This window comes from Jaculus jaculus, chromosome 2, assembly GCF_020740685.1.
Source record: "Jaculus jaculus isolate mJacJac1 chromosome 2, mJacJac1.mat.Y.cur, whole genome shotgun sequence".
Taxonomy (NCBI): domain Eukaryota; kingdom Metazoa; phylum Chordata; class Mammalia; order Rodentia; family Dipodidae; genus Jaculus; species Jaculus jaculus.
The window spans coordinates 165012223-165129775 of record NC_059103.1 but is presented as its reverse complement, the minus strand read 5'-3'; the positions used below and the strand labels follow the sequence as shown (position 1 = coordinate 165129775).

The 117553-nt window shown below is 43.7% G+C and overlaps 2 protein-coding genes across 7 annotated transcripts; both read left to right on the top strand.

Moving 5' to 3' along the window:
• Positions 1–2950: 2950 nt before the first annotated feature.
• LOC123458704 (endogenous retrovirus group K member 7 Pro protein-like) lies at positions 2951–3349 on the top strand. The gene has a single exon (XM_045143553.1). It carries the CDS (start codon positions 2951–2953, stop codon positions 3347–3349), a length of 399 nt encoding a protein of 132 aa, XP_044999488.1.
• Positions 3350–43454: 40105 nt separating this feature from the next.
• Esrp1 (epithelial splicing regulatory protein 1) lies at positions 43455–117175 on the top strand. 6 transcript variants are annotated; one of them, XM_045143686.1, is made up of 17 exons: positions 43455–43573; positions 44595–44832; positions 45340–45468; positions 46690–46803; positions 54053–54167; positions 71213–71311; positions 71443–71497; positions 74883–74993; positions 75118–75250; positions 75346–75388; positions 77190–77491; positions 81871–82089; positions 84350–84548; positions 88374–88542; positions 101477–101627; positions 109452–109562; positions 115574–117175. In XM_045143686.1, exons 2-16 carry the CDS (start codon positions 44701–44703, stop codon positions 109524–109526), a joined length of 2046 nt encoding a protein of 681 aa, XP_044999621.1. In that variant the 5' UTR covers positions 43455–43573; positions 44595–44700; the 3' UTR covers positions 109527–109562; positions 115574–117175. The 6 variants fall into 6 exon arrangements, with proteins under 6 accessions (XP_044999621.1, XP_004656996.1, XP_004656997.1 ...); XM_004656939.2 differs by lacking the exon at positions 43455–43573 and adding an exon at positions 44285–44490 and having other exon boundaries at positions 44598–44832; XM_004656940.2 differs by lacking the exon at positions 43455–43573 and adding an exon at positions 44285–44490 and having other exon boundaries at positions 84350–84536.
• The last annotated feature ends 378 nt before the right edge of the window (positions 117176–117553 follow it).

Genomic DNA, 117553 nt, shown 5'->3' with positions numbered 1-117553 from the left:
CTGCCAAGGGGCAGGACAATCAACTCCTTACTTGGTCATGTCTTAGCGGCAGTCGTGCTTGATGCTGTGCATGTGCATGATGTAATGCACCCTGGGCCTATCCCGTGGCCCTGGGTGGTGGGTGAACAGGTGGCAGCCAATCCGTAGGTGCCTCGTAGTGCTACACCCTATAAAAGCAGCTACACTCCCGCACCCCGGCCCCTCGCCATCAGCTTTCCTGTTAACCAAGAGGCTCTCCAATAAAGTGTGGTCAAGAAGGATCTTCATTTGCTGGTCGTTCTTCTCCTGATGGTCAGGGGGTTCGCCGCAAAGTGGTGCTGAAACCCGGGACGCCGGGTGCCTTGTAGGCATCGGGCGAGGGGCCGAAGAGGATCCAGAACTTGACACACGGAGAGGAAGACCGCGGTAAGTTACCGCAGTCATGCTAGACCCGTATTTGATTCTTGCCATTTTTATTCCTGTGTGGTTCATTTTTCTTGTTGTCTGCTGCTCTTGGTGCCGTTGTGACGAACCTGGAAGGGAGTGCCGCTGTTTTGAAGAGGATTAGCCTCGCGGTACGAATCGAAAGTAAAAGACCTTGGTAGATAACAGGGTTTTTCGATCTGTCGCACACTGCCTTGCCCTCTTCTTCTGGCCGGTAAATTCGCTGGTAGATAACAGCGTATGCCATGGGCAATTCCCAGAGCACGAGCTTTGCACCCGACAGCTTTGTCCAACCCACAAAGGAACTGCTTAAACAGAGAGACATTAAGGTCTCGTCCGCGACCATTAAAAAGATTGTTAAAGACCTGGATGAGATCGCACCGTGGTTTGCGGTGTCAGGTGATCTTTCACTCCTTACATGGGAAAAATTGGGTCGAGATTTGGAGCGGGCAAAGAAAGAAGATAGAATAGGCAAAGGCACATTGCCGTTCTGGCGCCTTATTCATTCTTGTTTGAGTAAAGGGAACCACATAGAGATCATTAAAAAAGGGCGGGAGGCTCTAGCAAAGCATCAGGATAGTCTTTCTGAGTCTGATTCAAATGGGGAGTCAAAAGTTAGGCCTAAGAAAAAGGGAGATATAAAGAAGGAGAAACATATACAAGATAAAGATAAAAGCATGCAGGAGGAGCTTGAAGAGATGGGGGAAATGAGTCATCGCTTGCCTGAGAAAGGGACTAAAGGGATCTTTACCAGGCTGTATCCCCCTATTGAAGAGCTTGCACATTTAAGTGTATTTGAGACAGAAGGGGAAGAGACAGATGAGGAAATCACCTCCAACTCATACCTGGAGGAGGGGGAGGAGGAAGAACTATTACAAAAAGTGGGGGAAGGAAATAAGGAAGTTATAAGAGGGCACCTTTTACCTCTGTCTAGGCGCCCCCTACTGACAAAAGGAAAACAGGCCCAAGGGGATGGATCTCCGCAATTAATAGAGCCTTCTGCACCTCCCCCCTATAACTCTGCTAGAGACACATGCTGCTTCATAAAACCAAAAACATGGTCGTGGCTAGTCTCAGTTTTCCCTGTATTTGAGGATCCAGTAACCCAGCAGAGGAGGTATGATCCAATTTCTTACAAACAATTAAAAGACCTAGTTCAAGCGGCAAAAGATTTTGGGCCGGCTGCAGATTATTCTATAGCGCTGCTGCGCAGAATTATTACAGATCCTTTAACTCCTACAGATTGGACAGAATTGGGTAAAGCTTGCCTCTCAAAAGGCCAGTTTCTAGAGTGGAAGGCCCTAGTTACGGACAATGCTCAGGCACAGGCCAGGCGAAACATTCAGAGTGGCCATCCAGGATGGACGGTTGATATGCTCTTGGGGCTTGGCCCTCATATGGCTGACCAAGTTAACTTTCCTTTGGAAGTTTATCAACAGATTAATGATATTCACTATCGGGCCTGGAGGGAAGTCCCTAATAAGGGAGAAGTAGCTGGTAACCTGACAAAGATTATACAAGGCCCGACAGAGCCTTTTGCAGATTTTGCCGCCAGGATGATGGAAGCTGCAGAAGAAACCATTGGAGCTGCAGATCATACTCTGCCTTTTGTACTACAATTAATTTATGAACAGAGCACAAAAGAATGTCAGCGAGCTATAAACCCAGTTCGGAAACAGGGACTAGAAGCCTGGATTAAAGCCTGTCGAGAAATTGGGGGGCCACTCTCTAATGCTGGGCTGGCTGCCGTGGTCCTAGCGGCTACTAAGTCTCAACAGGCTCAGAAAAATAAAGGGTGCTTTAAGTGTGGGCAGCTAGGACACTTTAGACGCCAATGCCCTAGAGCTGAACAATCCGCCCCGCCGGTAAAGGAAGGGTGGAAGCAGAGGCTGCCGGGTACTTGCCCGAGATGTAAGAAGGGTAAACACTGGGCAAATGAGTGCAGGTCAGTAAGAGATATTAATGGTCTACCTGTACCCCCCCCTTCAATCTACTCAGGACCAAAAAAACGGGATGAAGGGCCCCCGTCCCCAGGGCCCTCAAATTTATGGGGCACTTCAAACCACAGCCCCGGCGCTGGGCCCGCCTCCACCCTCTCATGTAGGAGAGCCACGTCAGGCTCTGCAGGGCTGGACCTCTGTGCCGCCTCCGGATTGGTCCTAACCCCTGAGATGGGGATCCAAGCCTTGGAGACCGACATTTGTGGTCCTTTACATAAAGATACTGTGGGGCTTCTTCTGGGGCGGTCGTCATAAACCTTGAAGGGGTTAATTGTCTTTCCTGGAGTCATTGACCCTGACTTTACAGGCGTCATTAAAGTCCTCTGCCACTCCCCTTATGGGATGATCTCCATTGCACCGGGGGATCGTATTGCTCAGCTGTGGCTTTGCCCTCCACTCATTCACAATTCCCTGCTGAACAGAGGGAAAGGGGGACAGGATGTCTTGGGTCCACAGGGGTGGACCTGGCCTGCTTGTCATTGGAATTAGATCAGAGGCCTCTCTTACAGTTAATCATTGAAGGCAGGATGTTCTCAGGCTTCGATACAGGTGCGGACAGGAGCATTATAAAGCTGGACTCCTGGCCAAAGTCTTGGCCCCTTCAAAGATCCTCTCAGACCCTTCAAGGTTTGGGGTATGCAGAGACACCCCAGATGAGTGCAAAAGAACTAGCATGGTATACTGATGAGGGGCAAAAGGGAAGAATACAGCCTTTTGTATTAGCGGTCCCTATCAATTTTTGGGGAAGGGATGTTCAATCCCAGTTGCGCCTCCGCCTGACTAATGACTATTTGGAGGCTAGTAAAAATATGATGAAAATACAAGGCTTTGTCCCAGAACAGGGACTAGGAAAGTTCCTTCAGGGGCGCCCCGATTCAATCATTCCAAAAGAAAAGCTGGACCGCTGTGGATTGGGTTTTTCCTAGGGGTCGTTGAAAATGCCGCTTCCGAGAGAGTCCAGGTGCCGTTTGGGTTCCTCAATGGCCCCTATCCCGAGAAAAATTGGAAGCAGCAAAACAACTGGTTCAGGAACAGGTGGATCTAGGTCATCTGGAGCCCTCTGTTTCTCCTTGGAATACCCCAATATTTGTGATCAAGAAACAGTCAGGTAAATGGAGGTTGCTCCATGATCTGAGAGCGGTTAATGCCCAAATGCAAATTTTAGGACCTATGCAGAGAGGCCTGCTGGCGCTTTCTGCCTTGCCCAAGGGCTGGCCAATAATGGTCTTAGATATTAAGGATTGTTTTTTCTCCATACCGCTTTGCCCACAAGACAGGGAACGTTTTGCTTTCACTCTCCCCTCAGTCAATCATGAGAGGCCGGATGCTCGTTTCCAATGGCGTGTGTTGCCCCAGGGAATGGCTAATAGCCCTACTATGTGTCAGCTATTTGTGGACACCGCCTTGACCTCTGTCCGTCAAGAGTTCCCCTCTCTCCGTATGATTCATTATATGGATGATATTTTGTTCACAGCCCCTGAGTTGACTATTCTACATACCTCTTTCCAAAGAGTCGTTCAAGCATTGGAGAATCATGGCTTAATGATAGCCCCTGAGAAGGTTCAACAGACAGACTCTGTTACTTTTCTGGGGACGGTCATTGGCCCTCGCTCTGTGGGACCACAGAAGATGTGCATCTGCACCTCTCATTTGCATACTCTTAATGATTTTCAAAAGTTGCTGGGAGATATTAATTGGCTGAGGGGTTTTCTCCATGTGCCTCGCTCGGAGTTGCTGCCACTCTTTTCTATTCTTGAAGGCAACCCCGATGTCCTGTCTCCTCGCACGCTCACGCAGCCTGCCCGTGAGGCGCTTAATAAGATTGAAGAGGCACTTACTAAAGCACAGCTTGATAGATTTGATCCGTCTAAACCATTACTTTTATGCATCCTAAAAACTAAGGATGTCCCTACAGGAGTGCTCTGGCAGGAGGGGCCTCTATTGTGGCTTCATGGGCACTCTTTAGGAGCTCGCACTCTCCAATATTTCCCACAGCTGGTCGCTCGACAAGCTTGCTTGGGGCTTAAATATTGTTTAATACATTTTGCAAAGCTGCTTGACAGGCTTATCATTCCCTATACTGGGGAACAAGTAGAAGTTTTATCTGGCACTATGGATGATTGGAGCATTCTCATGTGTGCTTTCCCAAATGTCATAGATAATCATTACCCAAAGAGCCCTATTTTGTCTTTTGTTGAAAACAATCTGGTTTACTTTCCTAAAATCACTGTTCAGGAGCCTATTACATCAGCCCCTGCCATCTTTACTGATGGCTCAAAGTCTGGTCGTGGGGCCTACCTGGTACAGGGATCGGAGCCTATAGTAAGAATGTTCAGACCTGACTCTCCTCAGATTGTTGAATGCTTAATAGTCTTGGAGGTATTTCAGACATTCCCCACTTCCTTTAATTTGTTTACAGATTCCTTGTATGTGGCCAATGCAGTGGCTAATTTAGAGATCGCTGCTTCGGTTCTCTCTACTAGTCTAGTGTCTAATATTCTTTTACAACTTCAATCTTTAATTTTGCAGCGAACTTGCCCTTTTTATGTTTCTCATATTTGAGCTCATTCACTACTGCCTGGCCCCTTGTCACAGGCTAATGACCTTGTGGATCGGGCCGCTAGGCTAGCCCTGATCTCCTTGGATGATCCAAAGCCTTTGGCAACAGAATTCCATAGACTATATCATGTCCCTGCAAATACTTTAATACTAAAATTTCCTATTTCCAGAAATGAAGCACGGGATATTGTAAAATCTTGCCAATCTTGTGTCACCTTTTTGCCTTCCCCACATGTGGGTGTTAATCCCCAAGGCCTACATCCTAGAGACCTTTGGCAAATGGATGTGACACATCTTCCAGAGTTTGGAAGATTAAAATACCTACATGTCTCAGTGGACACCTGTTCAGGCATTATTTTCGCCTCTCCATTGGCAGGTGAAAAGGTCTCTCATGTCAAGACTTACTGTTTAGAGGCCTGGGTGGCTTGGGGAAAGCCACGCCATTTAAAAACTGATAATGGCCCAGCATACACATCTGCTGGTTTTCGAGCCTTTTGCGCACAAATGCAGGTAGCTCATGCCACTGGCCTTCCTTACAACCCACAGGGCCAAGGTATAGTAGAAAGAGCAAATAAAACCCTAAAAGCCCTCTTATTTAAACAAAAAAGGGGGATAGCAGAGGATGCAACCCCTAAGGAGAGAGTTTCTTTAGCCCTCTTCACTCTTAATTTTTTGATTTTGGATCCATATGGTAAAAGTACAGCGGAAAGACACAGTCAATCTAAGATTCCCATGCCCAGTGAAATGGTGATGTGGAAGGATGTCTTAGATAATAAATGGAAAAGACCGGATCTTGTGATGTTAAGATCCAGGGGATCTGTTTGTGTTTTTCCACAGGACCAAGATTCTCCGCATTGGGTTCTGGCTCGCTTGGTGAAAACAATTATCCGACCCCAACAGGAGGCTCCTGGAGACGGAGATGCCTACCAGGATGAAGAGAAGTATGGAGAAAAGGAGAGCCTTATTGATGATCCTCATCCTGTGCCTGGAATGTAATGGAGAACAGCGTTGGGGCATTATGTCTGCATTTCCCAAACCCATGCCAGTATACCACTCCGCTGTGGTTTTTCCCCGTTTCTTTATAACAGAGAAGGAACTGAGTCTTCCCATGGTGAAGAAAGACACCTTTTCCGTTTCTATTGGAGAACAGCGAAGTTTCCAGGCATCGGGGACATTGTGCTTTACGCTTGATCCAACTTATGAGGACTGTATGGTCTTAAAGAAACAAGCCTTTGCTTGGTTCCACGGGGACATGATTTGGGAAAGAAATGACCAACAGAGACGTAATGATTGGTATGGTCCAGAGAATAAGACTTCCCAATATAAATTTGGTAACTATACCTATACTGAATTGGCAATCTGGCTTAATGGAACATTTCTGGTTGGTGTAAACATATCAGACAAAGCATACCAACCACGACTTGCTCCTCATTGTTGGGGAAGTGATGAAGGGGAAACCTGGCCGTGGTCTGACTGTCAGTCTACCGGTGTTGGCTGGACCAATAAGGGAAAACTCTTTAATTTCTCCCCGGACATGAGGGGTCCCCATCCCTATCCGGCCTTATGGACTGGGAGATTTTTCAGACAAGATAGAAGGTATAATCCATTTTCAAAGTGGATTTTGTGTGGAACAAATGGAAGCTGTACTGATTTCACACCTTTTGTGTTATTACAGGGAGGACAAGTTGCTTGTAATAATGTGACTGCAGTCTTTAGTGAGAAGGAGCAGGTGGTGGAAGAAGCTGATGAGAACTGGGGTGCTTTATACAAAACTCTCAACTCCACAGGGGGAATTATGAGCATTGGACATGGGTGCCAAACTAACGCAAGAAATGCTACTTTCTCCCTGGCACCACTTTGCGTTCACCCACCGTTTACGTTTGTCCTCAGTAATTCCTCCTTTAGTAGTTGCTCCAATACCTCCTGCCTCTTGTCCCAATGCTGGGATGCTCCAAAGTTTAAGAATGCTATGGTCCTTAGGGTCCCTCGCTGGGTCCCTGTGCCTGTGGAAGCTCCCAGCACGCTGACTTTATTTAGGAATAAAAGGGATTTTGGCATCACAGCAGCAGTTATAGCAGCCGTGGCTGCGATAGCTGCTGCCGCTACTGCGGCGGCTATTGCCATAGCTTCCTCAGTACAGACGGCTGAGACGCTGAATGATTTGGCTACTTCTACCTCTGAGGCTTTGGACACTCAGACAGCTTTAAATTCTCACTTGAAGGGTGGTATCCAAATTTTAAACCAAAGAATAGATTTAGTCCAAGAACAGGTTGATATCCTTTGGCAGCTAGCTCAGCTGGGATGTGAATGGAAGTATAATGCATTGTGTGTTACTAGTGTCCCTTATGAAAACTTCACCAGAGCTGCTAATCTGTCTCGTAGTTTGTCGCTAGCCCTCTCGCAAAATTGGTCTAAGGAATTTGATAGGGAATTGGAGGAATTAAGACAAGCTATAGTACATATTAACTCCACACGAGTGGATCTTAGCTTGGCAAAAGGCTTCACTTCTTGGATATCATCTGCATTCTCCTATTTCAAGGAATGGGTAGGAACTGGAATGTTTCTGGTGTGCTGCTTAGGAGGGTGTGTGCTGTGCCTATGGTTGGTCTGTCGCCTGCGAACCCAAACTAAGAGGGATAAAATGGTCATCTCACAAGCGCTCGCTGCCTTAGAATGTGGCTCCTCTCCCCAAATCTGGCTGGCAGCCTTAAAGGGCAAATAGCTCCTCTGGCCCTTGCACCCTCAGGGTCTCAGGATACCCATTGCACGAGGAAGGGCAGGGATTTGGTAAGTTTTGTTTGACCGCCGCCTCTGCACTCTCAGGGGATCAGTCCCATCACACTGAGGAACGGGAGGTTGAACTTCTTCCCTTGATCGGTAAACACATCATGAAGTGAGAACCTGATCGGGAAAGAGCTATCCTCCTGAGCTTGCCCAGTAAACAAAAAAGGGGGAACTGTGAGGAGCTGAGACAGTCGCCATTACAAGATGGCGCTTACTTCCTGCCAAGGGGCAGGACAATCAACTCCTTACTTGGTCATGTCTTAGCGGCAGTCGTGCTTGATGCTGCGCATGTGCGTGATGTAATGCACCCTGGGCCTATCCCGTGGCCCTAGGTGGTGGGTGAACAGGTGGCAGCCAATCCGTAGGTGCCTCGTAGTGCTACACCCTATAAAAGCAGCTACACTCCCGCGCCCCGGCCCCTCGCCATCAGCTTTCCTGTTAACCAAGAGGCTCTCCAATAAAGTGTGATCAAGAAGGATCTTCATTTGCTGGTCGTTCTTCTCCTGCTGGTCAGGGGGTTTGCTGCAGCTGGAGAGATAGCTTAGCAGTTAAGCACTTGCCTATGAAGCCTAAGGATGCCAGTTCGAGGCTTCATTCCCCAGGATCCATGTAAGCCAGATGCACAAAGTGGCACATGTGTCTGGAGTTCATTTGCAGTGGCTGGAGGCCCTGATGTGCCCATTCTCTCTCTCTTTCTGCCTCTATCTCTCTTTGTCACTCTCAAATAAAATAAATAAATAAATAAACAATTTTTTTTTTTCAAAAAGTAGCAAAAACAAAAAAAAATTTACCAGCTTAGTCAGGTGTGGTGGTACATGCAGGGATAGGAGGATCAAGGCCACCCTAAAATACATAGTGAATTCCAGGTCAGCCTGAGCTAGAGTGAGACCCTGCCTCAAAAGAACAAAAAAATAGCAGTTTGGGTCTGGAGAAATGGGTTAGCAGTTAAGGTGCTCGCCTACAAAGCCAAAGGACCCAGGTTCAATTCCCCAGGACCCATGTAAACCAGATACACAAGGTGCTGCATATGTCTGGAGTTTGTTTGCACAGGCTAGAGGCTCTGGCATGCCCATTTTCTCCACCACCCTTCCCCCCATCGCCTCTTGTATCTATCTGCCTCTCAAATAAATTAAAACAAAATATAAAAGAAAGTTGTTTTTTTTTAAATAGGAGTTTGTGCTATTTTGAAAATTGAGGTAGAATTACTCCAGATTGTACAAGTAAACAATCACCTGATATCTAGCATAAATCAAGAGTCACAAACTGATAAGTACTTTACACAAATAACCATCACCACCTACGAACTTATCACATTAAATCAGAAACACATGGACATGCCAGCCAAAACCATTATCAGCAAAAGTAGGCCGATGAATTTATCAAATACACATGCAACCCTTCACCTGGGACTGTGAAGGAGCGCTGGCCAGGCGGGGCGGCGCACTTTTAGTCCCAGCACTTGGGAGGCAGGGTAGGAGGATCGCAATGAGGGATCACTGTTTATTTAAGGCCACCTTGAGACGACAAAGCCAGGTCAGCCTGGGCTAGAGTGAAACCCTATCTAAAAAAAAAAAAAAAAAAAAGGCTGGAGAGATGGCTTAGTGGTTAAGCGCTTGCCTGTGACGCCTAAGGACTCTGGTTCAAGGCTTGATTCCCCAGTACCCGCGTAAGCCAGACGCACAAGGTGGCGCATGCCTCTGGAGTTTGTCTGCAGTGGCACGCCCATTCTCTCTCTCTTTCTTTCTCTGCCTCTTTCTCTCTCTGTCCATCTGTCACTCTCAAATAAATAAATAAATAAATGAAAATAAGCAAAAAAAATTAAATAAAAAAAAGAGTGCTCTAGATGAGAGGAGGCAGGCACACTAACCAATCATCACTCATCATGAGAGTCATCCAGTAAGACCGCCATGGCAAAGGACCTCCACTTCTGTCCCCATGCTCTCACTCAAGAATGGTTTCTTGGGCTGGAGAGATGGCTTAGCAGTTAAGTGCTTGCCTATGAAGCCTAAGGACCCCGCTTCCAGGCTCGATTCCCCAGGCCCCACGTTAGCCAGATGCACAAGGGGGCGCACGTGTCTGGAGTTCGTTTGCAGTGGCTGGAGGCCCAGGTGCGCCCATTCTCTGTCTCTCTCTATCTGCCTCTTTCTCTCTCTCTCTCTCTGTCACTCTTAAATAAATAAAAAATGAACAACAACAAAAAAAAGAATGGTCTCTTCTGTCCTTGACACACAACACACTTCAGACTGACACTGGAAGCTTGCCTGCCACCCAGACTCATAGGTGACAACTCAGAACAGCTGTGCTCTCCAGCTGTAATGATCCCTACAAAGACTTTCCCTTGTGTCTGGCTCAGCTCTTTGCTTGCGTCTTCAGCTTCTTGTAGTTCTGCAGCCTCTGTTTTATAGCTGCCGTCCCATAATAACATGAGTTGACATTAGTAACTGAACAATGGCACTCTAGACCCAGGGAAGACTTGGCATCAAGGAAACAATGCAGCAGAACAACAGAGAAGAACACCTGATGCTCTCCTCCGGCGTCTGCACGCGCGGGAGCAGGGCGTGTGCAAGTGCGCTTACAGCACACATTCCTTGTGTGTACTAGACATACACACCACATGTACCTAAAACAGCCAGGCGTGGTAGTGCAGGCCTGCAATCGCAGTCCTCAGAAGGAAGAAGCAAAAAGATTACAGCAAATTCAAGGCTAGTCTCTGCTACACGGTGAGTTCCAGGGGCTAGCTGGAACTATAGAGTGATGCTGAAGGGAGACAGACTTAGGGTGACTAAACCCCTGAAGGTGTAAAAAGGGCAGGAATGTTTTTCTTATCTTTTGCCTAGTTCCAAAGAACTGTTTTCCACAGTCAGGACCCCTCCTGGGAAGGAGGTCTATCATGGTATTTAAACATTGTGGTTGGTCAAGTTAAGCTAATCTCTTCCTAAGACAGCCCACCACCCTAAGGTGATAAATACCTTTGCAAGGGGACGAAAAACTTTCTGACCACTTGGGAACTTCCAGCTGTGTGTGAGTTTTCCCTTCTGCTGGGCCTGGGCTGGCCCACCAGCCCTTACTCGCCACATGAGTTCTTTATCCCTTCCAGCTCCCCACATGGTAGGGGCTACTTGAACTTTCTTTTCTCTTTTCTTTCCATGCTTTTTTCCCCAGATCCCTGTCTGGTCACATAGACTCCTGAGCTACATGTGGTCCACATGGGCTTTGGGGCTCTACATGGTTTACTTATCTTCTCCCCACTTTGTTTCCCCTCACCTCTCAGCCTCCCCCTTTCTACACTCATTTATAAATTCTGAATAAAATATGGTATTATAAAAATGATTCTTGAGCCAGGTGTGGTGGTGCACGCCTTTAACCCCAGAACTCAGGAGGCAGAGGTAGGAGGATCACTGTGAATTCGAGGCCACCCTGAGACTCCATAGTGAATTCCAGGTCAGCCTGGGTTAGAGTGAGACCCTACCTCAAAAAAAAAAAAAAAAAAAGATTCTCTTGAATCTGTAATTGCCAATTCTTTAGTTAGTTTGCAGATATGAACGCAGTGCTTGGGGTTCCAGGAAGCACCCCAGAACCCTAATTTCCCCATTACAGCACTTTTATCTTTAAAAAAAAAAAGGCTGGGGAGATGGCTTAACAGTTAAGACACTTACTTGCAAAGCCAAAGGACCCAAGTTCGATTCCCCAGGACCCATGAAAGCCAGATTCACAAGGTGGCACATGCTTCTGGAGTTTGTTGGCAGCAGCCAGAGGCCCTGCCACACCCATTCTCTCTCTCTCTCTCTCTCTCTCTGTCTATCTGCTTCTCTCTCAAATAAATAAGTAATAATTTTTTTTTTTTTTGAGGTAGGGTCTCACTCTAGCTGAGGCTGACCTGGAATTCACTATGTAATCTCAGGATGGCCTCGAACTCACGGCAATCCTCCTATCTCTGCCTCCTGAGTGCTGGAATTAAAGGCGTGCGCCACCATGCCCAGCTAGTAATAAAATATTTTTTAATAAGATTAATTAAAAAAAAAAAAACAAAACTCTGTACTTCCTGACCTCTCCTGAACCTTTAGCTGTGGTGAGTTTCCTCCTTTGGGTTGAGCCTCCCTCCAGTTCCCCACACAGCAGAAGCACTTTGAACTTTCTATTCTCTCCAGGGTTTTTCCTGTACTACCATGTGGACTCTCAAGCCAGGTGGGTGTCTTTCTTTGGTTCTGTACTTCCCCAAATAAATATAATAATTTAATAATAAAAATATAGCTGAGTGTGGTGGCACACGTCTTTAATCCCAGCACTAGGGAGGCAGAGGTTGGAGGTCACCATGAGTTCAAGGCCATCCTGAAACTACATAGGGAATCCCAGGTCAGCCTGGATTTGAGTGAAACCTTGCTTCAATAAACTGAAAGAAAAAAAAAAAAAAGGAGGGGGGAAGATAGAAAGACTGGAGAGATGATTTAGTGGTTAAGGCATTTGACTGTGAAGCTTAAGGACCCAGGTTTTTTTTTTAAAGGGCTGGATGGATACTCAAGGAGGGGCATGCATCTGGAGTTCATTTGCAGTGGCTGGAGGCCCTGGCATGCCCAACTTCTCTCACTGTCTCTACCTCTTTCTCGCTCTCAAATAAATAAAATATATTTTTAAAAAAGAATGTTGTAAAAAGGGCTGGAGAGATGGTTCAGTGGTTAAAGGGACTAGCTTGCAAAGCCTGATAGCCCAGGTTTGATTCCCCAATACCCATGTAAAGCCAGATGCACAAGGTGTTGCATGTATCTGGAACTCATTTGCAGTGGCAAAAGACCCTTGGGTGCTCTCTCTAATAAATAAATGAATATTTAAAAAACAAACCAAGAGAAATTCAGTGTTTATACATATGTATGAATTTTAAAGATATATTACAACTTAGAGGCAGAGAGCTTGGCTAGCATTCATAAGGCCCTTAAATTCAACCCTTACTCCAAAAGTAAACAAACAAATAAATAACTGAAAAACTGTGTTGGGGATGTAGTTCGGTTGGTAGTGTTCTTGCCTAGTATGAATAAAGCAGTGGTTTTGATCCCTAGCACTACATAAACCTGGCATGGTGGTACACATCTGTAATTCCGTCACATGAAAGGTGTAGATAGTAGGATCAGAAGTTCAAGGCCAGAGTTGGCTACATGAGACCCTATCTCAGAGTTGGGTATGGTAGCTCACACCCGTGGTGAGGCTGAGGTAGGAGGATTGACTCAATTTTTTTTTTCCAAGTTTTTATTACAACTTCCATGATTATAAAAAATATCCCATGGCTATAAAAAAAATATATCCCATGGTAATGCCTTCTCTCCCCCCACTTTCCCCTTTGAAAATCCATTCTCCATCATATCCCCTCCCCTTTTCAATCAGTCTCTCTTTTATTCCGATGTCATGATCTTTTCCTCCTCTTATGATGGTCTTGTGTAGGTAGTGTCAGGCACTATGAGGTCATGGATATCCAGACCATTTTGTGTCTGGGGGGAGCACGTTGTAAGGAGTCCTACCCTTCCTTTGGCTCTTACATACTTTCTGCCACCTCTTCCCCATTATACCCTGAGCTTTGGAAGGTGTGATAGAGATATTGCAGTACTGAGTACTGCAGTCACTTCTTTCCAGCACCATGATACCTTCTGAGTCGTCCCAAGGTCACTGCCATCTGAAAAGAGAAGATTCTCTACCAAAAGTGAGAATAGCATTAATATGAGGGTATGAACATTAAGAGAAGTGCTTACTGGGCAGTTTGAAAAGCATAGTATGTACATTTAGCCAGACACAGCTGACATTACACCCCTAGGGCTCATGTCTACCCTGTTTTAAGTTTTCAGTATCAGGGATGTATTCCCTCCCACTGAGTGGGCCTCCAGTCCAATTAGAGGGCAGTTGGTTTCCACCATGATAGACATGCCACTATTGCACCTGTTTGGCTCATTTGGCCTGGTTGGCCAGATATAAGGCTTGCAATGTCCACTGTTGAGTATGTTCACTGGTGATTTCTTTCTCCCATTGAACTGCATGCAGAATGGCTTCTTCCAGCTTTCTGTCAGCGGGTCTACATGGAGGAGGTTATCAGCTCAGATCCAGCAGGATTTCTCAGTGGCCTTGCAGCCCAAGTATGCGGAGTCTTCAGCAATAGGGTCTTACCATCTATTCCTGGTAGGAAACCAAGGGCCTCTGCAATGGCCTATGATGGGTACATATATGTTTAGGATTGTAATGTCCTCCTGTTGGAGTGTGCCCTTAATCAATATAAAGTGACCTTCTTTATCTTTCTTGACAAACATTGGACTGAAGTCTACCATGTCAGATATTAGGATAGCAACCCCTGCTTGTTTTCTAGGCCCATTTGCTTGAAACACCGTTTTCCAACCTTTCACCCTAAGATAATGTCCATCCTTTGTAGAAAGGTGAGTTTCTTGGAGACAACAAATTGTAGGATCCTGCTTTTTAACCCAGTCTGCAAACCTATGTTTTTTCGTTGGGGCATTGAGGCCGTTGATATTAAGAGATATTATTGAAAGGTGTGTATTTATGCTTGCCTTTATTATTATTATTATTATTTTTTTGTGGTTCCAATTCTACCTTTGGTCTCTTGTGTTAACTAGTGTTTGAGTATTGCTTGTTTTGTCCAGGTTCCTTATATGTGTGCTTTTCCTTTTCTTCAGCATGGAGGATTCTATCAAGTATTTTCTGTAGAGCTGGTTTTGTCTTCAAATACTCCTTTAACTTGGGCTGGAGAGATGGCTTAGCGGTTAAGCGCTTGCCTGTGAAGCCTAAGGACCCCGGTTCGAGGCTCGGTTCCCCAGGTCCCATGTTAGCCAGATGCACAAGGGCGCGCACGCGTCTGGAGTTCGTTAGCAGAGGCTGGAAGCCCTGGCGCGCCCATTCTCTCTCTCTCCCTCCATCTGTCTTTCTCTCTGTGTCTGTCACTCTCAAACAAATAAAAAAAAAAATACTCCTTTAACTTGCTTTTGTCATGGAATGTCCTTATTTCTCCATCTATTTGAATGGATAGCTTTGCAGGATAAAGTAACCTTAGTTGACAGTTGTTATCTTTCAGAACTTGGAATATATCACCCCAAGCCCTTCTGGCTTTTAAAGTTTGTGTTGAATAATCTGCTGTAATCCTGATGGGTTTGCCTTTGTAGGTAACTGGATTTTTCTCTCTAACTGCTTTCAATATTTTTTCTTTGGTTTGTGTGTTTTGTTTGGAAGTTTGGTTATAATATGGTGAGGAGAGGTTCTTTCCAGGTTTTGTCTGGCTGGCGTTCTAAAGGCTTCCTCAATCTGCATTGGTACCTCTTTCCCAATTTGGGGGAAGTTTTCCTCTATGATTTTGTTGAAGATGCCTACTATGCCTTTGGAGTGGAATTCTTCTCCTTCTACTATGCCCTGAATTCTTATATTTGATCTTTTCATAGTATCCCAAATATCTTGAAATTCCCACTCATCCTTTTCTTTAAGTTTGTCTTTCTCTTTGTTGGACTGTATTACATCTGCCACCTGGTCTTCTAGCTTAGATATTCTGTCCTCTCCTTCATTCTACTGGTGAGATTTTCTAGAGTTTTTTTATTTCATTAACTGTTATCTTTATTGCTAGTAATTCTGACTGGTTTTACTTTATTATTTCTATTTCCTTATTTATGTCTTGTATCGCCTTCTGTATTTCATGAAATTGGTGTCCTGTGTCTTCTTTGATTTCCTCTTTGATTCCTTTGATTTGTTTTTTGATTCCTTTGATTTGTTTTTTGATTCCTTTGATTTGTTCTTTGACCTCTTTGAACATATTTACAATCATTCTTTTGAAATCTTTCTCAGGCATTTCCTCTAACTTGTTCTCACTGGAGGTCATTTCTGATGCATTAATACTTTTAGGTGGATTTATATTGTCTTGCTTTTTAGTGTTTCTTGTGTTATAATGTATATATTTTTGCATCTTGGATTAAGTTAATGCTTGGATTTTCTAGCTAGCTGGGTATTCTTAGGTGTATCAGTTGATTTGATGTTATATATCTTCAGGGTAGGAGCTTAAGGTGTTAGGTGTGGCTCTTAAGACTCTCAGAATATCTACAAAGGTGTTCCTAGGGGTTGAGTTTCCCTGCTATGGGAGTATTCAAGTAGGCTGAGTGGAATAAAATACAGGTAGATTCTAAAATTTAACTAAACACTGTACACATTCAATCAAAAACAGCACCGAGTATTTACGCAAGAGTAGTTATTATAAAAACCAGATCCTCTATCAACAAAGAGGTTAAGATTTCTGGTCTGTTGAGGGATCCAAGTCAGCTTGTGACCAAGTGAGACCCTTTCCTGGTGTAATCCCAGTTACCTTGGATGATTTTGGTCTCAGTCAAGTTGCTGCCTGGGTCCTCGGGCTGCTGTTCTGATTTCTGGAGCTGGGCACTGGCTTTTCCTGTGGGGTAAACCGAGCCTAGAAACTATAGCCCTGCAGAACAGCAACCCTGCTGCTGGAACTGCTACTGCTGCTGCTAAAGCTGCCACTGCTGGGTCTGTCACCACTGCTGCTGAAGCTGCTGCTGCTGTATCCACTGCTGCTACTGAAGCTGCTACTGCTGGATCCACCACTGCTGGATCCACAGCTGTTGCCTCTGAAGCTGCCGCTACTGGAGCCACAGCTGCTGGGGCCACTGTTGCTGGTGCCGGAGCCGCTGATGTTGCTGCCAGACTCTGCGGCTGCTGCTTGGGTCCCGCTGTCAGCTCAAATTGGTGTGGCCGGGTCCTGGGACCGCTGCTCTGTTCGCTGGAGTTGGGCTCAGGCGGTGGGGGAGGGGAGGGAGCTGATTCTACTCTAGTTCTCTTGCTCTTCCACGTGTTCTTCTACCTCGTGATCTGCTCCTCCATTGTTCACTGCTGCTCTCCACGTTTCTTGAGTTGCGGAGAGCTCCCATGTGAGTGGAAGCTCCCGCACCTGGCTTTTCCTGCAGCTCAAGCCAAGCCTGGTGGCTTTCTGGTGCGCTGCCGCTGCCACCTATTTCTTTCTTTCTTTCTTTCTTTCTTTCTTTCTTTCTTTCTTTCTTTCTTTCTTTCTTTCTTTATTTATTTGAGAGCGACAGACACAGAGAGAAAGAGAGAGGGAGAGAGAGAGAATGGGCGCGCCAGGGCTTCCAGCCTCTGCAAACGAACTCCAGATGCGTGCGCCCCCTTGTGCATCTGGCTAACGTGGGACCTGGGGAACCGAGCCTCGAACCGGGATCCTTAGGCTTCACAGGCAAGCGCTTAACCGCTAAACCATCTCTCTAGCCCCCTTACTCTAACTTTGTTTCTGAGGAAAACTTCCCCATCATTATAGTACTTTTTCATTGTAGGAAATAGTTTTTTGTTTTTGTTTTGCCCTTTAACTTTTGAGCTCAAGTGAACCTCCTGCCTTAGCTTGGGGTAGCTGGAACTATAAGGAAGCCACCACACTTCTTTACCATTGTATTTTGGGGGAAGGGCAAGGGAGGAAATAGGGTTTCATGAGCCCAAGCTGGCCTCAAACTCACTAGATACCTTAGGGTTTTGATCCTCCTGCCTAAACCTCCCAAGTGCTGTGCTGTTGTGGATCATGCTGGGCAAGCACGCTATGAACTGAGCTACATATCCAGCCCCATGATTGCATTTTAATCATTTGTTTCTCTAATGTTGAGTAAGAGCTCTGAAATTTGGGGCGGGGCTTTCATTCTTGTTTATGCTCTCAATGTACCAGGCGATTTGCAGGTTAGGCTAGATTTGGGAGCCCTTCATTTCCATGGAGGCCATGGATCTCTGGGTAAATGAGGAACTCTAAAGATAGCTGTGGGGCCACTGGTCAGGAACTGCCCCCTTCACTACTTACCGTCTGCAGATCTGACTTCTGTTCTCATTAACTGTGCACTTAGAAGTCTCGCAGAAACAGATTTTTACGTCCCCATCTGCTGGGTTGGTGACTTTGCTTCTTGACGGCTGCCTGCTTATAAAATTGATAATAAACAGTGCTGATTGATTAAAACTTTAAAGAGAGCAAATCTAACAGAACTCTGCTGCCATCGTGTTGACACACAGAGGCAGCTGCTCCCCAAGAAGTCTGAACTTCCTGTTTAATCAGGAGTAATAGAAAAGGCAACCAGATAGGAGCCATAGCTGGGTTCCCAAGCAGGCTTTGCTGCTGCCTAGCTCTGGGGACTCAGACTTGTTGGTCTTATCTGTAAAATGAAGGTAATACCTGCACTCCCTTTCATCTTTTTTAAAAGAATATATTTTATTGATTTATTTATTTGAGAGAGAGTAAGAGGCAGAGAGAGGGAGGGAGAAAATGGGCATACCAGGGCCTCCAGCCGCTGCAAATGAACTCCAGATGCATGTACCACTAAGTGCATCTGGCTTACGTGGGTTCTGGAGAATTGAACCAGGATCCTTTGGCTTTGCAGGCTAATGCCTTAAATGCTGAGCCATATCTCCAGCCCTCATCTTTTTTTTTTTTTTTTTTTTTTTGGTTTTTCAAGATAGGGTTTAACTCTAGTCTAGGCTAACCTGGAATTCACTCTGTATTCTCAGGGTGGCCATGAACTCATGGTGATCCTCCTACCTCCTCCTACCTTTGCCTTCTGAGTGCTGGGATTAAAGGCGTGAGCCACCACACCTGGCTTTTTTTTTTTTTTAATTTTTAAATTTTATTTTTAGAGAGAGAGAGAATTGGTGTGCCAGAGCCTCAGCCACTACAATCAAACTCCAGATGCTTGCGCCACCTAGTGAGCATGTGCAACCTTACACTTGCTTCACCTTAGTGTGTCTGGCTGATGTTGGATCTAGAGAGTCAAACATGGATCCTTCGGCTTCACAGTCAAGAATCTTAACCATTCACCCTCACTTCAGCCCCATGTCATCTCTTTTTTTTTAATTTTTTTGTTTATTTATTTGAGAGTGACAGACAGAAAGAGGCAGAGAGAGAGAATAGACACGCCAGGGCCACCAGCCACTGCAAACGAACTCCAGATGCATGCGCCCCCTTGTGCATCTAGCTAATATGGGTCCTGGGGAATCAAGCCTTGAACCTGGGTCCTTAGGCTTCACAGGCAAGCACTTAACCACTAAGCCACCTCTCCAGCCCTCATTTCATCTTTTTAATCAATGTGTGTGTCAAATGGCATATATATATATATATATGAAATCCTCGTTTGTAGTGCTAGGGATTATACCTAGAACCTCACATGATAGGCATGGGGTCAACCACTGAGAGGCATCATGCTGGTCCCTCAAATCTTAGGATAGTTCTATTCAAATACAAGGAGATATTCCCATAAGAAGTGCCCCAAGGCTGGAGAGATGGATTAGCGGTGAAGGTGCTCGCCTACAAAGCCAAAGGACCTCGAATTGATTCCCCAGGACCCAGGTAAGCCAGATGCACAAGGGGTCGCATGCATCTGGAATTTGTTTGCAGTGGCTAGAGGTCCTGGTGCACCCATTCTCTCTCTCCCTGCCTATTTCCCATCCTCTCTCAAATAAAGAAATAAAGTTAATTAAAAAAAAAAAAAGTGCCCCAGAGTGGGTTTTGAAGCTCTTCCTAGAACATTGGTGCTTAGTAGAAATGTTTAACTCCAGCCAGTCATGGTGGCATATACCTTTAACCCCAGAATTAGGAGGCAGTGGTAAGAGGATTGCTATGAGTTCAAGGCCACCTTGAGACTACATAGTGAATTGCAGGTCAGTCTGGGCTAGAGTAAAACCCTACCTCAAAAAACAAGAAAAAAACATAAAACAGCTAGGCGTGGTGGAGCATGCTTTAATCCCAGCACTTGGGAGGCGGAGGTAGGAGGATCACCGTGAGTTTGAGGCCACCCTGAGACTCCATAGTGAATTCCAGGTCAGCCTGGGCTAGAGTGAGACCCTACCTCAAAAAACAAAAACAAAAACAAAACAAAACAAAAAAAAACCCCACAAAACAAAACAGCCAGGCATGGTGGCACAGCCTTTAATCCCAACACTTGGGATGCAGACGTAGGAGGATGGCCAAGAGTTCAAGGCCACCCTGGGGCTACAGAGTGAATTCCAGGTCAGCCTGAGCTATAGTGAGACCCTACCTTGAAAAAAAAAGCGGGGAGGGGCTGAATTTCGGGTAGGATGGCAACACCAAAGCAACCTAGGGAGAGAAATAAACAGCAAAATACCACTTTCTACTGAAAAGTGCAGGTGTATAAGTTATTATCAACCACAGCAGGGAAGTAGAAGAAACCAATTTCTTCCAGAAGGGAGGAAACCCACCAGAATCCCACCAAGGTGCCAGCAGTCCCTATCCCCAAGTCGGCTGGGCCAGTGGTGCAGAGGGCAGGAGCAGATTCAAGGTGGGCCAATTTTCCACTCACATCAGCCTCCTCTCAAAGGGAAGAAACCCGAAAGGGAAGCCAGCCGAGGCCAGCTGAGGAACTGCTAGAGGAGAATACAAACAGGACCAGCGGAGCAGCTGCAGTATGAATCCAGGCACCCTGAGAAGCCTCCTATCCCCCAACTGTCAGGGTCGGGAATGTCCATGGAACTCACTCACGCCCAGCTGCCCAGCACCAGGAGGGAGCAAGGTGGGCACTCAGCATTGGTGAGACTGGAAGCCATCCCAAAAGGTAACAAGGCCTACTAATACAAAGCCAGACACATAAGCCTGCACTGGAAGTTCTAATCTCTCTTTCCTGTCAGGAAAGGTTATGTATTACATTTAAATGATATGTTCCTGGTTCCCTTTACCCTTCTCAAACTGAATTTGGTGTTGACTATTGTTGCCTTTGATGTTTCCTTATTTTTAGGGCCTTTTTCTTTTTCTTCTGCTACTATTGGGGGCAGGGACTGACTGGCCCCAGGCTGACTTGGAACCCATTTCAGACCAGAAATCTCAACCTCCTAGTTGACAGGATTAAGGGTGTGGGGCAACACACACCCTTAGGGACTTTGGCTTTACTAGATGATCTGTTTAGTTTAATCCCCATGCTTTTATACTCTGTGCTGGTTTTGATTGAATGTCTATATTGCTCAGTCGAATTTTAGAATTTGCCACTAATATGCTTCATCCAATCTACTACAATACTTGAATAGCAGGCAAACTCAACACCTAGGGTCACTTCTGCTGTTTCCCTTGGAATATAAGAGTTGCACCTTGCACCTTAAACTCCTACACTGAAGATATATATAGTATAATATAATATAATATAATATAATAATGGATTTACATGGCTAAGAACACAGATAATTAGAAAACCCAAGTATCAAGTTAACTCAAGATGCAAAAATCTCTACATCATAATACAAGAAACACAAATTATCAAGACAATGCAATCCCTCCAATAATTATAAATCCATCAGAAATGACCTCCAGTGAGACTGCTTTAGATGAAATACCTGACAAAGATATCAAAAAAAAAATGATTACATCTATGTTCAAAGAAATCAAAGAAGTAAACCAACTCCTAAAGAAATGCCAAGAAGCCAGGCATGGTGGCGCACGCCTTTAATCCCAGCACTCGGGAGGCAAAGGTAGGAGGATTGCTGTGAGTTCAAGGACACCCTGAAACTCCATAGTGAATTCCAGGTCAGCCTGGGCCAGAGTGAGGAAAAAAAAAGAAAAGAAAAGAAAACATAGAAAGCCTACTTACTGAAATAAGGAGGTCAATATAAAACATGAATAAGGAAATAGCAATAATGAAAAAATACCAATCAGAAATACTAAAAATGAAAAACAATAAGTCAAATAGAAAACTCTGTAGAAAGTCTCACCAGTAGAATGGATCAAGGAGAGAACAGAATATCTAAACTAGAAGACCAAGTAGCAGATCTAATACAGGCCAACAAAGAGAAAGACAAACTAACAGGAAGTCATGAATGGGAATTTCAAGACACTATGAAGTGATCAAACATAAGAATTCAGGGCATAGTAGAAGGAGAAAAAGTTCACGCCAAAGGCATAACAGGTATTTCAACAAAATCACAGAAGAAAACTTCCCCCAAGTAGGGAAAGTGATGCCAGTACAGATACAGGAAGCCTATAGAATGCCAAACAAAGTCAGGAAAGAACCTCTCGCCATCATATTATAATTAAACTACAAACACACAAACCAAAGAAAATATATTGAAAGCAGTCAGAGAGAAAAATCAAGTCACATACAAAGGCAAGCCCATGAGGATAACAGCATATTACTCAACACAAACTTTAAAAGCCAGAAGGACTTGAAATGATGTATTCCAAGTTCTGAAAGATAACAACTGTCAACCAAGGTTACTTTATCCTGCAAAGCTATCCATTCAAGTAGATGGAGAAATAAGAACATTCCACAACAAAAGCAGGCCAAAGGAATATTTGAAGACAAAACCAGCTCTACAGAAAATACTTAAGGGCTGGAGAGATGGCTTAGCGGTTAAGTGCTTGCCTGTGAAGCCTAAGGACCCCGGTTCGAGGCTCGGTTCCCCAGGTCCCACGTTAGCCAGATGCACAAGGGGACGCACGCGTCTGGAGTTCGTTTGCAGAGGCTGGAAGCCCTGGCGCGCCCATTCTCTCCCTCTCCCTCTATCTGTCTTTCTCTCTGTGTCTGTCGCTCTCAAATAAATAAATAAATAAATTAAAAAAAAAAAAGAAAATACTTAAAAGGACCTCCCATACTGAAGAGAAAGAAAAGCACACATATAAGGAACCCGAAAAAAAAAAACAAACCATGCTCAAATACTAGTTAATACAAGAGAGCAAAGGTAAAACCAGAAGAACTACAAAACAAGACAAATGGCAAAAATAAACACACACCTTTCAATAATAACTCTTAATGTCAACAGCACCAATTCCCCAACCAAAAGACACAGGTTTGCAGACTGGATTAAAAAGCAGTATCCAGGGCTGGAGAGATGGCTTAGTGGTTAAGGCACTTGCCTGCAAAGGACCCAAGTTCAATACCCCAATATCCACATAAGCCAGATGTACAAGGGGATGCATGCATCTGGAGTTCGTTTGCAGTGGCTAGAGGCCCTGGCGCGTCCATTCTCTGTCTATATCCTCTTTCTCTCTCTCTCTGCTTGCAAATAAATAAATTAAATTAAATTTAAAAATAAAATATAAAGCAGGATCCTTCAATTTGTTGCCTCTAAGTAACTCACCTTTCTACAAAAGTTGGACACTATGTTGGGGTGATTACACTTCCTGCAATATTACACACATGCCAGTTACTGAATGGGTTAAAGAAGCCTCAGAGTTCAGAGAGGCAGACACTGTATAGGCCCGAGGAAGAGTCTGTAGGCGAGCAAATAAGAGTATTGAGGCGCTAAGAATTCAGATGTAGGGCTGAGCGGCCTTTAGAGTGTTAGTTTGAATTGGGCTGAGTATCATGGGGAGAAGCTGCTCCAGCTTGAGCTGGAGCCCAAGGTCAGAGGCTTGAGTCCTGAGCTAGGGCAATTTTCCTGGACAAGGCTGGTGACTAGCCAGTGTGCCTGCCACACTTCAGTCTCAGGGTGCTTCTTTTGTAGTCCCAAGCAGGGAGATTTCCATCTGGTATGGCTGATAAGCTCATGTGTCTGGTACTTCTGATGTGATTTGCTCTTTGCAGGTGTCATTTTTTTTTTCCCCCAAGGTAGGGTCTCACTGTAGCCCAGGCTGACCTAGTAACCTGGAATTCACTATGTAGTCTCAAAGTCTCAAGGTGGCCTTGAACTTGAGGCGATCCTCCTATTCCTGCCTCCTGAGTGCTGGGATTCAAGGCAGGCGCCACTAGGCCGGGCAGGTGTCATACTTTATTGGCACAAATAGTCAGTTTGTGCCCTGGTGTGCTGGCAGATGGGGTTCATTGGCATAGACAAGATGAGGAGTCATACTTTCTAGGCACTTACAGTCAAAATAGAGAAACTCAGATTACAGCTATTGCTTTATAAAATGGAATTAGTCAAGGCTCAGCAGAGCCTGCTCTCATATGGTAATCACTGGGCTTTTGCTTTTCTTTCTTCTTTTTCTGGAGCTGGGACTGAATCCAGCTGACACATGTTAAGCCTCTGCCTGTCCATTTTAGGCACACTTCACCCATAACCCTCATTCTAGCCTTTTAAGTCGGGTTCCCAGAGTGGACAGAGATGGTTGTTGTGGTCTGTCAGAGATAGAACTGTTAAACTTCTGTTTTGTTCGCACTGGAACAAGCTTACTTGTAGCTTTTTAAAAACTTAAAAAAAAATTAATTTATTATATACTTGAACATGGTAAGAGAGAACAGTTAAAGTATTCTCAGCACCAAAAAAAAAAAAAAAAAAAAAAAGTGAAGTAAGAATTAGCTGGATTTAGCCATTCTACAATGCATGCATGCATCAAAACATCATTAATTATTTTTGTCAATCAGTGAATGGGCTGGGCATGGTGGCTAACGCCTAAAATCCCAGCATTTTTAAGGCAGAGACAGGAGGATCTCTGCAAGTTCAAGGCCAGCCTGGTCTATATGAGGGAACAATAGGAACTATATAGTTAACTAGAGACACATGAGGTAGATGTTCAACCAGAACTAAAAGTGTCCAGCACAAAAAAATTGTGGCCAGCCAGGCTTGATGGCGCACGCCTTTAATCCCAGCACTCGGGAGGCAGAGGTAGGAGGATCACCAAGAGTTTGAGGCCACCTTGGGACTACATAGTGAATTCCAGGTCAGCCTGAGCTAGAGTGAGACCCTGCCTTGGAAAACCAAAAATAAATAAATAAAAATTGTGGTCAGTCGGGCTCAGTGGTTCTTGGCTGCTTCTGAGATCAGCTTGCTCTGTTCCTTCCCCAACACAATGGTTTTGCTTACTACTGAGAAACTCTCAAATACATAATCAGCCTATGACACCCTCATTTACAGGCAGATACAGCCCCAACATACTTATACCCAACAGAACTCAACCCTTCAGATGAGCTGGGGTTCCAGGATTTGCTGTTATCCCCAAGGGAGCTTTTCTACTTACACTAAAATCTGCTGCTGTTCTCTTTCAAATTCATCAAGTTGTATTTATGCACAGAACAAAAGCTTCAATCAATGATGTGATTTGTAATGCTTAGTGTGCCCCACAATGTTATATTTAAATATATACAATAATGGGAAATAAAGTGATTTTAAGGATAAATGGAAGAGTAATGTGGGGCAAAGGAAAAATGCTAATGTATGTATCAAACTCATAATAAATACAATAAAACCATATGCACACAAAAAAAAATCTGCTGCTGTTGCTTTCACTGTAAAAAAAAAAAAAAAAATTTATTCATTTGAGAGAGAGAGAGAGAATGTACACACCAGGGCCTCCAGCCACTGTAATCAAACTCCAAATGCATGCGCCCCCTTGTGCATCTGGCTTACATGGATCCTGGAGAATCGAACTGGGATCCTTTGGCTTTGCAGGCAAACACCTTAGTCGCTAAGCCATCTCTCCAGCCCACTTGTAGCTTTAAAAATGTTTTTTGTTTATTTTTATTTATTTATTTGAAAGTGATAGAGTAAGAAAGAGGCAGATAGAGAGAATGGGCGCGTCAGGGCCTCCAGCTACTGCAAACAAACTCCAGACGCGTGCGCCCCCTTGTGCATCTGGCTAACATGTGTCCTGGGGAATCTAGCCTCAAACCAGGGTCCTTAGGCTTCACAGGCAAGTGCCTAACTGCTAAGACATCTCTCCAGCCTCCACTTGTAGCTTTTTAAAAAATAACTTTTTATTTAATTTTATTTGAGAGAAAGAGAGAGAGAAAGAGAATGGGCATGCCAGGGCCTCCAGCCACTGCAAATGAACTCCAGATGCATGCACCACCTTGTGCATCTGGCTGGGTCCTTTGGCTTTGCATGCAAGCACCTTAATCTCTAAGGCATTCTTCAGCCCTACTTGTAGCTTTTGACTATGCAAAGGATGTAGGAAAACAGAGGATTCTGATTGAGCATAATTTCAGTTAGCCAAACACCATCAGTTAACCATAGTTAACAACAATGTGATAGTGGGAAACTGCAGGCAGTCCCACACCCCGGCCCTGGATGTGAACTCAGTCCATTCTTGCTTTTGCTAGTCAAAGTGGGATTGCTCAGGCTTAAAGTTGTGAGTCTCCAGCTATCACCTTCACACAGAATAATCTTCCTTCCCAACTGCCTGTCAACTCTTAAATTTCTTCAAAGATTCTATCAGTGAGGCTGGGCACAGATCCTGTCTCAAAAAGTAAGATGGGATGCTGGGTGTTGTGGCGCACGCCTTTAATTCCAACACTTGGGAGACAGAGGCAGGAGGATCCCTGTGAGTCTGAGGCTACCCTGAGACTACATAGTGAATTCCAGATCAGCCTGGGCTAGAGTGAGACCCTACCTTGAAAACCAAAAAAAAAAAAAAAACAAGAAAAAGAAATAAAAAGCTGGCTGTAGCTGGGCGTGATGACGCATACCTTCAATCCCAGCTCTCAGGAGGCAGAGGTAGGAGGATTGCTGTGAGTTCAAGGCCAACCTGAGACTACAGAGTGAATTTCAGGTCAGCCTTGGGTAAAGCGAGACCTTACCTTGAAAAGCCTCCCACACACACAAACACAAAGCTGGGCATGGTGGAACACACCTTTAATCCTAGCACTCCAGAGGCAGAGATAGGAGGATTGCCATGAGTTCAAGGCCACTCTGAGACTACATAGTGAATTCCAGGTCAGTCTGAGCTAGAGTGAAACTCTACCTTGAAAACCAAATCAAAACTACAACAACAACAACAAAAAAGATTATATCAGTAAATTAATTAGTGGATCAACAAGTTTTATTATTTGTCTTGTTTTGTCTGTGTAGAGGCTTGAACTCAGGGCCTCTTACATGCTAGGCAAATGCTCTACCACCAAGACACTCCTACTGCCCTGTTAAGTTTATTGCCTGTCAATGCATAAGGATGAAGAGGAGCTCATGGTCTACTTTACTAGAAGGAAGAATGTGACAGAACGTAATTTCAGTGCTGTATGATAGGTTCTCTTTTTAAAATATCAGCTTTATTGACACATTATTTACACACCATAAACTTTATCCTTTACAATGGGCAGCTCAGTGGTTTTTAGTATATCAGAGTTGCAAAATCAACATTCACAACTTGCCACTACAAACTCCAGGACATGTAGTACTTGCAGGAGTGCATCTGGCTTTACGTGGGTATCAGGGCATGGAGCAAAGGCCATTAGGCTTTGCAAGTAAGCGCCTTCAAGCAGTGAGCCATCTCTCTAGCCCCCACCTTTTTGTTTTAGGATGTTCGGGGTAGTGTTTCATTCTTGCCCAGGCTGGCCTGGAACTCACTCTGTAGTCCCAGGCTGGCCTCGAACTCACAGCAATCCTATATTTGCCTCCCAAGTGTGGGGACTAAAGGCAGGCACCACCACATCCAAGTCCTTTGCCATGTTTTTTTTTTTTTAATTTTTATTAACATTTTCCATGATTATAAAATATATCTCATGGTAATTCCTTCCCTCCCCACCCCCACACTTTCCCCTTTGAAATTCCATTCTCCATCACATTACCTCCCCATTACAATCATTGTACTTACATATATACAATATCAACCCATTAAGTATCCTCCTCCCTTCCTTTCTCTTCCCTTTATGTCTCCTTTTCAACTTACTGGCCTCTGCTACCAAGTATTTTCCTTCTCACGCAGAAGCCCAATCATCTGTAGCTAGCTAGGATCCACATATGAGAGAGAACATGTGCCTTTGCCGTGTTTTTGAGAAAGGCTCTCGCTATATAGAACAGGTTGGCCTCAAACTCATAGGGATCCTCCTACCTCAGCTTCCTGAAGGCTGGGATTAAAGGTATGCACCAGAATGCCTGGCTTGTTTTCACATTTCTTAGGTATATATGTAAACCGGTATGTATACCTGGGACTGGAATTGCTGAGTCATATAGTCATTGTTTAACCTTTTAAAGAACTGTAAGACCATTTTTTAAAGTGTCTGTGCCATTTTCGAATGCTTCCAAAAATGTGTGGTAGCTCCAACATTTCCTTATTTTACAGCTTGTTATTATTTGCCTTTTTTTTTTTTTTTAAGAGAGAGAATGGAATGGGCATACCAGGGCCTCCAGCCACTACAAACTCCAGACACATGTGCCACCTTGTGCATCTGCCTTACGTGGGTCCTGGGGAATTGAACCTGTGTTCTTTGGTTTTGTAGGCAAGCACCTTAACTGCTAAGCTATCTCTCCAGACCCCATCTCAGCCTTTTTGTTTTGTTTTTTTAGAGGTAAGGTCTTGCTGTAGCCCAAGCTGACCTAGAATTTACTATGCAGTCTCAGGGTGGTCTTTTAGTCATGGCGTTCCTCCCACCTCTGCCTCCCAAGTGCTGGGATTAAAGGTGTGCGCCACCATGCCTGACAGAATTCTTTTTTTCTTTAATATGTACTTTTTTGATTATTTGATTTTTATTTTAGAGAGAGAGAGAGAATTAGCACACCAAGCCTCAGCCACTACAATAGAAGTCCAGACACTTTCACCACCTAGTGGTCATGTGTGGTCATGTGCTTTGCCTCACCTTTGTGTGTCTGGCTATCATGGGATCTGGAGAGTCGAACACAGGTCCTTAGGCTTCACAGGAGAGCACCTTAACTGCTAAGCCATCTCTCCAGCCCCCTATCTCAGCATTCTTAATGCTAGGATTAAAGGCATACACCACCATGCCAGGTTCCACCTTTTAAATTTTTTTTTTTTAAGTTTTTTGGTTCATTTTTTATTTATTTATTTGAGAGCGACAGACATAGAGAGAAAGACACATAGAGGGAAAGAGAGAGAATGGGCGCGCCAGGGCTTCCAGCCACTGCAAACGAACTCCAGATGCGTGCGCCCCCTTGTGCATCTGGCTAATGTGGGACCTGGGGAACCGAGCCTCGAACCAGGGTCCTTAGGCTTCACAGGCAAGCGCTTAACCGCTAAGCCATCTCTCCAGCCCCCACCTTTTAAATTTTAACCAACTAGAATGTAGAGAAATAGATTGAACAGTTTTATGTGCTTACTGTCTACATGTACATGTGAATATATATATGTACACACACGTATACACATACACACAAATATATTTTGAGGCAGAGTCTTTCTGTGCAGCCTAGGCTTGCCGCCAACTTCCAGTCCTTCCTTAGCTCACCAGTTAGGCTAGAATGGCTGGTCAGTGAGCCCTGGAAAGCTCCTGCTTTTGCCTCCAAGCACTTGGATTACAGGCACGTGTCAACAGGCTTGATATCTGGAGTTGAACTAAGGTCCTTATGCTTGTGAGGCAAGCAATGTATTGACTGGGCTATCTCCTCAGATCCCTGTATGTATTTCTTTAACTTAGGGTTGTTGGGTTTTGTTTTAATATGTGTGTATGTGTGTGTGTGTGTGTGTGTGTGTGTGCTTGTGATGCTGGGGATTGGATGGAACCCAGGGCCTTGAGCACCCTAGATAAGCACTCTACCACTGAGCCACATTCCCAGCCTCTAAATAAATGCTTCTTTAATTTAGTTGGGTTTTTGTTGTTGTTCGGTTTCTTGTATATATTTCTTTTTTTTTTTAAAGATTTTTATTTATTTATTTGATTATTTGAGAGTGACAGAGAGAGAAAGAGGCAGATAGAGAGTGAGAGAGAGAATGGGCGCGCCAGGGCTTCCAGCCACTGCAAACGAACTCCAGACACGAGCACCCCCTTGTGCATCTGGCTAACGTGGGACCTGGGGAACCGAGCCTCAAACCGGGGTCCATAGGCTTCACAGGCAAGTGCTTAACCGCTATGCCATCTCTCCAGCCCTCTTGTATATATTTCTTAAAGAAATGTTCACTGCCTAGTATGGAGTAACATACCTTTTTTTTATATATTTTTATTTCTTTTTTATTTGAGAGACAGAGAGGAAGAGGCAGATAGAGAGGAGGAAATGGGCACACCAGGGCCTCTAGCCACTGCAAACACTCCAGATGTGTGTACCCCCTTGTGCATCTGGCTTATGTGGGTCCTGAGGAATTGAACCAGTGTCCTTAGGCCTCACAGGCAAACACCTTAACCACTAAGCCATTTCCCCAGCCCGAGTAACATACCTTTAATTCGTGCACTCATAAGGCAGAGGAAGAAGGATCACTGAGTTTGAGGCCAGCCTGGGACTACAGAGTGAGTTCCCACTAAGCCTGAGCTACAGTGAGACCCTACCTTGACTGCCCTCTTACACACACATACACACACACAAGACAGCTGGGCATGGTGGCACATGTTTTAATCCCAGCACTTGAGAGGCAGAGGTAGGAGGATGGCCATGAGTTCGAGGATACCCTGAAACTACATAGTGAATTCCAGGTCAGCCTGAACTACGGTGAGAACCTACCAAGAAAAAGAAAAAAAAAAAGTGCACTCAGGAGGATGAAGCAGGAGGAACAAGAGTTTAAGGCCACCTTGGGCTACATAGTGAGACCCTGTCTCGAAACAAAACAAAGTGGAAGGTGGATAAGGCAGTAAGAGTTTCATTTGTAAAAGATATTGCTTGTGGGAAGAGAGAGTAAAGGGCTAGAAAGGCAGTCTGCGCACAGGTGAGGCAGCTCTCCAGACTCAGTCAGCTACTTCTCCCATGTGGTTGCTTCACTGACTTAAGGGCTTTGTCCTAAAGAAACATGGAGTCTGTGACCAAGCCACAGCGGGACATCTGTTCACAGCTGCCAGCCCTTAGGAGTCATGCCTGGGGTGGCGTGGGGGTGCAGCGTGGATGGCTACTGAGTAGGCACAACCGGTTGGAGGAGGTAATAAAGGATAGGCAATAAATAACTACAAGATCAGGATAGCCTTTCTAGACAGGTGCAGTAGTCTACGGTCCCATCTATTTGGGAGACTGAGGCAGGAGGATGTCTTCAGTCCAGAATGTCAAGGACAATCTGGGCAGCACAGAAAGACTTCATCTTTGAGAAAAAGAGCAAGAGCCGGGCGTGGTGGCACATGTCTTTGATCCCAGCACTTGGGAGGCAGAGGTAGGTGGACTGCTATGAATTTGAGACCACCCCGACTACATCATGAATTCCAGTGTCAGCCTAGGCTAGAATGAGACCCTACCTCAAAAAAAAAAAAAGAAAAGAAAAAGAAAAAGAAAAAGAAAAGAAAGAAAGAGAAAGGGGCTGGAGAGATGGCTTAGCAGTTAAGCACTTGCCTGTGAAGCCTAAGGACCCTGGTTCGAGGCTTGATTCCCCAGAACCCCCATAAGCCAGATGCACAAGGCAGCATATGCAGTGGCTGGAGGTCTTGATGCGCCCATTCTCTCTCCTTTCTCTCTCTCTGTCACTCTCAAATAAATAAACAAAAAAAGAAAGAAAGAAAAAGTGGCGGGGTGTTTGCCAAGCATGCACAAAGCCTAAGGATTAATCCCCAGCACTGCAAGATAAATAAGTGAATGGACAGATAAATAATCTCTCTGGGCATTTTAAATAAGAGCACATCTGAAGACACTCAACATCTACCAAACCAGAGATCCAGAGGCTCCTAAGTGACCACCACCGAAGTAGACTTAAAATGCTCCTAGTATTGCTCAGGGAATTTTGTGGAAAAGAGGGCAGAAAGATTGATAGAGCCACAAGTTGGGACATTTTGCACAGAGACATTGCCTCTTCCCCCACCCACCCATAATGCATGACCCACACTCCCCATGGGGTTGACCTGCATCCCCAACAAGGAAGGCCTCTTCAGAAAAGAGGCAGGGAGGAGGGAAAGGATGGTACCAACATGTGTTGTTTACATACTATGTCCATATCTTAAAAAAAAAAAAAAAAAGTTCATCCCAACCCCACATCTCTTTCCCACACAGAGGATCTTTTGAATTCTTGGTCTGTATTCCAGGAAAGCAGGAAGAAGTGTATCATCATTACAGGTGAACATTCAAATCCCATTTCCATCCCCTGAGCCGCAAGAAACAAAATCCATCAAGTAAGAAAACTTAAGCAAGAGGGCTGGGGAAAATCGGATGGTAGTGCTAAAGTGCTAGCCTGGTGTGGTGGTTTGAATAGATGGCCCCCAACATATTCAGTTCTTTATTGCCTGTAGTTTGCATGTGCTGGCTACCTGGCTGCAGGCAGTGTCACTGGGTGGATCTTAAGGTGTGCTGGTGGGTTTCAGATTTCAATCTAAAGAAAGTGTCCCTACCCGGAGTTCCTGAAGTGTGCTGTGGCTTTTTGGCTTTTGGCTTGTACTTCTCTGTCTGCTTGATCCTATGAAGGCAGGCCAGCTTCTTCTGCCATTTATGGACTTCCCCTGGATCTGTAAACGTCATTAAATATCCCTTCCTCCATAACTGCGCCTGGTCTGGAAGTTCATCTCAGCGAACCTGAAGCTGTCTGCTACACCTGGCATGCCCGTTGGCCCTGGGCTTGATCTTAAGAAGTAATTTTAAACAAAATCTATTCCACAGATATCTCAAAGGCTCATCTTGAAAACTTACCCTAATCTCCAAGGGACCAGTGTCTGGTAGCCATGGACACAACAGAGAAAGCACCGGATTGGGAGCCAGGAGACCTGAGCTGTGGGCAGTGCTGTCATTAATTAGCTGTGTCATCTGGGTTAGGCAAGTCTCTTCATTTCTTCCATCTCTTGTGAAACAAGGGCATTGGGATAAAACATCTACTCAAGACTCTTCCAAATATACAAAAAGTAACCTTTGATGACGTGTTTAACATGCTACATATAATTATTGAAGTGTTGGGCTGGAGAGATGGCTTAGTGGTTAAGGTACTTGCCTGTGAAGCCTAAGGACCAGGTTCAATTCCCCAGTACCCACATGAACAAGGTGGTGCATAAATCTGGAGTTTGTTTGCAGTGGCTACAGAGGCCCTGCTGTGCCTATTCTCTTTCTCTCTCTATCTGCTTTCACTGTCTTGCCAAATAAGTCAAATATTTTAAGAAAAAAATTATTGCAGTGTCACTTAATGTGTCTCGATGTTCTTCATAATTCAGGGATAACCTAAACTAATTTGAGGAAATAATATGTCATTGATTTACGGAATTTGAGATATAAAATTACTAAGCTATGATGAGGCTTACAGTAGCTTTGCTTTGTGGCTCATTATTAGCCATGTGTGTTGTAGCTAAACTGATATAGAAAGGCCTTTTTATTAACAAGGGGGTTTCTATTCAGGAGGCGCCTATAAGAGGCTTGTATTCAGCATAAAATGAGCAGTCAAAGTCAGATTCCCTAAGCATGAATCCCAGTTTTCTCCATGTGACATTTTTTCAGTGCTCATGTAAAGTCATGTGAAACTCCGCTGGAGTTCGTGTGCAGTGCTGTGTACATTCTCTCTCACTAGCAAATAAGATTTATTTTTGTCTTTGCAGTAGGGTTTCACTCTAGTTGAATGGCTGAATGGACATGCCAGGGCCTCTAGCCACTGCAAACAAACTCCAGATGCATGTGCCGCCGTGTGCATCTGGCTTACCTGGGACCTGGAAAAATTGGACAGGGTCCTTAGGCTTTGCAGGAATGAACCTTGACCGCTAAGCCATCTCTCCAGCACTTCAAAGTTTTTTTTAATTTTATTTATTTATTTGTTAGGCCTCAATTTCTCTTAAATGTACCTTATAAACTATGCAGTTTCCACATGAGAACATGGTTCTTGCTTCCCACATGTTTATGATTCTGTTCTAGCTCCCAATCTCCCTAAGTAAACCCCACAAACCGGGCATGGAGGCGTGAGCCTTTAATCCCAGTACTTAGGAGAGTTCAAGGCCACCTTGAAACTACAAAGTGAATTCTAGGTCAGCCTGGACCAGAGCAAGACCCTACCTTGGAAAAACCAAAAAAAAAGAAAAAAAAAAAAAAAGACCCATAATTGGTGATTTCTCCCTAAATAACTTAATGATTTATAATTTATCCTTCTTGGATCCATCTTTATTAATTCCTTATTAAAGGCTGGACAGAACCCAAAATATGGGGTTCATAGATTCTGGGGAACCCTCTCTGAACCTCTAAATCCTGTAACAATAGCATTTACCCTCACTATTTTGTTGGCTAAATTTTAAAGACTGCAAAACCAATATTGCAAGAACCACAACTGAACTACGTAGGCCACGATCATAGCATTTCTCCTACTTCTCCTTACCTGCTCTTTCCTTTTGACTCAGAGATTGTAAATCAAATGCCACTTCCTGTCACCCTGAAGCACTTTAAGACCCACTGTTGTGCAAGCGCAGAGCTCTGAGCCTTCAGAATTTATCTCTGGTTGTAATGGTACATCTGTTTTTGTAAATGGCTATTTGTCTACTGCCTTAAATAATAAAAAGGGCATGTTTGTTTTTATTCACAAAAGTGTTTCCAGCGTCCAGCACCTTGCCTGGTACAAACTAGTGTGTCAGTAAGCATTTATTAAATAAACGACTGAATGTATACATCCAGCCTGACATTTTGTATAGATGTTGATTCACTTAGAAATCTCAGGAGAGGAAGCACTGACATGCAAATGAAGTGGATATAGGCCCATCATAAAAAATTATATGCATTGGCTCCAAATGGCCACTTCTGCCGAATGCACTTTTTCAACTTAACACTTTATGCACTTTAAACACAGAGCAAGAGACAACTATTTCCTGGTCTTTGGATTACATTTTTCCAGACTACCAACATTGGCCCTTTATCAGCCAAAGGTATGGATGACTACATTGACTGCAGGGAAGCCTTATAAATGGGAAATATGAGAATAGTTCTTTCTTTTTTTGGGGGGGGGGATTGGTTTTTTGAGGTAAGGTCTCACTCTAGCCCAGGCTGACCTGGAATTAATTCACTATGTAGTCTCATGGTGGCCTTGAACTCATGGCAATCTTCCTACCTCTGTCTCCCAAGCTCTGGGAAAGTATGTGCCACCACGCCTTGCTTTTTCTTTTTGAGGCTGGGTCTGTAGCCCATGGTAATTTAGAATTCACTCTGTAGCTCAGGCTGGCCTGTAACTCATATACTCCTATTTTAGCTTCCCTAGTGCTAGGATTAAAGGCTGTGAGCCACCATACCCAACTACAAGCAAACACTTCCTTTCTTTAAAAAAAAAAAATTATTTTTATTTATTTGAGAGAAGGAATGAGAGTGAGAGAGAGAGAGAATGAGAATGGGTGCACCAGGGCTCCAGCCACTGCAAATGAACTCCAGATACATGTGCCACCTTGTGCATCTGGCTTACATCTGGCCCTGGGGAATCCAACCGAGGTCCTTTGGCTTTGCAGGCAAACACCTTAACCTCTAAGCCATCTCTCCAGCCCCAATAATTCCTTTTTTAAAGCCTTTGAAAGTACTGTCGCATAACCTTGATAAAGCTTGGGCTGGAGAGAAAGCTTAGCGGTTAAGGTGCCTGTCTGCAAAACCTAAGAACTCATGTTCAATCTTCAGGCCTCACGTAGCCAGACGCATGGTGACGCAAGCGCGCAATGCCGCACATGTGCCGTGAGAAGGGGGTATGCATCTTGAGTTCGCAGCAGCTGAAGGCCCCTGTGTGCTCATTCTCTCTCTCTCAAAAAAGGAAGGAAGAGGAGGAGGAGGAGAAAAAGAAGAAAAAGAAGAGATAAAGCTTGCAGGCTGGAGAGGTGGATCAGCGGTTAAGGTGATTGCCTGCAAAGCTAAACAACTTGGGCTTGATTCCACAGCACTCACATAAAGCCAGATGCACAAAATGACGCATCTGCCCCATGTTCATTTCCAGCAGCTAGAAGCCCTGGTGCACCTATTTTCTTTGTCTCTTTCTGCTTATAAGTAACTTAATTAAAAAATAATAAAGCTTGCTGCTTGGCCTCTGAAATTTGGAAGAGGGCAAGTGAAAGAAACATACGTGTTGATGCCAAAAGGCCAGAGTAAGGAGAAAGGAATTTTCTAGCCGGGTGTGGTGGCGCACACCTTTAATCCCAGCACCCTGGAGGCAGAGGTAAGTGGATCACCGTGAGTTCGAGGCCAGCCTGAGACTACATAGGGAATTCCTGGTCAGTCTAAGCTAGAGTGAGACCCCACCTCAAAAAACCAAACACACGAAAAAGCAGTTTCTTAGGTGCACCTCCCTTCCTCCTAGATGCTCAGTGAAATGGGCTCAGATATACTCTGCAGTCACACTGTCCAGATTCCTCATGTTTCTGTCTTTCTCTGTATTTGCAGGCAGTAAAGTCTTGTTTAAACTTCCTGATGTCTTCTGGAAACAGGGTTGAAACAGGGTCTCATTATGTGGTCCAGGCTGGCCTCAGACTCACAGCACTTTTCCTGCCTTAGCAATTGGGACAGTTGGCTTATAGGTACATGATACCATTCCGGGCTACCTATGTTCAGTCTAAAAGATGAAGCCAGAGTCAGTGGCCTTTGTAGTTACCTAGGGACACTTCCCCACTTGGCAACTCCACTAGAAAACTTTCTTGCCCTCAGGCTTTATGCTTGGATTTTTTTTTAATGCGAGGGTGAAAGAGAGCAAAAAAACAAGAGCAAGAGAGAGAGAAAGAGAATTGGTGTGCCAGAGCCTCCAGCCACTGCAACCAAACTTCAGACATGTGTGCCACCTTGTTCCATGTGTGACCTTGTGTGCTTGCGTCGCTGTGCATCTGGCTTACGTGGGACCTGGAGTGCCAAACGTGAGTCCTTAGGCTTCATAGGCAAGCTCCTTAGCCACTAAGACTTCTCTCCAACCCTTTTATCTTTTCCCTTTTTGAGACAGGTTCCCCTATAACCCAGGTTGCCTTCAAACTTGGCAAGTAGCTAAGATAAACTTGAATTTCTGATCCTCCTGCTTCTCCCTCCCCCCTGGAGTGCTGAGACTGCAGGTATGTGACACCATATCTGGTTTTATATGGTGCTGGGGATTGAACCCAGAGCTCTGTGAATGTTGGGGAAGCACTCTCAGCTGAGCTAAATCCCCTCCCCACCACACACAATAAAGCCTATGATGTGTATGTCATGTCTTTCCTGTTTTCACAGGTAACAAACAGTCTTTTTAGTTTTCTGAGGTAGGGTCTCACTCTAGCAAGGCTGACCTGGAATTCACTATGTAGTCTCAGGGTGGCCTCGAACTCACGGCGACCCACCTACCTCTGCCTCCAGAGTGCTGGGATTAAAGGTTTGAGACACCATGCCTGGCCTATTTATTCATCTTGACTACCATTTATATTTACCTCTCCACTTCAGAGGACAGACTTAGTAAAGAAGTACAAACGGAGGCCAATGCAACTCCACCTATTATGAACAATATCAGTGGCATGTAGTAGTCTCAGAACACCAGAACACAGGTTTTTACTTGAATTTTTAAAAACACTGAGACAGGGCTGGAGAGATGGCTTAGTGGTTACGCGCTTGCCTGTGAAGCCTAAGGACCCTGGTTCGAGGCTCAACTCCCCAGAACCCACATTAGCCAGATGCATAAGGGGGCGCACGCATCTGGAGTTCATTTGCAGTGGCTAGAGGCCCTGGTGCGCCCATTCTCTCTCTCTCTGTCTACCTGCCTCTTTCTCTGTCTGTCACTCTCAAATAAATAAATAAAAATAATAAACAAAAAATTTTTAAAAACACTGAGACATAATTTGTGTACTATGTAACTTTTTTTTTTTTTTTTTTTTTTTTTTGGTTTTTCGAGGTAAGGTCTCACTCTAACTTGGGCTGACCTGGAATTCACTATGTAGTCTCAGGGTGGCCTTGAACCCTTGAACTCAGGCGATCCTCCCACTTCTGCATCCTAAGTGCTGCCATTAAAGGCATGCGCAACCACGCCTGGCTCCATGTAACCTTTTTTTAAAAATATTTTTTAAAATTTATTTATTTATTTGAGAATGACAGACACAGAGAGAAAGAGGCAGATAGTGATAGAGAATGGGTGCACCAGGGCCTCCAGCCACTGCAAACGAACTCCAGATGTGTGCGCCCCCTTGTGCATCTGGCTAACATGAGTCCTGGGGAGTAGAGCCTCAAACTGGGGTTCTTAGGCTTCACAGGCAAATGCTTAACCACTAAGCCATCTCTCCAGCCATCCATGTAACCTTTTAAGCAATTGCTTCTATATACATAAATGTGTGCCACCACTATCACTGAATAATTTGAGAACACTTTCATACGTTGATACACTTTTTTCCCCCCTTAGGGTGGCCTCGAACTCAGTGATCCTCCTACCTCTGCCTCAGGAGCGCTGGGATTGAAGGTGTGAGCCACCACTGCCTGGTTTCACTTTTTTTTTTTTTTTTTTTTTTTTTTTGAAGTAGGGTCTCCCTTTAGCCCAGGTTGACCTGGAACTCTGTAGTCCTGGGCTGGCTTTGAACTCATGATAATCCTACCTCTGCTTCTCAAGTGCTGGGATGAAAGGCATGCCAAACCCTTAATTGTCGGTACAATAGAACAACTAGGTGGGTCTGAAAACTCTAGAAAGATACAGAGATTTCAATGACATTAAATGCAGTATGGCTACTGTTCCCTTACAAAGGGCACTGCAGCCAAGTATGGTGGCGCACATCCTTAATCCCAGCACTCAGGAGGCAGAGGTAAGACGATCACTGTGAGTTCGAAGCCAGCCAGAGACTATGTAGTAAATTCCAGGCCAGCCTGGGCTAGAAGGGTTCAAGAAGTAAGAGCAATCCCAGCACTGGCAAGGCTGGAGGCTGAGGATGGATAATGGCCTTGAGTTTGAGGCCAGCCTGAGGCTACAGAGTAAACTCCAGGTCACCCAGGGCTAGAGTCCCTACTTCAAAAACAAACGAAAGGAAATGGCCCATTGGGCTGGAGAGATAGTTCAGAGGTTAGATCGCCTGCCTGCAAAGTCCTAAGGACCCAGGTTAGATTCCCCAGAACCCACGTAAGCCAGATGCACAAGGTGGTGCATGTGTCTGGAGTCTGTTTGCAGTGACTAGAGGCTTTGGCATGCCCATTCTCTATCTGCCTTTCTCTATCAAATAAATCAATAATAAATAAATAAATAAAATATTTAAAGAGGGCTAGGGAGATGGCTTAGCAGTTAAGCGCTTGCCTGTGAAGCCTAAGGACCCCAGTTTGAGGCTCGATTCCTCAGGACCCACGTTAGCCAGATGCACAAGCGGGCCCATGTGTCAGGAGTTCATTTGCAGTGGCTCGAGGCTCTGGCGTGCCCATTCTTTCTCTATCTGTTTCTTTCTCTCTGTGTGTCTGTTGCTCTCAAATAAATAAAGAAAAAAAAATTTAAAAACATTTAAAGAGAAAAGGGAGCCACATGTTGTGACACGCATCTTTTAAATCCCAGCACTCAGGAGGATCACTGTGAGTTTGAGCCCACTCTGAGACTACATAGTGAATTCCATAGAGAGTTTAAGGCCAGCCTGAGCTACATGAGATCCTTTCTCAAAAGGAGGATCATAAAGATAATTAAAGAGCAGGAAATGAAGAGCTTGTAGTTATTTAGCCTAGGAAAAGTTATTTAAGAACAACTTAAGGGCTAGGGCTATGGTTCACCAGTTAAAGACCTTGCTTACAAAGCCTTCCAGCCTGGGTTCAATTCTCCAGCTGCTCATGTAAAGTAGGATGAAAAAAGTTATCCATCTGGGGCTCATTTACAAGGGTAAGAGACACTATTGCACCCATACACATACATGTGCAAACAAATAAAAATAAAACCTTAAAGTATATGAAAGATTATACAAAAATGGTCTTACTCTGTAGTCCCAGGCTGGCCCTCAGCCTCCTGAGTGTTGGGATTAAAGGCGCCCCACTATGTCTGGCTCAAATGGTCATTAAAAAAAAAAAAATCTGTTACCTAAGAAAAAGACAACAAAATTTAATTCTATGATACAAAGTGTTAAATCACAGAAGAAAGTTATGATACACAGCCTTACTGAACACCCAAATGCAAACAGTAAGGGAAAAAAAGGCTTACTTATTTTTTTAAAGATTTTTATCTTCAAAATTTTTTATTATTAACGACTTCCATGAGTATAAAAAAATAGTCCATGGTATTTCCCTCCCTCCCCCCACTTTCCCCTTCGAAACTCCATTCTCCATCATATCCCCCCCCAAATCAGTCTCTCTTATTTTGATGTCATGATCTTTTCCTCCTCTTATGATGGTCTTGTGTAGGTAGTGTCAGGCACTGTGAGGTCATGGATATCCAGGCCATTTTGTGTCTGGGGGAGAATGTTGTAAGGAGTCCTACCCTTCCTGTGGCTCTTATGTTCTTTCTGCCACCTCTTCCCCATTAGACCCTGAGCCTTGGAAGATGCAATAGAGATATTGCACTCCTGTCACTTCTTCCCAGCACCATGATGCCTTCTGAGTCATCCCAAGGTCACTGCCATCTGAAGAGAAGATTCTCTACCAAAACTGAGAGAAGCATTAATATAAGGGTATGAACATTAAGATAAGTGCTTACTGGGCAGTTTGATAAGCATAAAAGATTTTATTTTTATTTATTTATTTATTAGAGACAGAGAGAGAGGTGGGAGGGGGAGAGAGTGTGTGAGAATGGGTGCACCAGTGCCTCTAGCCACTGCAAATGAACTCCAGCCGCATGCACCACCTTCTGCATCTGGCTGACCTGGGACCTGGAGAATCAAACCTGGGTCCTTTAGGTTTTACAGACAAGTGCCTTAACCGCTAAGCCATTTCTCCAGCCCAAGGCTTGAATTTTTTAAAATTTATTATCAAGGAGGTTGGGAGAAGAGGAGAGAGAAGAGCCATCTCTTTAGTCCAAGAGGATCTTTTGAATTTGAAGTAATGTGAGACTTGTGACTTAGACTTACTTAGACTTGTGACTAGGAGTCACAAGGAGCATAAACAACTCCATCATCTAGGGCTGGGAAGGAAGAGCACTTGTATAGCATGTAGGAGGTCCTGGGTTCAATCACCTCCACCACCACACACATGCACACATACCCTCACCTAGATTCCCAGTATTAATACTGCAGTGCATTTGTACCTTATATTATTAAATATGAACAGATTTCATCTGAACCTTTGGAAACTAATTTACAGACATTCTTTTTTATCCCCATTTCCTTCATACTTTACATTTAAAAAAAATTTAATATATCCAGGTGTGGTGGTATATGCCTTTAACCCCAGTATTTGGGAGGCAGGGGTAGGAGGATTGCCGTGAATTCGAGGCTACTATGAGACTTACATAGTGAGCTCCAGTCAGCTTGGGCTACAGTGAAACCCTACTTTGAAAAACAAAACAAAAAAATTATTTGTGTGTTTGTGTGTGTGTGTGTACAGGTGGTGTGCCAGGGTTTGTTGCCAAATGAACACACCAGAAGCTGACACGCTTTGTGTCAGGCTTTATGTGGGTGGCTGGAGAACTGAACCCAGGCCAATAAGATTTGCAAGCAAGCACCTTTAATTACTAAGCAATCTCTGCAGTCCCTTTCATATTTTTTTAAAACACAGATATGCCCCTCCTTAACCACAATAATATTATAGTGATAAATTAACACACTGATATACTATCATTAAATCTACAGATCTTATTCAAACTTGTCTGTTGTGTTACTGTCGTTTTTTTTTTTAAGATTTAGTTTTATTTATTAGAGACAGAGAGGAAGAGAGAGACAGAGAGAGAATGGGCGCACCAGGACCTCTAGCCACTGCAAACGAACTCCAGACCACCACATGTGCCACCATGTGCATTTGGCTTATGTGGGACGTGGAGAATCGATCCTCGGTCCTCAGGCTGTGCAGGCATATGCCTTAACCACTAAGCCATCTCTCCAGCCCGTCCTTTTATTTTTTTAAGGCAGGGTCTCCAGGCTGACCAAGAACTCATACAATCCTCCTAACTCAGCCTCCTGGGGATTATAGGTATGAGCCATCAAGCCCAGCTTTATTTTTAAAATTATTTTGCAAACAGGTCTCATGCAGCCCAGTATGGCTGAAAACTCACCATGAAGCTGAATCTAGCCTTGACCTTTTGATCTTCCTGCCTCTGGAGTACAGGATAACAAGTATGCAATGCCATGTCTGGCTCCCTAAAGCAGCCTCTCTAAATTCAGTATATGCACAGTCATTAATTATTCTTACTGTAGAATCTTATTTTACATATGGATGGTGGTGAAGACAACAAGTTTTTAAAAAGTATTTTTATTTACTTGCAAGCAGAGAAAGGGAAAGATGAATGCGCATGCCCGGGCCTCTTACTACTGCTGCAAACTCCAGATGCACGAGAACCTGGGCCATCATACTTTGCAAGCAAGCACCCTTAACCATCTCTCCAGCCCCAGTAAAAGTTTTCATATCTAGAACACATTTACTATTTTGTAGTTAAGTTTTATTTTTCTTTCTTGTTTGAGTCAGGGTCTCATTATGTAGCCTAGGTTGGCTTTGAACTTATAATACTCTTGCCTCAGCCTCCCAAGTATTAGGGATCATGGTCTTCCTTCACCGCAACCAACCTTTCTCTCCCTCCCCAGAAATGATTCACTTTCATTACATAGATCCCCTTTTGTCACTCTGTCCTTTAATAAAAACAAGTTTATGAAAAATGAGCACCGATTGGAACATGGAGACTTATCTGTAGACTTCCGCTTGGTGAATCTCACCTTAACAGTGATGAACTATGCCCTAGGCTGGTAAGACAAAGAGCTATTCCGATTACCCAACCAGTATTTGTTGAGTGCAGAGTAGTATATGCCAGGCCTGGTTACAAACCCTTTCAATATAGCCAGGAATAACCACACCACCTCGGTTCTTGAACATGCAGTTGGACAAATTAAAATTTTAAAAAGTCAGAACCCAGAGATATAGGCTCAGCTTTCTTAAACAGGGGCATGGGCAGTCTCTGGAAAGAGAAGCAATCATGAACTGCAAGATTGTATTCTCAAGGCTGCGATAGAAATCCTAGGTTAAAAGTCTTTAGTTCTTTGCTAAGCTCTACACGAAGATTCCTAACCACAGAGCCCTCGAAATGCCGGCGGGCCAGGCTTCAGGGCCGAGGCAGAGTGCGACCCCTGCAGCCGGAGCCGGCTGGGCTTCGGGCCTTCGCCGCCTAGGTCGCGGGATCCATCTCTCCGCGAAGATCCGAGTGCCTGGGAACCGTACACCGAGAGCGCCGGGTGGCTCCGGGAAACCGGCTCCTCGAGGTGGCCTCGCCCACTGCAATGCAATCTGGGTGGTTTTTCCAGGTTCCTTCCGACCAAGTTCCGCGCCCAGCCCCAGCGACTCGCAGATACCCCGGCCAGGGCGAGGCTGGGCTGCCGCAGAAGCAAGCCAGCCCGGGCGATCCAAGACGACTGTGCATCCCAGAGCCGGGGCGCGGGAGGCCAGGGCCCCTGGAGGGCGGCGCGGCGCGGCTCCGGAGGGAGGGAGGAAGGGAAGGAGCCCAGCCTCCGCCCGCCCTCGGGGGACGCCAGCCACCTGCGCCGCGCCCGCCCCGCCCCGCCCCGCCCCCGCCCGCACCCCATCGCAGCAGGAAGGGCGCGCGCGGGCCCCAGCGCCGGCGAGGCTGCGGACAGGTAGCCCGAGTGCGCTCGCTGGCGTGCGGTGGCCTCACGTCAGACGAAGCGCTGCACACTTTGGGGTCGAATTAGTAATATTTCGAATGGAGTTGTGTTCCCAAGAACGTGCGGGACGCAGGGAACTATACACCTCCGGCGCTTTTTTACAAGGTCACTCCGAGTGACCTGGCCGCTCGGGGGGTGGGGGGTAGGCACACGAACCCCCAAGTGCCCCCCCAGCACACCTGGTTGGGTTCAAGGATGGTCGGGGAACGGAGGGGAGTTTGCCTCGTTAAACGCGGGACGGCTGCATTTACGTCGTGGGCCGGGGACAAATCAGAGCTAGCGGGTCCCAGCCTCGAACTGGAAGTCGGGATGGATGAGAAGTAGCAATTAAAAAGCGCAGGGGCGCACGCCTTTCACCCCAGCACTGGGGAGACAGGGGAAGGAGGATCTCCAAGTTTCAGACCACCGAGACCACAGAGTGAATTCCAGGTCAGCCAGAGCTAGAGCGAGACCCTACCTTGGAAAACAAAAACAAAAGCGCAGGGGCGAGGAGGGGGCGGGCCGCTTCCTCGAGGGGGTCCCCGGCTGCCGGGTGCGCGGGCGTCCGGAGGCGTGGCCGAGTGGCCCGGTGGATTGCCGCGCGGCGTGACCCTCGGGGCGCCTGCTGTCTGCGCCCCAAAGGTGTGTTGTGGGCCGGGCTCAGGAGCAGCTTTTCCCAGGTTCCGCAATTGCCCTCGTCACCTCCCCCGGCTGCCCGCCGTTGGCACGTCCCTCCCAGAGCGTTTCGCCCTTCCCTGGGCGCCGCGCCCTGGGCAGCTCCGCACCCTGGGCCTCACCTCTGGCCTCCATTCGCCAGGCCTGGGCGCTCGCCCCTTCCCCCCGACACCTCACCGCGGTTACCTTGCCACAGACCCTTCCTTCCCCTCCGCGCAGCCCCCTGCAGCCCTCCTCACCCCGTCCCTATCCCCGTCCCGCCAGATCTACCCTCGGGGTGTCAACCACCTCTTCCCCGCCCTCAGGCTCCCCCCCCCCACCTCCCCAGCCTTCTCCGGTCCATTCATCCAGCCATTGTCTCCCGCCCCCTCCCCCGTCCCCCAGCGGCCTCCCCCGCCCCCAGCGCTGCCACGTCGTGGTTTGAAGGAGCCAATGGGCCCGCGCCGCCAGGTGTCTCTTACCTGCACCACGTGGGGGAGGGGGAAGGGGCGGGCAGGTAGAGCCACATCCCAAAACAGAAAAGCTTTCAGCCATTGCGCGCGCCTCCCGGGGGTGCAGCCGTACTCCTGGCTCCTCCGTGGACGCCCGGGTGATTGAATAGGAAAGAGGGCCGGCCTCGTCTCCTTCTCCTCCTCTCTTTCGCCTATCCTGTCCTCTTCTCCTGCCCTGGGCGCGGAGCCCCGGCCGGCCAGGTGTGCGTGCGCTGGGCCGCTTGCTTGCCGTCTTTCGCACCGGGCGGCCGCGAGGAGGGGGGGTGGGCGGGCGCTCTTTATTTTCTTTTATTTTTTTCTCCGAGGAGAGGGTCTCAGCGCACGTTTCCTCGTTCTCTTCCCCACCCCACTCCCCCTACCCACCTCTTCGCCTCCCGACCCCGGTCCTCCTCCCCCTCCCCACCTACCGTCATGACGGCGTCTCCGGATTACTTGGTGGTGCTTTTTGGGATCACCGCTGGGGCCACCGGAGCCAAGCTGGGCTCAGATGAGAAGGAGCTGATCTTGCTGTTGTGGAAAGTCGTGGATCTGGCCAACAAGAAGGTACTACTTCTCCACGTTTAAGAAACAATTTTTTTCTTCCTTGTCCGAGTGCGACAAGTTGGTGGTAGAAGTAGGAGAAGGGAGATGGGTGTGTGCTTGCTTGATTGGAGCGCTTGGGAAGCTTACACGAGACAACCTCGCGTAAAACCAAACTTGTTGGCCATCCCGCCTTGTAGCCATTTCAGTCTCCCGAAACCTGGCCCGAGGTGGAACGGCCCGGCGCCCCCGAGCCTCGTTCTCTGCGATGGGGGTGGGGGAGGCCGATCGGCTCGTGGCCGAGAGGCTGCTGGGGTCCCTCCCCGGGCCCCTGACGACCCGATCTGGGTGGTTGGGGGCAGGGCGGGGCGCTGCGGAGCCCCCCCCCCCCCAGGCGTCCAGTGAGCTTTGATTTTTGCAGCTGGTCTCCTGCAGAGGCGCGGGCGGGCCCGCCGGCAGCCGGGGAGGTGAGTAAAGAATTCCCGAACCGAAGGGGAAACTAACCCCTCTTTCCTCCCCTCACCCCCGGAGGTGGGACAGTTGCACGAAGTTCTCGTTAGACCGGATCAGTTGGAACTGACGGAGGATTGCAAAGAAGAAACGAAAATAGACGCCGAAAGCCTGACTTCCGCGCCGCAGCTGGACCAAGCCCTCCGACAGGTGACAGATAGATAGCCTCGGCCGGGCCACGCTGCCCACCCCCAGCCGGATGGCCCGATGCCCCCCCCCTCCTTCTTGGGGGCCCAACCCTACAACCCCACGCCCAGTCAGGGCGGTCCCCGTTTGTCCCCGAGGCGGGGTGGCGAGACTCCCAGCCGCGTGGGTGGGAGCCTGTCCTGGGGGCTAGGGCAGTTTAGAAAGGACTCTGCGGCTTTTGCCTGCCAGTGCCCCCAGGGTCTGGGGCCACAGGTTACCTAGGGTTCCAGTTGCTTTCTAAGTGGTTCTTGGGGGCCCGAGAATCGGCCGCAGTTAACCAGCGGACTTTGAATCTCTGCGCCCGCATCTCTAAGGCCAGACCCTTAAGCGCCGGCCCCCAGAGGGTCGGGGTCTGCAGCTCAGCTTCCAGGCAGGGGGCGCTGTGCTGTAGAGGTGCGGACCCGCCCAGCTCTGTGTACCCCACGAGGCCCCAGTTTTGTTAGGCACCTACCTGAAAGTGTCCGCCGGATCAGCCTTAGGACTCACTACCCGAGAAAGAGGCTCGTTTGCCTCGTTGCTGCTTTAATGCCTTGATCCCCGTCCCGGGGAGGGTGTGCAGGTCCGAACCTGTATAGCTGCTTGTTGGGTCACCGAGGAACTGGCGGAATCCCCTATTGGAATTGAGGTGACCTAAAAACTAGCAGCTCTTGGTGCTGACGGTTGCCGGAGTCTACACGGGATAGGGCGGGTCTTCACACCTGTGCGCTGATGACTGCAGTGCGTTCCCACCGCCTCTGCCCTAGCACACCAGTTTTGAATTACAGGAGAAAGTTATTTCTAGGGATATTCGAGGAAAAGTGTCTACCTGCCTTTTTACAGAAGAGACCTGTGTATTCATTCCCTACACGTCCAAACGTTTAAAAAGTACCACCGGGGAATGATGTAATCTGAAGGCAACCTGCTAGTGGAAAGAGACCTCTGTTTTGTCTTGAATGATCTTAATCACAAAAAAAATAGGAGGGGTCGAAGGGAAATGTCATTAACTTTTCCAGAGCCCAAACTTGCCTAGAGAAAGCTGGTAGGTTTTTGTGGGAGGAGACTTTCTTTAGTGATGCTGCCTCAGCCCTCTTGGCCCACTTAAAGAGCCTCAGGATGATTTTTTTTTTTTTTCCTGGCCACTTGTGACAAGTTTGTAAATTTTGCATCAGTTGCAACTCCCGTGTGTTGTTTTGTTTTGTTTTTCAGTTTAACCAGTCAGTGAGCAATGAACTGAATATTGGGGTAGGGACTTCCTTCTGTCTCTGTACTGACGGGCAGCATCATGTTAGGCAAATCTTGCATCCCGAGGCTTCCAAGAAGGTAAGAGCGCCGGAAAACGATTGTTTGGTGGGTGATTGTAGTTTTTGAAGAAACGGTTTATAAAAATCTGTTTATGCTTGCTTCTTGAAAAATAATGGTACTTTCGAGGGTTGACTGGAGGTTTTTAAGAAGCGGCTTATCTAAATTATCCTGCTTTTAAAGAGGTGCAGATGGGGAGTTACTGTTTAATGGGCACCGACCTTCAGTTTGGGAAGATAAAAGTGTTTTGGAAAAGAATGGTCATGATGTTGCAAAATGCTAGGAGCCTTGATGCCACTTAAACCTGTTGCAGTCAGAGGCTGAAGATGCAGCTTAGTCATAAAGCCTAGAAAACAACAAAAAGAAGTGAAAATGGTAAATGTAACTTATTTTATCACAAGTAAGAAATGTGTGAGTTTAATGTTAAGTGTTGAAGATGCTTCACGTTCTCCATTTTCTAAAGCTAACTTAGGGTGTGAATTTCTGCTACTTTAAAATAACTATAAGTAGGAAAGAATGGTATTTTTAATACATTGTAATAATTTCCAGTTGTGCAATGTTTTATCCTATAAAGAGTTGCAAAAGCCCTTAAAGTTGTATTTCTTTTTTGTTATTTGTTTATTTATTTATTTATTGAGTAGCCCAGGGTGACCTGGAATTCACTATGTAGTCTCAGGGTGGCTTTGAACTCAACAGCGATCCTCCTATCTCTGCTTCCCAAGTGCTGGGATTAAAGGTGTGTGTCACATGCTGGGCCTTTTCTCTGTTTTCAAGTTGCATTTGTAATACTTTCATTAAAGACTACTTAAATAAGAATCACCTACATAGGGCTGGAGAGATGGCTTAGCGGTTAGCTTCTTCCTCTCTATCTGTCACTCTCAAATAATAAAAAAAAAAAAGAATCACCTACATAACTAGCAAAATAATTATTTTAGTATACTTTGACTTTTTTTGGTAAATGTTTGAAACCAAGAGGGAAAGAGAGTGTGCACATGAGAGAATGTGTGTTTGTGTGTGTGTGTGGTGAGATAGGATCTCATTCTATAGCTCAGGCTGGCATTGAATTCATGGTGATCTCTCTGCCTCAACCTCCCCAGTGCTGGGATTCAAGATGCGAGCCACATTCCCTACCTTCAAAACTGAAATTTGTATCATAGGGTCAGGTTCATCTTTTATTTTTGCTGGCTTTTCTTTTTTTGAGGTAGAGTCTCACTCTAGCCCAGGCTGACCTGGAATTCACTATGTAGTCTCCGGCTGGCCTCGAACTCACAGCAATCCTCCTATTTCAATCCTCTAGCGTGCTGGGATTAAAGACATGCACCACCACTCCCAGCTTGGCTAGCTTTTCTGTGTGTAAAAGACTCTGCAGTGAGAAAATATAATCTTACTCCTGAGAAGAATACTTTATTATGAGATGATGAACACAGACTGCTCACCCTGTAGAGCCAATCTTTTCTAAGGTAGTGTCTGGTGACAACTCAATGTAGTTTTAGCAGTACTTTTTCATTGTGGTACGCAGGCAGTGAGCTTGAAAAGATACTTGCTTGGGGAACTTATGTGAGGCAAGTCTTTTAATGAAGAGATGTAGATTGACAATTGACGCAGGTAAGTGTAGTTAGTGCAGATTTTCTCTTCGTTCTCTAAGGTAGAGAAAAGGAGAAAGCTAGTTAAATGAATTATTTGAAAAGTCTGAAGGAGAAATTCAAGATCTTCGCTTTGAAAGTTGAGATCTTTTTTTTTTTTTTTTTTATAGGAGTCTTGGTTATTATTTGTTCTTGTTGCTGTAGAAATAAACATACAGGAAGATAATTTTTTTTCTCCCAAAATTCCTAGGAGAAGGGACAAGACTTAAATCTTCCCTTGTGGGGTAAGAGCAAAACAGCTGTTTTGGGATTTATTTATTTATATATATTTTTTGAGATAGAGTTTCACTCTAGCCCAGGCTGACCTGGAATTAACTGTGTAGTCTCAGGGTAGTCTTGAATTTATAGCAATCCTACCTCTGCCCCCCGAGTGCTGGGATTAAAGGTATGCACCACCATGCCTGGCTGTTTTGTTACTTAAAAAAAAAAAAAAAATTGTTTGCAAGCAGAGAGAGGGACAGAGAGGAAAGAGAATGGGCATGCCAGGGCCTCTAGCCACTGCATTGAATGCCAGCTGCATGTGCCGCTTTGTGTACCTGGTTTACATGGGTACTGGGGAACTGAGCTTGGGTCCTTAGGCTTTGCAAGCAAGCGCCTTAACTGATGAGAGAGCTCTCCAGCCCATGTTATGTTATTCTTATTTACTTGAGACAAAGAAAGAGGCGAATAGAGAGAAAGAGTGGGGGAGAGAGAGAGAGGGAGAATGGCCATGCCAGGGCCTCTAGCCACTGTAAATGAATTCCAGATTCACATGCCGTCTTGTGCATCTGGCTTACGTGGGTTCTGGGGAATTGAACCTGGGTCCTTTGGCTTTGTAGGTAAGTGCCTTAACCCCTGTGCCATCTCTCCAGCTCCTTAAAAGAAAAAGATTATTTTTTGTTTTGTTATTCTTTCTTTTTGAGATGCTCAGGTTGGTCTCTAACCCGGATTCTTCTGCCTCTTTTCTCAAGTGCTGCATTATAGGGGTGGACCACTATGCCTTACTCTTACTGTTATTTTAGATGGATTGCTTTGCAGGTGGGAAAACTTTTGGAGAAAAGTTAACATGTTCTGAACTACTTCTCTTAGGATTAATTAGATACAAGAAACTAAAACAGGTGTCATATTAAGAGTAATTTTGGGGGCTTAATGGTTTAGGCACTTGCTTGCGAAGCCTAAGGACCCAGGTTTGAGTTACCCACTAAGCCATATGCACAATGTGGCACATGTGCCTGGAGTTAGTTTGCAGAGGATAGAGGCCATGGTGTACCCATTCTTTTTTCTTTCTATCTGCCTCTTTCTCTCACTCTCTCAAATAAACTGATCTTAAGTGAGTATTATTATAGCAGCTTTTCAGTGACTCCCCCCCCCATTTTTATAGATACTTGTGAAGCTACCTACTTCTTAGGTAATTTACTCTTCATGGTTGTTACAGTGATGCAGTGGAACTAATTTTAGATATAGAATGAGAAGATCACCTTTAATAGAATCTAGTAGGAGAAATTTGGGTACAGGAGGCATGATTGCATATTAAACAAACATTAAAAGCTTGTTAACAGCCGGGTGTGGTGAGTTCGAGGCCACCCTGAGACTACATAGTGAATTCCAGGTCAGCCTGGGCTAGAGCGAGACCCTACCTTGAAAACAAAAAAAAAGTTAAACTTGATCTTTTTTTGTTGTTTGTTTTCTTCTTCTTTTTTAACTTTATTTATTTGAGAGAAAGAGGCAAGAGAGGGAGGAAGAGAATGGGCACACCAGGGCATCCAGCCACTGCAAACGAACTCCAGACATATGCACATATGCACCCTCTTGTGCACCTTGTCTTCTATTTTTGAGGTAGGGTTTCACTCTAGCCCAGGCTCACCTGAAATTCACTCTGTAGTATCAGACTGGCATCAAACTCACTGTGATCCTTCTACCTGTGCCTCCCAAGTGCTGGGATTAAAGGCATGCGCCACCATGCCTGGCATGTTAACTAAATTTTTTACCTATAAATCAATGGAATTCAAGTAAATGAATGTAAACTAATTCTTTTTTTTTTTTGGATGTAGGGTTTCGTTCTAGCCCAGGCTGACCTGGAATTCACTATGTAGTCTCGAGGTGGCTTCTAACTCTTAGTGATCCTCCTACCTCTACCTTCCAAGTGCTGGGATTAAAGGTGTGTGCCACCACACCTGGCTATTTTGAAATTTTAAGAAGTGTCTGAATTCTGTTTCTTTAGGGAAAAAAAAAAATCTTTAGTTAGGTGTGGTGGTGCATGGTTTATAATCCCAGTACCGTTGAGACCATGGTAGGATGGGCTATATGGAAAGACTGTGTAAAAACAAACAAAAGAATAATCTTTGAGGGATAGAGTAGTTCAGTTGATAGTATTTGCTTAGTATGAGTGAGGCCCTGGCTTCTGTCCTCAGCACCACAGAAATTAGGTGTGGTGCACACCTGTAATCTTAGTAGTTGGAAAGTGGAGGTAGAAGAATCAAAAAGTTTAAGGTCACTCTTAGCTACATATTGAGTTGAAGCCATCCTGTTCTGCATTCAGGGGGGAAACAAAATAACCCAGTACTGTGGTATTTATTTACATCATTATCTTTCTTCTTTGCTTAATAACCAGTAACAGCAGTTAACCATTTCTCCTATACTTCAGGAATTGTGGTTGTGTGTGTGTGTGTTGTGTTGCTGGGAATTGAACTCCATGGGCTTACTTGCACCACATTATTTGCTAGGCATGCACGCTCCTGCTGAGCTACATCTGCAGTCCTCATTTTTGTGGAGATGGTCTCCATATGTAACCAAGGCTGGGCTTGAATTTAATCCTCCAGCATATTGGAATTACAGGCATACTCTACCCTATATATATTTTCTTTTCTATTTTATTTGAGAGAGGGAAAGAAAGAAGCAGATGGAGAGAATGAGCATGCCAGGACCTTCAGCCACTGCAAATTAATTCCAGATGCTACATGTACCATTTTGTGCATTGGCTTAAGTGGGTCCTGAGAAATCAAACCTAGGGCCTTTGGCTTTGCAGGCAAGCGCCTTAATTGCTAAGCCATCTTTCCAGTCCTCTGCCCTATATTTTTTTTAAAAAATTATTTATTTATTTATTTGAGAGTGACAGAGAGAGAGAGAAAGAGGCAGTTAAGAGAGAGAGAGAATGAGCATGCCAGGGCATCCAGCCACTGCAAATGAACTCCAGACGAGTGTGCACCCTTGTGCATCTGGCTAACATGGGTCCTGGGGAATCGAGCCTTGAACCAGGGTTCTTAGGCTTCACAAGCAAGTGCTTAACCACTAAGCCATCTATCTCTCCAGCCCTGCCCTATATTTTTAAAGACTAGTTTGAATTCTTGGGTATAGGCAGGATAGTGTGCAGGAAAACTATCATTGGCACACAAACAATCCTTTTCAGATCATCAGAAACTGGTATCCTAGTCTAATTTCGCACCCAATACATTACTAAATCCCATAGTTGTTAGAACTATTGTATTTTATAAAATAGTCTAAATATGTAGGAAAATTTTTACTTGGGGGGCGGGGAAACCAGATGGTCTGAAATGACCAATACTGGGAAAAGCATAACAGGCCGGGCTGGTAGCACATATACACCTTTAATCCCCACACTTGGGAGGCTGAGATCGCCATGAGTTTGCGGCCACCCTGAGACCACAGAGTAAATTGGGATAGAGGGAGACCTTATCTCCAAAAATCAAACAAGACGAAAACCAAAACAAAGTACAGCAGCTCCAAAGTTTTGTAGCTTCAGAAATGGTTTGACTGGGGCTGGAGAGAAGGCTTAATGGATCAGGCACTTGCCTATGAAGACTAAAGAGTCTGTTGGACTCTCCAGGTCCCACAAAGTGACGGTGGCAGACAGCTTCAGGTTCACTGAGATGAACTTTCAAACCAGGCACAGTTGGGCAGGAAGGGATTTATTGAAGCTTACAGATAGGGGAAGTTCCATAATGGCAGAGGAAGCTGGCCTGCCTTCACAGGCCCAAAGGCAGAGAGAGAAGCTTCAGCTAAAAGCCACACAGCACTGCACACTTCAGGAGCTCCAGCTAGGCACACTTTGCATATCTTTAGATTGAAATCTCAAAACCACCACCACACCTTAAGATCCACCCAGTGACACCACCTCCAGCCAGGTGGCTGCAGATGCAAACTACAAACTAATAAAACTGAATATATTGGGGGCCATCTATTCAAACCACCACACCAGGCTAGCACTTTAGCACTCTACCTACCATCAGATTTTCCCCTCCAGCTTCTGGAACAGTGACACAAGCATGCAAGGAAGCGCATACATCTGGAGTTTGATTGCGGTGGCTGGAGGCACTGGCGTGCCCATTCTCATTCTTTCTTTCTTTCTTTCTTTCTTTTTTTTTTTTGGTTTTTTGAGATAGGGTCTCACTCTAGTCCAGGCTGACCTGGAATTAAAGTCTCAGGGCGGCCTCGAACTCACAGTGATCCTCCTACCTCTGCCTCCTGAGTGCTGGGATTAAAGGCGTGCGCCGCCATGCCCGGCTCCATTCTCTTTCTTTCTCTGTTTCTGTCTCTCTCGCTCTTGCTCTCATTTAAAAAAAAAAAAAAAAAGTGGGCATGGTGGTGCATGCCTTTAATCCCTGTGGGAGGTTCATCATGAGTTTGAGGCCATAGTGAGTTTGAGACTACATAGTGAATTCAGGTCAGCCTGGGCTAGAGTGAAACCCTACCTTGAAAAAAAAAAAAAACTATGGGGCCACATATAGTGGTGCACACTTATTAAAACAAGATTAACCCTTGGCCACGAGTGTTGGCATGCACCTTTAATCCCAGCACTGGGGAGGCAGAGGTAGGAGGATCACTGTTAGTTCGAGGCTACCCTAAGACTACATAGTGAATTCCAGGTCAGCCTGAACTACAGTGAGACCCTATCTCAATCCCCCACCCCACCCCCAAACGAAGGAAAAGAAATGGTTTGGCTAGAAGGCAAAATGGAGCATAAACATTATAATCTAATCTAATTTCAATATGAATTTTGTTTTGTGATGAACTCCAGATGCATTCACCACCTTGGGACTCTGGCTTATGTGAGTACTAGGGAATCGAACCCTGGTCCTTAGGCTTCATAGGCAAGTGCCTTAACTGCTAAGCCACTTGTCCAGGACACAATATGAATTTTTGTGATCCTTCTATATAGGATATAGTTCAACAACAGGATGAGCTGTTAAAGCCACTCTATTCGTTTGAGAGAGGCTGGGACACACCTTTAACTTGAGAGGCAGAGGTAGGAGAATTGCCACCCCGAGACTGCATAATGAATTCAAGGTCAGCCTGGACTAGAGTGAAACTACCTGAAAGAAAAAAAAAATGAGGGAGAGAGAGGGAATGGGCATACCAGGGCCTCTAGCCACTGCAAATATACACCAGATACATCCACTGCCCCCCTTGTGCATCCGGCTTACGTGGGTCCTGGGGAATCAAAGCTGGGTCCTTGGGCTTTGCAGGCAAGCGCCTTAACTAAGCTATCTCTCCAGCCCCAAAGCCACTCTTACATTTCATTCTATATTTATAGAAATTGTGGTAAAATGTACTTACCTTCAATTCTTAGTTATTAGATAAACATTATGGAGATTGACATAGTTAACAACTTCTACCTTATTCTTCCTCAGAATGTATTACTACCTGAATGCTTCTATTCCTTTTTTGATCTTCGAAAAGAATTCAAGAAATGTTGCCCTGGCTCACCTGATATTGACAAACTGGATGTTGCAGCAATGGCCGAGTGTATCCTTCAAAGGTTGCTTAATCATTTGAAAGCATAGCTCAAGGAAAATAACAGTAATTTAAGAACTTTACTTTTTAAAAATGTAATTGTTTGAGTTTTTAATTTTTGTTTTTTTTTTTCTGTGACATGTATGTACGCATGATCATGTTTGTATGTGTATATGCAATGCGTGGGGGTCAGAGGACAACCTTGAGTATTGTCAGCATGTGCACCTTTTTTTTTTTTTTTTTTTAATTTATTTGAGAGCGACAGACACAGAGAGAAAGACAGATAGAGGGAGAGAGAGAGAATGGGCGTGCCAGGGCTTCCAGCCTCTGCAAACGAACTCCAGACGTGTGCGCCCCCTTGTGCATCTGGCTAACGTGGGACCTGGGGAACCGAGCCTCGAACCGTGGTCCTTAGACTTCACAGGCAAGCGCTTAACCGCTAAGCCATCTCTCCAGCCCTGTGCACCTCTTTTTAAGACAGGGCCTCTCATTGGCCTAAAGCTCACCAAGTAGGGTATAGCTAGTGAGCCAGCAAACTCGAGTCTCTTGTCCCACTTCCTGAGTGTTGGGATATCAGGTACACATAGGATGCCAAGCATTTTATGAGGACTGAAGGTGGAACTTGGGTTCTTATGTTTTGTAAGGCAAGCACTTTCCTCAGTGAACCGTCTTCATGCCGTTTATAGATTTCACAGTGTCATCCTGGCTGGATGTCATCCTGGCTGGCCTTGAAAACATGGCCATGTCTTAGTCTCCCAAGTTTCGGTATCATAGGCGTGAGCCACCACACTCAAGGAACTTTTAAATGCCTTAAACTTCCTCCATGTATGGATGCAGTTGTCCTTTTCTAAATTTGTCAACGCTGTTTGGAAAGAACAGTGAACTAACTATAGGCTTTTCTTCAAAGTAGGATTAACAGAATTTGAGTAATTGGATGGTGGTAGAGTCTGGGTCTCGTGCAGCAATTGTGTTCTGATGATGAGTTGGAAGACTGCTTTCTTTGCATATCCCAAGGCCACTTGCTCTTGATTACTTTGGTCTTGGGGATTTATCTTGGCTTCGTTTTTGTTTTTCAAGGTAGGAAAAACAGTCACTAGCCCAGGCTGACCTGGAATTCACTATGTAGTCTCAGGATGGCCTCAAACTCATGGTGATCCTCCTACCTCTTCCTCCCAAATGCTGGGATTAAAGGTGTGCGCCACCACACCCAGCTATTTTTGGCTTTGGAATGGATAAGATTTTAGTGTTGATGTACTGGCCACCCCTGCTGAACTTCTGAGTTTTCTTTTTTTTTTTTTTAATACCAACCAGATCATGGTTCTACTGAAACATTTTTGGGGATGATAAAAATAGGGCCTAGATTGTTTTTAGCAATTATAGTATGTTCACTGTGTTGGATATTGTAAGTTTTAGAATCACAAATCTTAAACCAGGAGTAACCTATTGTCTTGGATCTATTAAATGTTTTTAATGTGCTAGTTAATAGGCTGTCACATGGTGGTGTATCAGACGGAAAACTGAGAGGTTAGGCTACTTCTCAAAAGCCATGTTGCCAATCATCCTGAGTCAGATTTCAGTTTTTTTTCAGGAACTTGGGGATTGTAGGTGCTTATTCTTTCCCTTTCCCTCTGTTTCTTGACATGCTGTTCTCCATAAACAAGGGACTGGCTTCCAACTCCTTGTCCCCCTGTCTTGGCCTTCCCAGTGCTCGCATTTTGCCTGGGCAGCACCAAACTGCATTATGTATTCTTTTTTTCTTTTTTTTAAATTTTTGTTTATTCATTTACTTGAGAGAGGCAGACAGAGAGAGAAAGAGGGGGAGAGAAAGAGAGAAGAATGGGCGCGCCAGGACCTCCAGCCACTGCAAACGAACTCCAGACGCGTGCGCCCCGTTGTGCATCTGGCTAACTTGGGTTCTGGAGAATCAAGCCTCGAACCGGGGTCCTTAGGTTTCACAGGCAAGCGCTTAGCCACTAAGCCATCTCTCCAGCCTTGCATTATGTATTCTTAAGCTGCCATTATTTTCAAGGACTGAAGTCTGGTTGTTGTGTTTGTTTTTTTCTGTTTTGTTGTTTTTTAAAGTCGGGTCTCTGTCTAGCCCTGGCTGACCTGGAATTCACTTTGTAGTCTCAGGCTGACCTTGAACTCTCAGTGGTCCTCCTACATCTGCCTTAAAGTCTGTTTTTTTTTTAATTTTTTATATCTTATTTTTATTTATTATTTGAGAGAGAAAGAAAGAGAATTGGTGCACATGGGCCTCCAGCCACCTTGTCCATCTGGTTTATGTGGGTTCTGGGGAATCGAACCTGGGTTCTTTGGTTTTGTAGGCAAGTGCCTAAACCACTGAGCCATCTCCCCAGCCTGTCATTAAAAAAAAAATTTTTTTTTTTTTGTTTATTTGTTTGGAAGCAGATAGAGACAGTGAATGGGCATACCAGGTCCTGTAGCCACTGCAAATAAATTCCAGATTCATTAGCTACTTTGTTCCTCCAGCTTTACATTGGTACTAGGAAGTGAACCAAAATAACAATAGCTGCACTGGGTAGTTTTTCCCCCGGCCCATGTCATTTCTTATGTAAGCAGTGTATCCACTGAGCTACATCTCTAGCAACAATATTGTCATTTTCTTGTGAAAAAGGAGACTAAAGATAGAGGTGAAAAAATCTTACAATTTGGATCTCAGAGGACCCTTCAACTATAGGTTTGCCATTCTGGAAGTTAAACTTGCCTCACTTTTTTTTTTTTTTTTTTTTTTTTTTTGAGGTGGAGCCTTACTTAGCCCTGGCTGAGCTGAAATTCACTGTGTAGTCTCAGGGTAGCCTCGAACTCGGCAATCCTCCTACCTCTACCTCCCAAGTGCTGGGATTAAAGGCATGTGCCGCCACACCTGGTTTTTGCCTCACTTTGTTTGTTTGTTTGTTTATTTATTTATTTATTTTGAGGTAGGGTCTCATTCTAGACCAGGCTGACCTGGAATTCACTGTGTTGGCTTAGGGTGGCCTCGAACTCAGGAACTCCTCCTACCTCTGCCTCCCGAGTGCTGGGATTAGATTGCTGGTTTTTGCCTTGCTTTTAATTTGGGTATTCCCAAATGAAAGGGTTTTTGTGAATCATATTGTGCTTATAAATGAAAAAGTATGGCTACTTAGAAAAAAGAAAGTGTTTTGGAGTTTTTTGAATGCAATTCTGCATCTTATTTTAGTACTTCTTTCCCTCTTGTCTCTGTGCTCTAAAAACTATGTCTGGCGTTGGCGTTAGGTTTCTGAGTTAGTCCAGTTGCAGGTGTGTGTTGCTTGCTCTTGAGTTGTGCAATCCCACCTAAGAAGACCTTATCTAAAGGAGAACCAGCTATTGCATTTGTAAGCTCTTTATTTAATCAGGCCAGGTGGTGAGAGTGTGCTGATGGGGTGGTGCTTCTTTGATTTGAATTTTTTGTTCATTTTAGGAAGAAATTTAGATTTCCTAGAAAAATAATCGTTGTCTCCTCCTGACATTTCGGTTATGGAACATTTGTGTAAATGACGTTTATTCATTAAAAGAAAAAAAAGACCAGTTTTGGTTTTGTCTCTACTGAAGTTGAACGGAATTATTTCCTCCTGATTTTTTTTTTTTTTTTTTGGTTTGTTTTGCTTTTGGTTTCTCAAGGTAAGGTCTCTTTCTAACCCAGGCTGTCCTGGAATTCACTCTGTAGACCCAGGCTGGCCTTGAACTCATAGTAATCCTCCTACCTCTACCTCCTGTGTACTGGGATTAAAGTCCCTGCCCAGCTCTCCTCCTGATTTTTTTAAAATATATTTTTATTTATTTATTCGCAGAGAGAGAGAGAAGAGAGAGTCAGAGAGAATGGGCATGCCAGGGCCTCTAGCCACTGCAAACGAACTCCAGACACATGCGCCCCCTTGTGCATCTGGCTAACATGGGACCTGGAGAATTGAACCGGGATTCTTAGGCTCTGCAGGAAAATGCCTTAAACCTCTAAGCCATCTCTCCAGCCCCTGATTTTTTTTTTTTTCAGTTCTCCATTATTATTTTTTAGGGGGAATGGTATTTCGAGTTAGGATTTTGCTCTAGTCCAGGCTGACCTGGAATTCACTGTGTAGTCTCAGGGTAGCCTCAAACTCTGTGATCCTCCTACCTCTGCCTCCTGAGTGCTGGAATTAAAGGTCTGTGCCACCACACCCAGCAGCTTCCAAGTACTTTAATCCCAGTCCTGAGGAAATAGAAGCTGTGAGTTCAAGGCTGCCATGAGACTAAGAGTAAATTGCATGTCAGCCTGGGCTAGAGCAAAATCCTACCTCAAAAAACCAAAACAACAACCACCCCAAAAAAGGATTTCTTTATTGAGTTGAAAACTAGTGTAGCCAGTTTTACACTTGAAAGTTTTTGTTTGTGTTTTTGAGGTAGTATCTCATTCTAGCCCAGGCTGACCTGGCCTTCACTCTGTACTCCTAGGCTGACTGTGAACTCATAGCTGTCCTCCCTATCTCAGCCCTTTGAGTGCTGGGATTAATGTATTGCACCATCACACCTGACTTTGTAAAAGTTTAAGTCCATGTAGCATTGGGTATAGAACTTTCAAAGCATCAGCTCCGTGTTCGTGTGGGTGTCAGTATTAGTTTTGCTTCTTTTCCATTGTAAGAATATTGTTTGTAGCTGGGTGTGGTGGCACAGACCTTTAATCCCAGCCCTCAGGAGGCAGAGGTAGGAGGATTGCCATGAGTTCAAGGCCACCCTGAGACTACAGAGTGAATTCCAGGTCAGCCTGGACTAGAGAGAAACCCTACCTTGAAAAAAAAAAAAACAAAACAACAAGAGAATATTGTTTGTAGGTCATTCTGCATGAGGTATTTATGACTAATTGAACAGAGCCATTGCCTTACCAATCACTGCCCTGCTTAAAAGGGGAGGAAAGCACAGAATTTTCTTTGGTATCTACCTGTATGAAAAGGACTTAAAATATCTCCAAGTGTACACTTAAGCTGTGGTACTCCTCGAGCTTGTTAGCTAGAGGATGAAAAAAATTGTCTTTGGCATCACATTGACATGATGCGAGCCAAATTGGGAAATACACTGGCTTGTGGTCTGTGTGTAATAAACTAAGTGACCAGAAATACTATGTGTTCCTTGCCAGCAATCGGGTTAATTTTGTATGGCTTATTTTAATTATGAAAGTATATTTTGCTTTTAAGATATGAGTTTGAGGGGCTGGGAATATAGCTTAGCTGTTTGCATGCATAAAGCCTGTTTTCCACCCCCATCCCAACCCCACATACCACATAAACCTACACCTAGTTGGTAGGATGGGAAGACCAGGAGTTCAAGGTCATCCTTGGCTACATAGAGAGTTCAAAGCCACCTTGAATTAGAAGGCCTTAAATTTTATTTCATGGAGTCTCCTGTTTCTGATTTGTTGTTGGGATCACTGAATGGTGAAGTAAAGTTAGTTAAGGTTTTAAAATTCTTTTCACAGCATTACTTTTGTTTATCAGCATTATTATTATTGCTGGTATAAGATTTGTTACTTTGACTTCTAGTTAGTCTTTTACAGTGGAATTCTTTTTTTTTTTTTTAATTATTTTTTGTTTGTTTGTTTTTTTTTAGATAGGGTCTCAATCTAGCCCAGGCTGACGTGGAATTCACTGTGTAGTTTCAGGCTGGCCTCAAACTCACAGCAATCTTCCTACCTTGACCTTCTGAAGTCTGGGATTAAAGGTGTGCATCATCAGGCCTAGCCTCCTTTAAAATATTTCTTAAAATTTTTATTTATTGCCGGGCGTGGTGGCGCACGCCTTTAATCCCAGCACTCAGGAGGCAGAGGTAGGAGGATTGCCATGAGTTCAAGGCCACCCTGAGATGACAGAGTTAATTGCAGGTCAGCCTGGACCAGAGTGAGACCCTACCTCGAAAAACCAAAAAAAAAAAAAAAAAAAAAATTATTGATTTGCAGAGAGAGGGAGGGAGGAAGAGAGAAAATGGCTGTGCAAGGACCTCTTTTCACTGCAAACAAACTCCAGATGCACTCAACTTTGTGTATCTGGCTTTATGTGGGTACCCGGGAATTGATCCCGGGCATCAGGGTTTGCCAGCATATTCCTTTAAACACTGAACCATCTCCCCCAGCCCTCTTTGTTTTGAAATAGGGTCTCATGCACCCCCAGCTGGCCTCATACTTACTGTGTAGCTGAGGATGACCTTGAACTCCTGATTTCTTGTTGTCACTTTCCCTTTCTGGAAGTACAGGTGTGTACCAAGTCCAGTTTATGTGGAACTAGACATTGAGCTCAGGGCTTCATTCATCAGGCAAGTGTTCTACCAATTGAACATTTCTAGGCTAGAAGCAATTTTTGTTTGTTTGCTTATTCATTGTAGGGTCTTGCTCAGGCTGACCTGGAATTCACTATGTAATCTCAGGCTGTCCTCAAACTTACAAAGATCCTCTGTCCTCAGCCTTTGAGGCCAACTTGAGACCACATCGTGAGAATGCTGGGATTAAATGCATGTACCAGCATACTTGGTTTAAGACCAGTTTTTAAATTTATATAACACCTATTACTTTCTTCCTTTTTTTCTTTCATATACTTATAGAAAATTTGACTCTTGGAGCACTATTTAACTTTTCCTCTTGCTATGTTTTAGTTGTTTGCTAGTCTTTTTTTGTTGTTGTTGTTTTCTTTTGGTTTATGGAGGTAGGGTTTCACTCTAGCCCAGGCTGACCTGGAATTTACTATGTAGTCTCAGGGTAGTCTTGAACTCATGGTGATCCTTCTGCCTCTGCCTTCCGAGTGCTGGGATTAAAGGCTGTCCCACTACGCCCAGCTAGTCCTTTGTTTATTACCATAGATAGTTTAATTGATCTGGCAACACAATAATTGTAATATATTTCAAATAAAAAAGAAAACAGCAAACAAGCATGAAACATAGTTACTGTCTGATTGAGGGTCTGGCAGGGAGAATGGCTTTCAGGTAGAATTTTGAATTGGGATATAAGTATAAGGCTTGAAATTTTCTTGTTCCACAATAAATATATTTGTTTTTATATTTGTGATTTTCTTAGAGACAAACTAAAGACATAGTTTGGAAAAGATGTTATTTCAGGTGAAAACTAGGCACTCTGAAAATTAGTGTATCTATTTTCTGGCAATCAGGAAAATATCATGTTAATAGATAAGCTAATAAAAGTGAAGTTGAGGGCTGGAGAGATGGCTTAGCAGTTAAGCGCTTGCCTGTGAAGCCTAAGGACCTCGGTTCAAGGCTCGATTCCCCAGGACCCACGTTAGTCAGATGCACAAGGGGGCGCACGTGTCTAGAGTTCGTTTGCAGTGGCTGGAAGCCCTGGCGTGCCCATTCTCTCTCTTTCTCTCTCTGTCTGTTGCTCTCAAATAAATAAATAAATAAATAAAATTTAAACAAAAAGTGAAGTTGATAAAACTTCCCTCTCTGAATTATACATAAGATAAATCCTTGGTGTGTTTCACCAGAGGTGATGCTGAAGGCAGGGCAACAGAACCTACATCTGACTTCTGTAACCTCCATATAGATGTGGCACTTTGCTCAACTGTAGTCTGAAAAGTGAGTTTGTTTCCACTGGCCCAGCTGTATCCTTCCTCGTTCCCTCCTGGCACTTCTTGTTGGTAAAGCTGGCTGAGCCTGTTGGTGCTGTTGAGGCTGCCTCCAGGGCATAGTGAGTAAGCTTCATGAAGAGCTGTAAAATCAGGAGGCACAAACTCATCTTTCTGTCTCAAGATCAGGTGTGCAGCAGGTAATTCAGAATATAACTATCCAATAGGGAATGGAATTGTTGCTAAAACAGTTTTGTAAAAAACCAGCTCAGTACTCGAGCACTTGTCTTACATGAGACTGCAAAAACAAAAACAAAGAAAGCTCCAAAAAAAAGCCTCCTCTTTACTTTCATTTTATTATTTTTTGAGGTAGTCTCACTGTAGCCCAGGTTGACATGGAATTCACTATGTAGTCTCAAGCTGGCCTTGAACTGAAAGTGGTACTTCCACTTCTGCCTCCCAAGAGCTTGGATTAAAAACACATGCCACCATACCCAGCTTAAATGTTTTATTATTTATTTGCAAGAAGGCAGAGAGAGAGACTGTTTGGTCAGTCAGGGCCTCCTCCTGCTATAAACCAACTCCAGATGCATGTTCCACATGTGCATCTGGCTTTACATGGGTGCTGGGGAAATGAACCCTGGCCATCAGACTTACAAGCAAGAACTTTTAACCCCTGAGCCCTCTCTCCAGCACCCTCTTTATTTTTTTATTATTTTGTTAATTTTTAAAAATGTTTTGGTTTTTCCAGGTAGGGTCTTGCTGTATAGCCTAGATTGACCTGCAATTCACTCAGTAGTCTTGTGGCCTTGAATGCATCCTCCTACCTCTGCCTCCTGAGTGCTGGGATTAAAGGCATGTACCACCATGCCTGGCTTATTGTTATTATTATTATTTTAATTTTTCAAGGTAGGGTCTTGCTGTAGCCCAGGCTGACCTGGATTTCACTTGGTAGTTTCAGGGTAACCTTGAACTCACAGCAGTTCTCCTACCTCAACCTCTCGAGTGCTAGGATTAAAGGCATACGCCACTATGTTTGGCCTTATTTTTTATATTATTTATTTATTTGAGAGTATGTGAGAGAGAAAGGCATGAGAAAGAATGGGCATACCAGAGCCTCTAGGCATTGGAAACAAACTCCAGACACATGCGCCACCTTGTGCATCTGGCTTATGTGGGTACTGGGGAATCTAACCTGTGTCCCTAGGCTTTGCAAACTAGCATTTTAACTGCTTAGCCATCTCTTCAGCACCCACTATTTTTTTGTGCTCACGTTTGGTAAGGACTATGAAGTTTATGTGTACATGCTCATGTGTAAGGAAGTAGTTTGGGCATGCAATAGGTCGGATGACTTAAAAGCTTAGAGCTGCCAATCTTTTCTCTGTGTGATGGCCCAAAAAGAAACATGTTGGTACGTGTTAATGTTGAACTGCATTTACCAAATGCCAACAGCATATTCTTAATTTAAAAAGGAAATTTAGTAAAATGATTCTTCAGCAACAAATCTTTTTCAATATAGGCAGGATACTTCACACTTTTATTTTTGATCTCTCCACTTGAGTTTTGTAAGTCTTTACTCAAGTTATTGCTCAAAAAACATTGAGCAAACCTATCTTGGTATAGGTGGTTGTGTACACATAGTGAAGTCAGGACTGTGCTCCAGCTCCATTGTGTTCCATCCAGGTAACTGAGTCGGCTATCATCTCTAAGTCCTAGGGGTTTTTTCTTGGGGGCGGTGGTTTTGAGGTAGGCGCTCACTCTAGCCCAGGCTGACCTGGAATTCACTATACAGTCTCAGGGTGGCCTTGAACTCCCAGCAGTCCTCCTATCTCTGCCTCCCGAGTGCTGGGATAAAAGGGGTACACCACCACACCCAGCCTTAAATCCTAGTTTCTTCATCTTGGTCTTGCTGTCTACTACCTGGCCAGGGTTATTGTGTAAACTGGAAGAAATAAATGAAGTTGGCACAATATAAGTTGGATAAATGATTTTTGTTTCTCCCAATATATTTATTTTGGGGGACAGGGGGTTTCTTCATATAGTTTTATTATCATCTAATGTAATATCCTGAATCTAGAAAATTATTCTTTTTTAACTTATTTTTAAAAAGAGAAAGGTAGGTTAATAGAGAATGGGCACACCAGGACCTCTAGCCATTGCAAATGAACTCCAGATGTATGCACCTTGTGCATCTGGTTTACATGGGTACTAGGGAACAGAACCTGGGTCCTTAGTCTTCACAAACAAGTGTCTTAACCACTAAGTCACCTCCCCAGCCCTGGATATTTAAAAAAAAAATTGTTTATTTTTATTTGAGAGCAACAAAGAGGCAGAGAGAGAGAATGGGTGCACCAGGGCCTTCAGCCAGTGGGAACGAACTCCAGATGCATGTGCAACCTTGTATATCTGGCTTACGTGGGTCCTGGGGAATCATGCCTTACAATGGGGTCCTTAGGCTTCACAGGCAAGCATTTAACTGCTAAGTCATCTCTTCAGCCCTTTTTTTTTTGGTTTGTTGAAGCAGTGTTTCACCACACCCTGTCTAGAGAATTCTTTATAGGTGTATATTTGATCTGCCCAATCATGATATAAAAAGGGGATGGGTTGCTGGGTGTGGTGGCACACACCTTTAATCCTGGCACTCAGGAGGCAGAGGTAGGAGGACCACTCTGAGTTCAAGGCCACCTGAGACTACATAGTGAATTCCAGGTCAGCCTGAGCTAGAGTGAGACCCTACCTTGTAAAACCAAAAAAAAGGGGGGGGGGGTAGGGCCAGAGACATGTAGTTTGTTTTATTTTATTTCATTCCATTTCATTTCATTTTTTGTTTTTTTCTTACTCTAGCTCAGGCTGACCTGGATTTCCCTATGTAGTCTCAGGGTGGCCTCAAACTCATGGTGATCCTCCTACTTTTGCCTCCCTAGTGCTGCAATTAAAGGCGTGTGCCACTATGCCTGGCTGTTTATTTTATTTTTAATATTTTATTTGAGAGAGAGGTAGAGGAAGAAAAAGAGAATGGGAGCACCAGGGCCTCCAGCCATGCAAACGAACTCCAGACGCATGTGTCCCCTTGTGCATCTGGCTTATGTGGATCTTGGGGAATTGAACCAGGGTCCTTTGGCTTCTCAGGCAAACACCTTAACCACTAAGCCATTTCCCCAGCTCCTTGTTTTTATTTATTTATTTATTTGAGAGTGATAGAGAATGGGCTCACCAGGGTCTCCAGCCATTGCAAACGAACTCCAGATGCATGTGCCACCTTGTGCATCTGGCTTATGTGGGTCCTGGGGAGTCAAGCCTCAAACCAGTATCCTTAGGCTTCACAAGCAAGCACTTAACCACTAAGCCATCTCTCCAGCCTGAAATAACTTAGTAGTTAAGGCACTTGCCTGCAAAGCCAACGGACCCACGTAAGCCAGATGCATAAGGTTGCACATGTGTCTGGAGTTTGCTTGTAGTAGCTGGATACCCTGGTGTGCCCATTTTTCTCTTTCTCTTCTTCTTTTTGTTGGGGTTGGGGTTTGAGGTAGGGTCTTACTCTGGCCCAGACTGACCTAGAATTCACTATGTAGTCTCTCAGAGTGGCCTCAAACTCACAGTGATCCTACTACCCTCTCCCTCCTGAGTGCTGGGATTAAAGGTATGCACCATCATGCCTGGCTTTTAATCTCTCTCTCTATCTGCCTGTTTCTCTGTTTCAAATAAATAAAAACTTTTTTTTTAAAAAAAAAAAAAAGGCATTGGGGAGGGGGAAGCTGAATAGAAGGTAGGACTAGAAAATCTCAACCCTTAGAATGAAAGTAAAAAAGTAAATCCATCTGTTCTCATAGGCTCACCTTCATGTAGCTGAATCTGTTTGCCTTTTTACCAGGATGAAAGAGGTGATAGTTTATATATATATATTTGTTTATTTATTTGAGAGTGACAGAGTAAGGGGGGGAGAGAATGAATGAGAATGGGTGCGCTAGGGCCTCCAGCACTGCAAACGAACTTCAGACGCGTGCGCCCCCTTGTGCATCTGGCTAACGGGTTGTGGGGAATCGAGCCTCAAACCGGGGTCCTTAGGCTTCACAGGCAAGCGCTTAACAGCTAAGCCATCTCTCCAGCCCAAGTGGTGATAGTTTTTGATGGCCTTCCAGAGAGAAGAGCACAGAGCCTGGTGGCAACCTGCTTGCCGTTCTGCACGTGAGCAGCTGGGAGGATAGCCACTGCCAGACCTAGAGGGAGGCACTAAGCAAGTCTGTATCTTTAGGACTCTGGATTTTAAGATCGTTTCTTGGTAGGTTGCAAGACTCTGAGGGTATGGTGTGCCATTCCTTGTTTCCTCAGTATTAGTGGAATGTAGTTTCAGAAATTTTAGTTCATAGTTACTTGGCTTCCTTGGTTCTGGGCCGAAGCATGGTGAGGGAGAAAACATGGCAGGAAGTAGATCACGGAGCACCAAACTGAGGCTGACAGGCAGAATGCTATGCCAGAATCAAGCGATAGGGACTGTGATGAGTGAAGACTCTATAAGTAAGGAAATGTATACTATAGGCTGAGTAGAACATAATTCAGAGGGGTGGTATTTTTTTTTTTTTAATTTATTTATTTGGCAGAGAAAGAGGGAGGGGGACAGAGAGAATGAATGGGCATGCCAGCGCCTCCAGCCACTGCAAATGAACTCCAGATGCGTGCGCCCCCTTGTGCATCTGGCGAATGTGGGTCCTGGGGAATTGAAACTGGGTCCTCTGGCTTTGCAGGCAAACTCCTTAACCGCTAAGCCATCGCTCCAGCCCAGGGATGGTATCTGAGAAACTTAAATTGTTGATTGTGGCCTAGGGCAGATAGGGAAGGCTTTGGTGCTATTGGCAGTTACTTGTAGATTTAATTTGGATAGGGATTAAGATTAGAGTGCTTTATTTGGAATTTACTTGAGCAAAGGTGACTAAGTCAGAGACCTCTTTATTTACAGAAGAGAAAAATGTTTAATTTGAATAAAATATCCTTCTAACTATTTCCTTAACTCTCCTCTTCCTAGTATTCTGCCCTGGGATAGAAAGTTAGGGTGCTGCAAACATTCCCATGGCAGTGTCCTTATTTGGCCATATTTTAACAACTATTCCTCTAGGTCAGGAGAAAGCAAAGGGCTAGATAGTATTTTACAGTCTCCCTACCACATAGAGCCTCTTACTGCTTTTTGTGTTTATTTCTTTCTTGTTTTATTGATTGATCTTTCTGGTGCTGAGGACTGAACCCAAGGCCTGTGTTCTCTAGGGGAGTTCTTGTCTGAGGTTAAACTCCGACTCCTCTTTTATTCCTTTAACAATGTGAAGTCCTATCTTTGTTCTGGTGACTCAGATTCACTTGAGTACCCAGGGTCTACTCTGCTAGAAATGGGTGTTTTCCCCCAAGGTGCATACATGTATATGCTTACAGGGTTTTACATATCTTCCCATTGCAACCTAGCATCACATTAGTTCTTTCTTATGCCATGTTTCCTCAGTCAGTTTTCCCCAAATGTCTGATGGTCTGTCATATGTAAGCACTTTCTCTGAAAAGTAAACAGATGCTGAAGGGTGAAGCTAGAGCTGTTGGGAACTCTCAGCTTGTGCAATGGTCCTCACCCACCTCTGTGCATTTGTAGTTGTCCTGTGGAAAGTGGGTAGAGGACATCATGCTGTTGAAATTTTCCTACAGTATACAGTAATCCTTTTTTCCCCAGCAAAGAGTTATGTGGCCTAGTTATGTAACATGTGCTGAAGTTGAGAAACATGGCTTATAAACTTGCTTTCCATTTCTCTGGTACTACTGCTATCCTTCCGCCGCCCCCCCCCCCCCCCAGGTAGGGTCTCACTCTGGCCCAGGCTGACCTGAAATTCACTACGTAGTCTCAGGGTGTCGTTGAACTCACAGCGATCCTCCTACCTCTGTCTTTGGAATGCTGGAACTAAAGGCGTGTGCCACCAACCCTGGCTTCTTGGATACTTCTTACTTCATTATAGGTCCGTATGTTAGAAGTAGATAGAGGACTCCAGAAATTGTTCAGTAGCAGAGCTAATCAGATAGGGGTACTCCTGGCTAGGCTGTTTTGGTTTTGTAAGGATCCCAGTTGTCTTTGCTAACTCTTCTGAAGGTGTAGGGACACTGTCTCTACTGTGTCTTAAGCAATGAGACATTTTTAAAAAATATTTTATTTTTATTTATTTATTTGACAGAGAAAGACTGGGAAAGACAGAAAAGAAGAATATGGGTACCCCAGGGCCTCCAGCCACTGCAAACGAACTCCAGATGTGTGCACCCCCTTGTGCATCTGGCTAACGTGGGTTCTGGGAACCTGGATCCTTTAGCTTTGCAGGCAAACACCTTAACTGCTACGTCATGCCTCCAGCTCCTTACTGAGCCATTTTTAAAGAAGGAACTCTCTTGTTAAATGCCTCTTTGTGCTCTAGCTCATTTTATCTCAGCTGTCACAAAAAGCTCAAGGAGGTGAAGGTCATCACAGCTTTGCCTTTACAGATAAGCTTCAGTCAGTTTAGTGGGGTTAAGTCATTTGCAGGAATATATGGCTGCTTTTTCCGCTCACTTTTTAACTGTGGAGAAATGGAGCTAGTTGGGAAAGCACAAGAACTGTCTCTACCAAGAAAGGAAGGGGAAGCTCCAGGCTGAAATGGGAAGTTATCATTTTTCTAAAATATTTATTTGAGATCATGAAAGAGGCGGGGTGGTGGGGAGAATGAATGGATATGTGCACCAGGACCTCTAGCAACTGCAAATGAACTCCAGATGCATGTGCTGCCATGTGCATTAGGCATCACATGGATACTGGGGAATCAAACTTGGGTCCTTTGGCTTTGCAGGCAAGTACCTTAACCACTAAGCCATCTCTTTAGCCTGGAAAGTGATTTTCTTTTAAAATTATTTATTTATTTATTTGAGAAAGACAGATAGAGGGAGAGAGAGAGAATGGGCGTGCCAGGGCTTCCAGCCTCTGCAAAGGAACTCCAGACGCATGCACCCCCTTGTGCATCTGGCCAATGTGGGACCTGGGGAACCGAGCCTTGAACCGGGGTCCTTAGGCTTCACAGGCAAGTGCTTAACCGCTAAGCCATCTCTCCAGCCCAATTTATTTTATTTTATTTATTTATTTATTTTTAATGTAGGGTTTCTCTCTCCAGCCCAGGCTGGCCTTGAATTCACTGTAATCCTCCTATCTCTGCCTCCCAGGTGCTGGGATTGAAGGTGTGCCCCACCATACCTAGTAGAAAGTGATGTTAAGTCAAGTATTACTCATGAAATTAACTCTTCCGATGACTGACCGAGAGTCCTCTGAATTGTGATATAATACAAAAGGTCCTTCTGTTAACATGCATCTTCATTTGTTAGCCCTTTAAAATACCCATTAGAAAACTGTATAAGACAAACATTACAGTAACTACCACCCAGATGGCTGCTTTCATTTCATTTCTTTGATGTATATTGTATTATGTTACAAAATTTATTCTGATTTATGCATCATGCAATATATGTCTGTAGAAAAATCACATTTCCTGGTTTACCTAAAACATGTACTGACTTGGCCAAGAAACATTAGAACTGCTTGAAGTGTGAGTTTATATTCACAGGATTCCCAAAGGTTGGGGCAGGAGGATTGCTTGAGCTGGAGAATTTGAGACTATCATCAAAACACACACACACACACTACATGTTCATACCATTACTGGCTGAGTACTTGAATTATTCCTAAAATTTGCTTTCAAATAACTAGCCTTTGCTATCACAAAGATAGTATCTCTCTGGTGTCTTCTGGAAGGGGGATGGAGAGCAACGTAGCATCCGGGAACTAACGTAGAGTGTCATGGCTGCTTTGGCGCACGTATGCTAGCCTTGGAGTGACACCGAGAAGCAGGATCTGGTGCACGGATGACATGCCAGCCTGTGAAGTAATGTAGAAAGTGTTCATTTCACACATTAGGCTAAAATGGCAGTTGAGTGGTCCTCAGTCTTTTTAATGGGTGAGGGACAGAATTGGTGTGCCAGGGCCTCAGCCTCTGAAAATGCACTTCGGATGCTTGTGCCACCTAGTGGGCATGGCTCACCTTGCAAGTGCCTCATCTTTGTTTGTCTGGCTTTTGTGGGATCTGGAGAGTCTAATGCAGGTCCTTAGGCTTCTCAGGCAAGCACCTTAACTGCTAAGACATCTCTCCAACCCATGTGTCTTTCAGTCTTGACTGGCATAACTATATCTTTTAAGTTGCATGTTGACTGCCTTTTGGATACAATATGATAGATAGGCTGAAGGATTCTAATTTACACATGTACAGTGCATTTTGATCACATTCACCCATCACCTACACTTATCTGTGCCTGCCTGCTGAACCTCTTCTACGTGGATGTCTTTTTTCTTGTATTCTCTGTTTCAACACGAAATGTGCACAGCATTAGTGCATTTGCAATTACTTAAACAAAAACTTTTTTTTTTAAGTTTTTTATTTATTTTAATTTTTGTTTATTTGAGAATGACAGAGAGAGAGAGAGAGAGAGAGAGAGAGAGAGAGAGAGAGAATGGGCACGCCAGGGCCTTCGGCCACTGCAAACAAGCTCCAGCTGCGTGCGCCCCCTTGTGCATCTGGCTAACGTGGGTCCTGGGGAGTCGAGCCTCAAACCAGGGTCCTTAGGCTTCACAGGCAAGTGCTTAGCCACTAAGCCATCTCTCTAGCCCTTTTTTGTTTATTTTTATTTATTTGAGAGTGACAGAGAAAGAGGTAGAAAGAGAGAGAGAGAATGGGCATGGCAGGGCCTCCAGCCACTGCAAATGAACTCCAGACACATGTGCCCCTTGTGCATCTGGCTAACGTGGGTCCTGGGGAATGGAGCCTTGAACCAGGATTCTTAGGCTTTACAGGCAAGTGCTTAACCACTAAGCATCTCTCCAGCCCTAAAAGATGTTTTATTTGCAAGGCGAGAGAAGGGGATGGGGAAGACAGAATATGAATGAAAATGGTTGCACCAAGGCTTCTTGAGCATGTACTGCTTTGTGTATCTGGCTTTATCTGGATATTGGGGAGTTGAACCTGGGCCATCATCAGGCTTTGCAATCAAGTGCCTTTAGCACCTCTCCAGCCCTAAGAACTTTTATTATTGGCAGTATCACAGAATAGGATTGACTTGAACGTTGGATGCAGAGGGCAGTTGGAGACCTCATAGGGAGTGGGTGAAACCTTGGCTGATGGGAAATAGCCATCCTGAGATTTCTAAAGAATTTTTTGTGGCATTTGCTTTTTGATTTTTCAAGGTTTGGTCTCTCTCTAACCCAGGCTGACCTGGGATTCTCTATGAATTCAGGGTCACCTCAAACTCTGTGTTCTTCCTACCTCTGCCTCCTGAGTGCTTGGATTAAAAGTGAGTGCCACCATGCCTGGCTTTTGCTTGGCTTTTTGACTATATACATTTAACTTTTCATAAGCAGTAGTAACCTCATTGTTCCTGTCCAAAGTATTTCCTTAATTTAACTCACAGTTCTCAACTTTGAGAAGAGCAGTTCAGTCTCCCGATACGGAGCCTGTCAAGTTGAAGACATGGGTGACATAATTTTAGCAATGATTTCAGAGCCTTACAGTGAGTATTACTGTTGTGATGAAGCAGTTCTAGATTTGGACCCACAGTTTTTCCCTCATCTATTTTGAATTTCTTTCCACAGCTTTGCTTTCTATTAGCTAGAATGATGACTTGTATGTTCTCATTTTTAGATCACAGGTTTTCAGATCCAGAGAGAGTAAACTACAAATTTGAAAGTGGCACTTGGTGAGTGATTATTATTTATTTTAGCTTTTTTAAAAGTATACTTTATTGATTTTTATTTTTGAGAGACAGAGAGAGGGAGAAAGAGGCAGAGAGAGATAGAGAGAGAATATGGGTGTGCCAGGGCCTTTCAGCTGCTGTTGAACAAACTCCAGACATGTGAATTCCAGACATGTGCATCATCTTGTGTGACATTGCATGCTTGTGTCACTTTTACGACTTACTATATGTGGGACCTGGAGATTCAAATAAGCGATCTTAAGTGATCTTAGGTTTCTCAGGCAAGTGCTTTAACCACTAACCCATCTCTCCAGGCCATTTGAACTTTTTTTTTTTTTTTTTTTGGTTTTTCAAAGTAGGGTCTCAATCTAGCTCAGGCTGGCCTGGAATTCACTATGTAGTCTCAGGGTGGCCTTGAACTCAGCGATTCTCCTACCTCTGCCTCCCAAGTGCTGGGATTAAAGGCTACGCCCGGCTCCCTTTGAACTTTTAAGATATTTACTGGATATTTAACTCTTTATGTTTTAACAAATTTACTTTTCTATTACCATTTCTAATTGTTAAAGCAACTGTGACTTAAAAAGTTAAGCTTGTATGTTGGGATTAAAGTTGAATGAGGGCTGCAGAGATGGCCCTATGGTTAAGGGTCCTTGCTTTGCAAAGCCTAACAGTCTGAGGTCAATCTGCAGTACCCACATAAAGAGGCTCTGGCATGTTCTTTCATATTCTCTCTCTTGTTTTTCTTTCTTCTCTCTCTCTCTGTATAAGTATACATATGTATCTATAAATCTGCTTGCAAGAAATGAAAACATATTTTAAATTAAATGAAATATTAGCTTATCAAGTACATCTTTTTTTTTTTTTTTTCCTTTCTTAACAAGGTAGGGTGGTCTTGTTGTAGCCCAGACTGACCTGGAATTCACTATATAGTCTTAGGGTAGCTTCTACACTCATAGTGATCCTCCTACCTCTTGTCTCCCAGGTGTTGGGATTAAAGGCACCACACCTGGCCCATCTGTGTTCTCTTCAAATGTTTTTATCCTCTCCAAAGGACAGTCTTAGGTTTTAAATAAGGTCTTGAAGTTTGTTTGTTTGTTTATTTCTTTCTTTATGTATGTATGTATGTATGTATGTATGTATGTATGTATTTGAGGTAGTGTCTCCCTGTAACCCAGGGTGACCTGGAATACACTATGTACAGTGGTAGGGTGGCCTAGAACTCACCCTGCCAGAGGCAGAGACAGAATCACTGTGAGTTCAAGGACACCTTGAGACTACATAGTAAATACTAGTTCAGCCTGGGCTAAAGAGTGAGACGATCTACCTTTAAAAAAAAAAGTGTGTGTGTATAATATTTAAGTATTTATATGTACATTTATATAATATACACACATATATGCATATATATATTTAGGTTGGAGATGTGGCTTAGTGGTTAAGGTGCTTGCCTACAAAGCCATAGGACCCAGATTTGATTTCCCAGTATCCACGTAAAGGCAGATGCACTGGTGGTGCTTGTGTCTGGCGTTTGTTTGCAATGGCTAGAGGCCCTGGTGTGTCCATTCTCTCTCTCTCTCTCTCTCTCTCTCTCTCTCAAATAAGTAAATAAAATATAAAAGATAAATTTTAAAATATTTTTATTTATTTGAGAGAGAAGAGTGTGTTTGGGCATACCAGGTCTTCCTGCCACTGCAGACGAACTCCAGTCACATGTGCTACTTTGTGCATCTACCTGTGTGTGGGTTCACCAGAATCAAACTTAGACCATCAGGCTTTGCAAGAAAGCATTTTTGTTGTTGTTGTTTTTGTTTTTCGAGGTAGGGTCTCACTCTAGCCCAGGCTGACCTGGAATTCCCTATGGAGTCTCAGGGTGGCCTTGAACTCACAGAGATCCCCCTAGCTCTGTCTCTAGAGTGCTGGGATTAAAGGCGTGCGCCACCACGCCCAGCTTTACAGTAGCTGTTTTGTAACAAATACAGGACATATGTAGAGAGGGTTTGTAATGGTGGTATCTCTCTTTGTGGTCACAGGTAGATACGGTTATGTTTATCAGTATCAGTCACTGTCATGAATTTTGTGAAATTATCTGATACCTGATAATGAACAGAAATTTTGATGGCTTTGCCAATACACTTTAAAGTCCAGTTAGCTGTGGAGAAAGTGTGACTCATTGGAAGAATGGTCTAGGATTGCTGAAAATATGAATGAGAAAGATAGAACATCAAAAGGTGGCAAAATGTGTAATAGGTGATTTGCAAATGACTCATTAAGGTGTGGAGGCTGCCAAGTGTTTCCATAAACACCCTGTGGTGGCCCTCGGGTTTGACTGGGGAGATACTTTAATGGCAGTCTCCTGATCACATATGCACACATTCTTGATGCCGGTTAATTGCAGCTCTGTTCTGGACCTTGCTGCCAAACTTGTATTTAACTCCTACTTGTGTGCTATCTAGATGTGAGAATGAGTTGAAATCCATCCTCATTGGCCCAGGCATGGTGGCTCAAGCCTGTGATCCCAGCACTCTGGAGGCAGTGTCAGGAGGATCTCGAGTTCAAGGTCAACCTGGGCCTATATATTGAAAAGTTGTCTCAAAAATAACAAAAACCAAAAAATAAGAACCTTCTTGGTTCGAGGTCAAACTTGAGAATATTGAGAGAACTTTGATTCTTGTTATTTGATCCTAAATGCTTTTGAGTTCACAGCAAGCTGCTTGCTGTTCAGCTGATATATTTTTAGATTCACCAGCTAAATTGAAACTATACAGGCAGCCATCTTTCTATAGTGACTCATCTCATTTAAAAACGTACTTTGGGGCTAGAGAGATGGCTTAGCAGTTAAGACACATGCCTGCGAAGCCTAAGGACTCAGGTTTGATTCTCCAGGTTCCAAGTAAGTCAGATACACAAGGGGGTGCATGCATTTGGAGTTTGATTGCAGTGGCTGGAGGCCCTGGTGTGCCCATTCTCACTCTTAATCTCTCTCTCTCTGTCTCTAATAAATAAAAATAAAATCTTAAAAAATACTTTGGGTGATATCCCCAGATTAGTAGGTTTTTTTTGTTGTTGTTTTTGTTTTGTTTTGAGGTAGGATCTCTTTCTAACCTGGGCTAATTCTAGGCTGACCTGGAATTCACTGTAGTTTCAGGCTGGCCTCAAACTCAAAATGACCCTCCTACCTCAGCCTCTCGAGTTCTGGGATTAAAGGCTTATACCACCACGCCTGGGCCAGATTAGTTTTGAAGTTATGAAAGACATCAAAAAGGATTGCAGATCAATGTAATTAGAAACAGTTGATGCTGCGTATTTAGAAAGATTGCCTTGCAGGGAGTAACAGATGTCAGACTTAAAAGCATTAACTCTGCAACCTGAATTTCTTTTTCACTCACAGCAGCAAGATGGAACTTATTGACGACAACACCGTGGTCCGGGCACGAGGTTTACCGTGGCAGTCCTCAGATCAAGACATTGCAAGGTTCTTCAAAGGACTCAATATTGCCAAGTTGGTTTTCTTTACTTTTTGTTTTCCTCAATCCCAGAGGAGTACATGTTTTCTGGCATTTTCTTCTCACTGTGATTTTTTTTTTTTTCTACCTGCCATATGTTTTGTTTTGTTATTTTCAAAGGGGAGGTGCAGCACTTTGTCTGAATGCTCAGGGTCGGAGGAATGGAGAAGCACTAGTTAGGTTTGTAAGTGAGGAGCACAGAGACCTAGCACTCCAGAGGCACAAACATCACATGGGGACCCGGTACATTGAGGTATGTCCTTATAGCCTGAGATGCTTGGCCTAGAAAATTGAGTATTAACATAGAAGAAAGGCTCAGACTGTTTTAACATCTATATGTTTTCTTAGGTTTACAAAGCAACAGGTGAAGATTTTCTTAAAATTGCTGGTGGTGAGTAGCTTTTAATATCTTCAGTTAATAAGAACCTAAAATTGTGCGTCTATGCATATGTACTGTGTAAATACGTGGGATCATGATTGTTTTTTATTTCCCAGTAAAACATAAGAATTTATAAACACAAAGAAAAAGCTCACAGTGTCAGGTGTGAGCTTGATGCACTGAATATTTTTCCCTGAGGTCTGGGCCAATCTACTGTAGTTAAAGACCCATTCCAGTGATGCTGTATAGCCATGTATACATGTGTAGCCTGAGGTGGTTTCAAATCTACTTCTTAATTTTCTCTGATTATAATTCCTCAGTGGCGAAGAACATGTTAGTTTCTAGTATTTTTGAAGGTGTGGCAAACATAGTTAGAAAGAGAAGGATATAAATTTTTTTTTGTTTGTTTTTTTGTTTTTTTCAAGGTAGGGTCTCACTCCAGCCCAGGCTGACCTGGAATTCACTATGGAGTCTCAGGGTGGCCTTGAACTCACGGCGATCCTCCCACCTCTGCCTCCCGAGTGCTGGGATTACAGGCGTTCACCACCATGCCCGGCTGGATATAAATTTTTTAATTTAAATGTTTTGGTATTTGGAGCTGGGGATTTAGCAGCACAATAGAACACTTGCCTCTTGTATGTGATGCCCTGGATTTAATGCCTAGCACTGCATAACCGTGACTAGTGGTGGAGATAGGATGACCAGAAGTTTAAGGTGGTTTGGGCCATATAGAGCTGCTGAGACCCTGTCTCAAAAGTTTTGTTTTTGGCTGGGCATGGCGATGCACACCTTTAATGCCACCATTCAGGAGGCTGAGGTGGGAGGATTGCTGTGAGTTAGAAGCCAACCTGAGGCTGCATAGTGAATAGGTCACTATTCTACGTTTAAGTCAGCTTGGGCTCGAGTGAGACCCTACCTTGAGAGTGAATAAGATTTTTTAAACCTCCACAAATGTCACATTTTCTTTCTTTCTTTTTTTTTTTTTTAATGTCACATTTTCTATGAGACATAACCATTATATCTAGCTTCTCTCTGTCCTTCCCACTCTCCCCACCTGCCCTTTCAAGATCCTCCTGTTGCTAGGACTACAGGAGTGTGCCACCACACCAAGCTCACTCTATCCTTTAGCATCCCATAAACTGAAAATACAGCAGAATCAATGAATAACTCCTAAAAAGGTCTACAAATTTCCTCACATCCTGTTCAGTAATAAATAGGACAGCCAAGATTAAACTTGGGCATTCTGGCAAGATTTGTGCCGTTTGTTGACCTCAAGCATGATAGTCCAGACTCTACCATTGCGATATATCCCCGCCCAAGCGCTGTGTCCTTAACCACCGTGAAGGCTTACTGTCACCTCATGAGAAGAATGGGTAGACAGTAAGTTTGATCTAGCCAGCTTCCTAAATTAGGAGGGTATTTTAAGCCAGGTGTAGTACATTTCTGGAATCCTATCACTTGGGAGGTGAAAGCTGGAAGGTAGGGAGTGGAAGTTTATCCTCTATAGTAAGTTCAAGGCTAACCTGGACTAAAGGAATTTGTCTAAATTAAAAAGGATATGTAGGGAGCCTGTTTTATGAAAACATATGACTGCTAGGGGCAAGGGAATTCCTAGCATGTTACCATTATGAATTCAGCCGGAGTGTGGGTCTTGATTATGAACATAGCACATTGGCAGTGGGGCTGAAGTGTGGCTCAGGGGTGGAGCACTCACCTCACATGCAGTTACAAGGTATTTTATCATTTGAAGTTTGGTAAAGATCATATCTTAACTATTTCTTTTTATTTATTTTTTCTTCTCCCTTCCATTTAGGGACTTCCAATGAGGTAGCTCAGTTTCTCTCCAAGGAAAATCAAGTCATTGTCCGCATGCGGGGGCTGCCTTTCACAGCCACAGCTGAAGAAGTGGTGGCCTTCTTTGGACAACATTGCCCTATCACAGGGGGGAAGGACGGCATCCTCTTTGTCACCTACCCAGATGGCAGGCCAACAGGGGATGCTTTTGTACTCTTCGCTTGTGAGGAGTATGCGCAGAATGCTTTGAGGAAGCATAAGGACTTGTTGGGTAAAAGATACATCGAGCTCTTCAGGAGTACAGCAGCTGAAGTTCAACAGGTTAGTTGGACCTTTGCATTAGCTGCTGTTGTTTGGTATTATATTTAATAAATAATTCCTAAACAAAAATTAGACAGACATAGGAAAGAAGTTAATAAAAGCATTATAAGCCAGCTGTGGTGATGCCTAGCTGTAATCCCAGAGCTTGTGAGGATGAGGCGGAAGGATCAGAAGGTCAAGGCCATCCTGGGCTATGTAACATGAATGACACTTTCCCAAAATAGTACCAAGCAACTTTGCATATATTGCCACATTCAAGCTTTGTTAAAGGCTGTATTTTATGTCTGGAAACAACCCTACCTTACATATAATGTCAGAATTGGAGAGGGCTGAAGAGGTGGCTTAGCGGATAAGGTGAAAGGTTGCACATGCATATAAGGTGCAGTGCTCACCTGCAGTTTGGTTGCAGTGGCTGGAGGCCCTAATGCACCAATTTCTCTCTCCCTCTCCCTCTCGCTGTCTTGTATTTTATCACAGAGCCATACCCCTGTCCTTACTATGTTCTGTTCTTTTTTCCTCTCCTCTCTCTCTCTCTCTCCCCCCCCACACACACACCCCCCACTAGGGTAGGTTTCACTCTAGCCCAGGCTGACTTGGCACTCAATATATACTCTCAGGGTGGCCTCAAACTCATGGCGATCCTCCTACCTCTGCCTACTAAGTGCTGGGATTCAAAGTATGTTCCACAATGTCCCTATTTTCTTTTTGACATAATGTCTCACTATGTATCCCAGACTAGCCTTACATTTTACATCCCCAACTGCACCTCTCAAATGCTGGAATTATATGTGTATACAACCCACACTTGGATATGTTTGTGTGTGTGTGTGTGTGTGTGTGTGTGTGTGTGTGTATTTGGGTTTTCCTGGTACGGTCTCGCTCTAGCCCAGGCTGTGTTGGAATTCACTCTGTAGTCTCACCGTGTCCTCACACTCTTGGCAATCCTCCTACCTCTGCCTCCTGAGTGCTGGGATTAAAGGTGTGCGTCACCACTCCCAGGTTAGCTTTTCCATCTTTGTCATGGCATATCTTTGGCTGTGTGGTGTAGTTTTTGATTTTTGTCATCCATTATCCAGCAACCGAATATGATGTAAGGAAATTTATAGGCATTTTTATGAGTCATTCATTGATTTTGCTATGTTTTCAGTTTGTGGGATACTAAAGGATACTGTGAGCTTGGTTTGCTGGTGCACTCAGGAAGCTGAGGCGGGAGGATCTTGAACGAGAAAGGGTGGGAGGAGAGAGTGGGAAAGAGGGAGAAGGCTGAGAAGAAGTTAGATATAATGGTTAGGTCTCATAGAAAATGTGGCATTGGTAGGGTTTTAAAGGTCTTATTCATAACTGGTCATGGTGGCCTTTATTTAATTCCAGCACTCAGGAGGCAGAGGTAGGAGGATCGCTGTGAGTTTGAGGCCACCCAGAGACTACAGAGTGAATTCCAAGTCAGCCTGGGCTAGAGTGAGACCCTACCTCAAAAAGTTTAAAAAAAAAAAAAAAACAACTTAATAATTTATTTATTTGAGAAAGAGAATGAGTGAACGTACAGGCACGCCATGGGTTCTTGCCGCTGCAGACAGACTCTAGGTGCATGTACTGCTTTGTGCATCTGGTTTTATGTGGGTACTGGGGAAAGAGCCATGTCTCTCCAGGCCAACATTGGCAGTACAAGGACCTACCTTCTGGTATTTTGCTTTTAAATATTGTATTTATTTATTTGTTTGTTTACTTGAGGGAAGGGCACACCAGGGCCTCTAGCCACTGCAAATAAATTTCAGATGCATGTGCCACCTTGTGTATCTGGCTTTATGTGGGTCTTAGGGAATTAAACCTGGGTCCTTTGGCTTTGCAGACAAGCACCTTAACCACTAAGCCATCTCTTCAGCCCCCTCCTGGTGTTTTGAACTAGCTGATGTACTCTAAGACAGAAGTTATGTACTGTTGGTTTTACGTAGAGCAGTTCTTCAAAATGTATCTGTTATGATCCATTTCCAGGGTAGCTAAATTTGATCAGTTTCAGAGCTATTGAAGTGTCTTTCTTGATAATGCCTTAAATTCACATGAGAACTGAATTATTATTTATCTTCGTAGCTACCAGTTTTTGAGTTTTTCATTATCTAGCCATTCTTTCTTGTATGTGGCATGTTGTGTTTTTAAAATATTTTTATTTTGGAGGGACAGTGCAAGAGCAAATGAGCATGATGCACCATGGCCACTGCAAATGAATGCTAGATGCATGTGCCACTTGGTGAGTCTAGTTTTATGTGGGTTCTGGGAAGTTGGGACACCAAACTTTGTAAACAAGTTCCTTTAACCACTGAGCCATCTGCCCCAGTAGTACATTGTTAAAATGTCATTCAAAATTATTATTTGTGGCTGAAGGAATGGCTCATTGGTTAAGGCACCTGCCTGCAAAACCTAGTGACCTGGATTTGATTCCCCAGTACCCATATACAGCCAGGTGCACAAAAAGGCACGTTTGTTTGCAGTGGCTAGAGTCCCTGGAATGCCTGTTCTGTCTGTCTGTTTCTCTTCTCTCTATCTCTCAGTAAGTTTTTTTTTTGTTTTTGTTTTTTTTTTTTTTGTCTTAATTAAAAAAAAAATTGCTGAGCATGACCTGGAGAGATGGCTTAGTGTTTAAGGTGCTTGCCTGTGAAGTCTAAGGATACAGATTCAATTCCCCAGAACCCATGTAAGCCAGATGCACATGGTGGCACATGCATCTAGAGTTTGTTCATAATGACTGGAGGCCCTGGCACACACATTCTTTCTAATGAATAAATAAAAATAAATTTTAAAAATGCTTAACATGGTGGCATATGCCTTTAATCCCAGGCTGGGCAAGAGGAAGACTCTACCTTGAACAACAAAAAAAAAATATATATATATATATATATATATATTTGTTCTGTGGTCCCTTTACAAAATTATTTTTTCTTTGTGTGTGTGTGTGTGTGTGTGTGTGTGTGTGTGTGTTTTGTTTTTTAGGTAGCTTCTCACTCTAGCCCAGACTAACCTGGAACTCTGTAGCCTCAGGCTGGCCTTCACCTCAAGGAGTTTTCCTACATTAGTCTCTGGAGTGCTGTAACTAAGGATGTACTCTTATCACACTCAACTCATAATCATTTTCTTTCTTTCTTTCTTCTTTTGTCTTTAAATAGGGTCTCACATTAGCCCAGACAGACCTGGAATTCACTCTGTAGTCCAGGTTTGGCCTTGAACTCACAGTAATCCTGCTGCCTCAGCCTCCCGAGTGCTGAGATTAAAGGCATGTGTCACCTGCTTAGCCATTTTCTTTATTCTTTTAAGTTTGGAATGAAAAGTTTGGAGTGAAAATAAATAGCAAGTAGTGAAATGAAAGTGAATAAATTGATGTAAAAGCCTGCATCCAGCAATATGTCCAGACTTTTTCTTTTATACAACCCAAGGGTAGGTAATGATGCACTTGTATAGCTAGTTATGTATATTGTATTGTGTATGTGGAGTGTGTCTTGTTCAAATTTAATTTTGAGACAAAGCCTCACCATTTCGTCTTTGGATGTCCAGCCTGGTCTCAAACTCGTAGAGATCCTCCTGCCTCTGCTCCCAAAGTGCTGGATTACAAGTGTGTATCATCACACCTGGCTTTCCCTCATGCATTTAACAGAAGTACAGGGGTCTCGCTTTCCCACCTGAAGCACATGAATCCCTTCATCGGTGCCCTTTGAACTTGTTTAAATGCCGATTCATATTTCATAGGTCTGAAATAGACAACACACCCTCCTAATCCCTTCAGAATCCAACCCAGGGCTTTTTACATGCTAAAGTGTACTCTACCTCTGTTGCGTACTTTCAGCATACTACTGAAATCTGCATTTCAAACAAGATCCTAGGTGATGCCAGTACTGGTCTGTAGACAGCTTAGCAAGACTGAATCACCTTTTGGCTGGAGAGATGGCTTAGTGGTTGAGTTGCTTCTCTGTGAAGCCCATGGCCCTAGATTTAATTTTCCATTACCCACATAAACATCTGGGGTTCATTTACAGTGGCTGGAGGCCTTGGTATGCCTATTCTCTCTCTCTCTCTCTCTCTCACTTTCTATCTGCCTTTCTTAAGTAAAATATTTTTATTATGTTTTATTAATTTTTAATTTTTTAGTTTTATTTTAGAGAGAGAGAATAGATGTGCCAGGGCCTTCAGTCACTGCGATTGAACTGTAAATGCTTTCACCACCTAGTGGGCATGTGCAACCCTGCGCTTGCCTAACCTTTGTGTCTGGCTTACGTGGGATGTGGGGATTCAAACATGGGTCCTTAGTCTTCACAGACAAGTGCCTTAACTAGTAAGTCATTTCTCCAGCCCAATGATTTAAGACTAAATCACTTGCTTTGCATTGCATATAGGTGCTGAACCGGTTCTCCTCGGCCCCTCTTATTCCACTTCCAACCCCTCCCATTATTCCAGTACTACCTCAGCAATTTGTGCCCCCTACAAATGTCAGAGACTGTATACGTCTTCGAGGTCTTCCCTATGCTGCCACAATAGAGGACATCCTGGACTTCCTGGGGGAGTTTTCAACAGATATTCGTACACATGGGGTTCACATGGTATTGAATCACCAGGTAAGAATGCCGCTAATTGGAAAACAGTTTGCTTATTTCTGGTGATCAAATGCTGTCTTCTAATACAAGAGTATGAATATTCTTGTCTTAGAATAAGTCTTTAAGAAAAGACTTAGCTGTCAATATAAGAAATCTTTGGGATGTACTCCGGACAGAAGGCTGCTGTCAGTATGGTAATTCAGTTGCAGCCCTGCTCCTTTCAGCATAGAAGTCCTCATGTTATCAGTAGTAGTATCAGGTCAGTGCCAAATATATTATCACTTGTACACATTTTCTTGTAGCTACTGAACTGTGTAACTCCTTTGTTTTAATGTGAGAGCAGTCTCAGACCATACATAAGAAAATGAATTATGCCTGTTTTCTGTAGTATTTCGTACCCACAGAATTTAGATATGACTTAGTTTGTTTTTATGCACCTTAGACATTGGATTATTTTCAGTATAATGAAGACTTGTATTTATGTATCCCTTAGTAATGTGTGGATATTTCGGGTTCTCAGATGCATGAAGGAATAGTTAAGAAGCCTCTATCAAGATCTGACTGAATTCTTTGAGTACACCAGCATAAGATATTTCCTATGTCATTGCTATTTGGTTTTTGGTTAAGTATAATCAATCATATTAGGTTGCTGGACAGTTTGCACATATATTGTACTATCTTAAGCAGAATAAAATTCCTAATTAAATTTCTAATTAAAATTTTGGGAGCCAGGCATGGTGGTGCATGCCTTTAATTCCAGCACTTGGGAGGCAGAGGTAGGAGGATCTCCGAGAGTTCGAGGCCACCCTGAGACTACACAGTAAATTCCAGGACAGCCTGAGCTAGAGTGAGACCCTACCTCAGGAAAACAAGCAAACAAACAAAAAACAAAAAAAAGAAACTTTGGAACTCTTTGTTAAAAGCAAACTTGTATTAATTTTATAAACAGATGTTTTCCGAGCATTATGGGTTGTAGTGGAAATGCTAATTTTATTTTTCTAACTGCCAATCTTCCACTTTTATTTTTCACTTGGAGGTTTGCTCACTCCTGCCTTAGTGGAATGCACGTACCATTGAGTACAAGGAATCAGAAAACCTCTTTGACCTTGCTTGGCCTTCTACAGCAGCACAAGCTCATTCTCACTCTTAAGGCAGTTTGAAGCCACACGTCTTTGTAATCTGACAAGTCATAACCCCTTCACCAGCAGTGGCCCTTTGACGTAGAACTCCCCACACATCAGCATCTCCAAGAGCTTTATTTCTTTGAAGTCGCCATTTTCTAATAACCTAGGGGCTGTTGCTGTTTGATTAACAACAGTGGACAGATTTGTCTCATTTGACCTCCATGACCTATTGTCATTGCACTGGAGAAAAATGCTTCTTTGATGACGGATAGGCTCTTAGCTGCTTGGAAGATGATAGGTTTTCATCTTGGACTGGGTTCATTGCTAATTTTCCTGGTATGGTAACTACTTCTGGTAACTTGCATGGTAATAATTTGGATTAAATACTCCCTATGAGACTGCAACTGTAAAATAAGCTATAAGCTGCTGTGTTCATGTAAATTAATACCAAGACATTCTAGGGCGATGGAAGAAAAGCTTAGAGACTTGGTTTTCAGGGAACATTTTAACTAACTTACTGCAACCACTATCACTACTACTACTAAAAATGTCTCTGAAAACCTGTTTGAGCAAGTTTTTAAGGAGGAAGTATGAGGGTATGTGAGTGAATGACTTTCCAGCAGGCATAATGGAACAGCTCTGCCTTGCAATTCCCAGCTCCCCCCATTAGGCCTCAGGGGTAAGGGACAAACAAGACGATGTCCAGGTTAGGGAGGAACTAGGCCTGAGAGCCAAAAGAGGACATGAGTTTGTTGAGTTTCAGGTAGTTTTCTTTTCTCCATCAAATGATATTTAATTGGATTGTTCAGAAAGGCGGGGGGGGGGGGGTCTAGTATACAATTCTACATTTTGAAATTTCAGCCACAAGGAGACCTTTTCAAAACCTTGTAAATTTGGTACTAATTTAACAGAAACTGAAAAGATCACTTTCCAACTGTGAGCTCTCTAAACTTTATTCCAGGGTTTGTGGGCCACACTAGTGATTAGGGGATGAAATACAAATCAGATTACAGTAGCTCACACTGTCACCCAGATTTTGTGGATAAACATGTCTGCGCTATGGGTGATTATCACTTGCATGTTTTATAAGCAACCATTTATTTCCTTGTTGAAGGAGACAGTCTCCTTTTGTTTCTATTCTTCCCCCATGAACTCAGGGACGCCCATCAGGAGATGCCTTTATCCAGATGAAGTCTGCAGACAGAGCATTTTTGGCTGCGCAGAAGTATCATAAAAAAACCATGAAGGACAGATATGTTGAAGTCTTTCAGTGTTCAGCTGAGGAGATGAACTTTGTGTTAATGGGGGGAACTTTAAATCGAAATGGCTTATCCCCACCGCCATGTAAGTTACCATGTAAGTTTTTCTTGGGTCTTGGCGCTGTTCTACGCTACATGCTGGTAGGTGCTTAAGCTGCTTTCGTAACTTTCTGTGCCCCTGGTTCTCTGCTGAGGCAGGCGAGGTGGTTACATGAGGCTTTCCCATCTGAAATCACTAGTATCTGGTAATCATTTAAGACCTTGGTTGTGGACACCCATAATTAGAGATGCTACAAATACCTCCTTTCAAATTATATTCTTGCTTTTCCAGTGATAAGCACTTGGTTTCTGAAGCTTAGTGTGCTCCAGATAAGCACTGACTCTGGGAGGCAACCTGGCTATGTAGATGTTTTAATACGCATTTAAAGGTAAAATATATGTGTAGCAAAGTCCTTTTCCTTTGTCATTTTTTTTTCTTTTACACATTAAGCTTTAAGGACAATTTGATGCCCGTTTTGCATCTTAACTTTTTGAGCATCAACTGTTTCAACAAAGATAGCCTGAAAAGCATTCCTGTTATTATATCCGGCTATCTGGAATGAGCAAGCTAATACAATATGTCTAAATGCGTAAATGATTTAGCCAAAGTTCCATTGGATCACAGGATCAGTGCTTAATTCCAAGCCATGCTCTTGCTCATTGGCAACTGGGTGCAGGTCATCTGGAATCCTGTTTGAGAGGAATAAGCCCCGGAGTCAGAAGGCCAAGTTCTGGTCAATGACCAAATGACATTAGAAACCTAATATTAAAACTTGAACCTTTCTGAAATTGCACATTTCACCTTTGAGTAAGATATACCTTGGTAGACATGTTGGGTATGTTTTAAGAATGTAATAACACTTGGGATACAGTTCAAAGTCAACTGGAAAAGTCAACTCCATTTGTGTGATCCTAAGTAGGTGAAGTTTCAAGAGTGCAGTTTGTAGCAAAGAGAGACCTATAACAATAAACTTGCTTAATACAGTATTATTTGTAGAACATTTAGTGGGGCTTAATCCTTTTTATCCCCCTTGAAATTTCTAAATGCTAATTTCCATTTACGTGCTGCTTGCTATTGGTGAATACGTAGGAGTTGGTCATTAATAAGTGTAAAATTTTGAACATTTATGATTTTGCTTAAAAACATGTAAAGTAAACTTTATTTTTAATTTTTTTATTTATTTGAGAAAGCTTGAGAGTGCATGGTCATGTCAGGGCCTCTTGTCACTGCAAATGAATTCCAGACCCATGAGTCACTTTGTGCGTCTGTCTTTATATGGGTAGAGGGGATCGAACCCTGGCTGGCAGGCTTTGTAAGCAGGTGCCTTTAACCGTTGAGCAGTCTCCCAAAGGTCTGTCAGTCTGTCTGTCTTTCTGTTTTGATTTTTTTCGAGGTAAAGTCTCAGTCTAGCTCAGGCTGACCTGGAATTTTCTATGTAGTCTCAGGGTGGCCTTGAACTCACAACATCCCCCTGCCTCTGCTTCCCAGAGTGCTAGGATTAAAGGTGTGCACCACCACACCTGGCAACATCTCCTAAAATGCTACTCTTGTTGGATGTCTTCTGTCTGCATTCCACTAATAACCATAACTTTTAGAATATCCGTTAGTGACAACCTATCAAGCATTGTAAGAGGAATTTTTCTATCATCTGTGGCCCAAGTTTTTCTGGTACCCTTGTACCTTTTTACAGTAAAAAAAATTGTTCATTACAGGGCTGGAGATAAGGCTTAGCGCTTAAAGTATTTGCCTGCCTAAGGACCCCGGTTGGATTCCCTAGTACCCATGTAAGCCAGGTGCGTCAGGCAGCTCATTTATTTATTTAAAAGAGAGAGAAACAGCCAGATAGAGAATACGTGCACTAGGGCCTCTAGTCACTGTAAATGAACTCCAGATTTATGCACTATCACCTTGTGCATCTAGGTTATGTGGATCCTGGAGAATTGAACCTAGGTCCTTTGGCTTTGCAGGCAAGCACCTTAACCACTAAGCCATCTCTCCAGTCCCCCCATCATGTTTTTTTTTTTTTTTTTTTTTTTTTTTTTTTTTTTTGTAGTTTGTGCACATATGCATCTGATTCTTTAGGGATAAAAGAAATAGCTATTTTTTCACTAGAATAATGCCCAAATCATAGCAACCTCATTTCTTTGTTTAGAAGTGGAACAGACTTCTACCTTAGGTAATTGTCTGTCTATCTCTTATCTTTTTCTCTTTTTGTGCTAGAGATTAAGCCTGGGGCTTTGTATATGCTAGGCAAGCACCCTACCACAGAATTTAAGGCTCAGCCCTTTATATTCTATAATGAATTTCTTTATTATGTTGAAAGCAAGATATGAGCAAAGGCTTTAGACTTTTATGCCATACTTAAGCACCTCAGGGTGAGTGAGTGAGTGAGTGGTGTGGGTGTGTTAAGGACCGAACCCAGGACCTTGAACATGAGAGGCAACTGCTCTGCCACTGAACGCAAACACCTTAATTTTATATTATTGACATTACTGTTGGCTTGCTTGATATATTTGAATTTAAGTGTTTGTAAGTAGCTAACATAGTACAATATGGGGTGAGTGTGAAAGTGGTACACATAGCCAAGTGTGGTACACACCCAAATTCCAGCACTGAGGAGGCTGGGGCAAGAGGATCAAGAGTTTGAGCATAGTTTGGGCTGCATAGTCATACCCTTTCTCAAAAATTCAAGGGCTTGGCCAGGCATGGTGGTGCACACCTTTCATTCCAGCACTTGGGAGGCAAAGGTAGTAGGAGGATCGCTGTGAGTTCGAGGCCACTCTGAGAATAGAGTGAATTCCAGGTCAGCCTGGGCTAGAGCAAGACCCTACCTCGCAAAACAGCAACAACAAATTCAAAGCCTGGGGATGAAGTATAGTGGTAAAGTGCTTGCCTGACATGCATTTTGCCCTTGGCTTTGCCCCTAGCACTGTAACAAGCAAATACAAATACATGTTGAGCTTATGGTCAGTTTTGGCCTTAGGTCTAAGCACCCATATTCAGCTGGTCATTTTATTTCTCCATAGAAATGGAGAAATTCCTAAGAATAAAAGGCAAGAAGTCATCTGGGAGGTTTTCATGTGAAAGTTATCCCTTGTACCTTTGGATCTAAGTATGAAGCATCATGTCAGGGACCCTAGATTCAGTCAGCTTCTCAGGTACTGTTAAGAGTACCCGGTCTGGCTAGTTGTATTAGTGACCAGGAAAGGTGCTGCATATTCAGAAGACAAAGGACCTCCCCCTTCCTACGCCTCATGATAATATTTTGAACCCAGGGCCTTTATCATGCTAGGTAGGCATGTGCACTACCACTGGCAAGACTATTTGTTCAGGCCTACTTCTCAGAATGGATTTTATCATTATCATTATTAATAATATTTTGAAGATAGAGATGGGCTTCAAAGCCCATTTTCTCAGTTACCTTCAGGAAAATGTAGTGCAGTGTTGTCAACGGTCACACAGCAAGTGCTTTGGCTTAGTACATAGTGCAGAGTTGCATCATAACCTCTTTGATTTCATGAGGGTGGATAGCTATATAACCAAAATGACGTTATTTAGGATGATGTTAAAAAGCCATGATCTTTTCTTAAAGGTATAGTTGGGATCTGGGGAGATGGCTAAGTTATTGAAAGCACTCTGATTGCAAAGTTGGCCTTAGGTGGCTCCCAGCACCCATGTGAAGCCAGATGGAAAAAAAAGGTACATGTATCTGGCATTCGTTTACAATGACAAGAGACCCTGGTGCACCTACATTCACACAAATGCAAATAAATAAAAATATTAAAAATAAAATCGTAGGAAGAGTGACTACAATTGTATTGCTAACACCTACATGTTAGCTCTTACAAACATGTCTCAAAGTCTCTCTCTCTCTTTATTTAGGCCTGTCTCCTCCCTCCTACACATTCCCAGCCCCTACAGCAGTGATTCCTACTGAAGCTGCCATTTATCAGCCCTCTGTTCTCCTTAATCCACGGGCACTACAGCCCTCCACCGCGTACTATCCTGCAGGCACTCAGCTCTTCATGAACTACACAGCGTACTATCCCAGGTAAGCCTCTGCAGGAAGTGGAAACAAGAGTAAGAAACAAAGGACTTCTTTGTGAGCCAGTGTCTGCGCTTACAAAAGAATACTGTCTGCCTCGGTGAAGGTTAGCACAGCAGGTTACAGTTTCTGGTCCTATCTCTGACCAAGTAGGTTGTTTCAAGACAAACTCAAGTTTATTTTTCATCATATCTGGATCCCATGGTCTTTTAGGTTACCTATGTATTAGACTTCCTGCTTTTTCTTCCTATTACAGGACCATAAGTGAGTAACCCTGTATTCATTGTGATCAGATGGCAATGACATGGGGATGAATCACAAACCAATCTAATGAATAATGCAAAAAGTTGTAATTTTTTAAATAGCATAAACTCCTGTCAACCCATAATAAGCAAATTCATAATAAATAAATTCATAAATAAATTCAAAAATAGTTGTGTTAGGGCTGGGAGAGACAGCTTAGCTGTTAAAAGTGTTTGCCTGCAAAGCCAAAGGACCCAGGTTTGATTTCCCAGGAGTCATATAATCCAGATACACAAGTGGCACATGCATCTGGAGTTCATTTACAGTGGCTGAACGCCCTGGTGTACCCATTCTCTCTCTCTCTCTCTCTCTCTTCTATCTCTCTCTCAAATAAAATGGAATAATAATAGTAAATTAAAAACTTAGAAAAGGGCTGGAGAGATGGCTTAGTGGTTAAGTGCTTGCCTGTGAAGCCTAAGGACCTGGTTCGAGTCTCGACTCCCAAGGACCCACGTTAGCCAGATGCACAAGGGGGTGCACGCATCTCGAGTTCATTTGCAGTGGCTGGAGGCCCTGGTGTGCCCATTCTCTCTCTCTCTGCCTATCTGCCTCTTCTTCTCTCTGTCACTCTCAAATAAATAAATAAAATAACAAAAAAAAAAACTTTAAAAAATAGTTGCTTTAAATTTTTTAGGGCTTATATTCAATTCCCCTTAATCAGTATTTTCCAAGGGTCACTATGTTTTACATCTTTGCTCATTGGTAGCTGTAGTCATTTCCTGGGAGGTAGCAGGTATAAGGGAGAGACCATCTGATGGAGAGTTGCAAGGTCTGACTGAGTTCAAGGGTCATCACTACTACTAGTATGTACTACCACTGGTATCTCTCTTTATGTAGCCATAGTTATCTTAGAATTTCTTATGTGTCACAGGCTGGCCTCTAAATTCCAGTGCTCCTTCTGCCTCTGTGAGCTGCAATTACAGGACTGGTTCTGTGACCAGCCCAGTGTCATTACTTCTAACTGGGACAAGTCACCTTTTTATTTATTTACTGTTTTGTTTTTTGTTTTTCGAGGTAGGGACTCGCTCTAGCCCAGGCTGACCTAGAATTAACTTTGTAGTCTTAGGGTGGCCTCGAACTCTCCTCCTACCTCTGCCTCCTTGCGCCACCACACCTGGCTTAATTTTCCTTCCTTCCTTCCTTCCTTCCTTCCTTTCCTTTCCTTTCCTTTCCTTTCCTTTCCTTTTTCCTTTCTCCTTTCCTTTCTCCTTTCCTTTCTCCTTTCCTTTCTCCTTTCCTTTCTCCTTTCCTTTCTCCTTTCCTTTCTCCTTTCCTTTCTCCTTTCCTTTCTCCTTTCCTTTCTCCTTTCCTTTCTCCTTTCCTTTCTCCTTTCCTTTCTCCTTTCCTTTCTCCTTTCCTTTCCTTTCCTTTCTCCTTTCCTTTCTCCTTTCCTTTCTCCTTTCCTTTCTCCTTTCCTTTCTCCTTTCCTTTCCTTTCCAGTATGGTTTTACTCTAGACCAGCCTGTAGTCTCAGAGTAGCCTCAAACTCAGGCGATCCACATACCTCTGCCTCCCGTGCTCCACCACACCCAGCAACATTTTAAAATCTTATTTTGGAGTCCCTTTTAGATCTATGCCAATATGTCTTTGATTTCAAGAATGATTCTAATCCTGTCAATTAAAAAATTGAGCCAGGTATGTTGGCACACGCCTTTAATCCTAGCACTTGGGAGGCAGAGGTAGGAGGATCGCCTTGAGTTCAAAGCCACCCTGAGACTACATAGTGAATCCCAGGTCAGCCTGGGCTAGAGTGAGACCCTACCATGAGAAACAAACAAACAAAAACCACAAAGCTAGTTTATTTTATTTACTTAAAACTTCATTTGGGGGCTGGAGAGGTGACTTAGTGGCTAATGCACTTGCCTGTAAAGCCTAAAGACCCAGGTTTGATTTTCTAGATCCCATGTAAAGCCATATACACATGATGGCATGTGCATCTGGAATTCGCTTGCAGTGGTTTAGAGGCCCTGGTATGCCCATTCTCTCTCTTCCTAATAAATAAGTGAAAAAATAAAATTTAAGAAAAGGTTTTGGGCTGGGGAGATGGCTCAGCAGGTAAGGCTGAGTTTAACCTGTAAAACCTATGGACTCAAGTTCGAATCTGTAGTACTCACATAAAGCCAGATGCACAGGGTGGTACATGTATCTAGGGTTTGTTTGCAGTGGCTCGAGGCCCTGATGCACATATTCAGTCTATGCCTGCCTCTTTCTGGTACTCTCTCTCAAATGAATAAAATAAATAAAATATTTAAATTTTTTAAAAAATTTCATTTTGGCATAAGCAGTTGTGCTCAATTTAAATTTAAAAAGCTGAATGTTGATCTCCTTTAATCCTAGCACTTGGGAGTCTGAAGTAGGAGAGTTTGAGGCAAGCCTGAGACTACAGAGTGAGTTTCAGGTCAGCCAGGGGTAGAGTAAGACCCTGCTTCAAAGAAAAACAAGGGCTGAAGAGATGGCTTAGCAGTTAAGACATTTGCCTGAAAAGCCAAAGGATCCTGGTTTGATTCTCCAGGATCCACGTTAGCCAGATGCACAAAGGGACACATGGATCTGGAGTTTGTTTTCAGGGGCTGGAGGCCCTGATGTGTCCATTCTCATGATCTCTGTCTGTCTCTCTCTTTCCCCCTCTTTCTGTCTCTCAAAAAATAAAACAAATTACCCCCCCCCCCCATTTTTTTTTCTTTGACAGGTTATGTTTTGTTGTTGTTGGTGGTGGTGGTGGTGTTTCCTCCTATTTAGACTAAAAATATTTTTTCAAGGTAGGATGTTGCTTACCCAGGGTGGCCTTGAACTCACGGCTATCTTCCTACCTCTCTGTCTCCCAAGTGATGGTATTAGAGGTGTATGCCACCACACCTGGTTTAGACTAAATATTTGAGAACATTTATAAGTTTGTGAGTCTTTTTTTTTTTTTTTTTTGGTGGTTTTTTAAGGTAGGGTCTCACTTGAAGTCAGGCTAACCTGGAAGTCACTGTGTAGTCACAGGTGGCTTTGAACTCTCAGCGATTCTCCTACTTCTCCCTCTCAAGTGTTGGGATTACAACCACGCCTGGATTTTTTTTCCCCTCTCAAAGTAGAGTATCACTCTGGTCCAGGCTGACCTGGAATTTACTATGTAGTCTTAGCATTGTCTCCAATTCATGGTGATCCTCCTACCTCTCTGCCTCCCAAGTGCTGGGATTAAAAGCGTGCGCCACTATGCCTGGCTGTTTGCCTTTCTTACACCATCGCAATGGAACCAAGACTGGAAGACAGCCCCTGATGCAGTTCAACTACCAATAGTAAGTTTCATTGTAATCATCTTCATTTCTTACTTGTGTCCAGGCAGTGTTACAAGAATTAATAGTTTGGAAATGAGCCCATGAGTTTTGAAGCCCCAAAGGCAAGAAAAACTGACATTTATGGCCTAATCTCTCGTATAATTTTGGATCCCTGCCTTCAGGTTAACTCTTTTTTCAGTTACTAACTTTAATTCCTTTTTTTTTTTTCCGGGGTGGGGGGTGTAGGGTTTCACTTTAGCCCATGCTGTCCTGGAATTCAGTATGTAGCCTCTGGTTAGCCTTGAACTCAGTCCTCCTACCTGGCTTTAGTTTTAAATTTTCTAATATGCTTATTATTGTCAGCATATAGACAAGAATAGTAAGTAAAAGTTTAAGATTACTAGGCTAGCACTCAGGAGGCAGTCGTAAGAGGATCACCCCTTAGCTGTTTTTTGTGGGGGGGGGAGGCTGGTTCAAGGTAGTATCTCACCCTAGCCCAGGCTGACCTGGAATTCACTCTGCAGTCTCTCTCCCCCTCCCTCGGACCCCTGTGCATGTATTCTTTCCTTCTGTCTCTAATAAATAAAAAGCTTTTAAAAGTTTTTAAATTTTGTATGTTTATTTGAGAGCATGAGAGAGGGAAAGAGAGAGAATGGGCGCTCCAGGGCCTCCTGCCACTGCAAATGAACTCCAGGCGCATGCACCACCTAGCACATTTGGCTAATGTAGGTCATGGGAAGTCAAACTGAGTGAGATCCTTTGGCTTTGTAGGCAAACACCTTATCCACTAAGCCATCTCTCCAGCCCTAAAAAAAAAAAATTAAAAAAAAAAAAAGAATTGAGCTTATGCATGGTGGGACGGACACACCTTTAATCTTAGCATTCAGGAGGCAGAGGTGGTAGGATCACTGTTTCAGATCATCCTAGGACTACAGTGAGACCCAATCTAGTGAAAAAACAAAAAATTGCTCTGGCAGGGCTTGTCTTTGATCCCAGGACTCAGGAAGCAGAGGTAGGAGGATCCTCATGAGTTCTGTCTGTTCTGAGACTATATAGTGAATTCTAGGTCAACCCTACCTGACAAACCATAAGTAAATAAATAAAGGAATTGAGCTTCTAACTTGGGTCTACAGGGGCATGGCTGGAGGGAGGTATCACTAGGGGCAGATCTTGAGTCCTTTCTAGCTCTGGCTGGTCATGCTGTTGCTGTTCGGTGTTTGTTTGGTGACGTCTCTCTGCATGGGTCTATGGAAGGGAGCCAGCTGCTTCCACAATTGATGGTGTTCCCTGGAATTTGAAAGCATGACATAAATCCTTTCCTCCAATAATCGGTTTCTAGTCAGGTATTTGTCCAGCAATGAGAAACTGACTGCAACAAACTGTTAATGTATTTTATCACTTAATTTACATTTCCCTATAGAAACATGGCTGGGTTTGGTGGAACACACTTTTAATCCCAGCCCACAGGAGGCAGAGGATAGTTTTTAAGTTCAGGGCAAACCTGGGACTCCAGATTGTGTTCCACATCAGTCTGGGCCAGCGTGAGTCCTTAAAACAAAAATAAACAAAAAAAAAAAATATGTGCTTATGTTCATATTAATGTTGCATAATCCTTTTTTTTTCTTCCTTTTTTCCTCCTCCAGTGCTGGAATTTGAACCTAGAGTTTTATACACTAGGCAAGTGTTCTACATCCTGGCCTGGAATAATTTAGAAATCAAATATTTTCTGGGTGTAGGAGTTAATACTTACAGTCCCAGCACTCTGTAATGCTAACATAGGTGCATCACCAAAGTTCAAGGCCAGTATGAGCTATAGAGATCCTGCCTCAAAGATGAGAAAAGGGCCTGAGAAGATACCTCTCTCAGTAGTTAAAGGTGCTTGCTTGCAAAGCCTGTTGTCCTGGGTTCAATTTACAAGCTTCCCAAATAAGCTAGATTAAAAATAAAAATAAAGCACCTGGTGGTGTTTTGCAGTTGCAGGAAGCCCTAGTGCAGCTGGATGTGGTGGCACATGCCTTTAATTCCAGCACTTGGGAGGCAGAGATAGGAAGATCTTTCTGAGTTCAAGACCAGCCTGAAACTACATACTGAATTCCACGTCAGCTTGGGCTAATGTGAAACCCTACCTCAAACAAACGAAAACAAGGACTGGAGGGATGGCTTAGCAGCTAAGGTGATTGCCTGCAAAGCCAAAGGACCCAGGTTTGATTCTTCAGGACCCACGTTAGCCAGATGCACAAGGGGGCTCATGTGTTTCGAGTTCATTGCATTGGCTAGAGGTCCTCTCTCTCCTTCTCCCCCCTCCCTCCTTCCTCCTCTGTCAAATAAATAAAAAATATATTTAAAAAAAAAGAAAAGGCCGGCCGTGGTGGCGCACGCCTTTAATACCAGCACTTCGGAGGCAGAGGTAGGAGAATCACCGAGAGTTCAAGGCCACCCTGAGACTACATAGTGAATTCTAGGTCAGCCTGAGCCAGAGTGAGACCCTATCTCAAAAAACCAAAAATAAATAAATAAGAAGCCCTAGTGTGCCAACACATGGACACTCTTTATGTACTGTCAGACAAATACATTTTATTTTTTTAAAAAAGGCCAAAAATGTCTTACATAGTTTAAAGACTGCTCAGTGGGAAAAGAACTTTGTGGATGCATAAAGATTAAACTTCCCATGAACCTGTGTAAAGGCAGACACACAGCCATGTGTGCGTCAGAAATTCAGTGCTTATACGGCGAGATGGAAAATTAAACAGGAAAACGCCTGGAAGTTCATGGGTCAGCTAGCCTGGAATGCACAGCGCTATACGAAAAGAGCCGCTGCTTCAAATGAAGCGTACGGTGAGGATGACACCTAAACTGTCCTCCGACTTCTGTATTCACGTCTGTTCTTATACCTACATACAGAGATTTATAAATACGCATTCAAAACTTGAACATACCAATGGCGAAATGGGAAACAGATAGGAAAACGCACACCTGGAATCCTGCAGTCTAGCCTGGCACATGCGGCAGGGAGCGGTGATGAACGCGGCGGCGGCGGCGGCGGCGCGGCACGCGAGGTTGGCCTCAGACCTTTACACGGGCACTGACACGCAGCCAAAAGGAAAGGAAACTGCTTTGGTTCTCAGGGTTGGGCCTGGGCCTTGCTTTCTAACACAGAGCTATAAAGGTGATGATTGCTCCAGGGCCTCTAGCCTCTGCAAACAAACTGCTGTGCCTTGTGCATGTAGTTTATGTGGGTTCTGTGTATTTGTGCCCCTACGTGTGATGTGTACATACACTGCACAAGCAAAAAAATAAAACACTAAGATGCTGTGTTAACTCTGGAGCCATCAGAAGGACTTGAAGAAATGCTTGTGCCAAGTAGATGGTGTTCTGTCACCAAGGGTAAAGGAGATGACAGCAAAGTGTCCTCGTGCCTTTGACAGACCTGCCTGGAAGAGCATGGGAAGGAACACCTGGATTCTTTGGTCGACTTTGCTGATTTCTCCAAGAAATGTGATAGAAGACGGTGTCTGCCAAGGACAAGCTGAAGTTTGAAGATGAGGTGCAAAATGACAGCTTGCTATGACAGGGAGAAGAAAAATTGTGTTCCTCTCAAAAGTGAAGAGAGGAAAGAAAAAGATCTCAGTGCTCCCAAAAGACCACCATTTGCTTTCTTCCTGGTTTGCTCTGAGCACCACCCAGACATGAAAACTGAACACCAGGCCAATACTGCAAAATAATAGGTGAGATTGAGTTCAGCCAAAGATACCCACATGAGCACAAAGGAGCTAAGGGGAACGTACAAAAAGGACATCAGCATACTGGGCTAGAGTAAAGGTGGAGCAAGGAAGCAGGGCCCCAGTAGGCCAACAGGCTGGAAGAATGAGCAAGAGGAGGGAGAGGAAGCCGATAAAGAATGGCTAAGCTGGACATGGTGGCAGAGGTAGGAGGATCACTGTGAGTTCGAGGCCACCCTGCGACTACATAGTGAATCCCAGTGCAGCCTGGACCAGAATGAGACCCTACCTCAAAAAACCAATAAATAAAGAATACATGGCTATACAGTATCATAGGTGCGTATGTGTGAACTGTATCAGAGAACTGTTTTCTAGCAATGTGAAATTCAGGTATAGCTCAACATTAGCCTCAGTACAAGAATTATGCAGTCTTTTTGTATAGCTGATGAGTCTTCATTCAAAAAAAAAATTTTTTTTAAGTTTTAGCTCTCATATTTAAATAAACTCAATTTGAGATAATATTTTGTTTGCTGTCAGCTAAGGTACAACTCATTCTTTTTTTTTAATGTTTATTTATTTTTTGGTTTTTATTGAGGTAGGGTTTCTCTCTAGGCCAGGCTGACCTGAAACTCACTATGTAGTCTCAGGGTGGCCTTGAACTCACGTGATCCTCCTACTTCTGTCTCCCAAGTGCTAAGATTAAAGCCACCACACCTGGCTTCAATTCATTCTTTTGACTGAATATTTCAACATTCCAGCACTACTTTTGTGTGTATGTACCTATCAAACTGAACTTTGTAGGGGTTTTGTTTGTTGCTTTGTTTTTTTAATTAGGCTGGGTGTCAAATCCAAGGCCTTATACCTTCTAAGCATACTTTCTACCACTGAACTAAATCCCCACTCTAAGTACCACTTGTCCTAAAGTTTCTTTCTACATAAAATTTTGTTAGTATTCTTGTCAAAAATCAATTAAGAGGCTAGAGAGGGGGTTCACTGGTTAAGGTCCTTCACTGAAAAGCCTAATGACCCAGTACCCACGTAAAACCAGATGTACAGTGGCACATGCATCTGGAGTACGTTTGTAGTCGGTGGAGGCCCTGGTGCACCCATCACCACTCTGTCTCTCATCTCTCTGTGTGAAAATAAAAGTATTTAAATTTAAAAAAAGCAGCCAGGTGTGGTGGCGCACACCCCAGCATTTTAATCCCCAGCAGAGGTAAAAGGATTGCCATGAGTTTGAGTTTTCCCTGAGACTACATAGTGAATTCCAGAGAGCCTGAGCTAGACTGAGATCCTACCTTTAAAAAAAAAAAAAAATTAAGCTCAGTATAGCCAGGTGTGATGCGCATTGTGCGCATGCATGTGGAATCAACATTGGTTTCCTTCCTAAATTGCTCTTCCACCTTATTTTTGAAATTAGAGTTTCCTAGAAAGCCTAAGGCTTGCCAGTTTGTCTCCCAGTTGCTATAATTTGGGTGGTAGGCACCACGCCTGCCTTTTATGTGGGGCCTGGGTATCTATCTGAGCACAGGTCCTCATGCTTGCGTAACAAGCACTTTACCCACTGAGCCATTTCTTGGCCATTGATTTTTTATTATTTTTGTTTGTTTTTTGCTTGTTTTGGGGTGTGTGTGTGTGTGTGTGTGTGTGTTTTCTCAAAGTAGGTCTGTCTCTAGCCCAGGTTGACCTGGAGCTTCCTCTGTAGTTTCTGGCTTGCCTTGAACTCACAGTAGCCCTCCTACCTCTGCCTCCAGTGTGCTGGCATTAAAGATGTGCACCACCACGTCCATCTCCCAATCTTAACTTGCAGTAGATTTATATGCAAAAGTAACAGAATATGCCAAGACAGCACATGAAAATAAGTAGTATACTATGGAAGTAAATGACCTAACTTTCATATCTTGTATGGAAACAGCTGTGTGGAGAGGTTGTGATGGTCTTTGTATATTTTCAACACATCAGATAATTTGACATGGACAAACACCGCACTAAACAGGGTGGTTATATAGGAGAAGAGTAAACTTCATGTTGAGATATTGAAGTGGTTCTTTTAATATGTATGCAGTTGGGAAAACACACCCTTTTTTTTTTATTTATCTACTTATTTTTTGGTTTCTCAAGATAGGGTCTCACTCTAGATCAGTGTGTTTTTTTGTTGTTTTGTTTTTATTTTCTTAGATTTCTGCCTTTTTTGTGTGGTTTCATGCATGAGGTCCGGCCGTTTGCATAACTTTTTCTTGCAGAATTTCTGCGTCCTTTGTATATATTTTGTGTACTTAAGTTTATTGGGTTTTGTTTTTTTTTTTTTCAGAAATTTGGCTTTTATGCTTTTTTTTTTTTGCCATTTTCGCATGTTTCAGTATTTTTTGCAGGCTCTGGCTGCATGGGGTAGGGACATGCTCGGTCTCCATCCGGCTCCCACTTCCAGGAGTCCCCTTTGTACATACCGGCAACAGGGCACCAAGAAGACCTTGGCGGGCTTTTCTCCCCTCCCCCTCAGAGCTCCATCCCAAGATGGATCCTTACTCTAGCTCAGGCTGACCTAGAAATCATTCGGTAGTCTCTGGGTGGCCTTGAACTCATGACAATCCTTCTACCTCGGCCTCTCATGTGTTGGGATTAAATGCGTGTGCCACCACGCCTGGCTTTTATTATTAGTATTATAATTATTTTATATAGAGAAAGAATTGGCGCACCAGGGCCTTAGCTACTGAAATAGAGCGCCTCATGCTTGCGCCACCTAGTGGGCATGTGCGACCTTGTGCTTGTTTCACTTTTGTGCATCTGGCTTACATGGGATTTGGAGAGTCAGCAAGGGTCCTTGGGCTTCACAGGAAGGCACCTTAACCACTAAGCCATCTCTCCAGCCCCTCAGACTCTTAAAAAATTTTTTTTTTACTTATTTGAGGGGAGAAGAGAGATTGGGCACACCAAGGATGCCTGCTGTTGCAAGCAGACTCCAAATGCATGTGCCACTTGGAGCATCTGGCTTTACATGGTTGCTGGAGAATTGAACCCAGGTTGTCAAGCTTTGCAAGCAAGCACCAAGAGCCACTGAGCCCTTTTCAGCCTGACTTTTCAGTTGTGTTTTACCTCAGGAGGTGTTGGCTGAGTGATGGCTAGGGTCCTACTTGGGGAGCCACCCCCCCCTAAAAAAAGCCAGCATTCCTTTCTAAGCTCAGACATACTTGACTTGGAGACTCCCAAGAAGTTTACATTGAGATCATTGGTTTACATTGAGATCATTGGGTTCCTTTAAAATATTTGGCACAGTGTGTGGATTTGGGCTTTCTGGAATTTCTGGGGTTTTTTTGTTTGTTTGTTTATTTGTTTGGAGATAGAATCTCACTCTATCCCAGCAATTCTTCTGTCTCCCAAGTTCTAGGATTTAATATGTGCAGCCCCACACCCAGTTAGTTTCTGATTATTTTTTTTGGTTTTTCACTCTAGCTCAGGCTGACCTGAAATTCACTCTGTAGTCTCAGGGTGGCCTTGAACTCACAGCATTCCTACCTCTGCTTCCTGAGTGCTGGGATTAAAGTTGCGTTCCACCACACCTGGCAAGTTAATGATTTTTTAAAAAGTATATCTACATGTGTGTATGGGGGTGAGCCAGAGGTTCTTGCCACTGCAAAGGCATGCCAGGCACCAAACAGATGCCACTTTTGTGCAGCTTGCTTTATGTGGGTCATGAGGATTCCAATTAGGGTGGTTAGGCTTTGTAAAACATGTGCCTTTACCACTGAACCATCTCCATAAATGCAGTTTCTAATTTAAAAATTATGTATTTATTTGTTTATTTATTTATTTGAGAGAGAATAGGGTCTTACTTTAGTATAATTCACTAAGTAGTCTCAGGGTGCCCTCCTACCCCCCCCCCCCCGAGTGCTGGGATTAAAGGTGTGCACCACCATACCTGGCTTCTGTTTTTGTTTGTTTTTAATGGGGGTATACTATATTAGACAGCTATGTAAAAGTCTTCCCAAGTGCTATAATTTGCCATTAGTTTGAAGACTACAGCTTTTAGAGACCTAAAGGTTAGGTGTAGTTGGGATGATTTAGTTCCAGGCTTTATTAATTTGTGAATGAAAAAATAGGGAGAGATAATGTGCCACAGAAATTTATGGAGTAATCTGCTATATTGAGTCATGGATTCTGAAGAACAGCCCTGTGAAGTGGAAGATTCTCATTATCCTTAATTAACAAAGGAAGAAACTGAAGTTAGGCAAATTGGGTTGCTCATGGTTTCTGTGCTATTAGTTGGCATCAGGCTGAGAGGTCCATCTGGTACCATCACATAGGACAGCTATTCTCAAAGATTTTTAAAATGTATTTTCCTGTTTATTTCGTCTTAGAAATGTAACAATTAAAAAAAAATGGGGAAGTGCCTTAGCAGTTAAGGTATTTGCTTGCAAGCCAAAGGACCTCAGTTTAGTTCTCCAGGTCCCACATAAGCCAGATGCACAAGGTGGCTCATGTATCTGGACTTCATTTGCAGTGACAGGAGGCCCTGGTGTGCCCATTCTTCTCCCCTCCTTACCTGTCTTTTTCTCTAATAAAAATAAAGTTTTGTGTGTGTTTTTTTAAAGGGACAATTAAGCCAGGATTGGTGGCACACGCCTTTAATCCCAGCACTTAGGAGGCACAGGTAGGAGGTTTGCCATGAGCTCGAGCACATGCTGCGACTATATAGTGAATTCCAGGTCAGCCTGGACTAGAGTGAAACCCTAACGTGGGGGAAAAAAGTAGGGGGGGAGAGTACCCAGGAGAAAGATTATCAGGAGTTCATAACATTGGGTGTCTATTATTCCTCAAGCTAATGACTTTATTTAAAAAATGGTATTTAAAGCTGGGCATGGTGGCACACTCCTTTAATCCTAGCGCTCAGGAGGCAGAAGTAGGAGGGTCACTGAGTTCAGGGCCACCCTGGACTGCATAGTGAATTCCAGGTCAGCTTGAGTTAGAGTGAGACCCTACCTCAAAAAAAAAAACAGAAAAAGGAAAAACTGTGGGGGTCATGTAAAACTAATTATTTGAAAGAAGAATCATTAGAGTCATTACACATATTTGGTGTTTATGTGGCTTTTGTTCCTTGCAGGCCCCTGGCTCGTTCTTCCATTCATGTTAATGGCAGATAATCCCACTTTCTCTTTCCTGTTAAAAAATGATGTTAGTCACTGTCTTTTGCTGTGCTGTGACATTCGTGTGCTGTACATTTGCTTGGGTACAGTCCATTCTTTGGAGCAATTACTTTGGATACTTTTGGTCTCTGGCTGTGGCTCCCATTGGTCCTTTGTATTTGTACCTCTTGCTGTCTTAGGGTTCCTGAAAACTAGCCAGTTAAATGCCAATAATCTGGGCTTTGGAAGTGGTGCTTTGTGGTTGAGTGACTCTGCAGGCTTAATTCTCTCCTTGCTCTCTTTAAGAATCTTAGCGATTTGGGGAAGCCCTATATTTAACTCTGGTTTTCTTTTGGCTCTTGTGGAAATGGGAGACAGAGCTACTACAGGATTCTTACTTGTCTAAGGAAAGGTGACTCAGGAAAGTATGAGAAGCATCACCTTCAAAAATGCTGGGTTCTTAAGTAATTTTTTTTTTAAGAGTAAATACTGGACATTGTATGTTCCTGTTGGTTCACTGTGCTTTCTCTCCCTTTAGCCCCCCAGGTTCGCCCAATAGTCTTGGCTACTTCCCTACAGCTGCTAATCTTAGCGGTGTCCCACCACAGCCTGGCACGGTGGTCAGAATGCAGGGCTTGGCCTACAATACTGGAGTTAAGGAAATTCTTAACTTCTTCCAAGGTTACCAGGTCAGTAGCTTGAAGAAGAAAAATTCTCAGTGCCCTTATTATTTAAAGTGACTTGCTTATAGAACACAGCCAGGAAAGAAACTGACTGATACGCAAGTTTGTGTGCCTCTGCTAATGAATTTGCTTGTGACAAATCCAGATTCAGTGTTGAGGAACTAACTTGAGACTCATCCCTTGACCAGATTAGGGCTTTTCTGTACTGCCGTGATTCTTTCTCATAACCCTCTTTCCATGTATTCTGTTGGTTACTGTCATGCAGAGCAGAATTGACTAAGGAGGAGTTATTCTTGAAATCAACTCTTAAATCTTTGATTTCTTCCTTTCTTTACTTTTTTTCTTTTCCTAAACTTAAGACCTTTATTTTTAACAAAATAAAGCAGAAAGTAAAGTAGAAAAGTGCCTAAGCTGGGACGTGATCCAAGAGGATAACCTTTAAATCCTTCATATCAAAAAGGTACTTGGAGACAGATATGTTGATGCATTCCTACAATCCAGCAGCCCAAGACAAGAGAATCTTCAGTTTGAGGCCAGCCTGGGCTATATACGTAGACCCTATCTAAGAGACCAAAAAAAAAAAAAAGGCAAAGCATAGGTTCCCAGCTGATGGAGATTTGGGAACTAACACCTCCTGGAGGCAGGGTTTATGGGTATTATAGTCAGTGCCCCCCTGCCAGTGTTTGGTACACTCACCTGTTGCTAGTGTCCACCTTATGTTGACCAGGGGGTAATGTCCACCCTCCGCTTATTCTGTCATTTCCCCTGCCATCATGGAGCTTCCCCATCGAGTTTTTAAGCCAAAATGAACCGTTCCCCCCCACCCACACACACACACAAATAGCAAAACACATGAACTGTGGTAGCACTTCATTGGTAGAGCCTCTACCAAGTGTATATGTATGTGCAACTCTGTATTCTTTTTTTGTTTCCTTAAGGTAGGGTCTCACTTTAGCCCAGACTAACCTGGAACTCGCTCTGTAGTCCCAGGCTATCCTCAACCTCACAGTGATCCGTGTGCGCCACCGCATCTGGCTGGATTCTAACCCCAGCGCTGTGATGGTGATGGCAATAAGACTAGTGACAGTCCACCACTTCTTTGTGCGCTCCTGAGAGTCCAGGGCCTGCCCGAACAGCTTCCTAGACCCTGCCTCAAAATAGAAAGAAAAGAGGTCAGAAGGCAGGTAGAAAGATCTCTGTGAGTATTGACGCCAGCCTGAGTGAGTTCCAGCTCAGCCTCGGCTAGAGCGAGACCCTGCCTCAGAAAGAATGGAAGGGAATGAGGGAGGTAGAGAAGCAAAAGAGAAAGAAAGAGAAAAAAGTAAAAAGAGAGGACTGGAAAGGTGGCTCAGTAGTTAAGGTACTTACCTGGAAAGCCTAACAACCTGGGTTCAATTCTCCAGTACCCGCATAAAACCAGATGCACCATGGCACATGCCTGGAGTTCATTTGCAGCTAGTGAGGGCCCTGGTGCACCCATTCTCTCCCCCTTCCCCCATTATCTCTCTCTGCCTTTCTCTCTGATGTGTGTGTGTGTGTGTAATATAGATGTATACGTATGTTTGTATATAATAAGTGTGTATGCTTGCAAATAAATTTTTTTAAAGAAAAAGAAACCAGGCATGGTGGAACATACCTTTAAGCCCAGCACTTCGGAGGCACAGGTAGGAGGGATCGTCATGAGCTCAAGGTCAGCCTGGGCTAGAGCATGAGACCCTATGTCAAGGAAAAAAGAAAAGGAAAAAGAGGGATGAAGAGTACTTATTTAATCCTAAGCACTATCAAAAATAATAGTGACATAAATAAATAAAAACACTTAGACATGGATTTTGATAGTATATAAAAATCCAAAACTCTGGGCATGGTGGTGCACGCCTTTAATCCCAGCACTCGGGAGGCAGAGGTAGGTGGATTGCTGTGAGTTCCAGGCCACCCTGAGACTCCACAGTGAGTTCCAGGTCAGCCTGGGCTAGAGTGAGAGACCCTACCTTGAAAAACAAAATAAATAAAATCAATAAAAATCCAAAACTGCAGAATTAACGTTGAAAATAAAAAAATCAGTTTCTGCCTGCCTAACCTGGGGAAAGGTAAAAAGAAAGGAACATATCTATCTATATACACACACACACATATATATACACACATACATATACATATGTACATACATACATATAGAGAAACTCATTTGAATACTCATAATTGGCTGGGGAGTGTTTGGCAAGTCCTCCATAAAACAGTCTGGTGTGGACTCTAGTGAAGCTGACCTGTGTTGTTCCTTTTGGTTTTCCACTCTTGTCTATCAAATGTTTCCTAACTTATCCTCAAGAATTGAGTCTTGCTGGGCGTAGCAGTGCACACCTTTAATCCCAGCACTTAGAGGCAGAGGTAGGAGAATTACCATGAGAATTCCAGGTCACCCTGGGCTAGACTGAGACCCTACCTCAAAAAAAAAAGGGGCCAGCAAGATGGCTCATCAGTTAAGGCACTTGCCTGCAAAGCCTAACAACCAGAGTTTGATTCTCCAATACCCAAGTAAAGCCAGATGCACAGGTGTTGCATGAATCTTGAGTGCGTTTTCAGAGGCAGGGTGTCCTAGTACGCCCATTTTGTCTCTCTCCCTCTCTCTCTCTCTCCCCCCTAAGTAAATAAATAAAATGAAGAAGAAGAAAGAATGAGACCTGGGGCTGGAGAGATGGCTTAGTGGTTGAAAAAGCCTGTCTCATTATGGGTTCAGTTCCCCACTACCCACATAAAGCCAGATATATACACAGTGTGGCACATGTGTCTGGAGCTGTGTGCAGTGGCAAGAGGCCCTGGCATGCCCATTCTCTCTCAACAAAGAGAGTCACATGTTAATGACAGTGAACAAAATCTGCTCTTTGCCAGTTCATCTGAGCAAACAGTTTTTCTCTTTAATGCCACTTAATTACCCTCTTTTTTGTCTTTAACATCTAAAAATGTTACTTGTGGGTTTTTCATTCCTGCTAGCAAAAATTGCCATTTTCCCCTATAACTGAAATAAGTTGAATTATTCAAAGTTGGAAATAGTGAAATCCTAAAATATCCCAAAAACTTTTGTCCTAGAGCATGTAAGAGCTGTGTTGTCTGCTGAGCTGGTTTCAGCTAGCATGGGTTACAAACTGCCTGTGCTGTCTGTGATCTCAGTCACAACACCTCTGATGTTAGCACCACAAACTTACCAAGTCACTGCATTGTCTTAAGGACTTTGAATATTGTTGCAGTCAGGTTCGCATTGCTGGTAGAAATCACCCAACTAAGAGAAGCTTCTGGGAAAAAGAAGTTTATTTTGGCTTACAGACTTGAGGAGAAGCTCCACAATAGCAGGGGGAAACGATGGCATGAGCAGAGGGTGTGCATCACCCCCTGGCCAACATAAGATGGACAAAAGTTATGTTGTGTTACTTGTCTGGCTTAGCATATGCTTACCTAGAAATAGACTATTCCTCATTCTCATACTAACAAGCTTTTCTTCATATGTCAGATAATTCATTCTCCCTTAAGCAATTAAGCTGTCTTTGAAGGTCCTTGAAGGGGGTTACAAAGTTACCTTCTGGGCTAGGGACTTGGCTCAGTGAGTAAAGTGTTTGTCCTACAAACCTGAGTTTGAGTTCCCAGTACCCATATAGAAATGTGGGGTATGGTGATGAAATCTATAATCCTAGTGCTGGGGAGGGTAGAGAGTGGGAATTGCTGAGGTTCACTCACTCACACTAGCTGAATTGGTGAGTTGTAGCTTCATAGAAAGGGATGTTGACATTGGGGAAATGGCTCAGTGGTTAAAGGCACTTACTTGCAAAGCTTTCCTGCCTCGGTTCAGTTTCCCAGCTACCCACATAAAGCATTCATTGGTGGAAGCAAGAGATTCTGACGTGTCCACACACACACATACAAATAAATAAAAACTTTAAAAAATATTTAAGGGCTGGAGAGATGGCTTAGCAGTTAAGGCACTTGCCTGCAAAGCCTAAGGACCCATGTTCAACTCTTCAGATCCCACATAAGCCAGACTCACAAATGTGAGGCAATTGCAAGATCACACATGCCCACTGGGTGATACAAGCATCTAGAGTTCAATTGCAGTGGCTGAGGCCCTGGTGTGCCAATTCTCCCTCTCTCCCTCCCTCTCTCATTCTAAAAAACTAAAAGGCCTGGAGAGATGGCTTAGTGGCTAAAGCATATGCCTGTGAAGCCTAAGGACCCAGGTTCAATTCTCCAGGTTCCACATAAGCCAGATGCACAAGGTGGCATATACATCTGGAGTTATTTGCAGTGGCTGGAGCCCCTGGCATGCCCACTCATATTCTCCCTGTCTCAAATAAATAAAATAAAAATCAGTATAGGCAGTACCTGTTACCAGTGTTAAAAACAATACCAGTCAATTTACAAACACATAGTCCTATGACCCTCTGTAGATCACCTGACTCCCTACCTGCTGCACCTGACTCCCTGTATGCTGGAAAGGCTGTCCCTAGGCATAGGCTAGCAATATTTAAACCCACCAATCCCCTTAGGACCCTCCCCCTGCCCTCAGATTCTAAACCCATTGCCCTAACCAAAAACCAGGAGAGCTCTTCATCGAAACTATCTTCCGGGAGTGATTCTTGTCACTCACCCACCCTGGTTGCCTGGGGACCTTCTAGGGGGGAGGGTGCTCAGAACCCAGGGACCCACAACTGTGTAGTCTCAGGGTGGCCTCAAACTCATATCCATCCTTCTACCTATGCCTCCCAAGTACTGAGACAAAAGGCATGCACCATCACGCCTGGCACTTCTTGTTGTTGTGGGTTTGTTTTTTGTTTTTGAGGTAGGGTTTCACTCTAGTCCAGGCTGACCTGGAAGTCGCTATGTAGTCTCAGGGTGGCCTCAGACTCATGGTCATCCTCCTACTTCTGCCTCCTGAGTGCTGGGATTACAGGTGTGCACCACCATGCCCCGATACATTTTGCATTTTCAAAAAATATTTCTTTATTTATGAGAGAAAAAGGCAGATAGAGAATCGACATGCCAGTGCCTCTAGCCACTGCAAACAAACTCCAGGCAAATGTCCATCTGTGCATCTGGTTTACATGGGTACTGGGGAATTCAACCTGGGTCCTTGAGCTTTACTGGCAAGTCCCTTAACCACTATGCCATTTCTCCAGCCCTACACCTGGCATTCTTATGTGTATTCTGAGGATGGAAAGAAGGTCCTCATTTGCAAGGCAGTCCCTTTACCCACTGACCTATCTCCCCAGTGCATTATCTTTAAAATTTTTTTATGGGCTAGAGGTATGGCACATGCCTGCAAAGTCAAAGGACCACGGTTCAATTCCCCAGGACCCATGTAATCCAGTTTCACAAAGTGATGCATGCATCTGGAGTTAATTTGCAGCAGCTGGAGGCCCTGGCATGCCCATTCTCTCATTCTCTCTGTCAAATAAATAAATTTTTTCTCTTCTTTCTCTCTGTCAAATAAATAAATAAGCCGGGTGTGGTGGCAAAAACCTTTAATCCCAGCACTCGGGAGGTAGAGGTAAGAGGATTACAGAGAGAGAGAGAGAGAGAGAGAGAGAGAGAGAGTGTGTGTGTGTGTGTATACACATACATATATATACAGATAGCCAGGCATGGTGGTACACGCCTTTAATCCCAGCACTCAGGAGGCAAGAGGTAGGAGGGAATACATATATATATATATATATATATATATATATATATATTTATTTATTTATTTATTTATTTATTTTAATTGTATGTTTTACCCCAACATAAGCAAAGTTCCTTCCATCAAATTACTGCAGCTTTGTTGTTCTGTTCATTTGATTTGCAAATGGAATATATCAAACAAGAACAAGCAAGGATTTTCAAGCATGCATCTTTAGTCACTGAGTCTGAGCAAGGATTTTCAAAATTACACTTTTTCAAAAAGTTAATATGATTATTTATTTATTTATTATTTTGGTTTTTCAAAGTAGGATCTCACTCTATTGCTCTTAGCCCATGCTGACCTGAAATTCACTATATAACCTCAGGGTGTCCTTGAATTCACAGAGCTCTTTTACCTCTCCCTCCTGAGTGCTGGGATTAAAGGTGTGCACCACCACCCCCAGCTCTAATTTTTTTTGTTTTTCATTTTTTGAGGTAGTTTCACCCTGGCCTAGGCTAACCTGGAATTTACTATGTACTGTCAAGTTAGACTTGAACTCATAGCTAGCCTAGCCTCCTATCTCTGCCTCCTAAATGCTGGGAGTAAAGGCATATGCCATCACACCAGGCAAAAAGAGGCTTTTTTTTTTTCGAGATAGGGTCTCACTCTAGCCCAGTCTGACCTGAAATTCACTATGGAGTCTCATGGTGGCCTCGAACTCACGGCAATCCTCCTACCTCTGCCTCCCGAGTGCTGGGATTAAAGATGTGCACCACCACGCCCAGCTCAAAAAGAGGCATTTTGATAGCTAAAGCTGTATATGATGCTGAAGTCCTGTTATCAAATCTTCTGTTCTAAGCTGGACATGGTACAGAAGTATCAGGAGTGGTGTGAATCCAAGGCCAGCCTGAAACTACATAATGAATTCCAGGTCAACCTGGGCTAGAGTAAGATCCTACCTCGAAAAACAAACAAAAATATTCAATTTCTTGCAAACTTTGTTCTACTATGTGATATCCCAGTGGTATAGAAACTGTACTATTAATATTAAGATCACAGGTTTCAGCCAGGCATGGTGGCGCACACCTTTAATCCCAGCACTTGGGAGGCAGAGGTAGGAGGGTTGCCGTGAGTTCCAGGCCACTCTGAGACTGCATAATGAATTCCAAGTCAGACTGGGCTAGAGTGAGACCTTACCTTGGAAAAAAAAAAAAAAATCACAGGTTTGGCTGGGCATGGTGGTGCACACCTTTAATCCCAGCACTTGGGAGGCAGAGGCAGAGGCAGAAAGATCGCCGAGAGTTCAAGGCCACCCTGAGAAGACTATGTAGTAAATTCCAGGTCAGCTTGAGCTAGAGTGAGATCCTATCTTGGTGGTGGTTTGGAGGGGGGGGACAGACTCTCAGGTTTGGTTTTTATTTATTTATTTATTTTGGTTTTTCAAGGTAGTGTCTCACTCTAGCCCAAGCTGGCCTGGAATTCATTATGTAGTCTCAGGGTAGCCTTGACCTCACGGTGATCCTCCTACCTCTGCCTCCCAAGTGCTGGGATTAAAGGTGTGCGCCACCAGCGCCTGGTAGGTTTGGTCCTTTTGAATTATGGTCTGGTGGGTGGTGGTGGTGTTTTTAAATATTTTTATTATTTTCAAGCAGACAGAATGAGTGTACCAGGGCCTCTAGCCACTATAAACAAACTCCAGGTGCATGCTCCACTGTGTGCATCTGGCTCTATGTGAATACTGGGAAATTGAAGCCTGAGTGTTAGGCTTTGTAAACAAGTGCCTTAACTACTCAGCCATCTCTCCAGTCCTCGGAAAGACTATTTTTGTTTGTTTGTTTGTTTGTTTTTTGTTTTTTGAGGTAGGGTCTCACTCTAGCCCAGGCTGACCTGGAATTCACTATGGAGCCTCAGGGTGGCCTCAAACTCATGGCGATCCTCCTACCTCTGCCTCCCATGTGCTGGGATTAAAGGCATGCACCACCATGCCCAGCCAGAAGGACTATTTTTATGTTAAGCAAGAAATGAAGATTTGGTATTAACAATTATTAAATGTGGTTTTTTCCAGTGTTGCTTCTTACAGTATAAATGTCATACCCATTTGTTGATATATTTAGCATTGAAATAACATGCCCAGCAACAGGTTGTCCATCTTTTGATCCTTTTTGTTTTAACTTGGATTTTAGTATGCAGCCGAGGATGGACTTGCACACACAAATGACCAGGCCAGGACTCTACCCAAAGAATGGGTTTGTATTTAAGGGCCCCAGCAGTTAGACCATCCTCATAAAAAGAAGGTAAGGCTTTATGACATGAAAGTTAAATTAGAAAGGTCCAAGGATCATAAGGTATTTTAGGAGTCTGATGAGAAGGTTCCCCTTTTTCTAATTCTTTTTTTTTTTTTTAACATTTATTCAAGAGAAAGAGATGGGGGTGAGCATGCCAGGGCCTTCAGGCACTGCATACAAACTCCAGATGCATGGCTTATGTGGGTCCTGGAGAATCGAACCGGATCCTTTGGTTTTGCAGGCATGGTGTGTTTGTTTTTTGGGCATCATCTCACTGTAGCTCTAGGCTGGCCTTGAACTCACATCAGTCATCTTACTTCAGCCACCCAAGTGCTGGGATTAAAGGCATGTGCCCCTAGCCTTGTCCCCTTTTTTCTTTAATGAGATATGAGTGTGAGAAAACCCGGAGACTAGAATGGATTTTGTCATCTGAGGACATAGTGTTTAAGCAGCGTAGATCAATGAGCATTGCATTTTATTGTGAGATAAAAGGAAACGTTGTGTTTGAACATTGATTTATTTTACCAAAAATGATAAGGAACTGGGAAGATGGCTCAGGGTTAAAGTTGCATAGTTCACATCTTGTGGGCTCTACTGTATGGAATCTAAATTAGAAATGGAGCTGCTAGCCAGGTGTGGCCCATGCCTTTAATCCTAGTACTTGAGAGGCAGAGAGAGGTAGGAGGATCACCATGAGTTCGATGCCACCCTGAGACTACATAGTGAATTCCAGGTTGGTTTGGGCTAGAGCGAGACCCTACCTAGAAAGAAAGAAAGAAACGGAGTTGCCAGTATTCTTTGAGAACTGTGAGTCCATGTCTGAGGTGCAAGCAAAGATTTTTGTGTATGTCATTTTCAGTGGTTCTCCCACAGAACAAAGTAGGAGCAGGTGTTCTCCGGTCTTACAGTGATGAGAGCACATTCTTTTTTGCATGTTCATACCCTTTTGGGTCCGGACAGATTAACGAAGTTGGAGTAGTTTAATGCAAGGAACTTTGCTTATGATGGGGTAAAATACATAAAAATTTTTATTTAAGGATAATATACCTAGGCACTTGGGGGGTGGCAGATCAGTGGACAAAGCCTTACAAATATGAGGAGCTTTTTTCCATCCTTAGAATACACATAAAAATGGCAGATGTGGTGGTGTAGACCTCTTATCTTATCACTTATCACTGTCTTCCATTAAATTCCAAGTCTTTGTGAGTATGTTTCTGGTCTACTTTAGCATTGAGCTCTCCGCAGCCCCTGAATTTCTGCTTGGGTGCGTTGTGAGTGTCCACAGTGTCTGTCTCCGTCATCCTGGCCCTGGTTGTCACGCTTGCAACTGAAGTGTCACTCTTGCTTGTCTTGCTAGTTCCTCTGTGGTTTCTCACCTGGTCCCTGGCTGACATGAGAGGGGGGCTTTATCCTCTCAGTTCTTGCTGCCAGGTTCAGCACAGGGGAACTGGGAAGTTGGCAAACCACTTCTCGGGGGACTGGGAACCCAGGCCTACTCACACGGCACACATGCAGGGTCCAAGCAGCTGCGCACTCTCAGTCTTTCTTGCTAGGATTCGGCTAATGGGTGTTAGGAAACATGACTGGTGGTGAGATTCCTTTCCCGTGATACGCTGCACTTCAGGAATGTGATTCTACGTAAAGTCTGTGGTGCTCTCTTAAGTCTGTGTGTTCTAGTTTCCTACTGCAAAGCCGTTGTTTTTTCTTCCTCATAAGACAATCACTGTCAGTTCCACAGCCAAGGGGTGGAGGATTTATTACAGTATTACAGTGATCCTCCAACCTCAGCCTTCCGAGTGTTGGAACGAAAGGTGTGCACCACCATGCCTGGCCAAAAGTATGGTGGCATGTGCCTTTAATCCCAGCACTCAGGAGGCTGAGGTAGGAGGATTGCTGCTGGTTCAAGGCCAGCCTGAGACTATGAATTCCAGGTTTTCCTGGGCTAGAGAGAGACCCTACCTCAAAAGAAAAAAAGAAAGAAAGAAAAAGTATGTCTAACTAACTTACAAAGTACTAGGTTTCCTTAGGGGTTTTTCATACATCCTAGTTTTTATTAACCCTACCTACCACTACCTCCAATTCAATATCCTCCTTCTTCCATGACTGCTTAAACCTTTTTCCACCCCTCCTCCCTCTACTGTCATATCACATATGTAATTGATAACGTTTTTTCAAATCTGTATCCAAGAAAAAGCTCTTTGCACACTGTATTAAGCTGAGAGCTAAGTTACAGTGACTTTGTAAACTATATTTTAATAAAATATTTATTTATTTGAGAGAAGGAAAGAGGCAGAGAAGAAAGAGCATGGGCACACCAGGTCTTCCAGCCACTGCAAATGAACTCCAGACATATGTACCACATTATGCATCTGGCTTACGCGGGAATCAAACCAAGGTCCAGTGCCTTAACCACTGAGCCATCTCTCCAACCCCTGTAAATCATATTTTAAACATGAATTGCTAACAAATAAGAATTTCTGTACCTCTGAAATAATTCAATTTTAAATTTGTGCCAATCATAGAATCCATTATTAATAAGTCAACCATGTTTAAAAATGGCCATATGAAACAAGGATGAAACTGGGTTTTTTTCTATCTTCATCCCTGTTTGTCATTTACTTAGGAAAGTTCATAAATATTAAAATCAGTAAGACACAATAGGGGTAGAATCTGACAGGAATGAGTCTCAGGACTGTTGTGGTTAGTAGAATCCACAGCTGCTCCAGAACCTTCTATAAAGTGATATAATATTTGTGTATTACCTATACATATCCTTCCATATGCTTTGTATTATTTCAGACTATTAATGGTAATGATAATATAATATGAATATTATGAAAGTAGTTGTGACACTGCTTGTTTGATCTTGCTGTGTAACGGTTACCAGGCTGGCTTCCTGAGTGTTCTGAGAATATAGGCATGGCTGCCATACCCGGCCTGTTTGTGCAGGGAGTAACCAGAATGAGTTCTGTGTGTAATCCATTTTGATGCATCGTCTTCTCTGGAAAGCTCATCAGTATTCACAGACTTGACCCTCATAGACATGCATGGCTGACGGGGAGCTCAATCACTGCTTCAGTTTCCTCGTTTTCATAGGGCCTAGATGTACCCTCAGTGGTAAGGTCACTTGCCTATTGTATGTGAAGACATGCAGTTGATCTCTAGTACCACAGTCAATCAAATGGTGACAGCAGGCAGGCAAGTCTAGCCTTTTGTAAAAAAAAAAAAAAAAAAAAAAAAAAAAAAATTATTATTTATTTATTTGACAAAGAAAGAGGGAGGGAGAGAGAGAGGGAGAGAATGGGCACGCCAGGGCCTCAAGCCACTGCAAACTCCAAATGCGTGTCCCCTTGTGCATCTGGCTAACGTGGGTCCTAGAGAATTGAACAGGGGTCCTTTGGCTTTGCAGGCAAACGCCTGAACCACTAAGCAATCCTTCCAGCCCAAGTCTAGCCCTTTAAAAAAAAGTATTTGTTTGGCTGGCCATGGTAGCACACTTGGGAGGCAGAGGTAGGAGGATTGCCAAGAGTTCGAGGCCACCCTGAGACTACATAGTGCATTCCAGATCAGCCTGGACTAAAGTGAGACCCTACCTTGAAAAGCCAAAACATAAAATTTATTTACTTATTTTTTGAGAGAGAAACAGAGAGAGAATGGTCACTCCAGGGCATCTAGCCACAGCAAACCAACTCCAAATGTATGTTCCACCTTGTGCATCTGGTACATGGGTACTGGGGAATCAAACCTGGATCCTTAGGCTTTGCAGGCAAGCACCTTAATTGCTAAGCCATCGCTCCAACCCAAGATTTAATATTTTTATTTAATTATTTGCATGCAGAGAAGGGGGAAAGAGAGAAAGGGCACGCCAGGGCTTCTAGCTGCTGCGTGTGAACTCCGGGCACATGTGCCACTTACGTGACTACTAACAAATTGAACCTAGGTCATTAGGCTTTTCTCCAGGAAGCATCCTAACTGCTAAGCCAGAGAAAGAGGCAGATAGAGAGAATGGACGCATCAGGCCCTCTAGCCATTACAAACAAACTCCAGATGCATGCGCTACTTGATACATCTGGCCTTACATGGGTAGTGGGGAATTGAACCTGGGTATTTAGACTTTGTAGCCAAGTGCCTTAACCATTAAGCCATCTCTCCAGCACTTGATTTTAGTGTTTTTTTTAATGCTTCTGATTTTAATGTCTTAACAAAAAGAGGTTATTTAATATTTATTTATTTATTTATTTTGAGGTTGAGTGTCACTTTAGCCCAGGCTGGCATGGAATTCACTGTGTAGTCTCAGGGTGGCCTCGAACTCTTGGCTAATCCTCCTGCCTCTGCCTCCTGAGTGCTAGAAATTATTTGAAATTTATAGTATAATTTTAACTTTTGGAATTTTGACTTACTGAGTTTTAAACTTTTTTTAATTTTTAATTTTATTTATTTATTTATTTGCAAACAAAGATAGAGATAGATAGCGATAGAATGGGTGCACCAGGGCCTCCGGCCACTGCAAATGAACTCCAGATGCGTGCACCCCCTTGTGCATCTGGCTTACGTGGGTACTGGGGAATTGAACCTGGGTCCTTTTGTTTTGCAGGCAAGTTTCTTTAACCACTAGGCCATCTCTCCAGCCCTGATTTTTAAACTTTTTTTTTAATTTAAAGATTGTATTTTATTTGAGAACATAGAGAGAGAGTGGGAAAGGTAGAGAGAGAGCATGCTAGGGCCTCTTGACACTGCAGGTGAATGCCAGACTCATCTGCCACTTGGTGTGTCTGGCTTCATATGGGCACTGGGGAATAAAACCCGGGCCAGCAGGCTTTACATGCAAGTGCCTTTAACCACTGAGCCATTTCCCCAGCCCTGATTTTTAAGAAAAGTTTGTTTTTATTTATTTGCGTGTGAGAGAGAATGGGCCCACCAGTGCCTGTAGCCACTGAAAACTCCAGACATATGTGCTACCTTGTGCATCTGGCTTCTGTGGGTACTGGGGTATCAAACCTGAATCCTTAACCACTAAGCCATCTCTCCAGCCCTAAACTTTTTAATTTTTGTTTTGTTTTTCAAGGTAGAGTCCTTTACCCCAGGGGGGCCTCAAACGCAGCAATCCTTCTACCTCAGCCTCCTGGGTGCTGGTATTAAGGTGTGTGCCATCACACCTGGTTTAGTATTTGTCTGTTTTGTTTGTTTTTGTTTTCCAAGGTAGGGTTTCACTGTAGCCCAGGCTGACCTGGAATTCACTATGTAGTCTCAGGGTGGCCTCGAACCCTCAGCAATCCTCTTACCTCTACCTCCCGAGTGCTGGGATTGAAGGCATGTGCCACCACCCCAGGCCAATATTTGTCTTTATTTATTTGCAAGCAGAGACAGATAGCATGCCAGGACCTGTAGCCACTGCACAGGAACTGCAGATGCATAGGCCACTTTATGCATCTAGCTTTATGTGGAATTGAATTTGGGTCATTAGCCTTTGCAGGCAAGAATCTTAACTGCTAAGCCATCTCTCTAGCCTCTAAACTTTTAAAAAATATACTTTATTTTTATGTATGTATTTGAGAAGGAGGGAGAGAATGGGCATGCCAGGGCCTCTAGCCACTTGAAATTATTTTGAACCTATATCACAAATGGGTTATGATCACTTGAGGACCTAGTTAAGGAATTGATAAAACTGGAACTGAGTTGAGTTGGGAAGGTATAATCATAACAGGAAGCACACCTTAAAAGGAAGGATGCTGTGGAAAATACCAGCTACTTTGCTAGTGTTACATACTTTGTTTTCAAAACATATAATTTATTTATTTTTTTGCTAGGAGACCTAGAAAATGGGCAGGACAGAGCCCCTTGCTATTGCAGACAACTTCCAGATGCATGCTTTGTGCATCTGGCTTCACTTGGGTACTGGGGAATTGAACTCAAACCATCATAAGTATTTAATATATTGGACTCTTCCTTTAATTCCTAAAAGATATTTAATTATTTAGAGACACTAACATTGTCCCATTATTTCTCTGTCTTTTTTTTAGTGTTTGAAAGACGTATGGTGATCCTGAAGCTCTCAGACACAGGAGACTTCAAGCAATTCAGGGGACATGTGTCTACACTCAGGCTGCAGTATTTTCAGCCAGCACGATTGGGCAGTGAGCCTGTGCTGTATCTTTTGGTGGAATGAAAAAATTGAGCCAGTGAAGCCAAATCATAATAGCAAGCAGCATGCACATGCCTGGCTCCCTGCTGATTGCAAATAGACATTTAAAATGTGAATTTGGAATCAAATGTCATACTTCTAGCCAAAGTGGCACCATAGGTGTTCCCTACATGTAAGTTTTAGTTTGAAAAATACTCCACTTGTGTCTACCATCTCCACCATAGAAGTTTAATTTCTGGATTTTCCTACTCTTTTCTTTCCATTTCCCTGTCTTTGTCTAATCAATCCTTACTAGACAATTTAAACGTTAGTCATGAGATCCTTAAATCTCAAACTTAAGGAATAAAATAAAACAATATTTTCCAAACATGATATTTTTCCAGTAAGCCATAAATGATGCTTTACAGCTAAAAACAATTAAAAAAAAAAAAAAAAAAACACCCAAGACAGGTTGGTCTGTGAGAGCTTGCGTAGGATGCTAGAAGCCCAGGGTTAGTTCCCAGCACCTCCCCTTACCCCACACACATGCCTGGGGGTAATTTAGAAGAAAAGCAAACCCTCCTTAACACATACCTTGGTCACATCTTTTTCCCCAGCAGGCACCATTTGTAAATAAGAATGAAGTAGGGGCCAAAATGCAAAACCAAAAAATGAAGCAGCTACATGTAGAAATTCTAACTTGATCTAGAACTGAATATTGTGGCTTCGTATGTATTGTTTTATATTGTACTTTTTTCATTGTTGATGGTTCAGACTTTAATAGACATTCCATAGGTTTTAATACCACAAAAACAAGACTATTGGAAAAGTGTATTCTAGAAAGCAATATATTAACTGAAGTGAATGCCTGTATATACTAAGATAGCCTTAACCCTTTTTCTCTAATGCCTTAACTATCAAATCAATAAACCTTTTAAAAGCTTAGGACAGTAGTCAGCATCCTAGACTGGGAGGTAAACACTGATGCAGTTAGAACAGTACTGACGCTGTGGTTAGCACTGTGAGTTTAGCCGTGTTTCTGCTACGAACGTGCAATATTAGACAGTAGCTAGCTAGTAGTGCTGCCTCCTAGAACCCTAAAGGGAAACGTGATCAGATTAAGTAAATGCACATATTTCTTTGTTACTCGTGTCCTTTGCTTGGATGCAATGCCATGCAGATTTTTGTGGCTGCTATTTTCATTTATTTTACATTATTTTAACACCTTGAATGGAGAGTCAAACATTGCCCTCCTTACCTAACCATCAATGGCCCTTTAACTGCAGTAGAAAGAAAAGGAAAACAAAAAAACAGCATTTTGTCTGAAAATTGGTAAGAACTAGCACTCAAGATCAGAAAACAACAATGTTCACTGTACTTGATGCCTTAACTCTACCCAAAGCTCTGAAAGACTAAGATAGGCGGTAATACTTATTGCAATACTACTGAGTTTTTGTAGACTTGTTACATTTGATAATAAAACTTGCCTGCTTAATCTCAATGTTTGCATTCTCTCTCTTTCTCTCTTTTTTTTGGGGGGGTGGGGGTGGTTTCCGAGATAGAGTCTCACTCTTGCTCAGGCTGACCTGGAATTCACAATGTAGTCTCAGGGTGGCCTCAAACTCACTCATGGCAGTCCTCCTACCTCTGCCTCGCAAGTGTTGGGATTAAAGGCATGTGCTACCATGCCCAGCTGTCTCTCTCTTTAATGGCATATTCTCTCACTGGATCCCAGAATGACCTCAAACTCACAATATGTAGTCCAGGCTGTTGTTGAGCTCATAGCAAGCAGTTCTCTCACCTGAGCCTGCCAACTTCAGGGAGTATAGTGCCTAGTTGTTTTTTGTTTGTTTGTTTTTCTTGATTTTCGAAGCATTAT

Coding starts and splice junctions, on each gene's coding strand:
- LOC123458704 (XM_045143553.1), top strand. CDS start 2,951: ATGTTCTCAGGCTTCGATACAGGTGCGGACAGGAGCATTATAAAGCTG.
- Esrp1 (XM_045143686.1), top strand. CDS start 44,701: ATGACGGCGTCTCCGGATTACTTGGTGGTGCTTTTTGGGATCACCGCT. Junction 75,251..75,345: donor TGGGGACCCGGTACATTGAG/GTATGTCCTTAT, acceptor ATGTTTTCTTAG/GTTTACAAAGCAACAGGTGA. Junction 84,549..88,373: donor ACCGCCATGTAAGTTACCAT/GTAAGTTTTTCT, acceptor CTCTTTATTTAG/GCCTGTCTCCTCCCTCCTAC.